General features: G+C 38.7%; 3 protein-coding genes across 4 annotated transcripts; 1 reads left to right on the top strand and 2 right to left on the bottom strand.

Moving 5' to 3' along the window:
- The first annotated feature begins 47,542 nt into the window (after window positions 1-47,542).
- Window positions 47,543-98,542, top strand: LOC135750053 (tyrosine-protein phosphatase non-receptor type 14-like). Its single transcript, XM_065268831.2, has 20 exons — window positions 47,543-47,867; window positions 60,563-60,906; window positions 67,970-68,139; window positions 72,664-72,761; window positions 74,764-74,831; window positions 74,994-75,064; window positions 75,179-75,266; window positions 77,406-77,494; window positions 77,637-77,724; window positions 79,910-79,992; window positions 80,539-80,587; window positions 81,392-81,443; window positions 81,542-82,854; window positions 83,025-83,222; window positions 88,399-88,533; window positions 88,622-88,840; window positions 92,959-93,087; window positions 93,393-93,627; window positions 93,938-94,101; window positions 97,652-98,542. Exons 2-20 carry the CDS (start codon window positions 60,730-60,732, stop codon window positions 97,778-97,780), a joined length of 3,555 nt encoding a protein of 1,184 aa, XP_065124903.1. The 5' UTR covers window positions 47,543-47,867; window positions 60,563-60,729; the 3' UTR covers window positions 97,781-98,542.
- Window positions 98,543-99,044: 502 nt separating this feature from the next.
- smyd2b (SET and MYND domain containing 2b) lies at window positions 99,045-110,463 on the bottom strand. The gene is made up of 12 exons (XM_073811457.1): window positions 110,173-110,463; window positions 109,316-109,379; window positions 107,559-107,669; window positions 107,416-107,476; window positions 104,678-104,802; window positions 103,988-104,055; window positions 102,089-102,191; window positions 101,784-101,894; window positions 100,479-100,597; window positions 100,058-100,234; window positions 99,873-99,981; window positions 99,045-99,281 (listed from the first exon to the last, which is right to left on the bottom strand). The coding sequence occupies exons 1-12, from the start codon at window positions 110,346-110,348 to the stop codon at window positions 99,198-99,200; spliced, it is 1,308 nt and encodes a 435-aa protein (XP_073667558.1). The 5' UTR covers window positions 110,349-110,463; the 3' UTR covers window positions 99,045-99,197.
- Window positions 110,464-111,057: 594 nt separating this feature from the next.
- Window positions 111,058-132,455, bottom strand: LOC135750055 (prospero homeobox protein 1-like). Of its 2 annotated transcripts, none has more exons than XM_065268833.2 (5): window positions 132,313-132,455; window positions 127,844-129,601; window positions 121,915-122,022; window positions 120,044-120,238; window positions 111,058-112,166 (listed from the first exon to the last, which is right to left on the bottom strand). In XM_065268833.2, the coding sequence occupies exons 2-5, from the start codon at window positions 129,560-129,562 to the stop codon at window positions 111,981-111,983; spliced, it is 2,208 nt and encodes a 735-aa protein (XP_065124905.1). In that variant the 5' UTR covers window positions 129,563-129,601; window positions 132,313-132,455; the 3' UTR covers window positions 111,058-111,980. The 2 variants fall into 2 exon arrangements, 1 of the variants encoding a protein (XP_065124905.1); XR_012334737.1 differs by lacking the exon at window positions 111,058-112,166 and adding an exon at window positions 121,577-121,652 and having other exon boundaries at window positions 120,105-120,238.
- Window positions 132,456-144,179: the final 11,724 nt, after the last annotated feature.

The raw sequence follows: 144,179 nt of genomic DNA, 5'->3' as shown, positions 1-144,179 counted from the left end.
CTTACATCTCCGCATCAGAACATCGTAGAGACACGGGGTTTGGACCGTTTGACTCGTGACTCGGAGTGTAATCACTAGTGGATGCCAATTTTGTCCCTAGCAACCAAATACATTACCCTAGCAACAGAGTAAACAAAGCCTTTTATCTCCACATCAGAACATCGCAGAGGCACGGGGGTTGGACCGTTTGACTCGTATCTCGGAGTGTAATCACTAGTGGATGCCAATTTTTTCCCTAGCAACCAAATACAGTACCCTAGCAACAGAGTAAACAAAGCCTTATATCTCCGCATCAGAACATCGTAGAGACACGGGGGTTTGACCGTTTGACTCGTGACTCGGAGTGTAATCACTAGTGGATGCCAATTTTCTCCCTAGCAACCAAATACAGTACCCTAGCAACCGAATAAACAAAGCCTTATATCTTCGCATCAGAATATCGTAGAGACATGTGGGTTGAATTGTTTTACTTTTGGCTTGGAGTATAATCATATATTGTCCCCCGAAATTTGCCACGGCAAGCACCACTTCACATTTTCTTCAGGAAATGTACCTATCTAGTTATTATGTTGGCTTGACAAAGCCAACATACTGTTGTTGTATCTAAACTTATTATGTTGGCTTGAAAAAGCCAACATACTGTTCTTCATCTTAATCTTATTATTATTATTATTAGTGGTGCTTGCATTTATGCAAAGCATCACTATTACTATCTTGCATACTTATTATTATTATTATTCTTCTTTTTCTGGACACTTTTTTGGCGCGTAACTCGTCCCGCACGCTTTGTCGTAGACCCATAAATTAGGGCTCAAATCGACCGGCTTATTGAGGAGAGGACTGCTATGACTTTTATAAGCAATCGGGTGCAGGATTTCCGAAAGGGGGGCGAAAAACCACCCAAAAAATCCCATTGACTTAACATTGCGCCCAACTTTGACGAGTCATAGCTCCGCTCGAGGATTTTGTAGAAACATGTGGGTTATAACATTTGAAGAGGGTGGTAGGCTCTTTAAGAACATGGATCACAATGGGGTGTAAGTTGTACCCCTGGGGTGTAAGAGGTGCCCAAAAGTGCCCCAATGAAAAGTCAATGGGGCAAAATCCCATAGACTTACCATTGCAAAAATTTTGACGGGTCATAGGTCCGAGCCAGGATTTCATAGAAACATGTGGGTTACTAAATTTGAAGAGGGTGCTAGACTCTGTCAGGACGTCCCCCACAATGGGGTGTAAGGTTACCATAGCAACCATTTTGGGCACCCTAGCAACCTATACCATAGACTGCCATTATAAAATGCCTGGATGGATATCTTTGCACCACAGTGTCATAGAGACATGGGGGTGGGCTCATTTTACTCAGGCATCCAATCAGTCTCTCAGGATCCTTACAGACTTACTAAGCCACGCCCCTAGCAACCACTTTTGAGCACCCTAGCAACATAAAATACAAACAGTTATATCTCGGCATCAGAACATCGTAGAGACACGGGGGTTGGACCGTTTTACTTGTGACTAGGGGTGTAACAATTGGGCACATCATTGGCCACTCCCAAGCCACGCCCCTAGCAACCAAATTTGAGCACCCTAGCAACCGAATAAACAAAGCCTTATATCTCCGCATCAGAACATCGTAGAGACACGGGGTTTGGACCGTTTTACTTGTGACTCGGAGTGTAATCACTGGGCACATCATTGGCCACTCCCAAGCCACGCCCCTAGCAACCAAATACAGTACCCTAGCAACAGAGTAAACAAAGCCTTATATCTCCGCATCAGAACATCGTAGAGACACGGGGGTTGGACCGTTTTACTTGTGACTCGGAGTGTAATCACTGGGCACATAATTGGCCACTCCCAAGCCACGCCCCTAGCAACCAAATACAGTACCCTAGCAACAGAGTAAACAAAGCCTTATATCTCCGCATCAGAACATCGTAGAGACACGGGGTTTGGACCGTTTTACTTGTGACTCGGAGTGTAATCACTGGGCACATCATTGGCCACTCCCAAGCCACGCCCCTAGCAACCAAATACAGTACCCTAGCAACAGAGTAAACAAAGCCTTATATCTCCGCATCAGAACATCGTAGAGACACGGGGTTTGGACCGTTTGACTCGTGACTCGGAGTGTAATCACTAGTGGATGCCAATTTTCTCCCTAGCAACCAAATACATTACCCTAGCAACAGAGTAAACAAAGCCTTTTATCTCCACATCAGAACATCGCAGAGACACGGGGGTTGGACCGTTTGACTCGTATCTCGGAGTGTAATCACTAGTGGATGCCAATTTTTTCCCTAGCAACCAAATACAGTACCCTAGCAACAGAGGAAACAAAGCCTTATATCTCCGCATCAGAACATCGTAGAGACACGGGGTTTGGACCGTTTGACTCGTGACTCGGAGTGTAATCACTAGTGGATGCCATTTTTTTCCCTAGCAACCAAATACAGTACCCTAGCAACAGAGTAAACAAAGCATTATATCTCCGCATCAGAACATCGTAGAGACACGGGGGTTGGATCGTTTGACTCGTGACTCGGAGGGAAATCACTAGTGGATGCCATTTTTTCCTTAGCAACCAAATACAGTACCCTAGCAACAGAGTAAACAAAGCCTTATATCTCCGCATCAGAACATCGTAGAGACACGGGGGTTGGACCATGTGACTCATGACTCGGAGGGTAATCACTAGTGGATGCCATTTTTTCCCTAGCAACCAAATACAGTACCCTAGCAACAGAGTAAACAAACCCTTATATCTCCGCATCAGAACATCGTAGAGACACGGGGTTTGGACCGTTTGACTCGTGACTCGGAGTGTAATCACTAGTGGATGCCAATTTTCTCCCTAGCAACCAAATACATTACCCTAGCAACAGAATAAACAAAGCCTTTTATCTCCACATCAGAACATCGCAGAGACACGGGGGTTGGACCGTTTGACTCGTATCTCGGAGTGTAATCACTAGTGGATGCCAATTTTTTCCCTAGCAACCAAATACAGTACCATAGCAACCGAATAAACAAAGCCTTATATCTTCGCATCAGAATATCGTAGAGACATGTGGGTTGAATTGTTTTACTTTTGGCTTGGAGTATAATCATATATTGTCCCCCGAAATTTGCCACGGCAAGCACCACTTCACATTTTCTTCAGGAAATGTACCTATCTAGTTATTATTATTATTATTCTTCTTCTGATCCCTACTTTTTCTGACTGTAACTCCTCCTAGAGCTTTCAAGCTACACCCACAAAACTTTACAAAACTTTTAAGACTGGTCCGTAGATTTATGCTATGACTTTTCTAACTGATGGGACCTTCCGAATTCCTAAACGGGGGGCTCAAACACCCCAAAATTTCCATTGACTTAACATTGAGACAAACTTTGACGAGTCATAGCTGCGAGTGAGAAACTTGTAGAAACTTGTGGGTTACCACATTTAAGGAGGCTGACAGGCTCTGTAAGAACATACATCACAATGGGGGTGTAAGCTGTACCCCTGGGGTGTAAGAGGCCCCCAAAATTTCCCATTGACTTATAATGGGGCAGGAAACATGCCCATATAAAGGAATAAAAGCGTCCCAGATGGAATATCTTCACTTTAGAGTGTCGTAGAGACATGGGGGTTGGACCGTTTTACTTGTGGCTTGAAGGTTGATCATTATGGGATGCCAATTTTCTCCCTAGCAACCAAACTTAGTACACTAGCAACGGAATAAACAAAGCCTTATATCTCCGCTTCAGAACATCATAGAGACACGGGGGTTGGACTGTTTTACTTGTGGCTTGAAGGTTGATCATTATGGGATGCCAATTTCCTCCCTAGCAACCAAACTTAGTACCCTAGCAACGGAATAAACAAAGCCTTGTATCTCCGCATCAGAACATCATAGAGACACGGGGGTTGGACCGTTTTACTTGTGGCTTGAAGGTTGATTATTATGGGATGCCAATTTCCTCCCTAGCAACCAAACTTAGTACCCTAGCAACGGAATAAACAAAGCCTTATATCTCAGCATCAGAACATTGTAGAGACACGGGGTTTGGACCGTTTTACTTGTGGCTTTAAGTGTGATCATTATGGGATGCCATTTTTCTCCCTAGCAACCAAACTTAGTACCCTAGCAACGGAATAAACAAAGCCTTATATCTCCGCTTCAGAACATCATAGAGACACGGGGGTTGGACCGTTTTACTTGTGGCTTGAAGGTTGATCATTATGGGATGCCAATTTTCTCCCTAGCAACCAAACTTAGTACCCTAGCAACGGAATAAACAAAGCCTTATATCTCCGCTTCAGAACATCATAGAGACACGGGGGTTGGACCGTTTTACTTGTGGCTTGAAGGTTGATCATTATGGGATGCCATTTTTCTCCCTAGCAACCAAACTTAGTACCCTAGCAACGGAATAAACAAAGCCTTATATCTCCGCTTCAGAACATCATAGAGACATGGGGGTTGGACCGTTTTACTTGTGGCTTGAAGGTTGATCATTATGGGATGCCAATTTTCTCCCTAGCAACCAAACTTAGTACCCTAGCAACGGAATAAACAAAGCCTTATATCTCCGCTTCAGAACATCATAGAGACACAGGGGTTGGACCGTTTTACTTGTGGCTTGAAGGTTGATCATTATGGGATGCCAATTTTCTCCTTAGCAACCAAACTTAGTACCCTAGCAACGGAATAAACAAAGCCTTATATCTCCGCTTCAGAACATCATAGAGACACGGGGGTTGGACCGTTTTACTTGTGGCTTGAAGGTTGATCATTATGGGATGCCAATTTTCTCCCTAGCAACCAAACTTAGTACCCTAGCAACAGAATAAACAAAGCCTTATATCTCCGCTTCAGAACATCATAGAGACAAGGGGGTTGGACCGTTTTACTTGTGGCTTGAAGGTTGATCATTATGGGATGCCATTTTTCTCCCTAGCAACCAAACTTAGTACCCTAGCAACGGAATAAACAAAGCCTTATATCTCCGCTTCAGACCATCATAGAGACACGGGGTTTGGACCGTTTTACTTGTGGCTTGAAGGTTGATCATTATGGGATGCCAATTTTCTCCCTAGCAACCAAACTTAGTACCCTAGCAACGGAATAAACAAAGCCTTATATCTCCGCTTCAGAACATCATAGAGACAAGGGGGTTGGACCGTTTTACTTGTGGCTTGAAGGTTGATCATTATGGGATGCCAATTTTCTCCCTAGCAACCAAACTTAGTACCCTAGCAACGGAATAAACAAAGCCTTATATCTCCGCTTCAGAACATCATAGAGACAAGGGGGTTGGACCGTTTTACTTGTGGCTTGAAGGTTGATCATTATGGGATGCCAATTTTCTCCCTAGCAACCAAACTTAGTACCCTAGCAACGGAATAAACAAAGCCTTATATCTCCGCTTCAGAACATCATAGAGACACGGGGGTTGGACCGTTTTACTTGTGGCTTGAAGGTTGATCATTATGGGATGCCAATTTTCTCCCTAGCAACCAAACTTAGTACCCTACCAACTGAACAAACAAAGCCTTATATCTCCACAACAGAACATCATAGAGACACGGGGGTTGGACCGTTTTACTTGTGGCTTGAAATGTGATCATTATGGGATGCCAATTTTCTCCCTAGCAACCAAACTTAGTACCCTACCAACGGAACAAACAAAGCCTTGTATCTCCGCATCAGAACATCATAGAGACACGGGGGTTGGACCGTTTTACTTGTGGCTTGAAGTGTAATCATTATGGGATGTCGATTTTCTCCCTAGCAACCAAACTTAGTACCCTAGCAACAGAACAAACAAAGCCTTACATCTCCGCATCAGAACATCATAGAGACATGGGGGTTGGACCGTTTTACTTGTGGCTTGAAGTGTAATCATTATGGGATGCCAATTTTCTGCCTAGCAACCAAACTTAGTACCCTAGCAACGGAACAAACAAAGCCTTACATCTCCGCATCAGAACATCATAGAGACATGGGGGTTGGACCGTTTTACTTGTGGCTTGAAGGTTGATCATTATGGGATGCCAATTTTCTCCCTAGCAACCAAACTTAGTACCCTAGCAACGGAATAAACAAAGCATTATATCTCTGCATCAGAAGGTCGTAGAGACACAGGGGTTGGACCGTTTTACTTGTTGCTTGAAGTGTAATCATTATGGGATGCCAATTTTCTGCCTAGCAACCAAACTAAGTACCCTAGCAACGGAATAAACAAAGCCTTATATCTCGGCATTAGAACATCGTAGAGACACGGGGGTTGGACCGTTTTACTTGTGGCTTGAAGTGTTATCATTATGGGATGCCAATTTTCTCCCTAGCAACCAAACTTTGTACCCTAGCAACTGAACAAACAAAGCCTTATATCTCCACAACAGAACATCATAGAGACACGGGGGTTGGACCATTTTACTTGTGGCTTGAAGTGTGATCATTATGGGATGCCAATTTTCTCCCTAGCAACCAAACTTAGTACCCTAGCAACGGAATAAACAAAGCCTTATATCTCCGCTTCAGAACATCATAGAGACACAGGGGTTGGACCGTTTTACTTGTGGCTTGAAGGTTGATCATTATGGGATGCCAATTTTCTCCTTAGCAACCAAACTTAGTACCCTAGCAACGGAATAAACAAAGCCTTATATCTCCGCTTCAGAACATCATAGAGACACGGGGGTTGGACCGTTTTACTTGTGGCTTGAAGGTTGATCATTATGGGATGCCAATTTTCTCCCTAGCAACCAAACTTAGTACCCTAGCAACAGAATAAACAAAGCCTTATATCTCCGCTTCAGAACATCATAGAGACAAGGGGGTTGGACCGTTTTACTTGTGGCTTGAAGGTTGATCATTATGGGATGCCATTTTTCTCCCTAGCAACCAAACTTAGTACCCTAGCAACGGAATAAACAAAGCCTTATATCTCCGCTTCAGAACATCATAGAGACAAGGGGGTTGGACCGTTTTACTTGTGGCTTGAAGGTTGATCATTATGGGATGCCAATTTTCTCCCTAGCAACCAAACTTAGTACCCTAGCAACGGAATAAACAAAGCCTTATATCTCCGCTTCAGAACATCATAGAGACAAGGGGGTTGGACCGTTTTACTTGTGGCTTGAAGGTTGATCATTATGGGATGCCAATTTTCTCCCTAGCAACCAAACTTAGTACCCTAGCAACGGAATAAACAAAGCCTTATATCTCCGCTTCAGAACATCATAGAGACACGGGGGTTGGACCGTTTTACTTGTGGCTTGAAGGTTGATCATTATGGGATGCCAATTTTCTCCCTAGCAACCAAACTTAGTACCCTACCAACTGAACAAACAAAGCCTTATATCTCCACAACAGAACATCATAGAGACACGGGGGTTGGACCGTTTTACTTGTGGCTTGAAATGTGATCATTATGGGATGCCAATTTTCTCCCTAGCAACCAAACTTAGTACCCTACCAACGGAACAAACAAAGCCTTGTATCTCCGCATCAGAACATCATAGAGACACGGGGGTTGGACCGTTTTACTTGTGGCTTGAAGTGTAATCATTATGGGATGTCGATTTTCTCCCTAGCAACCAAACTTAGTACCCTAGCAACAGAACAAACAAAGCCTTACATCTCCGCATCAGAACATCATAGAGACATGGGGGTTGGACCGTTTTACTTGTGGCTTGAAGTGTAATCATTATGGGATGCCAATTTTCTGCCTAGCAACCAAACTTAGTACCCTAGCAACGGAACAAACAAAGCCTTACATCTCCGCATCAGAACATCATAGAGACATGGGGGTTGGACCGTTTTACTTGTGGCTTGAAGGTTGATCATTATGGGATGCCAATTTTCTCCCTAGCAACCAAACTTAGTACCCTAGCAACGGAATAAACAAAGCATTATATCTCTGCATCAGAAGGTCGTAGAGACACAGGGGTTGGACCGTTTTACTTGTTGCTTGAAGTGTAATCATTATGGGATGCCAATTTTCTGCCTAGCAACCAAACTAAGTACCCTAGCAACGGAATAAACAAAGCCTTATATCTCGGCATTAGAACATCGTAGAGACACGGGGGTTGGACCGTTTTACTTGTGGCTTGAAGTGTTATCATTATGGGATGCCAATTTTCTCCCTAGCAACCAAACTTTGTACCCTAGCAACTGAACAAACAAAGCCTTATATCTCCACAACAGAACATCATAGAGACACGGGGGTTGGACCATTTTACTTGTGGCTTGAAGTGTGATCATTATGGGATGCCAATTTTCTCCCTAGCAACCAAACTTAGTACCCTAGCAACGGAATAAACAAAGCCTTATATCTCCGCTTCAGAACATCTTAGAGACACAGGGATTGTACCGTTTTACTTGTGGCTTGAAGGTTGATCATTATGGGATGCCAATTTTCTCCCTGGCAACCAAACGTAGTACCCTAGCAACGGAATAAACAAAGCCTTATATCTCCGCATCAGAACATCATAGAGACACGGGGGTTGGACCGTTTTACTTGTGGCTTGAAGTGTAATCATTATGGGATGCAGATTTTCTCCCTAGCAACCAAACTTAGTACCCTAGCAACGGAACAAACAAAGCCTTATATCTCCGCATCAGAACATCATAGAGACATGGGGGTTGGGTCTTTAAACATGTTAGCTTTATGCTGACTTTATGCTAAATCATGTTAGCTTCATGCTAAATCAGGCTAGCTTTATGCTAAATTATGTTAGCTTTATTTTAAAAAGCTTCATACTTAAGCATACTAACAACAAGATAGCCTACTAAACCAAACTTCTGTCAAACTTCTGTCAAACTGTCTTAAACGTTCAGACCAGGCTTTGTCAAGCCAACATAAAGTTTGTCCTCAAACTTTAATATCTAGTTATTATGTTGGCTTGAAAAAGCCAACATACTGTTCTTCATCTTAATCTTATTATTATTATTATTATTATTATTATTCTTCTGATCCCTACTTTTTCTGACTGTAACTCCTCCTAGAGCTTTCAAGCTACACCCACAAAACTTTACAAAACTTTTAAGACTGGTCCGTAGATTTATGCTATGACTTTTCTAACTGATGGGACCTTCCGAATTCCTAAACGGGGGGCTCAAACACCCCAAAATTTCCATTGACTTAACATTGAGACAAACTTTGACGAGTCATAGCTGCGAGTGAGAAACTTGTAGAAACTTGTGGGTTACCACATTTAAGGAGGCTGACAGGCTCTGTAAGAACATACATCACAATGGGGTGTAAGCTGTACCCCTGGGGTGTAAGAGGCCCCCAAAATTTCCCATTGACTTATAATGGGGCAGGAAACATGCCCATATAAAGGAATAAAAGCGTTCCAGATGGAATATCTTCACTTTAGAGTGTCGTAGAGACATGGGGGTTGGACCGTTTTACTTGTGGCTTGAAGGTTGATCATTATGGGATGCCAATTTTCTCCCTAGCAACCAAACTTAGTACCCTAGCAACGGAATAAGCAAAGCCTTATATCTCCGCTTCAGAACATCATAGAGACATGGGGGTTGGACCGTTTTACTTGTGGCTTGAAGGTTGATCATTATGGGATGCCATTTTTCTCCCTAGCAACCAAACTTAGTACCCTAGCAACGGAATAAACAAAGCCTTATATCTCCGCTTCAGAACATCATAGAGACACGGGGGTTGGACCGTTTTACTTGTGGCTTGAAGGTTGATCATTATGGGATGCCATTTTTCTCCCTAGCAACCAAACTTAGTACCCTAGCAACGGAATAAACAAAGCCTTATATCTCCGCTTCAGAACATCATAGAGACACGGGGGTTTGACCGTTTTACTTGTGGCTTGAAGGTTGATCATTATGGGATGCCAATTTTCTCCCTAGCAACCAAACTTAGTACCCTAGCAACGGAATAAACAAAGCCTTATATCTCCGCTTCAGAACATCATAGAGACACGGGGGTTGGACCGTTTTACTTGTGGCTTGAAGGTTGATCATTATGGGATGCCAATTTTCTCCCTAGCAACCAAACTTAGTACCCTAGCAACGGAATAAACAAAGCCTTATATCTCCGCTTCAGAACATCATAGAGACACGGGGGTTGGACCGTTTTACTTGTGGCTTGAAGGTTGATCATTATGGGATGCCAATTTTCTCCCTAGCAACCAAACTTAGTACCCTAGCAACGGAATAAACAAAGCCTTATATCTCCGCTTCAGAACATCATAGAGACACGGGGGTTGGACCGTTTTACTTGTGGCTTGAAGGTTGATCATTATGGGATGCCAATTTTCTCCCTAGCAACCAAACTTAGTACCCTAGCAACGGAATAAACAAAGCCTTATATCTCCGCTTCAGAACATCATAGAGACACGGGGGTTGGACCGTTTTACTTGTGGCTTGAAGGTTGATCATTATGGGATGCCAATTTTCTCCCTAGCAACCAAACTTAGTACCCTAGCAACGGAATAAACAAAGCCTTATATCTCCGCTTCAGAACATCATAGAGACACGGGGGTTGGACCGTTTTACTTGTGGCTTGAAGGTTGATCATTATGGGATGCCAATTTTCTCCCTAGCAACCAAACTTAGTACCCTAGCAACGGAATAAACAAAGCCTTATATCTCCGCTTCAGAACATCATAGAGACACGGGGGTTGGACCGTTTTACTTGTGGCTTGAAGGTTGATCATTATGGGATGCCAATTTTCTCCCTAGCAACCAAACTTAGTACCCTAGCAACGGAATAAACAAAGCCTTATATCTCCGCTTCAGAACATCATAGAGACACGGGGGTTGGACCGTTTTACTTGTGGCTTGAAGGTTGATCATTATGGGATGCCAATTTTCTCCCTAGCAACCAAACTTAGTACCCTAGCAACGGAATAAACAAAGCCTTATATCTCCGCTTCAGAACATCATAGAGACACGGGGGTTGGACCGTTTTACTTGTGGCTTGAAGGTTGATCATTATGGGATGCCAATTTTCTCCCTAGCAACCAAACTTAGTACCCTAGCAACGGAATAAACAAAGCCTTATATCTCCGCTTCAGAACATCATAGAGACACGGGGGTTGGACCGTTTTACTTGTGGCTTGAAGGTTGATCATTATGGGATGCCAATTTTCTCCCTAGCAACCAAACTTAGTACCCTAGCAACGGAATAAGCAAAGCCTTATATCTCCGCTTCAGAACATCATAGAGACATGGGGGTTGGACCGTTTTACTTGTGGCTTGAAGGTTGATCATTATGGGATGCCAATTTTCTCCCTAGCAACCAAACTTAGTACCCTAGCAACGGAATAAACAAAGCCTTTTATCTCCGCTTCAGAACATCTTAGAGACACGGGGGTTTGACCGTTTTACTTGTGGCTTGAAGGTTGATCATTATGGGATGCCAATTTTCTGCCTAGCAACCAAACTTAGTACCCTAGCAACGGAATAAACAAAGCCTTATATCTCCGCTTCAGAACATCATAGAGACACGGGGGTTGGACCGTTTTACTTGTGGCTTGAAGGTTGATCATTATGGGATGCCATTTTTCTCCCTAGCAACCAAACTTAGTACCCTAGCAACGGAATAAACAAAGCCTTATTTCTCCGCTTCAGAACATCTTAGAGACACGGGGGTTGGACCGTTTTACTTGTGGCTTGAAGGTTGATCATTATAGGATGCCAATTTTCTCCCTAGCAACCAAACTTAGTACCCTAGCAACGGAATAAACAAAGCCTTATATCTCCGCTTCAGAACATCATAGAGACATGGGGGTTGGACTGTTTTACTTGTGGCTTGAAGGTTGATCATTATGGGATGCCAATTTTCTCCCTAGCAACCAAACTTAGTACCCTAGCAACGGAATAAACAAAGCCTTTTATCTCCGCTTCAGAACATCTTAGAGACACGGGGGTTTGACCGTTTTACTTGTGGCTTGAAGGTTGATCATTATGGGATGCCAATTTTCTCCCTAGCAACCAAACTTAGTACCCTAGCAACGGAATAAACAAAGCCTTATATCTCCGCTTCAGAACATCATAGAGACACGGGGGTTGGACCGTTTTACTTGTGGCTTGAAGGTTGATCATTATGGGATGCCAATTGTCTCCCTAGCAACCAAACTTAGTACCCTAGCAACGGAATAAACAAAGCCTTATATCTCCGCTTCAGAACATCATAGAGACATGGGGGTTGGACCGTTTTACTTGTGGCTTGAAGGTTGATCATTATGGGATGCCAATTTTCTCCCTAGCAACCAAACTTAGTACCCTAGCAACGGAATAAACAAAGCCTTATATCTCCGCTTCAGAACATCATAGAGACACGGGGGTTGGACCGTTTTACTTGTGGCTTGAAGGTTGATCATTATGGGATGCCAATTTTCTCCCTAGCAACCAAACTTAGTACCCTAGCAACGGAATAAATGTTAGCTTCATTCTAGCTTCATGTTAATCATGTTAGCTTCATGCTAGCTTCATGCTAATCATGCTAGCATCATGCTAGCTTCATGCTAATCATGTTAGCTTCATGTTAGCTTCATGCTAATCATGTTAGCTTCATGCTAGCTTCATACTGATCATGCTAACATCATGCTAGCTTCATGCTAATCATGCTAGCTTCATGCTAATCATGCTAACTTCATGCTAATCATGCTAACATCCAGATAGCCTACTAAAATAAACTTCTGTCAAACCATTTTAAATGTTCAGGCTACGCTTTTTCAAGCCAACATAAAGTTTGTCCTCAAACTTTAATATCTAGTTATTATTATTATTCTTATGCTCCCCCACTTTTTCTGACTGTAACTCCTCCTAGAGCTTTCAAGCTACACCCACAAAACTTTACAAAACTTTTAAGACTGGTCCGTAGATTTATGCTATGACTTTTCTAACTGATGGGACCTTCCGAATTCCTAAACGGGGGGCTCAAACACCCCAAAATTTCCATTGACTTAACATTGAGACAAACTTTGACGAGTCATAGCTGCGAGTGAGAAACTTGTAGAAACTTGTGGGTTACCACATTTAAGGAGGCTGACAGGCTCTGTAAGAACATACATCACAATGGGGTGTAAGCTGTACCCCTGGGGTGTAAGAGGCCCCCAAAATTTCCCATTGACTTATAATGGGGCAGGAAACATGCCCATATAAAGGAATAAAAGCGTCCCAGATGGAATATCTTCACTTAAGAGTGTCGTAGAGACATGGGGGTTGGACCGTTTTACTTGTGGCTTGAAGGTTGATCATTATGGGATGCCAATTTTCTCCCTAGCAACCAAACTTAGTACCCTAGCAACGGAATAAACAAAGCCTTATTTCTTCGCTTCAGAACATCTTAGAGACACGGGGGTTGGACCGTTTTACTTGTGGCTTGAAGGTTGATTATTATGGGATGCCAATTTCCTCCCTAGCAACCAAACTTAGTACCCTAGCAACGGAATAAACAAAGCCTTATATCTCAGCATCAGAACATTGTAGAGACACAGGGGTTGGACCGTTTTACTTGTGGCTTTAAGTGTGATCATTATGGGATGCCATTTTTCTCCCTAGCAACCAAACTTAGTACCCTAGCAACGGAATAAACAAAGCCTTATATCTCCGCTTCAGAACATCATAGAGACACGGGGGTTGGACCGTTTTACTTGTGGCTTGAAGGTTGATCATTATGGGATGCCAATTTTCTCCCTAGCAACCAAACTTAGTACCCTAGCAACGGAATAAACAAAGCCTTATATCTCCGCTTCAGAACATCATAGAGACACGGGGGTTGGACTGTTTTACTTGTGGCATGAAGGTTGATCATTATGGGATGCCAATTTTCTCCCTAGCAACCAAACGTAGTACCCTAGCAACGGAATAAACAATGCCTTATATCTCCGCTTCAGAACATCATAGAGACACGGGGGTTGGACCGTTTTACTTGTGGCTTGAAGGTTGATCATTATGGGATGCCAATTTTCTCCCTAGCAACCAAACTTAGTACCCTAGCAACGGAATAAACAAAGCCTTATATCTCCGCTTCAGAACATCATAGAGACACGGGGGTTGGACTGTTTTACTTGTGGCATGAAGGTTGATCATTATGGGATGCCAATTTTCTCCCTAGCAACCAAACGTAGTACCCTAGCAACGGAATAAACAATGCCTTATATCTCCGCTTCAGAACATCATAGAGACATGGGGGTTGGACCGTTTTACTTGTGGCTTGAAGGTTGATCATTATGGGATGCCATTTTTCTCCCTAGCAACCAAACTTAGTACCCTAGCAACGGAATAAACAAAGCCTTATATCTCCGCTTCAGAACATCATAGAGACACGGGGGTTGGACCGTTTTACTTGTGGCTTGAAGGTTGATCATTATGGGATGCCAATTTTCTCCCTAGCAACCAAACTTAGTACCCTAGCAACGGAATAAACAAAGCCTTATATCTCCGCATCAGAACATCATAGAGACACGGGGGTTGGACCGTTTTACTTGTGGCTTGAAGTGTAATCATTATGGGATGCCGATTTTCTCCCTAGCAACCAAACTTAGTACCCTAGCAACAGAACAAACAAAGCCTTACATCTCCGCATCAGAACATCATAGAGACATGGGGGTTGGACCGTTTTACTTGTGGCTTGAAGGTTGATCATTATGGGATGCCAATTTTCTGCCTAGCAACCAAACTTAGTACCCTAGCAACGGAACAAACAAAGCCTTATATCTCCGCATCAGAACATCATAGAGACATGGGGGTTGGGTCTTTAAACATATTAGCTTTATGCTGACTTTATCCTAAATCATGTTAGCTTCATGCTAAATCAGGCTAGCTTTATGCTAAATTATGTTAGCTTTATTTTAAAAAGCTTCATACTTAAGCATACTAACAACAAGATAGCCTACTAAACCAAACTTCTGTCAAACTTCTGTCAAACTGTCTTAAACGTTCAGACCAGGCTTTGTCAAGCCAACATAAAGTTTGTCCTCAAACTTTAATATCTAGTTATTATGTTGGCTTGAAAAAGCCAACATACTGTTCTTCATCTTAATCTTATTATTATTATTATTAGTGGTGCTTGCATTTATGCAAGGCATCACTATTATTATTGCTCATACTTATTATTATTATTATTATTATATCTTATTATTCTTATGTCTGCACACTTTTTCGGCGCGTAACTCGTCCCACACGGTTGGTCGTAGACACACGAAAGAGGGCTCAAATTGACCGGATTATTGAGGAGAGGTGTGCTATGACTTTTATAAGAGATCGGGTGCAGGATTTCCGAAAGGGGGGCGAAAAACCACCCGAAAAATCCCATTGACTTAACATTGGGCCAAACTTTGACGGGTCATAGCTCCGCTCGAGGATTTGGTAGAAGCATGTGGGTTATAACATTTGAAGAGGGTGGTAGGCTCTGTAAGAGCATTCATCACAATGGGGTGTAAGCTGTACCCCTGGGGTGTAAGAAGCACCCGAAATTTCCCATTGACTTATAATGGGGCAGGGAACACGCCCATATAAGGGAATAAAATCATTCCAGATGGGATATCTTTGCTTTACAGTGTCGTAGAGATAAGTGGGTGGGCTCATTTTACTCGGGCATCCAATCAGTCTCTCAGGATCATCTCAGAGCTATTAAGCCACGCCCCTAGCAACCACTTTTGAGCACCCTAGCAACCTATCCCATAGACTGCCATTATAAAATGCCCAGATGGATATCTTTGCACCACAGTGTCATAGAGACATGGGGGTTGGCTCATTTTACTCAGGCATCCAATCAGTCTCTCAGGATCCTTACAGAGTTACTAAGCCACGCCCCTAGCAACCACTTTTGAGAACCCTAGCAACATAAAATACAAACAGTTATATCTCGGCATCGGAACATCGTAGAGACACGGGGGTTGGACCGTTTTACTTGTGACTAGGGGTGTAACAATTGGGCACATCATTGGCCACTCCCAAGCCACGCCCCTAGCAACCAAATTTGAGCACCCTAGCAACCGAATAAACAAAGCCTTATATCTCCGCATCAGAACATCATAGAGACACGGGGTTTGGACCGTTTTACTTGTGACTCGGAGTGTAATCACTGGGCACATCATTGGCCACTCCCAAGCCACGCCCCTAGCAACCAAATACAGTACCCTAGCAACAGAGTAAACAAAGCCTTATATCTCCGCATCAGAACATCGTAGAGACACGGGGGTTGGACCGTTTTACTTGTGACTCGGAGTGTAATCACTGGGCTCATCATTGGCCACTCCCAAGCCACGCCCCTAGCAACCAAATACAGTACCCTAGCAACAGAGTAAACAAAGCCTTATATCTCCGCATCAGAACATCGTAGAGACATGGGGGTTGGACCGTTTGACTCATGACTCGGAGGGTAATCACTAGTGGATCCCATTTTTTTCCCTAGCAACCAAATACAGTACCCTAGCAACAGAGTAAACAAAGCCTTATATCTCCGCATCAGAACATCGTAGAGACACGGGGGTTGGACCGTTTGACTCATGACTCGGAGGGTAATCACTAGTGGATGCAATTTTTTTCCCTAGCAACCAAATACAGTACCCTAGCAACAGAGTAAACAAAGCCTTATATCTCCGCATCAGAACATCGTAGAGACATGGGGTTTGGACCGTTTGACTCGTGACTCGGAGGGTAATCACTAGTGGATGCCATTTTTTTCCCTAGCAACCAAATACAGTACCCTAGCAACAGAGTAAACAAAGCCTTATATCTCCGCATCAGAACATCGTAGAGACACGGGGGTTGGATCGTTTGACTCATGACTCGGAGGGTAATCACTAGTGGATGCAATTTTTTTCCCTAGCAACCAAATACAGTACCCTAGCAACAGAGTAAACAAAGCCTTATATCTCCGCATCAGAACATTGTAGAGACATGGGGTTTGGACCGTTTGACTCGTGACTCGGAGGGTAATCACTAGTGGATGCCATTTTTTTCCCTAGCAACCAAATACAGTACCCTAGCAACAGAGTAAACAAAGCCTTATATCTCCGCATCAGAACATCGTAGAGACACGGGGGTTGGACCGTTTGACTCGTGACTTAGAGTATAATCATATATTGTTCCCCGAAATTTGCCACGGCAAGCACCACTTCACATTTTCTTCAGGAAATGTACCTATCTAGTTATTATTATTATTCTTCTTCTGATCCCTACTTTTTCTGACTGTAACTCCTCCTAGAGCTTTCAAGCTACACCCACAAAACTTTACAAAACTTTTAAGACTGGTCCGTAGATTTATGCTATGACTTTTCTAACTGATGGGACCTTCCGAATTCCTAAACGGGGGGCTCAAACACCCCAAAATTTCCATTGACTTAACATTGAGACAAACTTTGACGAGTCATAGCTGCGAGTGAGAAACTTGTAGAAACTTGTGGGTTACCACATTTAAGGAGGCTGACAGGCTCTGTAAGAACATACATCACAATGGGGTGTAAGCTGTACCCCTGGGGTGTAAGAGGCCCCCAAACTTTCCCATTGACTTATAATGGGGCAGGAAACACGCCCATATAAGGGAATAAAAGCGTCCCAGATGGAATATCTTCACTTTAGAGTGTCGTAGAGACATGGGGGTTGGACCGTTTTACTTGTGGCTTGAAGGTTGATCATTATGGGATGCCAATTTTCTCCCTAGCAACCAAACTTAGTACCCTAGCAACGGAATAACAAAGCCTTATATCTCCGCTTCAGAACATCATAGAGACACGGGGGTTGGACCGTTTTACTTGTGGCTTGAAGGTTGATCATTATGGGATGCCAATTTTCTCCCTAGCAACCAAACTTAGTACCCTAGCAACGGAATAACAAAGCCTTATTTCTCCGCTTCAGAACATCTTAGAGACACGGGGGTTGGACCGTTTTACTTGTGGCTTGAAGGTTGATCATTATGGGATGCCAATTTTCTCCCTAGCAACCAAACTTAGTACCCTAGCAACGGAATAACAAAGCCTTATATCTCCGCTTCAGAACATCATAGAGACACGGGGGTTGGACCGTTTTACTTGTGGCTTGAAGGTTGATCATTATGGGATGCCAATTTTCTCCCTAGCAACCAAACTTAGTACCCTAGCAACGGAATAACAAAGCCTTATATCTCCGCTTCAGAACATCATAGAGACACGGGGGTTGGACCGTTTTACTTGTGGCTTGAAGGTTGATCATTATGGGATGCCAATTTTCTCCCTAGCAACCAAACTTAGTACCCTAGCAACGGAATAACAAAGCCTTATTTCTCCGCTTCAGAACATCTTAGAGACACGGGGTTGGACCGTTTTACTTGTGGCTTGAAGGTTGATCATTATGGGATGCCAATTTTCTCCCTAGCAACCAAACTTAGTACCCTAGCAACGGAATAACAAAGCCTTATATCTCCGCTTCAGAACATCATAGAGACACGGGGGTTGGACCGTTTTACTTGTGGCTTGAAGGTTGATCATTATGGGATGCCAATTTTCTCCCTAGCAACCAAACTTAGTACCCTAGCAACGGAATAAACAAAGCCTTATATCTCAGCATCAGAACATCATAGAGACACGGGGGTTGGACCGTTTTACTTGTGGCTTTAAGTGTGATCATTATGGGATGCCATTTTTCTCCCTAGCAACCAAACTTAGTACCCTAGCAACGGAATAAACAAAGCCTTATATCTCCGCTTCAGAACATCATAGAGACACGGGGGTTGGACCGTTTTACTTGTGGCTTGAAGGTTGATCATTATGGGATGCCAATTTTCTCCCTAGCAACCAAACTTAGTACCCTAGCAACGGAATAAACAAAGCCTTATATCTCGGCATCAGAACATCGTAGAGACACGGGGGTTGGACCGTTTTACTTGTGGCTTGAAGGTTGATCATTATTGGATGCCAATTTTCTCCCTAGCAACCAAACTTAGTACCCTAGCAACGGAATAAACAAAGCCTTATATCTCCGCTTCAGAACATCATAGAGACACGGGGGTTGGACCGTTTTACTTGTGGCTTGAAGGTTGATCATTATGGGATGCCAATTTTCTCCCTAGCAACCAAACTTAGTACCCTAGCAACGGAACAAACAAAGCCTTATATCTCCGCTTCAGAACATCATAGAGACACCGGGGTTGGACCGTTTTACTTGTGGCTTGAAGGTTGATCATTATGGGATGCCAATTTTCTCCCTAGCAACCAAACTTAGTACCCTAGCAACGGAATAAACAAAGCCTTATATCTCCGCTTCAGAACATCATAGAGACACGGGGGTTGGACCGTTTTACTTGTGGCTTGAAGGTTGATCATTATGGGATGCCAATTTTCTCCCTAGCAACCAAACTTAGTACCCTAGCAACGGAATAAACAAAGCCTTATATCTCCGCTTCAGAACATCATAGAGACACGGGGGTTGGACCGTTTTACTTGTGGCTTGAAGGTTGATCATTATGGGATGCCAATTTTCTCCCTAGCAACCAAACTTAGTACCCTAGCAACGGAACAAACAAAGCCTTATTTCTCCGCTTCAGAACATCTTAGAGACACGGGGGTTGGACCGTTTTACTTGTGGCTTGAAGGTTGATTATTATGGGATGCCAATTTCCTCCCTAGCAACCAAACTTAGTACCCTAGCAACGGAATAAACAAAGCCTTATATCTCAGCATCAGAACATCGTAGAGACACGGGGGTTGGACCGTTTTACTTGTGGCTTTAAGTGTGATCATTATGGGATGCCAATTTTCTCCCTAGCAACCAAACTTAGTACCCTAGCAACGGAATAAACAAAGCCTTATATCTCCGCTTCAGAACATCATAGAGACATGGGGGTTGGACCGTTTTACTTGTGGCTTGAAGGTTGATCATTATGGGATGCCAATTTTCTCCTTAGCAACCAAACTTAGTACCCTAGCAACGGAATAAATGTTAGCTTCATTCTAGCTTCATGCTAATCATGTTAGCTTCATGCTAGCTTCATGCTAATCATGTTAGCTTCATGTTAGCTTCATGCTAATCATGTTAGCTTCATGTTAGCTTCATGCTAATCATGTTAGCTTCATGCTAGCTTCATACTGATCATGCTAACATCATGCTAGCTTCATGCTAATCATGCTAGCTTCATGCTAATCATGCTAACTTCATGCTAATCATGCTAACAGCCAGATAGCCTACTAAAATAAACTTCTGTCAAACCATTTTAAATGTTCAGGCTACGCTTTTTCAAGCCAACATAAAGTTTGTCCTCAAACTTTAATATCTAGTTATTATTCTTCTTCTGATCCCTACTTTTTCTGACTGTAACTCCTCCTAGAGCTTTCAAGCTACACCCACAAAACTTTACAAAACTTTTAAGACTGGTCCGTAGATTTATGCTATGACTTTTCTAACTGATGGGACCTTCCGAATTCCTAAACGGGGGGCTCAAACACCCCAAAATTTCCATTGACTTAACATTGAGACAAACTTTGACGAGTCATAGCTGCGAGTGAGAAACTTGTAGAAACTTGTGGGTTACCACATTTAAGGAGGCTGACAGGCTCTGTAAGAACATACATCACAATGGGGTGTAAGCTGTACCCCTGGGGTGTAAGAGGCCCCCAAAATTTCCCATTGACTTATAATGGGGCAGGAAACATGCCCATATAAAGGAATAAAAGCATCCCAGATGGAATATCTTCACTTTAGAGTGTCGTAGAGACATGGGGGTTGGACCGTTTTACTTGTGGCTTGAAGGTTGATCATTATGGGATGCCAATTTTCTCCCTAGCAACCAAACTTAGTACCCTAGCAACGGAATAAACAAAGCCTTATATCTCAGCATCAGAACATCATAGAGACACGGGGGTTGGACCGTTTTACTTGTGGCTTTAAGTGTGATCATTATGGGATGCCATTTTTCTCCCTAGCAACCAAACTTAGTACCCTAGCAACGGAATAAACAAAGCCTTATATCTCCGCTTCAGAACATCATAGAGACACGGGGGTTGGACCGTTTTACTTGTGGCTTGAAGGTTGATCATTATGGGATGCCAATTTTCTCCCTAGCAACCAAACTTAGTACCCTAGCAACGGAATAAACAAAGCCTTATATCTCGGCATCAGAACATCGTAGAGACACGGGGGTTGGACCGTTTTACTTGTGGCTTGAAGGTTGATCATTATTGGATGCCAATTTTCTCCCTAGCAACCAAACTTAGTACCCTAGCAACGGAATAAACAAAGCCTTATATCTCCGCTTCAGAACATCATAGAGACACGGGGGTTGGACCGTTTTACTTGTGGCTTGAAGGTTGATCATTATGGGATGCCAATTTTCTCCCTAGCAACCAAACTTAGTACCCTAGCAACGGAACAAACAAAGCCTTATATCTCCGCTTCAGAACATCATAGAGACACCGGGGTTGGACCGTTTTACTTGTGGCTTGAAGGTTGATCATTATGGGATGCCAATTTTCTCCCTAGCAACCAAACTTAGTACCCTAGCAACGGAATAAACAAAGCCTTATATCTCCGCTTCAGAACATCATAGAGACACGGGGGTTGGACCGTTTTACTTGTGGCTTGAAGGTTGATCATTATGGGATGCCAATTTTCTCCCTAGCAACCAAACTTAGTACCCTAGCAACGGAATAAACAAAGCCTTATATCTCCGCTTCAGAACATCATAGAGACACGGGGGTTGGACCGTTTTACTTGTGGCTTGAAGGTTGATCATTATGGGATGCCAATTTTCTCCCTAGCAACCAAACTTAGTACCCTAGCAACGGAATAAATAAAGCCTTATTTCTCCGCTTCAGAACATCTTAGAGACACGGGGGTTGGACCGTTTTACTTGTGGCTTGAAGGTTGATTATTATGGGATGCCAATTTCCTCCCTAGCAACCAAACTTAGTACCCTAGCAACGGAATAAACAAAGCCTTATATCTCAGCATCAGAACATCGTAGAGACACGGGGGTTGGACCGTTTTACTTGTGGCTTTAAGTGTGATCATTATGGGATGCCAATTTTCTCCCTAGCAACCAAACTTAGTACCCTAGCAACGGAATAAACAAAGCCTTATATCTCCGCTTCAGAACATCATTGAGACATGGGGGTTGGACCGTTTTACTTGTGGCATGAAGGTTGATCATTATGGGATGCCAATTTTCTCCCTAGCAACCAAACTTAGTACCCTAGCAACGGAATAAACAAAGCCTTATATCTCCGCTTCAGAACATCATAGAGACACGGGGGTTGGACCGTTTTACTTGTGGCTTGAAGGTTGATCATTATGGGATGCCAATTTTCTCCTTAGCAACCAAACTTAGTACCCTAGCAACGGAATAAATGTTAGCTTCATTCTAGCTTCATGCTAATCATGTTAGCTTCATGCTAGCTTCATGCTAATCATGTTAGCTTCATGTTAGCTTCATGCTAATCATGTTAGCTTCATGTTAGCTTCATGCTAATCATGTTAGCTTCATGCTAGCTTCATACTGATCATGCTAACATCATGCTAGCTTCATGCTAATCATGCTAGCTTCATGCTAATCATGCTAACTTCATGCTAATCATGCTAACAGCCAGATAGCCTACTAAAATAAACTTCTGTCAAACCATTTTAAATGTTCAGGCTACGCTTTTTCAAGCCAACATAAAGTTTGTCCTCAAACTTTAATATCTAGTTATTATTATTATTCTTCTTCTGATCCCTACTTTTTCTGACTGTAACTCCTCCTTGAGCTTTCAAGCTACACCCACAAAACTTTACAAAACTTTTAAGACTGGTCCGTAGATTTATGCTATGACTTTTCTAACTGATGGGACCTTCCGAATTCCTAAACGGGGGGCTCAAACACCCCAAAATTTCCATTGACTTAAAGGTGCTCTAAGCGAATTGAAGCGTTTTAGACCATAAAACATTTTTTGTTACATACCGGAAACATCTCCTCACTATCTGCTTGCTGCCTGTCTGCTGATCAAACTGTAAAAAAACGCGATCTCTGTAGACAGCCCAGGCTTCACAAACGGCAATATCAACAAATGGCCAAACCTAGCCAGCACAAAACAAAACAAAGTATTCCAGCCAATAAACGGCAAGAAGGATTTGGGGGTGGGGGTTGGGCGCGTTCATGAAAGCACGGAAGGGAGGGGGAGGGGGAGGAGTTAGCTACGCTCTGTCTGTTTGAAAACAGTTCAAACATCAACAGGAAGTGACGTCGCACATTATTCGCTTAGAGCGCCTTTAACATTGAGACAAACTTTGACGAGTCATAGCTGCGAGTGAGAAACTTGTAGAAACTTGTGGGTTACCACATTTAAGGAGGCTGACAGGCTCTGTAAGAACATACATCACAATGGGGTGTAAGCTGTACCCCTGGGGTGTAAGAGGCCCCCAAAATTTCCCATTGACTTATAATGGGGCAGGAAACACGCCCATATAAGGGAATAAAAGCGTCCCAGATGGAATATCTTCACTTTAGAGTGTCGTAGAGACATGGGGGTTGGACCGTTTTACTTGTGGCTTGAAGGTTGATCATTATGGGATGCCAATTTTCTCCCTAGCAACCAAACTTAGTACCCTAGCAACGGAATAACAAAGCCTTATATCTCCGCTTCAGAACATCATAGAGACACGGGGGTTGGACCGTTTTACTTGTGGCTTGAAGGTTGATCATTATGGGATGCCAATTTTCTCCCTAGCAACCAAACTTAGTACCCTAGCAACGGAATAACAAAGCCTTATATCTCCGCTTCAGAACATCATAGAGACACGGGGGTTGGACCGTTTAACTTGTGGCTTGAAGTGTGATCATTATGGGATGCCAATTTTCTCCCTAGCAACCAAACTTAGTACCCTAGCAACGGAATAAACAAAGCCTTATATCTCCGCTTCAGAACATCATAGAGACACGGGGGTTGGACCGTTTTACTTGTGGCTTGAAGGTTGATCATTATGGGATGCCAATTTTCTCCCTAGCAACCAAACTTAGTACCCTAGCAACGGAATAACAAAGCCTTATATCTCCGCTTCAGAACATCATAGAGACACGGGGGTTGGACCGTTTTACTTGTGGCTTGAAGGTTGATCATTATGGGATGCCAATTTTCTCCCTAGCAACCAAACTTAGTACCCTAGCAACGGAATAACAAAGCCTTATATCTCCGCTTCAGAACATCATAGAGACACGGGGGTTGGACCGTTTAACTTGTGGCTTGAAGTGTGATCATTATGGGATGCCAATTTTCTCCCTAGCAACCAAACTTAGTACCCTAGCAACGGAATAAACAAAGCCTTATATCTCCGCTTCAGAACATCATAGAGACACGGGGGTTGGACCGTTTTACTTGTGGCTTGAAGGTTGATCATTATGGGATGCCATTTTTCTCCCTAGCAACCAAACTTAGTACCCTAGCAACGGAATAAACAAAGCCTTATATCTCCGATTCAGAACATCATAGAGACACGGGGGTTGGACCGTTTTACTTGTGGCTTGAAGGTTGATTATTATGGGATGCCAATTTCCTCCCTAGCAACCAAACTTAGTACCCTAGCAACGGAATAAACAAAGCCTTATATCTCCGCTTCAGAACATCATAGAGACACGGGGGTTGGACCGTTTTACTTGTGGCTTGAAGGTTGATCATTATGGGATGCCATTTTTCTCCCTAGCAACCAAACTTAGTACCCTAGCAACGGAATAAACAAAGCCTTATTTCTCCGCTTCAGAACATCTTAGAGACACGGGGGTTGGACCGTTTTACTTGTGGCTTGAAGGTTGATTATTATGGGATGCCAATTTCCTCCCTAGCAACCAAACTTAGTACCCTAGCAACGGAATAAACAAAGCCTTATATCTCAGCATCAGAACATTGTAGAGACACGGGGGTTGGACCGTTTTACTTGTGGCTTTAAGTGTGATCATTATGGGATGCCATTTTTCTCCCTAGCAACCAAACTTAGTACCCTAGCAACGGAATAAACAAAGCCTTATATCTCCGCTTCAGAACATCATAGAGACACGGGGGTTGGACCGTTTTACTTGTGGCTTGAAGGTTAATCATTATGGGATGCCAATTTTCTCCCTAGCAACCAAACTTAGTACCCTAGCAACGGAATAAACAAAGCCTTATATCTCCGCTTCAGAACATCATAGAGACATGGGGGTTGGACCGTTTTACTTGTGGCTTGAAGGTTGATCATTATGGGATGCCAATTTTCTCCCTAGCAACCAAACTTAGTACCCTAGCAACGGAATAAACAAAGCCTTTTATCTCCGCTTCAGAACATCTTAGAGACACGGGGGTTTGACCGTTTTACTTGTGGCTTGAAGGTTGATCATTATGGGATGCCAATTTTCTCCCTAGCAACCAAACTTAGTACCCTAGCAACGGAATAAACAAAGCCTTATATCTCCGCTTCAGAACATCATAGAGACACGGGGGTTGGACCGTTTTACTTGTGGCTTGAAGGTTGATCATTATGGGATGCCAATTTTCTCCCTAGCAACCAAACTTAGTACCCTAGCAACGGAATAAACAAAGCCTTATATCTCCGCTTCAGAACATCATAGAGACATGGGGGTTGGACCGTTTTACTTGTGGCTTGAAGGTTGATCATTATGGGATGCCAATTTTCTCCCTAGCAACCAAACTTAGTACCCTAGCAACGGAATAAACAAAGCCTTATATCTCCGCTTCAGAACATCATAGAGACACGGGGGTTGGACCGTTTTACTTGTGGCTTGAAGGTTGATCATTATGGGATGCCAATTTTCTCCCTAGCAACCAAACTTAGTACCCTAGCAACGGAATAAATGTTAGCTTCATTCTAGCTTCATGCTAATCATGTTAGCTTCATGCTAGCTTCATGCTAATCATGCTAGCATCATGCTAGCTTCATGCTAATCATGTTAGCTTCATGTTAGCTTCATGCTAATAATGTTAGCTTCATGCTAGCTTCATACTGATCATGCTAACATCATGCTAGCTTCATGCTAATCATGCTAGCTTCATGCTAATCATGCTAACTTCATGCTAATCATGCTAACAGCCAGATAGCCTACTAAAATAAACTTCTGTCAAACCATTTTAAATGTTCAGGCTACGCTTTTTCAAGCCAACATAAAGTTTGTCCTCAAACTTTAATATCTAGTTATGTTGGCTTGACAAAGCCAACATACTGTTGTTGTATCTAAACTTATTATTATGTTGGCTTGAAAAAGCCAACATACTGTTCTTCATCTTAATCTTATTATTATTATTCTTCTTCTGATCCCTACTTTTTCTGACTGTAACTCCTCCTAGAGCTTTCAAGCTACACCCACAAAACTTTACAAAACTTTTAAGACTGGTCCGTAGATTTATGCTATGACTTTTCTAACTGATGGGACCTTCCGAATTCCTAAACGGGGGGCTCAAACACCCCAAAATTTCCATTGACTTAACATTGAGACAAACTTTGACGAGTCATAGCTGCGAGTGAGAAACTTGTAGAAACTTGTGGGTTACCACATTTAAGGAGGCTGACAGGCTCTGTAAGAACATACATCACAATGGGGTGTAAGCTGTACCCCTGGGGTGTAAGAGGCCCCCAAAATTTCCCATTGACTTATAATGGGGCAGGAAACATGCCCATATAAAGGAATAAAAGCGTCCCAGATGGAATATCTTCACTTTAGAGTGTCGTAGAGACATGGGGGTTGGACCGTTTTACTTGTGGCTTGAAGGTTGATCATTATGGGATGCCATTTTTCTCCCTAGCAACCAAACTTAGTACCCTAGCAACGGAATAAACAAAGCCTTATTTCTCCGCTTCAGAACATCTTAGAGACACGGGGGTTGGACCGTTTTACTTGTGGCTTGAAGGTTGATTATTATGGGATGCCAATTTCCTCCCTAGCAACCAAACTTAGTACCCTAGCAACGGAATAAACAAAGCCTTATATCTCCGCTTCAGAACATCATAGAGACACGGGGGTTGGACCGTTTTACTTGTGGCTTTAAGGTTGATCATTATGGGATGCCATTTTTCTCCCTAGCAACCAAACTTAGTACCCTAGCAACGGAATAAACAAAGCCTTATTTCTCCGCTTCAGAACATCTTAGAGACACGGGGGTTGGAACGTTTTACTTGTGGCTTGAAGGTTGATTATTATGGGATGCCAATTTCCTCCCTAGCAACCAAACTTAGTACCCTAGCAACGGAATAAACAAAGCCTTATATCTCAGCATCAGAACATTGTAGAGACACGGGGGATGGACCGTTTTACTTGTGGCTTTAAGTGTGATCATTATGGGATGCCATTTTTCTCCCTAGCAACCAAACTTAGTACCCTAGCAACGGAATAAACAAAGCCTTATATCTCCGCTTCAGAACATCATAGAGACACGGGGGTTGGACCGTTTTACTTGTGGCTTGAAGGTTGATCATTATGGGATGCCAATTTCCTCCCTAGCAACCAAACTTAGTACCCTAGCAACGGAATAAACAAAGCCTTATATCTCCGCTTCAGAACATCATAGAGACACAGGGGTTGGACCGTTTTACTTGTGGCTTGAAGGTTGATCATTATGGGATGCCATTTTTCTCCCTAGCAACCAAACTTAGTACCCTAGCAACGGAATAAACAAAGCCTTATTTCTCCGCTTCAGAACATCTTAGAGACACGGGGGTTGGACCGTTTTACTTGTGGCTTGAAGGTTGATTATTATGGGATGCCAATTTCCTCCCTAGCAACCAAACTTAGTACCCTAGCAACGGAATAAACAAAGCCTTATATCTCAGCATCAGAACATTGTAGAGACACGGGGGATGGACCGTTTTACTTGTGGCTTTAAGTGTGATCATTATGGGATGCCATTTTTCTCCCTAGCAACCAAACTTAGTACCCTAGCAACGGAATAAACAAAGCCTTATATCTCCGCTTCAGAACATCATAGAGACACGGGGGTTGGACCGTTTTACTTGTGGCTTGAAGGTTGATCATTATGGGATGCCAATTTTCTCCCTAGCAACCAAACTTAGTACCCTAGCAACGGAATAAACAAAGCCTTTTATCTCCGCTTCAGAACATCTTAGAGACACGGGGGTTTGACCGTTTTACTTGTGGATTGAAGGTTGATCATTATGGGATGCCAATTTTCTCCCTAGCAACCAAACTTAGTACCCTAACAACGGAATAAACAAAGCCTTATATCTCCGCTTCAGAACATCATAGAGACACGGGGGTTGGACCGTTTTACTTGTGGCTTGAAGGTTGATCATTATGGGATGCCAATTTTCTCCCTAGCAACCAAACTTAGTACCCTAGCAACGGAATAAACAAAGCCTTATATCTCCACTTCAGAACATCATAGAGACATGGGGGTTGGACCGTTTTACTTGTGGCTTGAAGGTTGATCATTAAGGGATGCCAATTTTCTCCCTAGCAACCAAACTTAGTACCCTAGCAACGGAATAAACAAAGCCTTATATCTCCGCTTCAGAACATCATAGAGACACGGGGGTTGGACCGTTTTACTTGTGGCTTGAAGGTTGATCATTATGGGATGCCAATTTTCTCCCTAGCAACCAAACTTAGTACCCTAGCAACGGAATAAATGTTAGCTTCATTCTAGCTTCATGCTAATCATGTTAGCTTCATGCTAGCTTCATGCTAATCATGCTAGCATCATGCTAGCTTCATGCTAATCATGTTAGCTTCATGTTAGCTTCATGCTAATCATGTTAGCTTCATGCTAGCTTCATACTGATCATGCTAACATCATGCTAGCTTCATGCTAATCATGCTAGCTTCATGCTAATCATGCTAACTTCATGCTAATCATGCTAACAGCCAGATAGCCTACTAAAATAAACTTCTGTCAAACCATTTTAAATGTTCAGGCTACGCTTTTTCAAGCCAACATAAAGTTTGTCCTCAAACTTTAATATCTAGTTAGTGGTGCTTGCATTTATGCAAAGCATCACTATTACTATCTTGCATACTTATTATTATTATTATTATTATTATTCTTCTTTTTCTGGACACTTTTTCGGCGCGTAACTCGTCCCGCACGCTTTGTCGTAGACCCATAAATTAGGGCTCAAATCGACCGGCTTATTGAGGAGAGGTGTGCTATGACTTTTATAAGCGATCGGGTGCAGGATTTCCGAAAGGGGGGCGAAAAACCACCCAAAAAATCCCATTGACTTAACATTGCGCCCAACTTTGACGAGTCATAGCTCCGCTCGAGGATTTTGTAGAAACATGTGGGTTACAACATTTGAAGAGGGTGGTAGGCTCTGTAAGAACATGGATCACAATGGGGTGTAAGTTGTACCCCTGGGGTGTAAGAGGTGCCCAAAAGTGCCCCAATGAAAAGTCAATGGGGCAAAATCCCATAGACTTAACATTGCAAAAATTTTGACGGGTCATAGGTCCGAGCCAGGATTTCATAGAAACATGTGGGTTACTAAATTTGAAGAGGGTGCTAGACTCTGTCAGGACGTCCCCCACAATGGGGTGTAAGGTTACCATAGCAACCATTTTGGGCACCCTAGCAACCTATACCATAGACTGCCATTATAAAATGCCCGGATGGATATCTTTGCACCACAGTGTCATAGAGACATGGGGGTGGGCTCATTTTACTCAGGCATCCAATCAGTCTCACAGGATCCTTACAGACTTACTAAGCCACGCCCCTAGCAACCACTTTTGAGCACCCTAGCAACATAAAATACAAACAGTTATATCTCGGCATCAGAACATCGTAGAGACACGGGGGTTGGACCGTTTTACTTGTGACTAGGGGTGTAACAATTGGGCACATCATTGGCCACTCCCAAGCCACGCCCCTAGCAACCAAATTTGAGCACCCTAGCAACCGAATAAACAAAGCCTTATATCTCCGCATCAGAACATCGTAGAGACACGGGGTTTGGACCGTTTTACTTGTGACTCGGAGTGTAATCACTGGGCACATCATTGGCCACTCCCAAGCCACGCCCCTAGCAACCAAATACAGTACCCTAGCAACAGAGTAAACAAAGCCTTATATCTCCGCATCAGAACATCGTAGAGACACGGGGGTTGGACCGTTTTACTTGTGACTCGGAGTGTAATCACTGGGCACATAATTGGCCACTCCCAAGCCACGCCCCTAGCAACCAAATACAGTACCCTAGCAACAGAGTAAACAAAGCCTTATATCTCCGCATCAGAACATCGTAGAGACACGGGGGTTGAACCGTTTTACTTGTGACTCGGAGTGTAATCACTAGGCACATCATTGGCCACTCCCAAGCCACGCCCCTAGCAACCAAATACAGTACCCTAGCAACAGAGTAAACAAAGCCTTATATCTCCACATCAGAACATCGTAGAGACACGGGGGTTGGACCGTTTTACTTGTGACTCGGAGTGTAATCACTAGGCACATCATTGGCCACTCCCAAGCCACGCCCCTAGCAACCAAATACAGTACCCTAGCAACAGAGTAAACAAAGCCTTATAACTCCGCATCAGAACATCGTAAAGACATGGGGGTTGGACCGTTTGACTCGTGACTCGGAGGGTAATCACTAGTGGATGCCATTTTTTCCCCTAGCAACCAAATACAGTACCCTAGCAACAGAGTAAACAAAGCCTTATATCTCTGCTTCAGAACATCGTAGAGACACGGGGGTTGGACCGTTTTACTTTTGGCTTGGAGTATAATCATAAATTGTCCCCTGAAATTTGCCACGGCAAGCACCACTCACATTTTCTTCAGGAAATGTACCTATCTAGTTATTATTATTATTCTTATGCTCCCCCACTTTTTCTGACTGTAACTCCTCCTAGAGCTTTCAAGCTACACCCACAAAACTTTACAAAACTTTTAAGACTGGTCCGTAGATTTATGCTATGACTTTTCTAACTGATGGGACCTTCCGAATTCCTAAACGGGGGGCTCAAACACCCCAAAATTTCCATTGACTTAACATTGAGACAAACTTTGACGAGTCATAGCTGCGAGTGAGAAACTTGTAGAAACTTGTGGGTTACCACATTTAAGGAGGCTGACAGGCTCTGTAAGAACATACATCACAATGGGGTGTAAGCTGTACCCCTGGGGTGTAAGAGGCCCCCAAAATTTCCCATTGACTTATAATGGGGCAGGAAACATGCCCATATAAAGGAATAAAAGCGTCCCAGATGGAATATCTTCACTTAAGAGTGTCGTAGAGACATGGGGGTTGGACCGTTTTACTTGTGGCTTGAAGGTTGATCATTATGGGATGCCAATTTTCTCCCTAGCAACCAAACTTAGTACCCTAGCAACGGAATAAACAAAGCCTTATTTCTTCGCTTCAGAACATCTTAGAGACACGGGGGTTGGACCGTTTTACTTGTGGCTTGAAGGTTGATTATTATGGGATGCCAATTTCCTCCCTAGCAACCAAACTTAGTACCCTAGCAACGGAATAAACAAAGCCTTATATCTCAGCATCAGAACATTGTAGAGACACAGGGGTTGGACCGTTTTACTTGTGGCTTTAAGTGTGATCATTATGGGATGCCATTTTTCTCCCTAGCAACCAAACTTAGTACCCTAGCAACGGAATAAACAAAGCCTTATATCTCCGCTTCAGAACATCATAGAGACACGGGGGTTGGACCGTTTTACTTGTGGCTTGAAGGTTGATCATTATGGGATGCCAATTTTCTCCCTAGCAACCAAACTTAGTACCCTAGCAACGGAATAAACAAAGCCTTATATCTCCGCTTCAGAACATCATAGAGACACGGGGGTTGGACTGTTTTACTTGTGGCATGAAGGTTGATCATTATGGGATGCCAATTTTCTCCCTAGCAACCAAACGTAGTACCCTAGCAACGGAATAAACAATGCCTTATATCTCCGCTTCAGAACATCATAGAGACACGGGGGTTGGACCGTTTTACTTGTGGCTTGAAGGTTGATCATTATGGGATGCCAATTTTCTCCCTAGCAACCAAACTTAGTACCCTAGCAACGGAATAAACAAAGCCTTATATCTCCGCTTCAGAACATCATAGAGACACGGGGGTTGGACTGTTTTACTTGTGGCATGAAGGTTGATCATTATGGGATGCCAATTTTCTCCCTAGCAACCAAACGTAGTACCCTAGCAACGGAATAAACAATGCCTTATATCTCCGCTTCAGAACATCATAGAGACATGGGGGTTGGACCGTTTTACTTGTGGCTTGAAGGTTGATCATTATGGGATGCCATTTTTCTCCCTAGCAACCAAACTTAGTACCCTAGCAACGGAATAAACAAAGCCTTATATCTCCGCTTCAGAACATCATAGAGACACGGGGGTTGGACCGTTTTACTTGTGGCTTGAAGGTTGATCATTATGGGATGCCAATTTTCTCCCTAGCAACCAAACTTAGTACCCTAGCAACGGAATAAACAAAGCCTTATATCTCCGCATCAGAACATCATAGAGACACGGGGGTTGGACCGTTTTACTTGTGGCTTGAAGTGTAATCATTATGGGATGCCGATTTTCTCCCTAGCAACCAAACTTAGTACCCTAGCAACAGAACAAACAAAGCCTTACATCTCCGCATCAGAACATCATAGAGACATGGGGGTTGGACCGTTTTACTTGTGGCTTGAAGGTTGATCATTATGGGATGCCAATTTTCTGCCTAGCAACCAAACTTAGTACCCTAGCAACGGAACAAACAAAGCCTTATATCTCCGCATCAGAACATCATAGAGACATGGGGGTTGGGTCTTTAAACATATTAGCTTTATGCTGACTTTATCCTAAATCATGTTAGCTTCATGCTAAATCAGGCTAGCTTTATGCTAAATTATGTTAGCTTTATTTTAAAAAGCTTCATACTTAAGCATACTAACAACAAGATAGCCTACTAAACCAAACTTCTGTCAAACTTCTGTCAAACTGTCTTAAACGTTCAGACCAGGCTTTGTCAAGCCAACATAAAGTTTGTCCTCAAACTTTAATATCTAGTTATTATTATTCTTCTGATCCCTACTTTTTCTGACTGTAACTCCTCCTAGAGCTTTCAAGCTACACCCACAAAACTTTACAAAACTTTTAAGACTGGTCCGTAGATTTATGCTATGACTTTTCTAACTGATGGGACCTTCCGAATTCCTAAACGGGGGGCTCAAACACCCCAAAATTTCCATTGACTTAACATTGAGACAAACTTTGACGAGTCATAGCTGCGAGTGAGAAACTTTTAGAAACTTGTGGGTTACCACATTTAAGGAGGCTGACAGGCTCTGTAAGAACATACATCACAATGGGGTGTAAGCTGTACCCCTGGGGTGTAAGAGGCCCCCAAAATTTCCCATTGACTTATAATGGGGCAGGAAACATGCCCATATAAAGGAATAAAAGCCCCAGATGGAATATCTTCACTTTAGAGTGTCGTAGAGACATGGGGGTTGGACCGTTTTACTTGTGGCTTGAAGGTTGATCATTATGGGATGCCATTTTTCTCCCTAGCAACCAAACTTAGTACCCTAGCAACGGAATAAACAAAGCCTTATTTCTCCGCTTCAGAACATCTTAGAGACACGGGGGTTGGACCGTTTTACTTGTGGCTTGAAGGTTGATCATTATGGGATGCCATTTTTCTCCCTAGCAACCAAACTTAGTACCCTAGCAACGGAATAAACAAAGCCTTATTTCTCCGCTTCAGAACATCTTAGAGACACGGGGGTTGGACCGTTTTACTTGTGGCTTGAAGGTTGATTATTATGGGATGCCAATTTCCTCCCTAGCAACCAAACTTAGTACCCTAGCAACGGAATAAACAAAGCCTTATTTCTCCGCTTCAGAACATCTTAGAGACACGGGGGTTGGACCGTTTTACTTGTGGCTTGAAGGTTGATTATTATGGGATGCCAATTTCCTCCCTAGCAACCAAACTAAGTACCCTAGCAACGGAATAAACAAAGCCTTATATCTCCGCTTCAGAAAATCATAGAGACACGGGGTTGGACCGTTTTACTTGTGGCTTGAAGGTTGATCATTATGGGATGCCATTTTTCTCCCTAGCAACCAAACTTAGTACCCTAGCAACGGAATAAACAAAGCCTTATTTCTCCGCTTCAGAACATCTTAGAGACACGGGGGTTGGACCGTTTTACTTGTGGCTTGAAGGTTGATCATTATGGGATGCCATTTTTCTCCCTAGCAACCAAACTTAGTACCCTAGCAACGGAATAAACAAAGCCTTATTTCTCCGCTTCAGAACATCTTAGAGACACGGGGGTTGGACCGTTTTACTTGTGGCTTGAAGGTTGATTATTATGGGATGCCAATTTCCTCCCTAGCAACCAAACTTAGTACCCTAGCAACGGAATAAACAAAGCCTTATATCTCAGCATCAGAACATTGTAGAGACATGGGGGTTGGACCGTTTTACTTGTGGCTTGAAGGTTGATCATTATGGGATGCCAATTTTCTCCCTAGCAACCAAACTTAGTACCCTAGCAACGGAATAAACAAAGCCTTATATCTCCGCTTCAGAACATCATAGAGACACGGGGGTTGGACCGTTTTACTTGTGGCTTGAAGGTTGATCATTATGGGATGCCAATTTTCTCCCTAGCAACCAAACTTAGTACCCTAGCAACGGAATAAACAAAGCCTTATATCTCCGCTTCAGAACATCATAGAGACATGGGGGTTGGACCGTTTTACTTGTGGCTTGAAGGTTGATCATTATGGGATGCCAATTTTCTCCCTAGCAACCAAACTTAGTACCCTAGCAACGGAATAAACAAAGCCTTATTTCTCCGCTTCAGAACATCATAGAGACACGGGGGTTGGACCGTTTTACTTGTGGCTTGAAGGTTGATCATTATGGGATGCCAATTTTCTCCCTAGCAACCAAACTTAGTACCCTAGCAACGGAATAAACAAAGCCTTATATCTCCGCTTCAGAACATCATAGAGACACGGGGTTGGACCGTTTTACTTGTGGCTTGAAGGTTGATCATTATGGGATGCCAATTTTCTCCCTAGCAACCAAACTTAGTACCCTAGCAACGGAATGAACAAAGCCTTATATCTCAGCATCAGAACATTGTAGAGACATGGGGGTTGGACCGTTTTACTTGTGGCTTGAAGGTTGATCATTATGGGATGCCAATTTTCTCCCTAGCAACCAAACTTAGTACCCTAGCAACGGAATGAACAAAGCCTTATATCTCAGCATCAGAACATTGTAGAGACATGGGGGTTGGACCGTTTTACTTGTGGCTTGAAGGTTGATCATTATGGGATGCCAATTTTCTCCCTAGCAACCAAACTTAGTACCCTAGCAACGGAATAAACAAATCCTTATATCTCCGCTTCAGAACATCATAGAGACACGGGGGTTGGACCGTTTTACTTGTGGCTTGAAGGTTGATCATTATGGGATGCCAATTTTCTCCCTAGCAACCAAACTTAGTACCCTAGCAACGGAATAAACAAAGCCTTATATCTCCGCTTCAGAAAATCATAGAGACACGGGGTTGGACCGTTTTACTTGTGGCTTGAAGGTTGATCATTATGGGATGCCAATTTTCTCCCTAGCAACCAAACTTAGTACCCTAGCAACGGAATAAACAAAGCCTTATATCTCCGCTTCAGAACATCATAGAGACACGGGTTGGACCGTTTTACTTGTGGCTTGAAGGTTGATCATTATGGGATGCCAATTTTCTCCCTAGCAACCAAACTTAGTACCCTAGCAATGGAATAAATGTTAGCTTCATTCTAGCTTCATGCTAATCATGTTAGCTTCATGCTAGCTTCATGCTAATCATGCTAGCATCATGCTAGCTTCATGCTAATCATGTTAGCTTCATGTTAGCTTCATGCTAATCATGTTAGCTTCATGCTAGCTTCATACTTATCATGCTAACATCATGCTAGCTTCATGCTAATCATGCTAGCTTCATGCTAATCATGCTAACTTCATGCTAATCATGCTAACAGCCAGATAGCCTACTAAAATAAACTTCTGTCAAACCATTTTAAATGTTCAGGCTACGCTTTTTCAAGCCAACATAAAGTTTGTCCTCAAACTTTAATATCTAGTTATTATTCTTTTTCTGTTCCAAAATTTCTGACACTAACTCGTCCTAGAGCTTTCAAGCTACATGCACCAAATTTTCCACAGACCTTCAGACTGGTCTGACTTAGTGTGCTATATCTTTTCTAACTGATGGGACCTTCCGAATTCCTAAACGGGGGTCTCGAACACCCCAAAATTTCCATTGACTTAACATTGAGACAAACTTTGACGGGTCATAGCTGTGAGTGAGAAACTTGTAGAAACTTGTGGCTTACCACATTTAAGGTGGCTGACAGGCTCTGTAAGAACATACATCACAATGGGGTGTAAGCTATACCCCTGGGGTGTAAGAGGCCCCCAAAATTTCCCATTGACTTATAATGGGGCAGGAAACATGCCCATATAAGGGAATAAAAGCGTCCCAGATGGAATATCTTTACTTTAGAGTGTCGTAGAGACATGGGGGTGGGCTCATTTTACTCAGTCATCCAATCAGTCTCTTAGGATCGCCCCAAAGCTATTTAGCCACGCCCCTAGCAACAATTTTGGGTACCCTAGCAACATCTCCCATAGACTACCATTATAAAAAGCCCAGATGGATATCTTTACACCAGAGTGTCATAGAGACATAGGGGTGGGCTCATTTTACTCAGGCATCCAATCAGTCTCTTAGGATTCCTACTGAGGTATTAAACCACGCCCCTAGCAACCAATTTGAGCACCCTAGCAACATAATAAACAAAGCCTTATATCTCTGGATCTGAACATCTTAGAGACATGGGGGTTGGGTCTTTGGGTCATGTTAGCTTCATGCTAGCTCCATGCTAAGTCATACTAGCTTCATGCTAGTTTCATGCTAGCTTTATGCTAATTTCATAATAAATCTTGCTAACTTCATGCTAAATCATGCTAACTTCATGTTAAATCTTGTTAGCTGCACGCTAAATAGTGCTAGCTTAATGCTAATCATGCTAGCATCATGCTAATCATGCTAGCTTCACGTTAAATCATGCTAGCTTCATGCTAATCATGCTATTCTCATGCTAACTTCATGTTAATCATGCAAGCCTCGTGCTAGTGTCACAAGGTGACGATCTCTTGGGCGGAACCAAAAGTCGGGAAACTTTGGTTCCGCCCGGATGTTTCCGCCCAGACCGAAGAACGGAAACACCGGACATCCGGCAGACTCGCGGAGGCTGTAATCAGCCGATTGGGCACAGCTGTGCCTAGTTGAAGAGATCGCTGGGCAATTGGATGACTGAAGTACAGAGAGGAGTATATAAAGCACAGTTAGATCACAGTTCGGGAGTTCGGGCACGAGAGGGGGATTGACACGGGGAGAGCTCCTCTGCTTAGGGCAGGAGAGGTAACTACGTACCTTTTGAAGAGCCCGCAGGCTCTGTTGATCCGGGCTGCGCTTGAAGCGCGCGGAAAGAAGACAGGAGCTGCCTGGGGTGAAAGAAAGGCGATACGTGAGTGGAGAAAAGGAGCACCCCGAAGAGAGCATTGTGCTGTCAAGCCTGTGCTTAGTGTGTGCTGGGAAACGGAGCTGTGCTCATTTTTGGACGTGGTGGCTATCTGTGTTTCTCTCTCTCTCTCTCGTTTCAGTCTTTATTGTGGACCTGCTGGAGTGAACAGGAAAGCCCTATGGGTAAGAAGGAACTTTGTTCTAACCAATACTGAAGGAGTAAAGCAGGAAGAGATATTGACCGTCTGGTACAACGTAAATAAAGGCTATCCGCCGTGAGTATACCCTTTCTGTGTGGAGTAACTGGCAAAAATTAACTTGTGTAGCTATTGGAAACCTCCAGGAGAAGGAGGGCGGCCCTACCCCTATACGAGTGTGGTGGGCGAGCCGTGAGAAGTCCAACTTCAAACAGCCACCGCAACGAGACTTATTGTGGTCGTATTTCCCATCGCCTTATTGTAGCCCAAGCGCAGTGGAGGACACCGGGCGCTTCCCTTGTTGTGGTGCACTTATAGTGTGGTGAGTGAGACTGTGTAATAAATCTTTTTCACGTTTGGAGTGGTGCTGTGTATTGCTGTGGGTTGCTGTGTGTCTTGTAGACGAAGCCCCGCATCATCCATTTTCTTCCACTGGGCAGAGGACGGAGAGGCCAACGACTACAGAAACCACTGTTACTATAAATAGTATGCTGTTTGGAGTACGAAGGGACGCAGACTAAGAGCTGTCCGTGGCCGTGAGTAAACCATTGGAAACATTCGTGGTGTGAACTTACCTGTGTCTGTTTTGTCGCAGAGTCAGAGGCGAAAGGGTCCGCCGCCCCGTGGTCTCTACGAAAAGGGCGCCCCCGTCTAGGAATCGATCGGCCTATGGGCATTGGAGATAGGGCAGCGCTCGACCCGGTGAGGTGGTGTGTGACCTTCGCCCCTCTGCTGACCTACGGAGGAGAACCATACTTACCCAGAAAGCTGTAAACAGCAGAGTAGCGGCCACCTGTGGAGAGAGAGCAGAACGAGAGTGAATCATTGAAGAGCAAACTGTGAACGTGATACCTACCCAGAAAGCTGTAAACAGCAGAGCCGGTGAGAAATACTCGAAGTCTCAGTAACAGTGTCTTTGTGTCCTAGCGGCCACCTGTGGAGAGAGAGCAGAACGAGAGTGAATCATTGAAGAGCAAACTGTGAACGTGATAACTACCCAGAAAGCTGTAAGCAGCAGAGCCGGTGAGAATTACTCGAAGTCTCAGTAACAGTGTCTTTGTGTCCTAGTGGCCTCCTGTGGAGAGAACGGAAAATGAGAAGGAACATGAGGAGAACGGACTGTGTGAAGATACAGTGGTGGTGGAGGAGAGCCTAGAGTGGCCATTGTTTTAAGTCCCCCGTTTCCCCTTCCCTATTTAATATTTTTAAGTAATTTAATAAAGGATATTTTAATTTTATGCTTACCTTGTGTGTCTGGTCATTGGGGTGGCTTTGGGAATCTCCTCGAGGTGGAGAAAGGGGCGTGACCTTATTTACATCTGGGTCCACCCCTACCTGTGACACTAGCTTCATGCTAGCTTCATGCTAATCTTGCTAGTTTCATGCTAGCTTCATGCTAATCATGCTAGCATCATGCTAGCTTCATGCTAATCATGCTAGAATCATGCTAGTTTCATGCTAATCATGCTAGCATCATGCTAGCTTCATGCTAATCATGCTAGCATCATGCTAGCTTCATGCTAATCATGCTAGCTTCATGCTAATCATGCTAGCTTCATGCTAGCTTCATGCTAGCTACATGCTAATCATGCTAACATCATGCTAGCTTCATGCTAATCATGCTAGCTTCATGCTAATCATGCTAGCATCATGCTAGCTTCATGCTAGCTTCATGCTAATCATGCTAGCTTCATGCTAATCATGCTAGCATCATGCTAGCTTCATGCTAATCATGCTAGCATCATGCTAGCTTCATGCTAGCTACATGCTAATCATGCTAGCATCATGCTAGCTTCATGCTAATCATGCTAGCATCATGCTAGCTTCATGCTAATCATGCTAGCATCATGCTAGCTTCATGCTAACATCATGCTAGCTTCATGCTAATCATGCTAGCTTCATGCTAGCTACATGCTAATCATGCTAGCATCATGCTAGCTACATGCTAATCATGCTAGCTTCATGCTAATCATGCTAGCATCATGCTAGCTTCATGCTAATCATGCTAACATCATGCTAGCTTCATGCTAGCTACATACTAATCATGCTAGCATCATGCTAGCTTCATGCTAATCATGCTAGCATCATGCCAATCATGCTAGCATCATGCTAGCTTCATGCTAATCATGCTAGCTTCATGCTAGCATCATGGTAGCTTCATGCTAATCATGCTAGCATCATGGTAGCTTCATGCTAATCATGCTAGCATCATGCTAACTTCATGCTAATCATGCTAGCATCATGCTAGCTTCATGCTAATCATGCTAGCATCATGCTAGCTTCATGCTAATCATGTTAGCTTCATGCTAGCTTCATGCTAATCATGTTAGCTTCATACTTAAACATACTAACTGCCAGATAGCCTACTAAACTAAACTTCTGTCAATCCGTTTTAAACGTTCAGGCTACGCTTTTTCAAGCCAACATAAAGTTTGTCTTCAAACTTTAATATCTAGTTATAATTATTATTATTCTTATGTCTGCACACTTTTTCGGCGCGTAACTCGTCCCGCACGGTTTGCCATAGTCCCATGAAAGAGGGCTCAAATCGACCGGTTTTTTGAGGAGATGGTGGCTATGACTTTTATAAGCGGTCGGGTGCAGAATTTCCGAAAGGGGGGCGAAAAACCACCCGAAAAATCCCATTGACTTAACATTGCGCCCAACTTTGACGAGTCATAGCTCCGCTCAAGGATTTTGTAGAAACATGTGGGTTACAACATTTGAAGAGGGTGGTAGACTCTGTAAGAACATGGATCACAATGGGGTGTAAGTTGTACCCCTGGGGTGTAAGAGGTGCCCAAAACTGCCCAATGAAAAGTCAATGGGGCAAAATCCCATAGACTTAACATTGCAAAAACTTTGATGGGTCATAGGTCCGAGCGAGGATTTCATAGAAACATGTTGGTTACTAAATTTAAAAAGGGTGCTAGACTCTGTCAGGACGTCCCCCACAATGGGGTGTAATGTTACCCTAGCAACCATTTTGGGCACCCTAGCAACCTATCCCATAGACTACCATTATAAAATGCCCAGATGGATATCTTTGCACCACAGTGTCATAGAGACATGGGGGTGGGCTCATTTTACTAAGGCATCCAATCAGTCTCTCAGGATCCTTAAAGACTAACTAAGCCACGCCCCTAGCAACCACTTTTTAGCACCCTAGCAACATAAAATTCAAACAGTTATATCTCGGCATCAGAACATCGTAGAGACACGGGGGTCGGACCGTTTTACTTGTGACTAGGGGTGTAACAATTGGGCACATCATTGGGCACTCCCAAGCCACGCCCCTAGCAACCACATTTGAGTACCCTAGCAACAGAGTAAACAAAGCCTTATATCTCCGCATCAGAACATCGTAGAGACACGGGGGTTGGACCATTTGACTCATGACTCGGAGGGTAATCACTAGTGGATGACATTTTTTTCCCTAGCAACCAAATACAGTACCCTAGCAACAGAGTAAACAAAGCCTTATATCTCCGCATCAGAACATCGTAGAGACACGGGGTTTGGACCGTTTGACTTGTGACTCGGAGGGTAATCACTAGTGGATGCCATTTTTTTCCCTAGCAACCAAATGCAGGACCCTAGCAACAGAGTAAACAAAGCCTTATATCTCCGCATCAGAACATCGTAGAGACACGGGGGTTGGACCGTTTGACTCGTGACTCAGAGGGTAATCACTAGTGGATGCCATTTTTTTCCCTAGCAACCAAATACAGTACCTTAGCAACAGAGTAAACAAAGCCTTATATCTCTGCATCAGAACATCGTAGAGACACGGGGGTTGGACCGTTTGACTTGTGGCTTGAAGTGTAATCATTATGGGATCCCAATTTTCTCCCTAGCAACCAAACTTAGTACCCTAGCAACGGAATAAACAAAGCCTTATATCTCCGCTTCAGAACATCATAGAGACACGGGGTTTGGACTGTTTTACTTGTGACTCGGAGTGTAATCACTGGGCACATCATTGGCCACTCCCAAGCCACGCCCCTAGCAACCAAATACAGTACCCTAGCAACAGAGTAAACAAAGCCTTATATCTCCGCATCAGAACATCGTAGAGACACGGGGGTTGGACCGTTTTACTTGTGACTCGGAGTGTAATCACTGGGCACATCATTGGCCACTCCCAAGCCACGCCCCTAGCAACCAAATACAGTACCCTAGCAACAGAGTAAACAAACCCTTATATCTCCGCATCAGAACATCGTAGAGACACGGGGGTTGGACCGTTTGACTCATGACTCGGAGGGTAATCACTAGTGGATGCCATTTTTTTCCCTAGCAACCAAATACAGCACCCTAGCAACAGAGTAAACAAAGCCTTATATCTCCGCATCAGAACATCGTAGAGACACAGGGTTTGGACCGTTTGACTCGTGACTCGGAGGGTAATCACTAGTGGATGCCATTTTTTTCCTTAGCAACCAAATACAGTACCCTAGCAACAGAGTAAACAAAGCCTTATATCTCCGCATCAGAACATCGTAGAGACACGGGGGTTGGACCGTTTGACTCATGACTCGGAGGGTAATCACTAGTGGATGCCATTTTTTTCCCTAGCAACCAAATACATTACCCTAGCAACAGAGTAAACAAAGCCTTTTATCTCCACATCAGAACATCGCAGAGACACGGGGGTTGGACCGTTTGACTCGTATCTCGGAGTGTAATCACTAGTGGATGCCAATTTTTTCCCTAGCAACCAAATACAGTACCCTAGCAACAGAGTAAACAAAGCCTTATATCTCTGCATCAGAACATCGTAGAGACACGGGGGTTGGACTGTTTTACTTTTGGCTTGGAGTATAATCATAAATTGTCCCCTGAAATTTGCCACGGCAAGCACCACTCACATTTTCTTCAGGAAATGTACCTATCTAGTTATTATTATTATTCTTCCAACCAAATTTCCGCAATTAATACGGCTCGAACCGTTTAACTTAGAAACTTCATTCAAACTCTCAAACGTGCGGACTATTCGGGAATAGTGTGCTATGACTTTTATAAGCAATCGGGGGTACGGTCTACGCCCCAGGGGCGAAAAAGCAGCCGAAAAATCCCATAGACTTAACATTGCGACAAACTTTGACGAGTCGTAGCTCAGACCTAGGATTTCACAGAAACTTGTGACTTGCCACATTTGAAGAGGCTGGCAGGCTCTGTAAGAACATACCTCACAATGGGGTGTAAGTTGTACCCCTGGGGTGTAAGAGGTCCCCAAATTTCCCCATAGACTTATAATGGGGCAGGAATCATGCCCATATAAGGAACTAAAAACGTCCCGAATGGGATATCTTTGCAGCGCAGTGTCATAGAGACATGGGGGTGGGCTCATTTTACTCAGGCATCCAATCAGTCCCTTAGGATCCTTATTGAGCTATCAAGCCACGCCCCTAGCAACCATTTTGGGCACCCTAGCAACATCTCCCATAGACTGCCATTATAAAATGCCCAGATGGATATCTTTGCAGCACAGTGTCACAGAGACATGGGTGTGGGCTCATTTTACTCAGGCATCCAATCAGTCTCTCACCATCCTTATTGAGGTATTAAGCCACGCCCCTAGCAACCAAATATGAGCAGCCTAGCAACATAATAAACAAAGCCTTATATCTCTGGATCCGGACATCATAGAGACATGGGGGTTGGGTCTTTGGGTCATATTAGCTTCATGCTAGCTTCATGCTAAGTCATGCTAGCTTCGTGCTAGTTTCATGCTAGCTTTATGCTAATTTTATAATAAATCTTGCTAACTTAAAGTTAAATCATGCTAGCTTCATGTTAAATCTTGTTAGCTTCATGCTAAATCATGCTAGCTTCATGCTAATCATGCTAGCATCATCTTAATCATGCTAGCATCATGCTAATAATGCTAGGATAATGCTAATTTCATGCTAAATTCATGCTAACTTCATGGTAATCATGTTAGCATCATGCTAGCTTCATGCAAATGATGCTAGCTTCATGCTAATCATACTAACATCATGTTAGCTTTATGCTAATCATGATAACATCATGCTAGCTTCATGCTAATCATACTAGCATCGTGCTAGCTTCATGCTAATCATGCTAACATCGTGCTAGCTTCATGCTAATCATGCTAACATCGTGCTAGCTTCATGCTAATCATGCTAGCATCGTGCTAGCTTCATGCTAGCATCATGCTAATCATGCTAGCATCATGCTAATCATGTTAGCATCATGCTAGCTTCATGCTAATCATGCTAACATCATGCTAGCTTCATGCTAATCATGCTAACATCATGCTAACTTCATGCTAATCATGTTAGCATCATGCTAACTTCATGTTAATCATGCTAGCTTCATGTTAGCTTCATGCTAATCATGTTAGCATCATGCTAGCTTCATGCTAATCATGCTAGCATCATGCTAGCTTCATGCTAGTCATGCTAGCTTCATGTTAGCTTCATGCTAATCATGCTAGCATCATGCTAACGTCATGTTAATAATGCTAGCTTCATGCTAGCTTCATGGTAATCATGCTAACATCATGCTAGCTTCATGCTAATCATGCTAGCATTATGCTAGCTTCATGCTAGTCATGCTAGCTTCATGCTAGCTTCATGGTAATCATGCTAGCATCATGTTAGCTTCATGCTAATCATGCTAGCTTCGTGTTTATCATGATAACATTATGCTAGCTTCATGCTAATCATGCTAGCATCGTGCTAGCTTCATGCTAATCATGCTAGCAACGTGCTAGCTTCATGCTAATCATGCTAGCATCGTGCTAGCTTCATGCTAATCATGCTAGCATCATGCTAGCTTCATGTTAATCATGCTAACATCGTGCTAGCTTCATGCTAATCATGCTAGCATTGTGCTAGCTTCATGCTAATCATGCTAGCATCGTGCTAGCTTCATGCTAGCATCATGCTAATCATGCTAGCATCATGCTAATCATGTTAGCATCATGCTAGCTTCATGCTAGTCATGCTAACATCATGTTAACTTCATGCTAATCATGTTAGCATCATGCTAGCTTCATGCTAACATCATGCTGGCTTCATGCTAATCATGCTAGCATCATGCTAGCTTCATGCTAATCATGCTAGCTTCATGCTAGCTTCATGCTAATCATGCTAACATCATGTTAGCTTCATGCTAGTCATGCTAGCATCATGCTAGCTTCATGCTAATCATGTTAGCATCATGCTAACGTCATGCTGAATCATGCTAATCATGCTAGCATCATATTTCATCATGATAACTTTTTTAAATCATGCTAGCTTCACACTTAAACATGTCAACAGCCAGGTAAACTACTAGACTAAATTTATTTTACATTTCTGTCAATCAGCTTTTTGCATTTTTATGCACTGGTAATTCCTTGGGAATTGCATATCTAGTTTCATCTGTTACTTTGTTTCATGGGCAAGATTAGTCCTTACCCTTTTCTGAGATTTTCGCCGGTTATGTGCTTCATTCTGGACGCAATGAATTATTAAGAAATTATACAAACCCAGATGCAACAGCACTGGTACTGTGTACAAATATGATAGTTCAAAGTCCAATAATGTTCATATCTAAATTCACCCCTAGAGGGGTTGCAGAATCATCATGTGCTCTGAATCAGAGGTCAAATATAATGCAAAAATGCGTTCCTATAATTATTTTATATAAATATGTTGGTAACAGTTTACAATAAAGTTATATTTCTAGTTTATGCATTAGCTAAAATGAACTAAAAATAAATGACCAATACTTAAACAGCATTGATTAAGCTTAAGTTCATGTTAATTTTGGCATTTAATAATACATTATAAAATCAAGCATTGTAACTGAATATTAATTAATGCACCATAAACTAACATGAATAACTGTACTGACATTAACTAACATTAACAAAACTTACTATATAAACTATAATGTTCACTGTTCTTTCGCATGTTAGTTAATGCATTTACCAATGTTTACTACCACCTTATTGTAAAGTGTTATTTGCTTTCAATGCAATTAAATAATAAAAAGAAAAATTTCGATTACAGCATTTAGATCTGCTTAAGTTGTATCAAAGCATCTATTCAAGGTTGTTGCAGTGTTGACATTACAGCCAATCCCAGACGTGACTGTTGAGCACATGAATTTTTCATTAATGTGTAAAATAACAATAAAATCATTCAGAAATGCTTCTGTTTTTTTTAAAAGGTTTTTATGTATAATGTATAAGTATGCACACTGTGCCCCCTTGAAACTTAAAACTTTTACTTTTTGAGGTATTAAATCATTTAGTTATTGCAAACATTTGCTATATGCACACTGCAATATGCATATTTCTGAAATTTTGTTCATCTTAATATCTTTAAGCCTTACCTGAAAAGTATAAATGTTGTCGATGTCAAATGCAATTTTAAGAAAATAATCTCCTCCAAGGCACATATATGATAATAACATGATTCAAGTTGTAATGTGTTTTTGTTTATCATTATAAACATGTCTGAAGTGTTGTTTTACGCGTCTCTCTATGCACATTACATTTTAGATGCTGTCTAACTACTGCTGTTAAAATATTTGTAAATGTTTACAAGCATTCTCTGCTTTAAGCAGAGCCATATTGTAGTGGTCAACGCTTGTTTTATTTTTATTTTATACATACTATAGTTTATTGAATTGTTGTTGTCTTCTGTCTTGCACTGTTTATGCTAGGTTGCACACATGCACTTTATGTGACTAGGATAAAAATGTATCGTTTTAGTCCTTAGCTCTGATTTGTTCTATGCAGGGCCGGTTCTAGATATTTGGAGGCCCTAGGCAAAATTTATGTTGGAGGCCCCTCACATCCCTCTAATTTTCAGAATAATGTGAGAATGTGTAACTTTTTTTAATGCTGTCAGTAGTGACAAGCGCACATGGATTTAGCAGTTAGCCCCCCTTCCAAACTTGAGGCCCTAGGCATTTGCCTACTCTGCCTATAGGTAGCGCTGGCCCTGGTTCTATGTAGTTTATTATTTGTTTCATGGTCCTGAAAATGTTTTGTCTCATTTTACTATGCACTGCACTGATATATATGGTTGAAATGATTCTTGACTCTCTCTTACCTTACATACCCCGGTTTCACAGACAAGACACTAAGACACGTTTAAGCTGTCTCAACTGAAGATAACTTAAAATATCCCAGTGACATTGATTTATCTCAAGATACACACAAATAATGTCTTTTTCTAAGGTATGTTCATTAAAGACATCTTAATTTTAACAAAGGTCTAGTCATGGCTTTAGCTAAGCCCTATCTATGAAACTAGACCTTTTAAAGTTATGTTTAAAAGTGCAAAATACACATAGTTTAATAGCACCTAAGAGTACAAACTGTGGTAAACATTATGCTAAATAACTGTTAGGATAATAAGGAGGTAGGTTACTCAGATTTTGTCCCATTTTGGGGGGTACCTGGCTGCCCCAAAAAAGTTTGAGAACCTAGACTAGAGGATTCTTTTATTTTTTTTATTTTTATTTTTTTGAGAACCTAGGATTCATGTTCGATGTCTTTTGCAATGCATTTAATTTCTCTGCTGTGAAATACAAGCTGAAACAAAAAATATATATTTGGGATGTGTTATTTGTTTTTGGCCATGAGCACACAAAAACAAAGCAATACACAATTATATATACACACACAATGAGATAACAAAAACTCACATACAGGAGTAACGTTAGACACACTCACACAGGCAGACACACGTACAGACAAACACACACACACACACAAACAGACAGACTCTGAAAACTCACATCTCTCTCTCTCTCTCTCTCTCTCTCTCTCTCTCTCTCTCTCTCTCTCTCTCTCTCTCACACTCACACACACACACACACACACACACAGACGAAGCTTTGTTTGCACAGTCACCCACACTTCATCTCTTTCTCCTCTTCACATTCCTCACATTCTTCATTCCTGATGTCAAGAGGCCAGGAGAGCGCATTCATGGGATCCACATGAGATCCAGATGAGTTCACGTTTACTCCCTGAGCTCTGACTGAGCTTTAGATGTGAGGATACTGAACAGACTCATAAATTGAAGGATTATACTTACAAGGGATTTCTCGAGGATTACTTGCATTTGTTTCTTGACGTTATTTGTTTTGTGAAGTTTTTGTCTGTTTTTCGACGAGGACGCAACGCGATATGTAGCGGTAAAATCACGGTAAGTGTTTTAAGACGAAACCAAGCATCTTTTCTAACTAATATGTGCCACTGATCTCACTGTTGTTTACAGCGAAGGCCACAGGATTTCTCCTCTCTTTTGAAGATTTGCTATCGTAAAGCCACTTCTTTTTCTATCCGAGATTCTTTAACTTGTTTAAAGAGCGACGTGCAATTTTCTGTCGGGTTATAAACTTACGGGTAAAAGCATCGTGTTTCAATGATACTCTGTTTTAAAACTACAACTGTTTTCAAAAACTGCTGGTATATTATGTTGTACACGATTTTAGGGAGTTTTTCTTGTATTTTACAGTATCTCATACTCGTAAAACTTCCTTCAATGGTTGAAAGCTCCGTGTTTTCGCCCTTTTTTCTTTAATGGGACGTAGGCTACATGTAAAGACATGATTCGCAATTTCATCATGCGACATTGCAGAAAAACACGACTAGTATTTAAAAAGCGCACATGCAGTGGCCCAAGTGTTTGGACAGGTCTTTATGCACTTTCATTCGATACAATTTCAAGAAGTATAACTTTTCAAAACCAAACATCTAACCAAAAATCCATTTAGGTTTATATATTAAAAATATACAAACATGATAAACAATTAAATATGTTGTAGTCAAATGTTAGTGCGAATACATCTAACCATTGTCATTAACTCTACACTTTACAAAGAAACTGGATGAAAACAGACTTTATACACATCCAAAATTTAGACACTCACCCACAATGCCTCATAAAATTGTTTCTTCTGTAAAAATAATAATAATAATAATCTGAATCTTTATAAAATTGCAATTAAATGAATACATCGTCCTGCACAATCCTGAAAAATGCAATATGCAATAACATATGGGAAACTAAATAATGCTATATAGCCTATAGTATGCGATATGATAATGCTTTATGTTTTTACAATTACTTTAAAACATATCGTTCACATTGTTTCTAATTGTTGATCATCTTCCACACGTCAGAACACATGAGAACTAACATTTGTGTGTTTATTTGCTAAAACTTTGAATAAACACATTACTCTAGCATGGTTTAAATGTCCAAATACTTTTTGTGGCCACTGTACACATTAGAGGATTATCACAAAATGTATTCGAAATAAGTTTAACAAAAGACATCCCGTCCCATGATACACCATATGGACGTGAAATAGAATTGACATCTGCTTGTATAATGCACAAGCATGCATTCAAACATATACACTCACTGACCACTATACCTTGCTGGTATTATCCTGTACCCGCCCCACATTACTTTCAAAACTGCTTTAATTTGTCATTTTATAGATTACGCATGGGCCGGTTACCGGTTTCAAGGTATACCAATAGTATCATAGTTTCATAGTTTACATTTAATTACAATAATTTTTTAAAGAATTTAAAGAATTGTTCTCTGATAGAAGGTATGTGGCTTTATTAAGTGCAAAAATGATCCAGAGATGGTTGTTTTAAGTCCATTTACAACCCTAGAATTTGCCTTTAGAATGAAATGGTCTATTATTACTTATTACCTTCATGAATAATAATGTTGAGCTCTGCTCTGATTGGCTGTTTCACAGAGCAGCTCATTTCAGTAGCTCTGTGTGTGTAAATACATCTTATGTTTGAGTCTGTATAAGATGAACATACAGATTTTAAGGAATAATCAATTGTTTGGAGATTGTTAATAAACGTTTCTGAGTGGTAAGTTTGTGGGTGGGGGGTTCAGTATGGACCTGCAAAATTGTAATGTCAATAGCATATAGCATTAACTAACAGTCACGACTTTGTTATTAGCATTGTAACAACATTGTAATGTGTAATTTAATGTTGGGGCGTACATCTCGACTGTAATGTCACAGTTGATGTTATGTTGAGATTGGTCTGTTTTCCAGCTGTCTTTTGCGTGCACAAGGAAGGTTTACATAAGAAGGAGGAAACATTCGTGTTTGAGGCTCACGAAATGTCATTACCATATACACAACTCTTATTATTCATCTATGCCTAGATAAATACAGTTTTACATTCTACGGCACCTTTTTAGGTTATCATACCACCAAAATCTCCAACCTGATCTCACAAAATACGTGAAATAGTCACGCATTATTTTGCTCAGTTTTGCGTGACATTGTCACGTATTTCCACCATATTACGTGCCCCTGACACGACTTCTTTTCCGTGACAGTTTCACGTATTGGTTACTCAACTGTTTTTCCTATTTTCTTACAATTGTCGCTTCGGTTTGGGGTTAGAACAACCTTCTGTTACATAAAATGACATCCTTACCCAAACCCAACTCTAACCCCAACGTCAGGCGACGATGGTTTAAAAAGCATACAATTTTTTTTTATAAACCAATACATTAAGTGACATCCTAACGCAAACAGCAAATCTAACCCCAAACCGAAGCGAAAATTGTTTAAAAATAGGAAAAACAGTTGAGTAACCAATACGTGAAACTGTCACGGAAAAGCAAGTCGTGTCAGGGGCACGTAATATGGTGGAAATACGTGACAATGTCACGCAAAACTGAGCAAAATAATGCGTGACTATTTCACGGATTTTTGTGAGATCATGTTGAAAATCTCATACCAGTCTATGCCTAGTAGATTCAACAAACTGCTGGATACATCTCAGAGATTCTGGTCCATTCATATTGACTCAACAGCTTCACACAATTTCTCAAGATTTGTCATCTGTACATTCATGATGTAAATCCTCTGTTCAACCACACTTTAAATATGCTCTACTGAATTAAGATTTGATGACTGGTAAGTTAAAAGCTACATTAGTTTCTATAGCAGTGACATTGTGTGGAGGTGAAATAGGTGTGCTCGAGGTGTGCATGTTATTTAGCTGGATGTAGCTGGTAGAAGATGGGTAAACTGTGATCATAATGGTATGGATATATGGATATGGTTAACAACAACACTGTTTAAACACTAAAGGAGCCAAATGGTTTCAGGAAAGGTCCCTTAAATCACCAAACACCATCCTGTTCATGGCGTTAAACAGATGCTCTTGATATTGTGTGTCCAGTCCTGCTTCTGGAGGACAAATGACCTGTAGATCACATTAACACTGATCAAACACATCTGAACCAATGTCTTTAGGATTACTTGACATTTATAAGCGTATATGTTGTATTACAGTTGAACTAAACCCTGCAGGATCGGACACGCTTGCTCTTGACCTTATAACATGCCTCAATGCATTAAGCTGCTTTCATGTGATTGGCTGATTTGATTAATTTGTGTTAATGAGTTTTTGAACAAGTGTACCTTATAAAGTGCCTGATGATTGTATAGCTTTTGTTATCAGGCACGTTTGAATGAGTTAGTGGTGCGTTTCTGTGATTGAGAAGTGCAAAGCATAGGTTAAAGTTAAGGTGGACTGTCAGTTGTTATGGTTGTTGTGTGACGAACACAGAGCAGGTTTGAACTCGTTGTTGAATGTGGTTATTGAGAGAGAGAGAGAGAGAGAGAGAGAGAGAGAGAGAGAGAGAGAGAGAGAGAGAGAGAGAGAGAGAGAGAGAGAGCAAACAAATGCTGTAAGTGATAAAGAAATGTAAAGATGTGACCTATAGGAAAATAGAAATTCTTTATTAATACCAACAATGGATTATAATGATGTAGATGCTATCCAAAACGCACAGACATTATTACAGCGTGACAGCTGGAAAAGAGAAATTCTTGGAGTCATTGTTACGAGATAAACTGGTCCTCGCAACACTGTAGGAAGGGTGTGGATTAATAAACAGTAATTTTATCTTTTTGAATAATTATGCAGGTGTAGCTTCATTTAATTTTTGTCCAAGGATCAGTGAACATCCATTTAGGATTTGTGCATATTAATGATGAATACAGATTTAAAATGTATTTATTTTTCTATTAAGAAACACAAAGGAAAAGTAAACCAAATACATCAACAGTAAAAGAAAATAGAATTTATTGTAGACTGTCCTCCAAAAAATAACGACCTCATAAGGCGTTTCTGCAAGCACCTTATTATGACATAAAGTGACGTATTAAGGGATTAGTGTCCTCTAGCTGCAGTAGCTTATACAACCTGTTGTTACGTTTTAAGTTTTTGCATTATACATCAGATTAGAGTTCTCAATGGGTCGGGCTGGCCCGACAAACCCGACGGGACCCGCGGATTCGGGCCGGGTTCGGGTCAAAAATATAAGTAAATGAGTCGGGTTGGGTCGGACCTCGGGCTTAATCTTTTACGCTCCGTGAAAAAAATTATTAATCATCACTGCTGTTCACCGTAAAGAAAGTCTGGTCTGGCTGCTGCGTGCATCACAGAGAGGGACGGGGGATAGCAATAAGCTTCGGGGCGGATCAGCAACGGTCCAGACCGGAGCTTCCGGCTTCTCAGAGCGGATCCGTTGCAGATCCGCTCCGGAGCTTATTGCTATCACTGCGTGCACGCCTGTTGCATGGAGAAGAAGAGATGGAGAAAAGTAAACTTGCCGCAGGTGAATTCACCGTTGCTTGCTACTACAGGAGGAAAAGCCGCTGGCGCTGGGTACATGTTTGAGTTCTTTTTATTTATTATTGTGTGATTTTTATTTAAGGCATATTTATATAGCCTATATTTAAAGTTTATTGTTTCAGTTGTTTGTATTGTTAAAAGGTGTGGACATTAAAGCTTGATTTGAATTCCCGTCTGCTGGTCATGATAATAGCCTACGTGTAAAAAAGGCTGGGGGGATTGGCGGCGTCAGGCCGCGGGTCGGGTTCGGACAGATAATTCACGTTGATGTGTCGGGTTAAATCGGGTCCGGGCTTTAAAAGCCACGGGCCGGGTCGGGTTGTAATTTTCAGGCCCGTTGAGAACTCTACATCAGATTAGACAAATTTAATTTCATGAATTTGTAAATGTAGAAACGGTTTCATAAACATTTATGGTTTTAAAGATATTTTGGAGCATCTAACCCCACCCTCACCCTTACCCTAAACCCAACCACTTTTCAACCATATAAAACACCCATGCGCACGTAAAAGTACAGTCAGGTATTTATTGCATAAAACAGTATAAAAGTATTACAAACCATTCGCATTGCAAAACTTGTGAACTGAAGCCATACGATTACTTTATATGAAGAACTCTGTGATCGAAACGCACAGTCAGATCTCTCTTAAACATAAATCGGCATGATGTAGTCATAACAAGAGCCAATAGCACTTCAAATGCTAATGGACAAATGACCAAAGCAGTCGTATGGGTTGGAGGATATGTTGATTTATTTACATCCCCTGAGCTTTTCAAAGTGAAATATCTTTTGTTTAAAGGAGACATTTCACAAGACTTTTTTAAAATGTCAAATAAATTGGTGTCCCTAGAGTATGTATGTGAAGTTTTAGCTCGAAATACCATATAGATAATTTATTATATAGCATGTTAAAATTGCAACTTTGTAAAATGTGCCGTTTTGGGTGTGTCCTTTTAAATGCAGATGAGCTGATCTCTGCACTAAATGACAGTGCCATGGTTGGATAGTGCAGATTAAGGGGCAGGTCAGATCAAAAGGGGAGCCAAATTATAATGACCTATTTTTTCACATGCTTGCAGAGAATGGTTTACCAAAACTAAGTTACTTGATCTTTTTTAAATTTTCTAGGTTGATAGAAGCACTGGGCACCCAATTATGGAAACATGGAAAAAGTCAGATTTTCATCTTATGTCTCCTTTAAGGATTAACAGTGATGCAATATTGTAATTCATTAAATTTAAAGTTTCTCTGTGAGATGTGAGATTTTAAAAAGTCTGAAATTAAGGTTTAAAATGAAATTTAAAGTCTAAAAAAGGTTTTTACTAAAGGTTCTGGTCTTAGATAAACTGTAGATCCCATTGATCTCAGAGAGGGTTTTTACATAAAGGGACACTTCACCCATTTGCATTAAGCTTTGTATAGTTAGAACCCCAGTCATGTTTTTGAATGGTCATGCATCATTTTCTCAGTTGCCGCTGAGACAGGAGAAATACAGATTTCAGTGTTGCACTTCCTTCTTTTAATGATTTAAAAATCATCATTTTGCATCATTGAAAGCAGGAAGTCCAATATCTTTGTTAAGGGGGTGTTACATTCTAAATGTATGTTACATTTTGATTACAAATATGATGCACTTTCAATAAAGATGAATGTTTCTATGGGTGAAATGCTCCTTTAAGGTTGTACCCTGCAAGTCTTGATGGCCATTTCCGTTTTGTTGCCTGTATTCGATTTATTTATTTATTTATTTATTGACGACCCGCTTACATCATCTTTTAAAAGTGAGTCGTATCTGATATGAGCATTTACACTAAACCCTTGGCAAAACAATACTGACCCAGAACAGCTTAAAAACACAGAGGAAGGAAAATGTTGCGATAAACACAAACGAAATTATTAAGCTTATAAAGCTTTATTTCTGTAACAACTTCAACATTACTCCACTGAGTTGAGCAGTCCTCCATTGTGCCATAAGTTTACGTCATTTGCCAGCGTCCTTTTTTCAATCTTGAGATGGCAATATCCGATTTGTCTGCTTACATTGCAGACGCGAATGCATTTATCCGATTCATATCCGATTTATTTCCACAAATATGAATGAGGCCAGAAACCGATCTGAGAATATCAGAATCTATTTGCTTTTTGTCTGCTTACACGTTTGCGTGTCATATCCGATCGGGAAAAAAATCGGAATTGAGCAAATGCAATGGCAAAGTGAGTTTTACAATTCCTGTTATGGTCTGTTTTAATTCATCATGATTGTTTATATTTTTCCACACTAATTAAATTACATTATTACTTTGTATGGAAAGAAGTACATTTCTGTTTTCCCACCATCACCTGGCTGAGAGAGCAGCTTACACAATGAGAGAGAGAGAGGGGGGGGCTGCATTTGCAAATACAAATAATTACATTGAGAATTGATGCGTAAATAGTTTTGGTAAAATTGAATCAAATGAGAATTGATGTGCTACTGTAAGTGTAAATGATTTTCTTTTCATCACAAAACACTGTCAGAGAAGCTGTGTGTCTCTCAGCTATTTGTGAATTGTGTTTCAGCTTAAAAGTACCATCAACAAATCTTTTACTAATGGACTAGTCAACTGTTGTGACACATCCCTAATAACTGTATCGTGTGTAATCTGTGTACGCTCAAATACGTGATGTTGTGAGGTAGACAGAATTATTTACACACACACACAGAGATCTCAGAGAGACAGAGCATTCCTGTGCCAGGTGTGTTATGTTATTGGACTGGAATCTGGGCAGAAGTCCAACTGGACTATCAGCTCAGCACTGCCAGAGTTAGACAAGACCCAACACATTTCTCCTGTCATTTGTGTTGCTCTGGGTTTACTCCTCTCTAACTGAATGTTACGTGAAAGCAAGTTGCAAGGTTTGGTTTGGTTAAAGGTGCCGTAAAATATAAAACTAACTGTATTTACCATGGCATAGATGAATAATAAGAGTTTTGTAAACATATCATGAGCCTTAAACACGATTGTTTTCACCTTCTTATGTAAACCTCATACATGCAAGTAACCGCTGGAAAACAGACCAATCTCAACATAACATCAACTGTGATCGAGATGTACGCCCCAACATTAAAATACACATTTAATTAATTACAATGTTGTTACAATGCTAAAAATGAAGTTGTGACAGCTGAGTTAGCGTTATAGGCTAGTTAATGCCAGTGTTTCCGCTACATACATTCAGAAGGGATACAGCAAACGAAATCTCGCCAGATGAGCACTGTTTATCCTAAACTCTAAACACAACATTCACAGGTTTTAGGATGTATTTGTGTCATTTATCCAGGGCCGCTGTTTTCATCCTAATCCTACCTCCAAATCTAATCCTAAACTTTTCGGCATTTGCTGTATCCCTTCTAGACAAAACCCACGGCAGCAGCTGTGAGAAAGGACATTAAACTTTGATTTAACACATATTACACAATTTTTTTGACATTAATTTGTAATTACTGTACTCATATAATCAAGTTATCAGGCCATTAGTTATATAGAATATAGGCTATAAATGCAGCACACTGCTGACCGCTCAGCTGTCAATCTTCTGTGCTTTAGATCGACACAGTTTCACATTAAATGATAAGTTATTTGTCCAAAAACAATATGTAGGTTTAATACTGAATACTACTTAGCCTACATGTGACTGCAAGACATTAATGGTCTACATTAATCTGTTTGGAGGGAAACTTACATTATTCCTGTGGAAAGAGAAGGATGTTGGTAATAAAAACAAACTTGAGGCAGACGGTGAAACTGTTTCATCTGTTTTCAGACAGAACAGCGGGGTCGGGGTAACCGCGTAATATTTGATGTAACAGGTGTAATATTATAAACATGTCATTTGCGTTGTAGATGCAGGTCGGGACTCAATAGGCAAGAGTGAACTGTGGGTCTAACTTTCAAGACCATTTCGACTCGATTCCGATAGGCAGTAGTTTTTAAATGGCACTATGCTTATTTGTGTTTAAGATCTGTCTGAAGACCGTTAAAGGTCTACTTACTGCGCGATTTGCGGTGTGACTGGGTCAGGGTCACAGTCTTTATGTCAAACGGGCCAAGTGTGAAATAAAATATCCGCTAATGTCGGATAACTGGTCGGTTGTTCTGTCAATCACTGCGGATGCGGATAATCAAGACTGTGCATGACTTTGCAACAGGGAACTGTAACGCTAAACACAAGTACGGACTTGCACACAACATTAAAACTATAAATAAAAAGAAAAGTAAATGACAGCATAAAAGTGATAAAAATTACTTGTTAGTTGTTTACTGTAGCCTATATTCTACATTAAGAAAATATTATGTACATTTAATCACCATGGGCCACAGCTTTAAAAAATCCTAGAGGAAACACTGAATGCTATATGCTAGCATTTAGGCTAAAGTTCTATTATTGATGTTACAATTAGAGCCCGACCGATATGCATTTTTTTGGGGGGCGATGTCGATACAGATATTAGGGAGTAAAAAAAGACGGATAACGATATATCGGCCGATATTCTTTATGTGCATATTATAGTACATTACACATATACTACAGTATATTATACTACTACAGTACTGTACATAGAATACACTATATACATTAACAGAATATACTATATATATAAATACTTTTTTTGCAATGATCACTCACAAATGTGGTCATCAAACACTTAAAATAACGTGACAAAGATATGTAATATAGGCAGGTGTGTTTTACAAGTTAACAATAAACTTTATTATCCAAAATTATTCTGATATCAGTGCACAAAACAGTAAACTTGACTTATTATAAATAACTTTAAAACACAAACAAAACAAAATACATATAACTTAACTCATTGTCAGTTTTGACGAGAATAATGTTATATTGGGCTTATTTTATAAAATGGAAACTTATAAAGTCATTGTTTATTAGCTTTACAGTAAGTTATGTACTTCACAAATTAATTAGAAACTTACCGTTAAGACGACAATGCTTGACTTACTGAAAACATAATGATGTAGGCTTATGTTTAATGTACTGCACAACGTTTTTATAACACGAACCCACAGTGTTCTGCCGGGACTTTAAACTTTTATAAAACTAAAGCGTCTGCTCTCCGCCTCTTTAATTTAGCGAGGGTGTAAAGTTGCGCGAGCTTATTTAATCAATTGCTTTGAAATGAGCATGTTCAGTAACAGCACAAGCAGCTGTACTCCCACAGAAGCGTGTCCTTTCTCCGCCTCGCGTCATTTCTTCCGCTTGCGCTTTAAACAACTCGCAAGCGGAAAAAAGAGACGGATTAAAAACACCAAATGTAAACAGGAATGTGTCTCTCTCGTCCACTTATAATCCAATCGACCAAAGCGCGTCTTAATACCAGGTGTAAAATGTTGTGAAGAAACTGCGTGGCTGCCTCCACCTGAACTGAGAGACTGACTGAAGTGAAGGGGGTGGGGGATTGGCTGGCGTCACTCGAGTGAGTGACCTGGGTCGCCATTAGCAACCAATAGGGCGCGCTCTGCTGGACAAACAAGTACCTACATCTTTCAAAAGCATTTAATGTTTTCTGTAAGGAACGTTCATATCGGCTGCATATCTGCGGCTTATACGCCGATACAGATATATCTGCGACATGCTCATATCGGCCGATAAAATCGGCAAAACGATAAATCGGTCGGGCTCTAGTTACAATTTCATTTTGCATACTGAAAAACACAAACTTCCCACTTCCCAGAAACGTCCATTAACAATCGCCAAACAATTGATTATTCCTCAAAATCTGTATCTTCATCTGATTTACACACACACACAGAGCTACTGAAGGAGCTGCTCTGAGAAACAGCCAATCAGAGCAGAGCTCAACATTATTATTCATGATCAGTTCAAATAAGGTAATAATAGAAAATTTCAATCTAACGCCAAATCCTAGGGTTGTTAATGGTCATGTAAAACTGACTCTAGATAATTTTTGCACTTAATACAACCACATACCTTTTATGTAGACATCAGAGAACAATTTAACAGAATATTACAATGCATTCTTTGGCACCTTTAAATGTAAAGTCATCGCTGTCTGCTGTCCACACTAATGCTATTAATAGTCATACAGTATGGTGTTCTCACAATGTGACTTTTGGGGCTGATGATAAAGTCTGGGATATTGTTTTTTTTAATGCATGTGTTGTTTATATGATACTGTGCCCATGATACCACTGAACTGTTGAGATGTAGCATCAGACCGGAGCATCTTTACAGATGAAATGCTCCCACATACAGTAAAGCTTCTCTTAACAGATTAAGAAGACAATAGGGTTTTGTTAGTACTTAAAACTCTAAAGCAATATCACACAAATAAAAGTGCATTATGCTTGGGGCGGTACATCTGAAATATTTTTTAGCCTGAATTAGATTTAATTACATCAGAGGAATTTGTATTATCTGTTTATTTCAGTATGATAATTACATACGGTATCTAAATGATAAAAAATAGCTAATAAGAATTTCTCTAGGGAAACAGTATATCGTAGCTATCGCAACGAATCAACAGTAGAATCAAATATTTTCCTTATTGTCCTTGTGTTTCAAAACACAAATGTGTTGCTTGACCACAAAATGATTTTGTCCATCTGTACTGTCGGATACATTTTGATTTGCTTTAACTATGAACTATAAATTTTATATCATACTTGTATGCTATCAAAACCACACACGGTGGTTTCCCTTTTTTGACTGTGGCCTGTAAAAATCTACCTAGAACTCCACAATGAGGAGGATCTCTTCCGACAAGGATTTTAAACATTTGTGTGGAAATGTTTTATCTTTCTATGAAGGTCTTGTTTTTGTGGTTGCTGGTTTAAGTCTAAGCTTTCCCAGCATTCTCCTTGTGTTTTGTTTTGGAAGAACTTTATCAGAAGATTCTTTCGTTGTAAGGTTATTTCAAGTTTCTTTGTTTTGAGAATGTTGAGTTAGTAGATTATGTATGGTTCATTTTAAAAAGAAAGAAAATCTCCTTCAGACACAGACGACCCATATCTCTTACTATGCGGCAGCAATTGATTTGTTATTGTCAACTTTACAGAGGTTAAATTAAAACTTAAGAAAATTGTCAAGATTTTTCCACACTTATGTTGTTCCAAACTGTATGACTTTTGGGTTTTACATCCTTAATGAAAAATCCAGATTAAAAAAATCCAGTTTTAGCTGGTCTCTGAGTCTGGTTTCAGCTGGTTATGCTTATGTAGCAGGCTTGTTTTAGAGGGGTTTTGGACACTTTTAGATGGTCAGGCTGTTAGACCAACCTACCCACCAGATTAAACCAGTTTGACCAGGAAGCTTGGCAAGCTTGGATAAGCTGGTTGTCTGGTCTTAACTGATTTAAGATGGAAGTAGCAAGTTTAAGCTGGTCCTCCTAGCCTGCTCAAAGCCGGTCAGCTGGTCTTTCAGCTTGACCAATAAAAAAAGTGGCCAAAGCCCCTCTAAAACAAGCCCGCTACACCAACTAAAACCAGAACATTTGATTTTTAGCTGGATTTTTATGTAACTTCAATCTATGTAGTTTCAACAGTTTATTGTGACAAGGTATTGCTAGCCATAAAATGACAAAACAGTACAATTAGAAAGGTAGTCAATCCTCTTATGTTGTCTTTGGTAGGCCTGGGCGAAAAATCGATTTAATGAATTAATTCGAATTTTTTGTTGTGGGCGATTTAAAAAATAAGTAATTCGATTTTTTTGTAATGGCGCATTTTTGGCTGCCCGGGGCTTCCGTAGCGTTATTATAGCAACATCAGCAACATCATAGCACACGTGAAACAGCATCAGCATGCGACAACATCATCATCATAGCACAAACACACGAAACGGCAACAGCAAGTGACAACATGGCTACCGGCGAGAGTGGGAAGTTTGTTCCAAAGAAAGGAATAAAATCATTTGTCTTGCTTTTGATTAAATAAAAGCAAAATTTGCTTTAAGTTGTCTGCCGTTTGTACTTATTGCTTTTCTTAATAAGTGGGGGGGGAAAATCGGAGATTTTATTTTTAGGCCAAATCGCCCAGCACTAGTCTTTGGTTAGGAGACATGTGAGATGTATTGTTGTCAAACACAAAACAATGCATCTAAAAATGTCATGTTTTGTAAGCTATTCTACTGTATTAGGGTTTATTTTATTTAACGTACTGTCTTTTTGTCTTTTACAGATTGGCTGTTTGCTTGTCCTGTGTCTGGCCATGGGGATGGGGTTGATTCATCATCTCAGCAGCATGGATATTGGCCAGGTGAAACGGATGGCATAGCAGGTGGAGTCCTGTCACCCACCACTGCCATTTAAACGGTTTGTGCGGTCCATCTGAACGCAGGCTTCGTCATGCCATTTGGCCTGAAATTACCAAGTCGCAGACGGTGTTATAATGTCCTGAGTAAGAACTCTTTTGTGACGCGTATCCGTATGCTAAGTAACGATGTGATCGAATGCACATTGTCGGTGGAGAGCACGGGACAGGAGTGTCTGGAAGCCGTCGCACAGCGGCTTGAGTTACGAGAGGTAAGTGATTTTCTTTGCTCATGTGAAATGGTTTGTTAAGCGCATTCAACACAGTAAATCAGACAAATAATATATTAATAATGTTTTTTTTAAAGGCCGATATTACATCAGTTTTTGGGTTTGCTAGAAACTATTTTTTTCCTTCTGTACAATTTCGTCAGGGATGATGCATTTTTGTTGGCCAACCTGGAAGCTAGCGGGACACTCAAATGACTTTTGGATTATCGCAAAAAATAAAAGGATGAATCAATTTTCTTAAAGAAAAATCCAGATAATTTACTCACCACCATGTCATCCAAAATGTTGATGTCTTTCTTTGTTCGTGAAGAAATTATGTTTTTTGAGAAAAACATTCCAGGATTTTTCTCATTTTAATGGACTTTAATGGACCCCAACACTTAACACTTAACTCAACACTTTTTTCAACTGAGTTTCAAAGGATTCTAAACGATCCCAAACAAGGCATAAGTGTCTTATCTAGCGAAACGATTGTCATTTTTGACAAGAAAAATAAAAAATATGCACTTTTAAACCACAACTTCTCATCTTCCGCCGGCTGTGTGACGAGCCAGCGCGACCTCACGTAATTGCGTAGTGACGTAGAAAGGCCACGTGTTACAAATATGAAACCCACATTTGCGGACCATTTTAAACAATAAACTGACACAAAGACATTCATTAGTATCATTCCAAATACAACAACGTCGGAACGGTCCTCTTTCTCCACACTTGTAAACACTGCGGCATAGTTTCGCATACATCGTCCGTGACCTCTTGACGTGATGACGTTTTGCGTGAGGTTGCGCTGGCGCATCACAGGACCGTATATAGACGAGAAGTTGTGGTTTAAAAGTGCATATTTTTTATTTTTCTTGTCAAAAATGACAATCGTTTTGCTATGTAAGACCCTTATGCCTCGTTTGAAATCGGTAAGAGTCCTTTAAAACTCAGTTGAAAAAAACTGTTAAGTGTTGAGTTAAGTGTTACGTGTTGGTGTCCATTAAAGCAGTCCCGGCGCCAGACACAAATTCATGGACGGGCATTTCATTTTTTCAGGCGGGGCACAAATGAGAACCTCGCTGCAATGCATAATATCATTAATTATTAATTAAATGGAAAAAAAGCGAGGAAGAACTAACATGCCTCTCCATTAGCGCAAAACAACGGAGGAGTCGTAAAGATTGGACCTAGACAACTAAACAAATAAAAACACGTTGCAGGGCTCGACATCAACGCTTGTCCGCTTAATATCAGAGACAAGTGGATTTTTTAAAAGGCCAAGTGAAAGAGAATTTTACTTGCTCGAACGGACAAGTAGCCTAGTCTGATTAAAAACGCCAATAACAATCACCAAAACACGATTATAATTCTGCATCCTTTAGTCTCAATGGCGACCGAAAGTGCATAATGTAATAACGCTAAGTTAAACAAATAGGCGCAGCAAACACAAAGTGAGTTAACAGTGTGTTAAGTGGGTTAAACATACTGCGGTAAAAATGTGGAGTTTTTAATAACATGATACAGTTAAGCAGCATCACATCACGGTTGAAAATGTGACAGATTTCATGACAGTTCACTAAACAAGTATTTAATATTAAGCCACTTACATTTTAGACGCAATGTTGACTGTTTTTTTTGTTTCAGCAGCGAAAATAGTTGAAAGATCACAGCAGAACCATAACGTGTCAGTCTCACTACACATCGTGTCTTAACGTAAGTGGTGGCGCGCTTAGCAAACAATCAAACATTTCCGCGCTCACTATCGACAAACCAATCAAATACATTTAAAATTTATATTTTTTTAAAATCAGACCAAACACATTTTTATTTTTATTCAGGAGTTATATATATACAAAACAATAACTTTTAATAACAGTAGCTGATAAAAAAGATAAAAGGTAAACAAGCAAGGACTGGTTGGTGGTACATGGAGCTGTTGAACATGTGAAGGTAGACCGCAGGCTCGTCCAGGGCGGGCACTAGTGACCATGGCGCCGGGACTGCATTAAAGTCCATTAAAATGAGAAAAATCCTGGAATGTTTTCCTCAAAAAACATAATTTCCTCTCGACTGAACAAAGAAAGACATCAACATTTTGGATGACATGGTGGTGAGTAAATATCTGGATTTTTTTTTTTAGAAAATGGACTAATCCTTTAAGCTCAGGGTTAAACAAAAGTTTTTGAAACTTAAACATATTGTCCAACATGTTAGTCTTCACAGATGAATACAAATTGTATTAGTTTTTAAGTGTAAATGGGTTTACTAGGCTGTCAAAAGATTAATCGCATACAAAATAAAAGTTTGTGTTTGCATAATATATTTGTGTGTGTACTTTGTTATTATGCATATATAAATACACACATACATTTATCAGTTTAAAAGAAAAATGTTTTTTATATATGTATTTTTTATTTATATATATATATCCCTTTATATATATAAATCCTTTATATATATATATATATATATATATATATATATATATATATATATATATATATATATATATACTCACCGGCCACTTTATTAGGTACACCTGCCCTACTGCGCGTTAACACAAATTTCTAATCAGCCAATCACATGGCAGCAACTCAATGCATTTAGGCATGTTGACATGGTCAAGACAATCTGCTGCAGTTCAAACCGAGCGTCAGAATGGGGAAGAAAGGTGTTTTAAGTGACTTTGAACGTGGCATAGTTGTTGGTGCCAGACGGCTGGTCTGAGTATTTCAGAAACTGCTGATCTACTGGGATTTAGATTTTCACGCACAACCATCTCAGAGGAGAATGGCCAGCTTGGTTTGAGCTCATAGAAAGGCAACAGTAACTCAAATAAACACTCGTTACAACCGAGGTATGCAGAAGAGCATCTATGAACACACAACACGTCAAACCTTGAGGCAGATGGGCTACAGCAGCAGAAGACCACACCGGGTGCCACTACTGACAGCTAAGAACAGGAAACTAAAGCTACAATTCACACAGGCTCACCAAAATTGGACAGTAGAAGTTGAAAAAACGTTGCAGAATAAATCATCTTGGTTTCTTGAACATGATAATGAGTTCACTGTACTAAAATGGCCTCCACAGTCACCAGATCTTAACCCAATGGAGCATCTTTGGGATGTGGTGGAACGGGAGCTTCGTGCCCTGGATGTGCAGCCAACAAATCTGCAGCACCTCCGTGATGTCATCATGTCAATATGGACCAAAGTCTATGAGGAATGTTTTCAGTACCTTGTTAAATCTGTGCCACGAAGGATTAAGGCAGTTCTGAAGGCAAAAGCGGGTCCAACCCTGTAGTAGTAAGGTGTACCTAATAAAGTGGCCAGTGAGTATATATCATATATATATATATGAAAATGTTTCTTAAATACATACATGCATGTGTGTGTATTTATATATACAAAATAATTTCACACATATATTATGCAAAAACAAACTTTTATTTTGTATGCGATTAATCGTGATTAATATTTACAGTTAATTTTTCAATTTTTCTAGGTAACCTCGTCATTATTATTGTCATTTTCTCTCCTTTTCTTATTTTTACTTTAACCAAAAATAACTAAAATTTTAGACGAATGAAAACTAGCCGATTTCTTTTTTGTGTGTGTGTTTTTTTGTTTGTGCTAGTAGGCGGGTGTGACGCACACTCTTTCAGTGACATTTTACCCTAATGATAGTAATAAGCGCACATATGAATTGTCCACAGCCCATCAGTATTGCGATTTATCCAATCACCCTTTTAAAACAAGTCCAATAACACTGTTGGGATTCATCAGAACAATGTATCACATGCAGTACTGACAGAAAGACGATCACACATTTTGCTATGACGTCTTTAATGTACCTTGACTTTTATTTGGCATAAGATATTTTGGCCAAAGAATGTAAGCTATAAAAATGTGTCACGTAAAATGTGTAATACATATATATTAATGTAAAACACAGATGTAAGAGACAGGCTAAAAATATGTCAATTTATTTAACGTTACCTTATAACTAGTGATGCTCCGATGCATCGGCCGCCGATATTTATCGGCCGATTTTTGATGAATTTGAAACCATCGGCATATCGGCAATAGCACGAGAAAGGCCGATACCGATTGTTTATTAATTAACCGCATAAAGTCAATGAATTGCATGTCTGTTGTTCAATTGAAATGATTTAATGTTTGGGTGTGCACTAGGGCTGTTCCGAATACAATTCTTTGAGCTTCAAAGCTCTAGTAGAAATCAAATCAAATATTCAAAGCTTCGGAAGGAGGGGCTGAACATATTTTTCTCTTTAATAAAGGCAGGAATCTGTGTGCGTATGTGGCGGCGTGCCTGTCACACGTGCTGCGAGAACAGCATTAGTGAAACAAAACACAAGCAATACTTTTAATAAGGTAACGTTAGCCTAACATTTTTCTAACAAACAAACACTCCCGTATCAGAAATTAGAAGCATAGTAATTACTGATAACGTAATAGGCCATTTAAATAAAACAACGTAAATAAATGAACGAATGAATGAAGTTCAACAAACTTTAATAAAACGGTAGCATACTTTCAAAATCAAGTTTATTTACTAACACTTACACCATCCAATACGTTTTTCATCAATAGAACAATAAAGAAGATATTTTGCAGAAACCCCAGTGCTCCGTCATGCAAGTCAACCGATCCGCCACTTTAAACATGTATATCTAATACAAAAGTAATCCCCCATAACTCCGTGTGACATATTGATGTCTTGTGAAGGAAATCAATCAGTTTTTGCAAGAAACTGAACGTTATTAACAACACTATTAGCGTGAATGCCAAAGCAGGAAGCGCGCTTTCCGTTAGTGAGGTCCTCATTGAGCTCTGATTTGAAAAGCTTCGAGTAATGAACCTTTTTCCGATACAATTGGGTTGAAAGCTTCACTGCTTCAAGAAAGCTTCACTTCGCCATCACTACTTTCCGTTCGAGGCGATCTCTTCTACTGGTGGCGTTTGATGGCTGTTTGCTATGGATGTTGGTCTCTCTGCGCCACCTATAGAGCGGGAGCGTGAAGCGCACTTCCTGCTTGGCAAAAGCTCTGCATTAACGCTGTAAAATATTTATATATATTCGAATCTCAAAACTGAAAATTTAATGTCAACCAACGGAACGAATATTCGCACATTCTGGTCCAGCCCTAGTGTGCACTATACTTAAGCACCGACAGAAAACCTTTGTTGAGCTGGCTCAAATGTCTTGGACAATAAAAGAAACAGACTGCACTTTAGTGGGACAAGAAGTCCAACTTTTTTGAAGTAGCAATATTTATACTCTGTTTAAAGCAATAGCACTGGCATTATTTATGTTTATTAAAGAAATAAAATATATATGTAAAAAAAATTAGTTAATGTTGTTAATAAAATAAATGCTGAATAGCAAAAACCACCTTTGAAGGTTGTCATGTTGTCTTAGTATATTTGTTTTAGCTTAATTTGTGCCTCTTATTATGTTGGTCAGTTGAATGTTAATTAGATACAATCCATGTTCAGTAAAAATAATTTGATGCAGAAATAAACTAGCTAATAGACAAACTGTATAATATTGTATAGGCTACAAGTGTTTAATATCGGTATCGGCCAGAAGTTGTCTGCTTAAATCGGTATGGGTATCGGCCCAAAAAAATCCTATCGGTGCATCCCTACTTATTACTTTAACATGAAGTTAATAAATAAAGGAAAGTTGAAAAGAAGACATCCTGTAGCTTCATTCAGTTTAGCAACTAGTCAGACTATAAAAAAATCTGAAACCGGAAGTAAAGTTCGGACCAGACGCGTATCGCCTCACCGCATGTGCGTCCGATGAAACCGTCTATAGACCCTTTGCAAACACGTGACCTAGACCACTTGACGACGCCATGCTGGACGGCAAAATCACTGACGCACTAGGTTGATTAGTAATAGACGAGCGGGATTTTTGATTAGTTTTAAACAGTTTAAATATATATTACACTAAAATACATGGCTTCTTATATTAAGGAAGTTGTTGTGCCGTTAACGGTCGAGGTAGGGCATTTGGTAGGTCCTCACAAAAAGCGCTATTTATAGAAGTTAGAGATAATTCGCGCGAGTAGAGCGTGACGTCACGTGCAAGGGGTCTATATGTAAATACTCGACTTGGGAAATGTAATGTGAAGACTCAACTTGGGCAGACAACTAAATGCACCCTGCTAAAAAACATTTGTTAAAAAAATGGAGCTGTGAAAAACTGAATTATACTAGAAGCAAATTGATTTCTTTGTGATGTTTTATCTGTTGATGTCTGTGGTTTTAATGTCGTATGGTTTTTAGGTGTTTGCTGACTTCAGTTTGTTTTTTCAGAAGTATTGTAATTATCCATCTGTGTTAGATATAACGTTATACTGCTTAAACAGGCAATGTTGTATTCCTAATTTTATTATAGCTGGATCTTTTCTTACAATCTGGTTCAAACATTAACTTTTCGCCATTATTCACTGTGCAGTTTTCACAACAGTTCTAGATGCATTATGATGTTTAGTCTATGCAAAGATGTTTGCCAGTCTCAACAGGTGGTGTTTACCTTTAAAGCAGGCAACTCGAATCAAGTGTTCATTTCAGAGGCTCAGTGAGCAGGTGATAAACAGGAATTACTAGCGTGCTCTCGGCAGTCTGGATATCCAGCTGGTTTTGAAATATGTCAAAGCTTTGGTTTAGGGTTGTGTCTCAGAAGTGTGCCGCTACAAATCTGTGACTTCCATTGCTGTATAGCCGCAGACTCGAAATGTCAAAAGATGACAGGTAACGCAGCGTGTGCTTACCTGTAGCTTTAGTACATTTCCCAAAGAACAGAAGCAGCAGACATCAACTCACAATAAAGCAAAATTCATATTCACTCATTCTTGTTTTAAACCTTCAACATTATTTCTGTGGACACTAAAGTTGACATTTTAAATACCATAAAGTTACAGTGAATGGAACCTGAACGGCTTATTTAATCCAGTCAGACATAACTTTAAATAGGCAGGATATATCAGAGTATTGTTAAACAGTGATTTTCTGTCTGTGTTTGTCAGACTCATTATTTCGGCCTGTGGCTCTACACCAAATCTCAGTCACAGAGATGGGTTGAGTTGGAGAAAGCTCTGAAGAAGCAGCTGGATAAATTCGGCAGTGGGCCGCTGCTTTTCTTTGGGGTGATGTTCTACGTACCCAGCGTGTCTCGACTCCAACAGGATGCCACCAGGTGCGTCTTTCTTTTCTTGTTCTTACTTAAATGCAGTAACGTGCATTCGTAAACATCTGGATATGGCGCTATATTGAATTTTAGAAACATATTCAACATTCATTATAAAGAGATAGAAATGTTTCCATCTCTCATTCAGATACATACAGACAAGTGAGCTTATACTTTTTTGCATGGTGGAATTTGGTAATCGGGAAAAAGTAATTCACTGGTTAAACATGATCATTCATAAAAATGTGAATGTGTGAATAATATACATGCTTTCTGCTCCAAATAAATTTGTCTTAAACTCTTTCCACGCCATTGAGGAGTTATCTCGTCAATTTAAGGGGACACTCCACTTTTTTGAAAATATGCAAATTTTCCAGCTCCCCTAGAGTTAAACATTTGATTCTTACTGTTTTGGAATCCATTCAGCTAATCTCCGGATCTGGCGTTAGCACTTTTAGCATAGCTTAGCATAATCCATTGATTCTGATTAGACCATTAGCATCACGCCTAACAAAATAACCAAAGAGTTTTGATATTTTTCCTATTTAAAACTTGATTTTCTAGGCAGATATGGCCAGGAACCACACTCTCATTCTTGCGTAATAATCAAGGACTTTGCTGCCGTAACAAGGCTGCAGGAGGCGCAATGATATTACGTAGCAGCTAAAAATAGTCCCCTTAGTATCTTTCAATAGCAGGGGACTATTTTTGGGCCCTGCGTAATATCATTGCGTCTCCTGCAGCCATGTTACGGCGGCAAAGTCCTTAATTATCAAAACATATAAAACTGTTATTCTGTATGTGTTCATATATCAGGATCGCGTGTCTGTGTGCATGCTTCAGATGTGTCAGTAATGAAGATCGTTTAAATGTCTTAATAACTCTTTAAACATCAATCAGGCCCGGGGCTGCGTTTCCCGATAACGTTGTCTCTTAGCGAGCTACGAAGACTCTTAAGTTAAACCTTAACTACAGGTATACCTTTTGTAGGAGTGTTTCCCGAACTGTACCTTAGCAGGTTTCCTAAGGTATACTTTCTTACGTACGACATTACCAGGGGCTGTCCATGGCGATGGTGCTGATGAGGTTGATATTGATTGCTCGACAATCAATTATTCACGATATGTAATAGGTTTCGCTGCGTTATGAGATAGCGGTGTTCTTTATTAAAGAAACATTTCAGAAATAGTTCAAGTTACATTTATTAAAAATATCTTGTAAAAATATTTCAAATTGCAAACAGACTTACTGAAGAGATACGTAACTAAGAACGTTTTGGGAAACACGTATTAACGAAAAGGTACAGCTTAATGTACAACTTAATAACGACGTAGAGCTACGAAGGTTTCGGGGAACGCAGCCCTGACCTTTATCTCTCTTAATAACTATTTTAACATCAAGAAAGTCCTGCACTTTATTTTCTAATTCCTGCATGTTTTAAAAGCGAAACCAAAATCTTAGCTGCGCAAGTAGATGGGCATGCATCGTGTGTATTAGTTAAGCATTTAGGACGGTACACCTCTCAGAAAATGTACAAGTAAGGGATAATGTAGAGGCAGCAGGGGTCTTGTATCACACTGAAGGGGCTTATTTCCCAATAACTACCGGCTGCCTCTACATTATCCCGCTTATTACACGGCTACTTTCCACATAAGAAAAAAAACTGGACATGAATATGAATTTGAAACATTTTATTGGCATATTTGTTTTAAATTAACATTTTTATCCTTCCGCGAAACTTTGCACAGATGCATAAAATGATCGTAATACCTTATTAAGATCCTCTGCTTCATACTTGTCTCCATTTTTTTCTCTTTAACCAGTCTTTGAGAAGTTTTAATGCCCATTCTGTATTTTTTTGTGTGTTGGCTTCGTAGCTGTCATGCTCTATTTTGTCAAGTTCAGTCTCAGTAAGCTCTCTGTGTCTTGTCGTGGTTGTCGAGTGTTTGTCACAAGATGGCGCCAAACAGACAGTAATCTTTATTGATCTTTATTGGCGCGGAGCGATTTTACTCGTGCAAGTAGTCCGGCTATGCGTTATTATTTTGGAGCGGTTATTATTTGAAAAGAACGAACCTGCAAATGTCTCAATTGACCAATCAGAATCAAGCATTCCAGAAAGCTGTGTAATAAATAAAGATAATTTTAGACGTTTGATGACTATTTACTGTCTAAGGGTGCGTCTCATTTTTTTCCTACAACGTGCTAGGCCTGGGGTCAAACAGAAATTTCCCGAATGGAAAAATTAGCTGTGTTTAAAACAGTCGTGAGAGGTCTAAAGACACTCGAGTTTTATACTCTGTTTTTTTTTAGAGTACTTACATTTTAATTATGTATTGGTATATAAAGACAGTTTAAACAAATTTGTAAAAAAGTTTTTTAGATAATTCCTGCCTATCCTTAGCCTGACGTTGTCATACTCAATTCTAGTCAGAATTTGAGTCTGATACCGCTCCATGTCTCAACCGAAAAATGCCTCTCCACTCAATTGGATAGACCTACGACCAATCAGAGCAACGGGGTGTGAGACGTATGTTGAAATGACGTATTTGCAGCCTGACCGAACTGCTAGTCATTTCGCTACAATGATACTAACATCATTGTGATTATACTAAGTCTGAGTTAGCGAACGTACATCAACACCTACTATGTTTACAACATTTCATTTATATCACAACATTAAGTATTTACTAAGTCATACAGTAAGACTATCTCTTACCATTTGTACGTTAGGTGAACTTCATCCACGACGATAGCTACCCATTACGTTGGCTTGAAAAATATCAGAGCCTAGCATGTCCCTCCACTTATTCAGCAGTCACGATTCCGGGCTTCCGAAAAGAAGCTGGCAACGACCGCTAATTATATCCATCTCGTCGTGCACGCCGAGTTGCATCGCCGTGATACCCATTTCAGTTGCTTCTTTAACTTTGTCCTCCATAAGTGCGACCAACTTTTGCCGAATCCTGTAGGAATGACGGCGAAAACATAAACAAATGCCTTGATCGCGTTTCTCTGTTCCTCTTTTTAAATCAATGCTCTGTTGATATCTTTTAGAACAGACTCAATGTCAGAATCCACACATCTGAATTCTCCAGCGGCAGCCATTTCATTGTAAACAGATTCAACACACGCGCTCTTTGGTGACGTGATTGATACGTTACTGTTGATCATCTGTCCATCATCGTATAAAGCCCGCCCTCACAATTTGATTCGTCGGCCAGTTTTGGGACTCGCATAGGAGAAACGCCAGACCGATCTTCCCGTTTTAAAAAAAGGGTGGGCGGGGCTAAGATCGGCTGGCACCCAGGCTAGCCTATCCTGCCTTTAAGACCGAAAATAAGTAAACCAAATCCAAACAAATCAATAGATGGAGATTAGAGTGTCCTCTGAGGATGGTGCAGCCTGGTGGCTTGGAGAGTCACTACAAGTCAGTGTCAGCATGTAGTCCACCAAATCATTACTGAAGCACGCAGAATGTCCTTTGCAAATGATTCATGCAATGCATGCTTAACATTCATAAAAAAGACAATGACTGTGGGTATTTGAGCCACTGAGGAATCTGGAATGACCAACACTATCAGATATTTTACAGGTCTCAGATCAGTCCCTGCAGCCCTGCCCTGTACCGATCTTTGAGTAATTAAAGGGTTACAGTGGCCCGCTTACACTGTAATGACAGGTCAGGACAAGAAAGATTATAACCTTCATGTAAACACCAGTTTAAGAAATAGCAACAGAATGAAGAAAGAAAGAAAGAAAGAACAAGCAAGAAAAATAAAGATATTCAGGGATGAGGAGGAGAACAGAGAACAAAACCTTCACACAAAACTAACCTTCATATAACCTTCATGTGGGAAGGGCCATATTTTGTCATTTTTGGACCATGTTTATGTGTATCTGTGATGAAAATAAGATCTGATGTCTATTCAGTAACTGTTATGCTTAATTTAAAATTTGTAAACTTTTTCTACTAACATATTGTGCTGTTGCTCTGTACTTCTTATTGAAATGTTGTGCCTCGCAACACTTTTAAATGTAAATACTTTATCGTACAACATCACATATTACTGTAGTGTACATACATTGTTAATGTCCTTTTCCATACTTGCCCCCCCCCCCCCCCGTTACTCCTCACTGGGTGACCAGCTTTATACTTTGAAATCTGTTTGACCATGAAAGGTATTTTTGAGTTTTCTTTGGTGTATACAGTATTGTGTGGTGCATACAATATGGTTTTGTGTATACAGTATGTTGTGATGTATAAAGTGTGATGGCAGCTGTCTCTGTGTGCTGTGATAAGCTGTGAGTTCCTGTCACATGTTTTAAAGATACTGTAGGGAGGCATGAATAACATTACGAAGTGGTTTTGATAATACAGGATACTTTTTAATCTTTTTTCAGTAGCTTAGCTTCACATATCATGTAAATAATTTTGAATCTTCAGAAATTTACTGTAAAAATTAAATGTTAATTGTACTGTTATTAACTCTGCCTATATCTATTCTGTCTTATATCAATATTGTGTTTTAGATATCAGTATTACCTGCAAGTAAAGAAGAACGTTCTGAGCGGCCGTCTACACTGCACTGTACAGCAGGGCATCAGACTGGCTGGTCTGGCAGTACAGGGTATGTGTGTGTGCATGTAAAAAACTTCAAATATGAGTCAATTTAAAAAAGGAAAAACTGACAACTTCAATTATTTGAAAATAATGCACATCCAAGGTGGTAATGTGGGAACAATACGAAGCTGGTGTGCATTATTTTGAACAATTTAAGGGACCAAAGTCAAATATTCCACTTAGTTACAACACCATAAGACATTACTCAAGTGTTTTTTTTTTAACTTTGGACAGGGGTTTGTCCTCAAAATGCTGTTGTGAGTAGGCATGGTTACCGGTTTCAAGGTATACAGAGGTTTTAAACATTCAAGGTTTCAAAACCACTAAAATGGTCTGTGATACCGTCTCCAAGGTATGAGCTTTGTTTATACAAAATTCATTAAATCATTAAGTCATGTGATTGATTTGATGTTTACATTTAATATCCATTACGAAAATATTATATATTTTTTGAAAGCATATTATAATTTAAAGGCTTTATTTTTACCTGGCATTTGAAAATAACACATTTTAGTGTTGTAGTGGCAATACCACTGTGAAACCGTGGTATTTTTGCTAAAGGTTATCATACCGCCAGAATCTTATACCGGTCCATGCCTAATTGTGATTAGGACTAATTTCTTACAACGAAAACGTCATTTTACAGCTTGAGAGAGAGAGAACATGCACTTGTGTTTGAGAACAGCGTGAACGAGTTGGCCTATAAGTATTTGTATGTTTTTTTTTAATTATTTATGCATGTATTTAAAGTGTGGTTCAGTTTCTTCATTTTTACACTTTGACTTTCATCATTAGCATCTTTAGTGATTTTGCATGTTTTGTGGAAAGATGTGAATCTTGACAAAAAAGCTTGCATGCCCTTAAGGAGTTTTGCAGCGTTACTGTCTGTACGTTCACATCGCCGCTGCCGAGAGCTTCAAAAAAAGCTCTAACTGCCCTGCCAACGACGCTATAGAAAAAGATTTGTGGACTTCTATTGGTTTCCGCCTTCTGATTGGTTGATGCTGAACAATGTCATTTCTCATTCAAATAAAGATGACCTGATTTCAATTCTCCTTGACGCTCACACCATCCAAAACTCGCCGTGCCGGTGCTCGCCGGAGCTCACTGCCGGCTTTCATTGGAAATTAATGACTTCCTCGGCCAATGGAAAAACGCCAATGATGTCTGGCACTTTTCCGCTCAGAATGCTTCTGCAAAAAGCCTTCAACACAGATAAACAGCATGCATAACACTCACTGCCCATAGAAAACCATTCAAAAAAAGCGCCTGCCATTGCCGAAAATGCATTCTATGTGATCCGCCCCTAACACAGTCAAATTTGTTAAATATTCATTGGCATTAAAGTAAAGCTACTGAACCTAAACATAAAAGCCTGATAATAAATTATAATTTACAAGAAAACATGTTATCTAAACTCTCTTTATATAATGTTTTATACCTGTTTCATGAGTTCGCATTAACATGTAATCAATAAGGAATGAGATAAAGCATATTTGGCGTGTTGTCCAAGGGGCGGGCCCCGAGTTTGGAATTTTAGCCCAAACCCAGAGTACTCTCCCCTCTCTTAAACTGGGATAGATGAAAGTAGCTGAGAGTGAGGTGATGGGGTGGAGGAGAAATTCTGCAAAAACGGGACAGAGATGAGGCACTTCTTTGCGCTGATTGGTTGGATCACATGACCATGCTCCTCCCGAACTTACTTTAATAAACCTCATTATGATAAGTAATTTGTTGTAAATTTTCTTTATTCCTTCATAGTTATATTTAAAAGAGTCGCTTTTATCCAATGAACTAAAAATATTTGAATAGTAGTCAGCTTTATAATGATTTTGCCAGCACGACCCTTGAAGAGTGCCATCTCTGTTTCAATGACATTTGTATATATCCAGATTTATTACAAATCTGTACGCAGGAAATAATATATTTATATATTGCTTGAATGCACTTTAGATAAAAGTGTCTGCCAAGTGCATAAAAGTTTTGGTGGTTTTGTATTTCTCTTCTAGCTGACTTTGGAGATTATACTCAGTTTGTGTCCCAAGATTTTCTCAGGGAATACGTTCTCTTCCCAGTGGTAAGTATGTGTGTTTTATTGACACCAGGGTTGTCACTCAGAGGTTTACGTGATTTGAAGTCTGGCCCAGAGTTTTTGGGGCCCGAATTACACAAATGTTTCCCTAAAGCCTAAATCCCAACCTGTTTTCTTTTGTATTTTTATCACCGTCTCTGTCTGTAGAGCTGGCCTCATGTTGATAAGATGTTGGAGGAATGGACACCGACTGTAGCAGAGGAACACAAGAGTCACTGGTCTCTATTCATAACACATTTAAAGATCTGTTTGTATGTTAATATGGTTGTGGGTTAATCTGGTTGTATGTTTATATGCTCATCAGTTTGTATGTCGATCTGGTTGTGTTTTAGTCACATGACCAGAGCAGAGGCGGCACATCTGTACATTAAGGAGGTGGAGAAGTTGGACGGCTTTGGTCAGGAAAGCTTTTCTGCTAAAGTAAGTGTGGATATTCTTGTGTGAATGAAAGCAATTTTACTTGTATAGCACTTATAATAAAACATAAGCAAATGTGGAAATGTGCAGTTGTTGCATTAAGGATCTGCTCCTTCATGAGAAACTACTATGGTATTCATTTTTAGAAATAAGGGTCCTAATATGTACCATTTTGGTCACTTTGAGGAACCAATATGCACCTTTTAGGTACAAAAGTGTACTTTTTAAAAGGTGCCTCCCTTTTGTATCCTCTTTTACTGTTTTTCTGAGAGTGTATAGTAAAGCAGAAGAATGTTTTTTTTTTGTGTGTGACAAATTGATTGCTATTTAAATTGCCATCGTTATACCGCAAACTATAATGGTTAAAGTCTGCCTACTGTGAGCCAATAGTAAATGTGTTGTTTGTTGTTATTGTAATACAACCTTGGTTATTCATGGTTAAACCTGAATATCAGCATGGTTATTGTGTGCGGCCCAAGCCAGAAAGTGCATCAGTTAATCACTCAGCTCCAGGGTTTTTTGGATTCAGTTCAGTAACAAAAATCCAGCATATTTATACCCACCTGTAACAGAAAGAAAGATACTGTACAATATAAATATGTTTAATTAATATAAATATGCTAAAGTTTCATAATCGAATAATTATTTAAGTTTGATTTCACATTGATTTTAATCATTGACATGATCTTACTCAGTCAATATTAAAGATATCAAGGTTATATTCACAGATTGTTTATTACATTATGTAGGATAATTATATGTTGAAAACAATAACACACAAAATAAGGACTTTAGCTGGATTTTCATTATTTTCTGATTAAATATCTGTCTACAATGTGGTGTCATATGAAATAATTTTTGTCTAATTTTGATGCACAATAAGTGATATATGTCTAAGTGTAATAGACATAAACCTAGCATTATCTGGAAATCAATAAGCTCTCACTTTACAAACTCATTCATGCTGTTTTTAAATAGTTCACTTACCTAAATCAGTATTCAATTTATTAAGTTCTGTCAGGACTTGGTTGATCTGTTGGTTAGCATGAGTAAAGCGTCTCTTACGCACGCACACATGCACTTTGTGAGAATTACTATAACTAAACGTGTCAGAATAAATATGAAACAGGGGAAGCTGGAAGAATTGTGAGGAATGCAGACGCTGTTTTTACAATTGGAATAGTGATTGACAGGACCATACGATCAGTCTCCTTTCAAGCTAACTTTAACCATTTTATTGTGGGAAAATTGATTTTTACACACAAGCTCTGAGCATCCGAGTCATTTCGAGTCAGACCCAAAAGACTGAATCAGTGAGTTCTACTAAATTGATTGAATATAAAAATATGAAAAATAACATATTTACTGCTGTTATTACACACATTGTTTTAGAGAACAATGAGAAAGGGATCACATCTCTACCAGAAATACTTTAACTTTTTTATGTTATTGTAAACAATTAAATTTAGTGATGCACAGATGTATCGGCCGCCAATATTTATCGGACGATTTTTGATGAATTTGAAACCATCGGCATATCGGCAGTAGCACCAGAAAGGCCAATACCGATTGTTTATTCATTAACTGCATAAAGAAATCCATTATATGTAAAAAACGAGTTAATGTTGTTAATAAAATAAATGCTGAATAGCAAAAACCACCTTTGAAGGTTGTCATGCTGTCTTATTATATTTGTTTTAGCTTAATTTGTGCCTCTCTTATTATGTTGGTCAGTTGAATGTTAATTAGATCCAATCCATGTTCAGTAAAAATAATTTGATGCAGAAATAAACTAGCTAATAGACCAACTGTATAGTATTGTACACAAGTGTTTAATATCGGCATCGGTATCGGCCAGAAGTTGTCTGTTTAAATCGGTATCGGCCCAAAAAAATCCTATCGGTGCATCCCTAATTAAATTAAAAATTTTCACAATTTCAGTTGATTCATGTGATTTCAGTCTTTTTTAAATGTTAAAAACAACCCAGACATTTTTGTTAGTTTATATAAACATCTAAACCCTTGTTGTGTTAGAAGCCCAGATTCAGGCCTTTGGAGTTTTCCCTGAATCCAATGAACGTGATCCTTCATGAATTTCTCTGATTAAACTCATAATTGCGTTTCTGTGTGTTGTGTTTTTAGGATAACTACACCAATGACATCATCATAGGCATGTCCTTCATCGGTGTGTTTGTCAAACACATAAACGGCAGATCTATCATGCTCCACCGGTAAGGCATCACATCATTTACCTGCTAAACAGATTTCCTAATACTATCGTCAGTGCTAGACATCCGTTAATGTCATAATTACAAAGACACTGTTAGGTTTAGCATAATTAACGTTAGATTAACGCTGATTTTCTTGATCTAGATGGAAAGATATCGGCACTATTGGACACAACAAATCAGCCATCACTGTGGAGATAACCAGCAGAGATGACACCATCATGTTTCATGTGGTCAGTACTGCATCTACAGAGTAACACAACAGGCTTTATTCATGAAACACAAACACAAAAGATTAGCACATCATTTGTTATGCCTGTCTTACTTGAATTGTCGCATTTGTGAAAATTTTCACAATCAAATGTTGCATAGGAGGATGTTTTTGCTATTTGAGTTATTTTATTAAATGTGCAAATACGCACACTCTTGACAACTTTCTTTACTTAATAGAAACAATAGAATTCAAGATTGACTTATTTAACAGTTTTTGTTAAATCCATTGTTAAAGGATTAGTCAATTTTCTTTAAAAAAATCCAGATAATTTACTCACAACCATGTCATCCAAAATATTGATGTCTTTCTTTGTGCAGTCAAGAGGAAATTGTTTTTTTTGAGGAAAACATTCCAGGATTTTTCTAATTTTAATGGACACCAACACGTTGTCAGGGGTGTGGCTGGAAACGAACCCAAACACAGATGTCGTCGGAAAACTGAATTTTATTTTATAAACAGGAGAAAACAAAAACCCACGATGGGGCAAAAACCAACAGAAACAAGATTTGCAAAAACACTGGCAGGACTAGACTAAACTGTATTTAACACAGACAAGGAACAAGACAAAACTAGATTAACACTCAACTATAAACTTGACTACTTAGCGACTAAAACAGGACAGGAACAAAGCAGTACGATAAAAGACAGAACAAAGAGCACAAGGACTTTAAGTAGGGACAGAATAATGAGGGGAACAGGTGACAATGATCACAGGTAAGGGAGCGGGTAAAAAGTGACGAGACACAGGAAATACGTGGTCTAGTTTAATGAGAACAGACCACGCATTCCCCACACAAAACATTGTACTGTCAGAACCCTGCCATGCTGGACTAAATACTAAAACAGGGCAAGGTCCTGGCAGGATCCTGATACACGTAACACTTAACAGTTTCTTTTTTGTCATTTTTGACGCGAAAAAATAAAAAAATATGCACTTTAAACCTCAACTTCTCGTCTATATCCGGTCCTGTGATGCGCCAGAGCGACCTCACACAATACGTCATCACGTCAATAGGTCACGGATGACGTATCGAAACTACACCCAAGTGTTTAAACGTGTGGAGAAAGAGGACCGTTCCGACGTTGTTGTATGTCGAATGATATTAATTAATGTCTTTGTGTCAGTTTATTGTTTAATGGTCCACAAATGTGCGTTTCATATATGTAACACTTGACCTTTCTATGTCACTACGCAATTACGTGAGGTCGTGCTGGCGCGTCAGGAAGAAGAGAAGTTGTGGTTTAAAAATGCATATTTTTTATTTTTCTTGTCAAAAATGACAATCGTTTCGCTAGATAAGACCCTTATGCCTCGTTTGGGATCGTTTATAGTCTTTTGAAACTCCGTTGAAAAAAACTGTTAAGTGTTGAGTTAAGTATTAAATGTTGGGCTCTATTAAAGTCCATTAAAATGAGAAAAATCCTGCAATGTTTTCCTCAAAAAACATAATTTCTTCACCACTGAACAAAGAAAGACATCAACATTTTGGATGACATGGTCGTGAGTAAATTATCTGGATTTTTTTAAGAAAATTGACTAATCCTTTAACAATTTTTAATCTTTTGCAAAGTGACATTTCCATATAAATCGTCACCACTGCAATGTAAAAAAACCAACAACAGCATTATCATTATGGTACCTTTTGTGTTTATATTTATAATTCCCATTGTGGTAATTCTGTTATTATTTTATTTTATTGCAAGCATATTTTGCAGCTTCTAAAGGGCATTACCAAATGTATAACCTTTAAACAAACCCACTTGAAAAATACTGTAGTACACTTTAGTATTTACAGTGGTAAATTATAATATAGTGATTACTACTGTATATTACAGTAATCTGTATTATTTACTAAGTAAACTGATAAACTGTTGTAAATAATGTAATATACTTGCATAATTAATATGGTACATTTCAAAAGCACTGTAATATCTTGACATTTTACTACAGTGTACTGTTGTTAATACTTAAGTATACTACGTTATTTTTCATGTAGGAAATTTACAACTGACACTGATTATCTTTTACAAAAATGAATTGTAGATGTTTATCTGTCTTCTGATTATTCTGTTTAGCCGTTTTATTACTGTTTTGCTTCAGTTTTATTATAATTATGATTTTGTCTGGGTGCTTCGCACTTTAGGACGATATGGAAATGGCCAAGTACATTGCGCGCCTTTTTACTGCCAGACACAAGTTCTACAAACAGAACAAGATTTTTACAACGTGAGTCTCAATCAAAACAACTTTTTGCTTATTTCTCTTTACAGTCACTGTCAATAAATCTGTTGAGTGAAGTAGATACTATTCTTTATATTGTTCTCCATGTAATCTCTCCAATAAGATCAAACCTGAATTTAAAACGTTCGAATGTGATCCATTGTAAGGCTGTTCTCAGAATAAACAAGCATATTATGCTATTTCGGCATTCACGTTCAGGGTGGATGTCGTACTACAGGCCCGGTACTAGGCTTGCTGGACTGGGGGCAGTCAGGAATTTTGGGCAACCATAACACAATGAAAAATATATATAAAAAACTGATCTGAAGGTTTTGCTTTATTGATTTCCCTAAACAGAAAAAGCATAATTCATATTCTGTGTCTTGTCGGTAAAAACAGAGGGAATAAAAGGCAATAGGAAACTTTTTCTGAAGTCACTGTGTTTTTACGGGATCAAATGAAGATGATAGTACACACTGATGTTTGTGCTGCCCCCTGTGGGCTACGAGACTCCATTGCATTAAACTGTGAAATATTTGGTGTTTCCCGCAGGCCTGCACGATCTCCTGTGCCACCCAGAAGACACACCTGGAACAGATCGGTATGAGTCTCAATATCACCTCATGACAAACAAACAATAAAATGCCTCCAAAGCAAACTGGAAGAAAATAAACATAACCATGGTGTAGATTCAGGGTTGTTGCGTGTACGTGTGGGAGGGTTTGAATATATGTTTGGTTTATAAAAAAATTTGGAAAATCATTGCGGGTAGTACAACATAAACATGGAAACACTTTATATGTCCTTATAAACCCCGTGGTATACAAGCAAGCTAAATATTGTGTTATTTATTTTTTTTGTTTAAAAATGTCAAAGGTTTGTGGGATTTGCATCAAAATGTCTGTGAGGTTTAGGGGTGGAATTAGGGGACAAAAAATGAGAATAACTCAAGTGGAAAATCCCTGTAAACCAGAAGGCATATGTGTGTTTTTTTTATGCACTGTTGCTCTTACTGTAGTCTATGTTGAGATTTGACATACAACAGAATGAAGTAGATCTCACATTCGGAAAATGCTTTGACTGTATCAAATACTTTTAGCAATTTCAAACATACTTTATCTGGTCTTGATTTTGTTTTCAAAGTGTACTAAAACAAATGTTCGTGCTATTTTTCACATATTTTACATTATTGCAGCATAATAATGAACGAATAATTAAACGACTCAAATTAGAAAGTAGAAAACAACTGAATATAAATAAAATTAACTTAAGGAATCATAAACACCTTATCTGTGTGAAAGTTGTGTGAAGTCAACCAATCCAGCTTTAGCTTCGCAGATCAAAATCCAGCTCTACTTGGATGTTTGTATGCTAACGTTTATTTAATTTTTTTTCAATTTTGCAGTCAAAGGCGTCTTCATATACAGACCACTATCAGGACAGACAGGGCTCTCAAGGTAAGATTCAATCGATCTGGATAACCACATCACACAGTGACCAACACATCTATGATTAACTTATAGATGTTTAATTCTGTGTCATTTTCTCTCCACAGACAGTATATTTCACGATGACCCATACTGTAAATCTGAAAGCAGCCTTGACCGATGTCCCGTAGAGTACAGTTATCCAAATGGCTCCGTTCACAATGGCAGCATGTGCAGCACTTCAAGCATTAGCTCGCTTAGTCGCTCCCAGACGTTTCTTCATTCCTCTCCCATGTCATCCAGTCTCTGCATTCCTGGCAGCGAACTGATGCGTCCCGACTACATCCCCAGCCACCGTCACTCCGCCATCATCGCTCCCTCCTACCGGCCCACCCCCGAATACGATGCCGTTATGCGTCAAAAGCGGCGCGTCTTTGCGGCCTCACCCAGCGGCACATGTCACAGCCAATCGCTGCGCAGCCTGAACATTACCAACACGCACGTGTACCAGCAGCCACAGGTTTTAGTCTACAGTCAGCCGGAGATTAGGAAACGTGGATTGTATGTTGGGCCGAACGGGACGGGAGTACCTTCTCACCCTCCATTCAGACAACACACGGGACCTCTGCCCTCCCACTCCGTACCCTGTCCTGGTCATCCGTCGGTAGGTGGAGGAAATGCTATCTCGCACACAGTCAGCACCCCTGAACTTGCAAACACTAAGCAGCAAGCCGTGAACGGAAGAACGGAAGAGTCTAATTACATCACGACAGCCACGAATATGCTAAGGAATTATCTTTCGCGGCCACCTCCTCCCTATCCAGCGTTCCGTCCGGCAACCAGTACCCCGGACCTGGCCGGTCACAGGCAGCGCTGCGCTGGTAACTCCAGTCCCGAACTCGTCCCCAGAAAAGTCCCACTATCTGTTAAAACATTCCAGCCGGACAGTTCGACAGTAATGCACCAGTCACTGCAAGAGGTCAGCGAACCGCTCATGATGGCCAAGCACTGTGCCGCAGTCAGAAAGCGTCACAGTGTTGAAGTGGTTGGCGGTCACCGGTTCACAGAGAGCCTCATGAAAGGTGGACACGCCCCTCTCCCCCGCAGAAACACGGTGCGAGAGCAAGTCCGGCCTACTCATCAGCAAGCCGCACATCCTCCTGCAAAGGCCAAAGAGGTTCCCGTGCAGAAAAAGTCACCCCCGTCGGGTCAGTCCGTGTACCAGCATGAGAAAACCCTCTCCAATGCCACCATGTTTATCCACAGCAGTGAGAGTGAGGAGGAGGATGCTTTGGATCTGGATGTTCAGATTCCAGGTCTGAATGAGGATATTAGTGCGCAATATCAGGCAGCTCTGGCCAACATTCCCAACAAACCCCCACCGGAGTATCCAGGATCCCGTCAGACCGGCAGCAGTACTGGACTGAGACACCTCAACCAGGTACAGCCAAAATGCAATTTGACATTTATGTTTAACATTATATTAATTTTCAGCTGTATGTACAGTATTCACGGTGCGGGACACTTCGGTGTTTTAAGATGTTAACTCATCACCATATAGATTTTTTACTTTTTTATAGAAGTAAGTTTTTAATAAAATGATGTCTTCAGGATGGTGGTCATGGGACTGCTGATGTTCAGAGCGGAGGTGTTGTGGATCAGGCGGGTCTCAGCGCTACCATATCTGTGTCTGAACCTGACTTAACCAGTGTGAAGGAGCGAGTGAGGAAAGAGCCGGTGAAAGAACGACCCGTCTCTGAGATGTTCTCCATTGAGGACAGCATTGTGGAGAGAGAAATCGCTCAGAGGGTAAGACACATCCACCCGCTGCAAGAAGTTACTCATTTAGTTATTTATAGCAACTGCAAGCTTTAGCTTATTAAATTTACCGTAAAATCAATTTGTTCAACTCAAACAAACACCAGGATCAACCAGTCCAAGCGCATTTTAGGGGCTGTTTATAAAATTTTCAACCGTAAACAGGAAAGTAGGCCTGTAGCGACGCTTCAGCACAGCTCGCCACACGCACGTGTGAGACCAAAACATTAAACATTTAATTTAAGGCCCAAAAAATGAATGACCACATTCGTCTAATATCCTCATCCGCTAGTGGCCCGTCCCATGTCAAAAAACCCCGTCTCTGTAGGCAGCCTGGGCTCTGAGATCTGCACACAAAAACAATTGGTTTCACCAACCACTCAAAACCAAAATAAAGTTTTCCAACCAATCACCGACAGGGGGTGGCTGTTGTTAGGTAGAAAAAGCCAGTGTCAAACCTCACAACAGTCACACTATGTCGGTGATTGGAATGTCTTTAAAATGATGTAAGTGAAGTCGTACATTGCTAATACTACATGATTTCAGCGTATATAGGCTGGAAGTGTGTATAGTAATTTTCTTGTGGACTGAATAAAGTCTACGATTGGCATTTCTTTTTACAACAAAACCCAGCACCGTGCTTTAATTCTTGACGTGATCTTTATAGGCTTCTGTATGATTGTTAACTGGACTGGATTGCACATTGATCTTGAAAGCGCGACGCGCACGTGCAAAGCCAAACGACTTCATGTTTGCGTCTTTTTTGCTTAAACGGAAAAATGCTCATATGTCAAGATAGTTGTCTTTGTGATTTTCATTGTAAACATGTGGTTACTGTAAATCTTAAACGAATAAACGTTTTATTGCATTCGGTCTTATAATAAGCATAATCTGTCTCTGTCATTAAAGTTAATTAAATATAAAAAAAGAAAACGTTTGTATCTTCGTAAATTAAGATTAATCCATATTTACTTTAAAAAAAAATTGCCAAACATCCTTTGTGTTGAGCTCTGCTATTTGAAATAAGTTTAAGGTTTATCATGGAGTTTAAATTTTCTTGATCTTTTGCTTCATTACAGGGATAGTTCACACAAAATTAAAATTCTGAAAAATGTACGAATTTCTTTTTTCTGATGTACACAAAATAAGATATTTTGATAAAAGATGGTAAGCACACAGATGATTGTAACCATTGACTTCCATAGTAGGAATAAAAACAACATGATGGAATTTAATGGATATAGCATTAATTGTGTGCTTACCATCATTTATCCAAATATCTTATTTTGAGTTTATCAAAAATAAAATAAACTTATACAGGTTTAGAACATAACACTTGCCTGAAATCACTGATACAACGTTTAAAGTATATAATTAAGAATGTTTTTGGCATTTATTTGAGATACATTATGGTTTTTATTAATCAAGCAAAAGAAAGTAATCCTTAGATTAATAGTCCAATTAAATCTTTAAGTCTTTAAATTAGTCGAAAAATAATCGCCCAATTAATCGTTTCATAAATAGTCGTTTACCCCAGCCCTACAGGAAGGTTATGCGGTTCGGCAAAATGCCGTTTTGGGTGTCCTGAAAATGCAAACTTTTGAAGACGGGTTTCAAAATGCACGTTTTTGATAACAACACTTGTTGTAAACTACATAAACATGAATCTGTGATAATGGTGACGTCATGTGAATGTGTTAATTCAGTCTATAGGCATGCTTGTATCAGGGTTCCCACAGGTCCTTAAAATCCTTGAAAGTTTGTGAATCTGGGGGAAATAATTCAAGGCCCTGGGATGTTTTTGAAAGTATACATACCTGTACAATAGATACAGGTCATTGAAAGTGCTTGCATCTATTTTATGCAAGACTTAGCTATGCTGCAGCTATAAATCAACATTATAAGCGAGCATATTAATAATATAACGTATAGAAGAGGGTGCTAAGTTAAGCCAATGATGTCATTTTTACTGCATGCATTTGGCACAGCAATGTGGGGTTAACCCCACAAATGCAGGGGTCAACCTGCTTCGCAGCACGGTTTTATAACCCTGGGTTAATTTCAGGTATAACCCGCTTCTAAATTACAAGTGTGAAACGCTCCTTAACCCACCCTTACGAAAAAGAAGTTTATTGAAGTGTGCTATAAGTATTCTTCTTTTAAACTTAAAATAAGAAAGTATACTTTTAGTTTACTTTTTATGTACTTCTCTAAAATGTACTTTAGGTACTTCTCAGAAATATACTTAAATTGTACTAAAGTATACTTGACCTATACTGACCGAAATGTCTAAGTATATTTGGCCTATACTTGTTTACTGACATATACTTAAAAGTATAAAGTAAAAATGCAACAACGAAAGCTACATCAAGAAAGCTGCAAAAAGCCATATGAATAGCCCTGGTGAAAAATACATATACTTTATTGTATTTCAAGTATATTTAACTTTGCAATAGTACATTACAAATATACTTTGATAGAAATGTACCATATTTGAATATATTGAAAGTATGCTTACAACATATTTGCTTACAATTAAACTTTTAACATATTTCAAAATAATTATAATTTAGTATATTTTCTAAAAGTATACTTTAAAAAAATATACTTGGAGTTAAAGTTCTGTGCAATTTTTGAAAGTATACTAATTTGAACTTATTTTCAAAGTTTATTTTAGGTATACGTTATCTGTTAAAGTTATCATTATAATAATGCACTGACACTGACAGCATATTTATAAAATACATCATTTAGCATCCTTTAGAAACAGTATATTTTAAGTAAATTTTGAAAGTATATGTAGTGTACAAATGTATATTATCTTTATGGAGACTCTTTAGTGTTAGTAAAGTAGTAAGTTATTAATTTTGTGCTGCAGGTATACTTGCAAGTATTCTTTTACTATACTTTTAGTTAACTAGTGTACTCATACTGAAAGTGTACATGCAAGTGTTCTGTTGGTGTACTTTTAGTAAACTAGTAAGTTACTAATTGTGTGCTGCAGGTATACTTGCAAGTTTTCTTTTACTATACTTTTAGTTAACTAGTAGTTTACTACTCAACTTTACTTTAAGTGAACTAAACATCATACTATAAATATAAATATATTGCACTTAAAGTACAATACAATGTTCCGGTGTATTAATTTTTTTACTTGTACCTTTTAATTGTACTTTCAGTTTGAAGCTAAATCTTTCGTATGGTATCAGTGAGCTAATCAAACAAAAATTATAAATACAAAAATTATATATATATATATATATATATATATATATATATATATATATATATATATATATATATATATATATATATATATATATATATATATATATATATATATATATATATATATATATATATATATATATATATATATATAATGGGACACTACAGTTGGACACTGTAGAAATTGTGAGTAAAAAAGGAATGGAATAATTTACAAATCTCATAAACTTATATTTTATTCACAATAGAATATAGACTATCTCTGCCCATCTTGACTTCTGAGAGACACAAGCGCACTTTTTATACCCAATCATGTTGCCAATTAAGTTGCAAATTGGTCCTTTAGTTGTTCCTTATATGTACATTTAACTTTTATACTCTTATTGCTACCTGTCCCAACTTTTTGGGAATGTGTAGCTCTCATGAAATCCAAAATGAGCCAATATTTGGCATGACATTTCAAAATGTCTCACTTTCAACATTTGATATGTTATCTATATTCTATTGTGAATAAAATATAAGTTTATGAGATTTGTAAATTATTCCATTCCTTTTTTACTCACAATTTCTACAGTGTCCCAACTTTTTCTGATTTGAGGTTGTATATATATATATGGCTGAACCCCCTGAATATTAACTTTCGTTCTGGACTCCATTTCCCATAATCCCGCATGCCTGGACTGATTAGTCTGCCACCTGAAACTCATTGGACAGCCTATATAAACTCTAGGGATGCGCCGATACCACTTTTTTGGAATACGAGTACGAGTACTTGCATTTCAGTACTTGCCGATACCGATACCGAGTACTTAATAAAAAACATGATTTAAATTTACAGGTAACAGCTTTAGTCATATAATTTAACAAAAAAACAAGGGACTAGTTTTCCACTTTGTTGTAAACTCAGCCTCTTTGGACAACACAAGAGGCATTAACCCCTTACACGCCGCTCAAACAGAGACATTTCTCAGACCGTGGTATCGATCCCTGGTATCGGGGGACTTTTAACGAGTACGAGTACTTTAGAAAATGTGGTATCGAGGCCGATACCCGATACCAGTATCGGTATCGCTGCATCTCTAATAAACTCTCTGGAAACATTCAGTCTGAGCGGTTTGCCTGCCTGCTAATCTATCTGTATTTATTAATCTTGATCTAGTTTATGAGTACTGTATGTTTGTTGCCTGCCCTGACCCTTTTGCCTGTTTCATGACTACGAGATTTGCCTGCCTTACATTGCTGTGTTTGCTGTTGTTTAACCTTGCCTGTTGGAATATGAGTGTGTTTAATAAAAACCTGCAGATGGATCCTCAGTGTCAAAGTGCTTTGTTACACAAGCAGTATACAATAAGTAACCTACTAGTTTACTAAGAGTACACTAACAGAACACTTGCATGTACACTTTCAGTATATGACTAGTAAACTACTAGTTAACTGAAAGTATATTAAAAGAACACTTGGAAGTATACCTGCAGCACACAATAAGTAACCTACTAGTTTACTAAGAGTACACTAACAGAACATTTGCATGCACACTTGAAGTATAAGTCTAGAAAACTACTAGTATACTCATGAGTTCACTTGCAGTACAAATGAAAAACTAATTGTGCACTAGTTGTACACTTAAAGTTGACTACTCTTACACTTATAGTACACTTAGAAGTATACTTCTATATACTAAAAGTGGGCCAATTTAGTCCCAAGCGGTATTCAAGCAGTACACTTACAAGTATACTACTAGAACATAAATGTTAGTACACTTACTACATAAAGTATACTTAAAACTATACTCCAACATTACTTAAGTATACTTAATAAAATGAACTTGAAGTATACTTCTTTTTCGTAAGGGCAGGGTTAAAAGTGGGGCTTAGAAGGAATATAACCCGGGGTTATGAGGGTATATGGTTATGTTAACGATTTGTTCTTTCTCATGTAGTCACTGGAGAAACAAAAGATGTCAGTGGAGAAGAGACCGCTGATGATGGCCGCTCTCAACGGCTTGTATGTCACACACATGACCGCTGATCACATGACCAAACACGCGGCCCAACACAACAACACAGACGAATGGGTGAGAAGACATGAATGATATCGGTCCAGTGTGTTTCTACATTGGTGATATGTAATCCAAACCTCTGCTTACATCTGGTCTCCTTTAGTGTCAGATGCTGGAGCTAAAGTTGGAAGAAGAAAGACTCTTTACTGAATACGAACAGGTTTCCAAGAAAAGATCAACATCCGTCTTCACCACGGCAATGCTGCCGGACAACACTGAGCGAAACCGCTTCCGAGATGTTCTCCCGTATGAAGAGAACCGGGTGGAACTTGTGCCAAACAAAGAGAACAACACGGGATACATCAATGCCTCACACATTAAGGTTAAAGCAATACACCACAAAACAACATGATGGAAATACTGCTGTGCTTGCAAGGTGTTACATTTTAAAAGTTCTTCTGTCCTCAAACTAACTTACCACTCCAAGTTATTAACCCAAGAGACAATTGTAAAAAAACCTAAAAAAATTTGAAACCAATACATAAAACGACATATTTAAAGGATTAGTCCATTTTCTTAAAAAAACATTCAGATAATTTACTCACCACCATGTCATCCAAAATGTTGATGTCTTTCTTTGTTCAGTCAAGGAGAAATTATGTTTTTTGAGGAAAACATTCCAGGATTTTTCTCATTTTAATGGACTTTAATGGACCCCAACACTTTACCGTTTTAATGCAGTTTAAAATTACAGTTTTAAAGGACTCTAAATGATCCCAAACGAGGCATACGGATGACGTATCGAAACTACGCCCAGTGTTTACAAGTGTGGAGAAAGAGGACCGTTCCGACGTTGTTGTATGTCGTATGATACTTATTAAATGTCTTTGTGTCCGTTTATTGTTTAAAATGTTCCACAAATGTGCGTTTATGTATCGTGACTTTTCCACAACATTACGAAATTATGTGAGGTCGCGCTGGCGCATCACAGGACCGGAGATAGACGAAAAGTTGTGGTTTAAAAGTGCATATTTTTCTTGCCAAAAATGACAATCGTTTCTCTAGATAAGACCCTTTTGCAATTTTAAACTGCATTAAAACTATAAAGTGTTGGGGTCCATTAAAGTCCATTAAAATGAAAAAAATCCAGGAATGTTTTCCTCAAAAAACATAATTTCTTCTCGACTGAACAAAGAAAGACATGATGGTGAGTAAATTATCTGGATTTTTTTTAAAGGTATAGCGGAAGATTTTCCCGAATTATTTAAAAGAACCGCCCCTCGATATTTTTTAAAAAATGCTCCCGAGAGGGAACGCCTGTTAAACGCGTGCACGAGACAGAGAGAGAGCGTGCAGGAGCTCAATTCTTCTCTTCGCTCTGTTTACAAGTTTCTGTTGGCATGTTTACAGTATCTGTGCGGTTCGTGACTTGTGCCAGGGCTAGCATCGCAAATCATAGCTTACATCAACTTTTACCAGCAGTGATTTTAAATGGATTTCTCCAAATAGCATGACAAAATGTACCTTCCCTTACGAAAAAGAAGTATACTTCAAGTTCATTATATTAAGTATACTTAAGTAATGTTGGAGTATAGTTTTAAGTATACTTTATGTAGTAACATTTATGTTCTAGTAGTAAACTTGTAAGTGTACTGGTTGAATACCGCTTGGGACTAAATTGGCCCACTTTTAGTATATAAAAGTATACTTCTAAGTGTACTATAAGTGTAAGAGTAGTCAACTTTAAGTGTACAACTAGTGCACAATTAGTTCTTCATTTGTACTGCAAGTGAACTCATAAGTATACTAGTAGTTTTCTAGACTTATACTTCAAGTGTACATGCAAATGTTCTGTTAGATTACTCTTAGTAAACTAGTAGGTTACTAATTTTGTGCTGCAGGTATACTTCCAAGTGTTTTTTTATATACTTTTAGTTAACTAGTAGTTTACTAGTCATATACTGAAAGTGTACATGCAAGTGTTCTGTTAGTGTACTCTTAGTAAACTAGTAGGTTACTTATTGTATACTGCTTGTGTAACAAAGCACTTTGACACTGAGGATCCATCTGCAGGTTTTTATTAAACACACTCATATTCCAACAGGCAAGGTTAAACAACAGCAAACACAGCAATGTAGGGCAGGCAAATCTCGTAGTCATGAAACAGGCAAAAGGGTCAGCAATGACAGCCAGTACAAATCAAGACTTTGCACTGACTGAATGTTTCCAGAGAGTTTATATAGGCTGTCCAATGTGTTTCAGGTGGCAGACCAATCAGTCCAGGCATGCGGGATTATGGGAAATGGAGTCCAGAACGAAAGTTAATATTCAGGGGGTTCAGCCATATATATAGATATATATACAACCTCAAATCAGAAACAGTTGGGACACTGTAGAAATTGTGAGTAAAACAGGAATGGAATAATTTACAAATCTCATAAACTTATATTTTATTCACAATAGAATATAAATAACATATCAAATGTTGAAAGTGAGACATTTTGAAATGTCATGCCAAATATTGGCTCAATTTGGATTTTATGAGAGCTACACATTCCCAAAAAGTTGGGACAGGTAGCAATAAGAGTATAAAAGTTAAATGTACATATAAGGAACAACTAAAGGACCAATTTGCAACTTAATTGGCAACATGATTGGGTATAAAAAGTGTGGCAGTGTCTCTCAGAAGTCAAGATGGGCAGAGATAGTCTATATTCTATTGTGAATAAAATATAAGTTTATGAGATTTGTAAATTATTCCATTCCTTTTTTACAATTTCTACAGTGTCCCACTCTAGTGTCCCATTATATATATATATATATATATATATATATATATATATATATATATATATATATATATATATATATATATATATATATATATATATATATATATAAAATTTTAGTATTTATTATTTTTTGTTTGATTAGCTCACTGATAGCATACGAAAGATTTAGCTTCAAATTGAAAGTACAATTAAAAGGTACAAGTAAAAAAATTTATACACATTGTATTGTACTTTAAGTGCAATATATTAATATTTATAGTATGATGTTAAGTTCACTTAAAGTAAAGTTGAGTAGTAAACTACTAGTTAACTAAAAGTATAGTAAAAGAAAACTTGCAAGTATACCTGCAGCACACAATTAGTAACTTACTAGTTTACTAAGAGTACACTAACAGAACACTTGCATGTATACTTTCAGTATGAGTACACTAGTTAACTAAAAGTATAGTAAAAGAATACTTGCAAGTATACCTGCAGCACAAAATTAATAACTTACTAGTTTACTAACACTAAAGATTCTCCATAAAGATAATTTGTACACTACATATACTTTCAAAATTTACTTAAAATATACTGTTTCTAAAGGATGCTAAATGATGTATTTTATAAATATGCTGTCAGTGTCAGTGCATTATTATAATGATAACTTTAACAGATAACGTATACCTAAAATAAACTTTAAAATAAGTTCAAATTAGTATACTTTAAAAATTGCACAGAACTTTAACTCCAAGTATATTTTTTTAAAGTATACTTTTAGAAAATATACTAAATTATAATTATTTTGAAATATGTTAAAAGTTTAATTGTAAGCAAATATGTTGTAAGCATACTTTCAATATATTCAAAGATGGTACATTTCTTTCTAAGTATATTTGTAATGTACTATTGCAAAGTTAAATATACTTGAAATACAATAAAGTATATGTATTTTTCACCAGGGCTATTCATATGGCTTTTTGCAGCTTTCTTGATGTAGCTTTCGTTGTTGCATTTTTACTTTATACTTTTAAGTATATGTCAGTAAACAAGTATAGGCCAAATATACTTAGACATTTCGGTCAGTATAGGTCAAGTATACTTTAGTACAATTTAAGTATATTTCTAAGAAGTACCTAAAGTACATTTTAGAGAAGTACATAAAAAGTAAACTGAAAGTATACTTTCTTATTTTAAGTTTAAAAGAAGAATACTTATAGCACACTTCAATAAACTTCTTTTTCGTAAGGGTTTCCAGTAGAAACTTCGCGTGGGAAGCCCAACCTGTCCTTTTAGCTCACGCCAGCGTGTGAAATAGTCTCCCATAAACATCTGGTCTTGTTTCTTTATTTATAGTCCTTTCTCTTCTTGTCATACAATTCGTAGAGACTTTTTCTCTTGCGACCCTCAGACATTTTGAAAAAAACACAGTGAGAACGCGACCTTCAATGAATGGTTGAAACCGTAGCACAACACACATACACGTGAAAGTGCGCATGTGCAGAAAGCGAACGTAGAGGCGAGCACGTGCGACGGTTATACGTCAACATATAATCAGAATGATTGACATCTGGGATGACCAATAACAGTGGTGATCCACCCGGAAAACGAAAATCTTCCGCTATACCTTTAAGAAAATTGACTAATCCTTTAAAGAAAGAAAAAATGAGTTTGAGTAAATGTTTACAGAATTGAAATGTTTTGGTGGTCTTCTGTGTGTTGTGTAAAGGTGATGATTTGTGGAGAGGAGTGGCACTACATCGCCACACAAGGTCCACTGCCCAACACGTCCCACGATTTCTGGCAAATGATTTGGGAGCAGGGTGTCAGTGTCATCGCCATGGTAACAGCTGAGGAGGTACGGTCAGAGTACATCATCATTAATATTAGTTGTCATGTAAAGCAGGGGTTTTCAAACCTGTCCTGGAGGACCACTAGTACTGCACAATTTCCCTTATTGGACACACCTGGTTTAAATCTTCAGCTTATTAGTAGAGACTGCGAGACCTGAACTGGGTGTGTAAGGTAACTGAATGAGATGTGTCACTAAAGGGAAACATGCAAAATGTGCAGTACTAGTGGTCCTCCTGGACAGGTTTGAAAACCCCTAATGTAAAGAAAGATGCAGAGAATTGTTGTGAAATGTTTGTGTGATTGTTATAGGAGGGTGGACGCTCTAAGAGTCACAGGTACTGGCCCAAACTGGGATCCAAACACAACTCGGCCACACACGGCAAATTTAAGGTCACCACTAAGTTCCGCACGGACTCTGGTTGTTACGCGACCACGGGTTTAAAAGTGAAGCATCTTTTGTCGGGTCAGGAGCGAACCGTGTGGCATCTGCAATACACGGACTGGCCTGAGCACGGCTGTCCGGAATATGTGCAAGGATTTCTGTGTAAGTTGGACAAATGCCAAATTCATTCAATAAAACAAATCCTTGTATTCCCTGTGAGTGATCTGTGCTGGTCCATATTATTTCACTTGACACTATGTGCAAAACAAAATCTATATTGTAACATCTAACTGTGATAATCCATCGAATTGTCAACATTGAACACGTAAAGTAGACTTTATTTTTTTCTTGGTCAAATCAGATGTTTTGAAATAGTGTTGTGAATATACCACAGTTCAGTATAATCTATATTTTGCTGGCATATACTCAAACCATTAAACTTGTTCTGATTGTTCTGTCTTTTTCTCATCAGCGTATCTTGAAGAGATCCAGTCAGTTCGCCGTCACACCAACAGTATGTTAGACACATCCAAGAGTCTGAACCCACCGGTGATCGTTCATTGTAGTGCTGGAGTGGGTCGTACCGGTGTGGTCATCCTTACTGAACTCATGATCAGCTGTCTGGAGCATAACCAGGTCTGTTTTTACTCTTCATTAACCTTTTTTATCACAGGATCACTTTTATATAAACCCTGTGTAAAACTAAAGTCCATTTAGGGAAGTCAAGCCACTAGGTGGCCATGTTTTTTACATTATGTAGGATGATTTAGAGATAAAATAACCTTGAAATCTTTAATATTGATTGAGTAAGGCCATCAATGTGAAATCCAACTTTGATGGTCCAAAACTCATCACTTTATTATGAGACTATAGTCTGGATTTCACATATGTATGTCAGGGTAGTAAGTTCTTGTGAATCTGCATTTGTTCTATTGGATTACTTTGTTTTAAACACATGAATGTGTCCTGAAATACTCATCTTCACAGTTATATACAGGGTGCTATTTGCTGGGGGGCGATGGCGGAGATTATCCCCCCTCTTTAAATTCCTATAATTTTTTATTCCCATAATTAATGGTCATCAAACGGCCACATAAACAGTCTAAAATAATTTAGTAAACAACAGGTAGCATTTCCACTTCTGTGATAATAGGCGACAACATGTCTAGGTTATGTCAGCTCGACCTGATTCTTGCCAAGTGAGAAATGTTTTTCCCCACGACAAAACTTTTTGAACATAATACCTAAACCCACCGCAAACCCCTACCCTAACCCATAAACTGGAAAAAAAAAAAAAAGATGGATGACGCAACGTCTCTACCTTCCATTGTTATGGATTGAAGCCAAAAATATCCGACCGTGGGCGCTGCCATGTTACGTAAAAATGTCAGTTTGGAGCCAGGGCATGCGCAGAAGGAATCGTCCATGGAGCCAGAGGCGGATCCGCGGTATTAAACTTCCGCCCAAACGTTTGCGCGCCCAGTTCAACCACACCAATCATAACGACATAGAGCTGTAATCGGGCCTTAAAAGTTAGGCCCGAAATGTCCGGAGCCCGACAGAATGCAGCCCGAACCCGAACGTACATTTAGATTGACAGCTATTTAAAAGCCCGAACCCGTTTACAGCCCGACATTATTTAAATGTGCGCACACACACAGCTTTTGTCAAGAATGAGAAATTTACACAGGTTTTAACGTTATTTATTCATGACTAATAATCTACACGACACTTGGAAGTTGAAACAAAGAAATAAAATAAGTCATCTGTAACATTGTAACATCTCATTCTAAATAGGCTTATGCAATACACTATAAATATGCCAATAAAATTATTATTTCTTAACGAATTAAATTAAGATAATACATTCTGAATTAAGATGGGTATTTGGCAATAACGAAATTAAGAGAAAGGCTCCGCGGGATTTGCGTCGGCACTTCTCTCCATTACTGCCATATATCCTCTGTCTAAATTATGTATTTAAGACTCGATTCATATTTAGTTACACATTGAAAAACCTACTCACCAAGATTAGGCTACATGTTTTTGATGAGGAAAATCATTAAATCCAATCCACTGTAAATGAATTCAGCGCGATCCTGCGCTACTGATTGAACTTGACCTCTCATTTACCTCACAAAGCCGGAGCGCAAGCCCGAGCCCGCCCCGAGCCCGTGTAAAATGTTAGAAAGGAAGCCCGAACCCGCCCGAGCCCGTCGGGTCCCGATGGGTCCCGACGGGTCCCGTCGGGTTCGGGCAAAGATCTTCAGCTCTTTAACGACATGCACCATTTCTACAGCAAAAATGAACAATTGAAATATATCAGCGTGATGACAACTACCTTTAAGGACCAAAACCATCTTTCGGAATATTTCATTGGAAGTGTATATTTTTTTTTATTTAGAGCTGAGTCCCGTTCCTTTGCATGGAGAGGGCGGGGTTTATGACTGCAGCCAGCTACCAGGGGGCAATCAAAGAGCCAGCACTGATTTGTTGTTGCCGCCGCACTAATTGCGTCATCGGGTTCTGTGCTTCTATTGGTTATTAGTGATGCAAAGTCCGATTCATTTTCGCGAACTGGCTCTTTTCGGACAGTTCGGCTCATTGAACCGGTTCAAAAAGCCGATTCACCGGTTCCTGACGTCATCAAGAAATGACATTACTATACGCATTTATTGTATCAATGAAACACTCAAATAAAGTCGTTTGTGTCAAAACATTAAAACATTTAAATAAAAAGTTGTTTTTGTGAAGGCAGCTGATTTATTGCCTTGCATTCACAAGTTAGTAATGTTTGTGGTCACAGTTTAAATCGCGGATCATAAATAATTAATAAATCGTAAATGCCAGATATAACTGAGTTTTGACAAGCCTACAACTTGAATAAGATTCCTAAAAGACACTGATGCACAATTGCGGATGTGTGTAAGTATAAATAATAAATAAACTTGTGTGTTAAACTCATTGGTCTTCCTTAAACAACTACAATATGATTTGCATGCAAAAAAAAATCGTATTTAAAACTAAAGCTTTCTAATAAAACAAGCATATCAAGAAACTAATAAAACAAAAAACTTTGCGCATCAGGCTCGTTCAAATCCTCGGTGATTCACACGCAGTGTCAGCAACTCATCCGTCAGAATCGTCGGCAATCCTCGCCTCGGCAATCATCGACAAACTTCGTTCGGTTCTAAGTCCGACGTGCTATTTCGGCTGTGCGTCCTGCGTCATCAACCCGGAACCTATGCCCAGTTCGATTCAGTTCGACTTGCGAACCGGCTCGACCGGTTACTTCCTGAGAACCGGCTCAAAAGAACGATTCGTTCAAGAACCTAACATCACTATTGGTTATTGAGCTGCCGGTTGTTGTAGGGAGATGTCACACAGCAGGATTGTCTCACAAAATTTCTGACACTGCCAGAATTTTGTCGGAGGACAATTTTGATCGCAACGGCCATTAATCGTCTGTCTGTGAACATGTCAAACTAGCGATCAAAGACGGTGCATTTTAGCCTAGGATTCCAGAAATCTTTTAGGATTTCAAAATTTGTCCCAGACAGCTAAATCCTGGCTGAAATCTCACAGTGTGCACCGGGCTTAAGATCAGAGAGAAATTATAAGTGAAAAGCAATGCTCTAAAAGCAGCTAATCCTGATTGCAACCTTAAACCTGAAACAAAATGTAAACTTATTTCCTAAATCTGAGTGGTTGATTGAAATGTTGTCCCATGATCAAAATCAGGAGAGCCAGTTATGTCATGATCCTTTTTTAATCTATTCCCGGATTTTTCAAATGTCTCCAATGATCCATATTTTAGTGCGACAGCCCAATAATAAATTAAAAGAATTGCAATCAAGCATATCATCGTATTTAATAGGACTGTCACAAAACAAATCCAAGAAATATTACCAGACATATTATATTTTTTTTAAGAGGTACAAGAAATAGCTTAATACCCTGAAAAATGTATATAAGCTTGTGGTTCATAATTTTTTATAAATAAAAAATATTTGATACAATCCCCCATTTTCACAAATCGCATCCTGTATACTGTATATGCATCAGTATTTATTCCTAATGCAAACAAGAGTGCCAAATCGTGCTAGCACTACTAAGTTCAAGCAGATATTTGACTAGCCTTTGTAAATTTTTAACAAACTCTGTTTGTTTTTTGTCTGTTGATCAGCGAGTGGAGGTTCCAGTGATGTTGGATCTATTGAGACAGCAGAGGATGTTGATGGTAGAGACGGTCTGTCAGTATAAGTTTGTGTATCAGGTTTTGATTCAGTTCCTCAAGCACTCCAGACTCATCTGAGACTCACATTCCTTTTTTTAAAAAAAAACATTCCTGACAACAATCCCACAAATTAGTTTAAATTTAAATTAATTCACTTTTGGCAGGAGAAGAAAAGGGTTCAGTATATGTGAGGTGTTTACAATAAAACTTTTAATTTTATAGCTTTAATGACTCTTGAATTTGGGTTTTATATTTAATGTGTTCTTGTGTTGTTTCAGACCTGCATGACTTTTATAAAACATAACAGAAAATAAAAATAAAAGTTTTAGGTGTGAGACACCACTAATTGACCTAAAGTCAATATTGTGTCAGACGGCCTAAAAGTGATTTTAGAAATAAAATATTATTTGGAAAGCAATCTGTTTTTTGGATATCTATCTACAGCTGATAGCAGCAAACCCAAACTCTCCTGAATAATTCATTTGTATTTTCAATGTAATAAAGTTATTGGTTGCCTAAAGCACATTAAGATCCTATTAACTCAATAAAGTATTTGATATTTTGTATTATTATATTTTAAATTTTATTTATGCTGTGTTTAATAAATGAATCTTTCACTTTGCAACTTTTATTTCAGATCTGAGGTCAGTTAGGGTACAGTTGTATAAATCAAAAGACACGATTCTGTTACACAGTTACTGCTCATCGAATGAAATATTGAATCTTTGGAGTTTGTCCTTATTTTTATTAATATTTTGAGTATCCCAGATGCAAAAACAGTTGTTATATATTGAAATATTTTTTTTGTTTTGTTTCTATGAAATAAAAAGTAAAGTTATATTTTATTGATGATCTTGATTGTGAATATTTTATATTTCCTTTTGTGAATAGACACCTATGCATGTTTTTGATACAAATGTTTGCATTCACAAATTAATAGTTATCTGCGAATCTATGTATGCATTATTATTTTTACCTTTGCTTAGCTTTTAATCCTTATGTTTATTTGCCAATCATTCATTTTGTATATGCACTGCCTATCCAAATATTACATGTTAATGACATTCTTTTTCAGCAATAAAGTATTATGATGTGGTGCCCATCCTATGAAACGCTTCAGTGCTATTAATTGTAATGCAACTTTGAGAACCGTTTTTACTTGAACTAGAAAAGATACAGAAATATGAATGAGAGCAATCACAATGCATTACAGAACGAGCAACAAGTTCCCTAAGGAATACTGAATATCCAATTGGTGTAAAATAAGGCATCAATAAATAGGAATGACTTGTAACAATCAAGTCTTTAAGGGATCCAATAAGTGCTAAAAGATTTTGCTATATTTTCTTCATCTTATAACAAATACATTTATTTAACATGAAGTACATTTAAAACTTATACAGGTTTAACACACATTTTGTTTCTCATAAATCTCACTGAAGAGAGTTTCTTCATTCATTCACATGTATAAGGTTAAATTCAATGTCCTGTCAGATTATTCATCACCAATGATTTCTCGTTTGAGCTCCGTTACATATGGGTGATCTTTCCCATGACAGACCTCCATAATGGCCAATGCCTGAAACACAAACATGGTTATCACTCTATAATCACGGCTGTTGGCACAATAAAACATTTATTTTAAGATACAAAACAATTTAAACATTATTGTATATACCACCAGATAATGCTTTTGCAAAATGAATTATATATGAACTTTAAAGGTGCAATGTGTAGATATAAGTAGGATCTATTGCAAGAAAAGCAATACGATATACATAACTACACTGAAAAAACTAAATATGATTTACTTAATTTTGCAAGTTTTTGCAGTAATATTTTTCAAGTAAATTTCACACATATGGAAATTAAGTAAATTAAGTTTCTGTAAAAATATGTGATATCTACCTAAAAAATATTATGTATAATATAGTTATCAAATTATTTTTATGCAATCTTCCTAATTTAATCATGAATTGTAGCTTTTCTTGACATATTTATTATTATAAACCACATTATGATGAGCAAATAAGAAGAGACTGGTCTCAGTACAGGAAAAAGTCAAGACACTTAATAGTTCACATAATATTTCACATAACACTCTGACTCAAAAGGACTTTGAAATGTAGAATAAGTAGGAGTTTATACTTTATAACCATTGTGTATTTACCTTTTGAAAGGCACTGATGCCGGTGGACTTTCTGTCCAGAGCGATGTAGAGTCGGCCCAGTTTAAGATACATTGATGCTATATTGAGAGAGTGCGTAGGGTAAAGCACGCTAAAGAGAAACCCAAAAAAGGTTAATATTCATGGAAAACACACAGATACACAAGAATTTATGTGCGTGTGCTCACTTGTAAGACTTGACAACTTTTTCGCCGTATCTAACCGCATCATCGTAGCTCTCCGTGTAGAGACAGACGCCCATGGCCTGGTACATCATATGGAGCATGTAGACGTTAGAGTCGTCGAAAACTGAACTCATTTTATCGATGATGAGTTCACACATCTCCAACAGCTCCAAAGGACTTGAGCCAGAGTCAAGATTCAATAAACATTTCACCAATTTATATTAAACACATAGGAATATCATGCAGGGATGCCTGTCTGTGGAAACTCATTGACGTAATGTTTGGATCACTGCCTTAAAGTTATACTCCGGCCAAATGTCAAAATTACCCCTGGACTTACCCTCAAGCATTCTCAGATACAACTGTCCATCATCTTTCACATGAACACAATTCGTTTTTTCAAAAGGAGCAGAAAAGGATATTTTTCTCGCGTTTGGCTCTGCGAAATTCTTCTACGGCATTTCGAGCGTAACGCACCATATCGCTGATCTCCTTCTGACTTATTTCATCACTCAATTTCCTCACCTTCATCTTCATCATATCCTGCATAGACACACAAAAGCCAAATTATACTCGACTACGTAGTCTCTGTGGATTAAATATGACTCTCAGCAATATACAAGTATTGTAGTCAAATGTGACCCTGCACTACAAAACCAGAAATACTGTAGGTCACACAGATATATTTGTAGCAATACCAACACTAAATGTATGAGTAAAAATTATAGATTTTTATGCCAAAATTATATTAAGTAAAGATCATGTACATGAAGGTATTTCATACATTTTATACATATAACATGTTAAAACTGCCATTTTGTAGATGTGAGCAAAAAATTGCCATTTATTGGGTGTCCTTTTAAATGCAAATGTGTCAGTGCCGTGGTTGGATAGTGCAGATTAAGGGGTGGTATTTTCCCCTTCTGACATCACAAGGGGAGCCAAATTTCAATTATCTATTTTTTCACATTCTTGCAAAAAAAATGGTTTACCAAAACTAAGTTACTGGGTTGATCTTTTTCACATTTTCTAGGTTGATAAAAGCACTGGAGACCCAATTATAGCACTTAAACATGGAAAAAGACAGATTTTCATGATATGTCCCCTTTAAAGAGATAGTTGACCCAAAAATTAAAATTCTGTCATGTGTCACCATTTATGAGCACCATTGATTTCCATAATATGAAAAATAATACTATGGAAGTGAATGGGGCTCATGAATGGTTAGGTTAAAAACATTCCTCAAAATATCTTTTTTTTTGTTTTTATCAGAACAAAAAAAAATTTCATACAGGTTTATAACAACATGAGAGTGAATAAATCATGACAGAATTTTCATTTTGGGGTAAACTATGCCTTTAAATGTTTCAAAATATTGTGATTTTTTTTTCATTATACATCAATGGAAAGCCTATTTATTCAGCTTTCAGATGAAGTATAAATCTGAATTTCAAAAAATTGACTCTTATGTGTGGTTTTGTGGTCCAGGGTCACAAATGTCCATAATGAGGAATGCCAACTGAGCAAAGTGTAAATATGTGCAAACAAAAGAATATAAATGGTCTCATGCACATTAACGTGCAGTTTGTATGCAAATAATGTAGTAGACATTTATCAATACACAAGTTTGCGATGAAAATCTTGCTCGCTCAGAATATTTGTATTTGGGTTTTTCGACTCAGTGTTAGTTAGTCCGGCTCTGACTGAGCCATTGAGATTTTGCACGTACCATGGATTTAGTTGAACACTCTTTGCAGTCGCAGCTGAAGTAGTAGGTATCTCTGAGTCTCTCTATTCTGTCCACTGTAGGGTACAGCAGGTCTATATAGCTGATATATATCTACACACAAACCATTTTAACATTAACATGAAATATTTCATATGCAATCCTGATTTACAGTTACGCAGTAACAATTGTATAATGTTCTCAATATACCAACTTGACTCTATCTATCATGTGCCTGATCAATAGACTGATTATAGATTATGCAAGTCTAAAGAGACATATGGTATTGTAAAGAGTGATATACTGACCTCCTGTCCTGGACTGATCTCTTGTACAGCTCTCACTTCGGCATTGATACCTCTGTATGTGACTATGACATTAGGACAGCAACTGTGGTTCACGAGGGCAATACTGAGAGAGCAACGGAGACAGAAAAAATCTTATTAAAAACCCAAAGAGAGCCAGTAAAATACTTCGTTTTATTCATTTTTTGGACTAAATATCAGTGCTCTATTGCATGAAAGCCCTTAAGCTAAGAAATCCCTTAGATATAGGGTTAAGGGTACCCTTAATGAAAAAAATAAGGCTTAAAATAAGTATTTACCTTTAAATGCTTAAGTATTCCCTGATGAAGCCAATACGGAAGTGATTTAAACTGCAATTCATCGACTGGCCTCTAGAGGCCGGCTCCAAAAGGGAGTCAATTTCCATAGACCTCCATGTTTAAATGACAGACTTGGGTGGTAACAGCCTGGTACAAAGAGTGTTTTTGGTCTATATAGTTATTTTCCCCTTCATGACAACTATGAGGGTGGTGATTTTTTTATAACTCATCCATTTAAATTATATTAAAGAGTAACTAAACCCTAAACCACCTTTTTTTAGTTAATGATCTGTAAGAATGATGCTTTATTAGTGCTGTTCATTGATTTTAGTAAGTTTTTTGACATTTGGATATAAAGTGTTTCAAAACTACAATTTATGGTGTAAAAACGTCTGAGTGCTGCCCTCTTCAGGTTGAACGGTGGCTACTGCAGTTGAATTTTCCTATTGGATGTTGGGTCCAAAAAATGACTCGTGACGTAAGCAGGTTCCGATCTCACCACACACTTAGTTCGTCCCCTCTATCTCCGTTGGGATCTGCCCACTTTTCTTGCATTTTTCAAATATTGCCAGTGGGCGGAGTCAGGCTCTGACCAAGGGTTTAGTAACGCTTTAAGCTTTAAAGTTCTTCATAATTCGGGGCGTGGCCACTTGAGTGACGGGTGAACTACAGTCGAGTTAGGGTGGCGTGGTTTCAGCAACCAGCCACCTCAGCTTCACCTACGTCCCACCTCTTTACCTATTTTCAGTTATCCGCGAGTGACGTGCCTTGACGTGATGCTAAGATGGCAACGGCAGGCCCCGCCAACTATTGGCTTCCAAAAACTTCTATGGGTGAGGTCACAGACACTACATCCATATTTTTTAATCAAGGCGTATTCATTTTGTGGTAGCACGGGGTGTTATATATAGTAATCAACACACTATATTATTAACTTTTATGTTTTTGTTCAGAAGCAGAGGAAGGATGTCCGATCGTAGTGTTTGTCCTGCCGCTCATCCATTGTGATTGGACTGCTGAATAAGCGACTTTACTGAGCGCAACTTTTTGATAAATACACATATTACTATCAGATTAACAACTGTTTTACAAAGTATCTTACAAAGTAACATTTTAAAATTTATACGAAACTAAATTACTATAAGGAGTTAGTTGACAATGGCTTAACTTAGAAGCTCGCTAGTAGGGTTAAATGTCAGACCGCTGTATTGTGCTGCTTATGTTGTCCATCCCTAGCTGCTTTGAAACAATTAACAATTGTGAAAAGCACTATATAAATAAAATTGAATTGAATGTATATGTGTTGTGGAATATAATTTATTTTATAAAATCCTTTTAGCCATTGGGCAGCCCTGATGAAGTATATACTATTTTATTAGATCACAATCTATTTGTGAGGACAATCAAATTTGCTAGGAAACTAATGCCATTCTCTTCGATCTCTCGGCCAAAGCTCCACCTCTGCCAAGATGCAGACCTTGATGATAAAGTCCGACCCAATTAACCTCACTGCCAACTTATCAGCCAGAAACTTAAAGAGAAGATCCCTGGTCAACAAATCATCAGTAAAATGGTGTGTACTGTATTGTATGTGTGTACTTACTCTGGAAATACAGCTAAACCTATGTGTGAGAGTTCCTCATCCTCCAGAGTAAAGCCATTACAGTGAATCTGAAGACAGAAAGAAAAACATCTGCCGTTAGTGTTATTAGTAGAGCTGGGCATAGATTAATCTAGATTAATCTCATACAAAATAACAGTAATTTTTTGCATAACATGAGTTTGTGATGTGTTATTATTATGTATATATAAATACACACACATTCATAAATAACAAAAGGAAACCAAGGCACTCTTCTTAATTATAAAACCGCTTTAATAAAGGTGCTAGTTCATAATGGAACTTAAAAATACCACCAACATGTTTCGGCCATACACACATACATTCATGTATGTATTTAAGAAACATTTACATGTGTATATACATTTATTTATATTTTCATATATTCTAAACTATATATAAATAAAAAATGATATTTAAATAAAACATTTCTTAAATGTATATATATATATATATATATATATATATATGTATGTATGTATGTGTGTGTGTTTAAACATACATTATATTTACACAAATCACAAACTCATATATTATGCAAAAAAGTACTTTTTTGTATTTTGTATGAGATTAATCTATGCCCGGCCCTAGTTATTATCATGGTTATTTGCTTTCTTACGCCATCTTTGAGTTTAATTATATGAGTAACTGGTATTCTGAAAGTGTGTTTACCTGTGAGATAAGTCTGAGCAGAGCCTGATGGTCAGGGAAGTCCAGATATTTGGAGTAAAACTGATGAAGACCTGCGATATCTGCTTCAGTCAACTCTCTTTTTTCATTATCCAACTCCTCCACGTCTGAGAGAAAGATGTTATAACATTATTTCTATACTACTATACTTATATTCTGATGAAATAATCAAACTTATACAATAAGAATGCATTACTAATTCATCCATAAAGATGAATTACACATTGTAGCTCAAGTTTGTACTAAGATATTTTCCCCCGTTTCTCATTCTCAATGCATTTCTTCTCAACCATTGCTATAAGACAGGATGCAGGGCTCCTGACTAACTTTTTTTACTAGGAGCACAGTGGCCCCCAACTGAAAATTTTAGGGGCACAACCAAAAAATGTAGGGGCACACACCATAAATCAACATGCTAACCAAATAATCACATTTCTACAAATTTCCACTGTATTACTAATAAATACTTTGATGATAGATGCAGAAAGTACAATGTGCTGTTTCAAATTCAGTGTCACATCACAAAAAATGATCAAATTTACTGGTCGCACATGTATTTATAGGATGTAAAATTCAGTGGCACAATCTCAAATTTTGGTGGCAAAATGCCCCCATTTGGTGGCAGTCTGGAGCCCTGGGATGGATAGATGCTCAAACTTCCATCAATATTACTGCGCCTGAGGTCGACGTGCCGCAAGTGCTCTTCAGCCATACAATATACTGTAGTTCTAATTTTTATTCGCTTAAAAATCGTCACGTTTTATTTTGTGCCACTATACTTAATGGTGTGACTACTCATGTAACAGTCTTTAAATAGGGAAAACATGGAAGTGTTTGGTGGCTTCTAAATTCATCCCTGTTTGGATCCTAAGGAATGAATGGGGCTAGGCTAAATACTAACACATTCACGACGCGCTGTACAAAGATTAAGTGCACGCAATGAAAAAAGATAAGTGTGTATTATTTAATCTAGGTTGAGGTAAGAACATAGTAAAATATTGAAAAATTGTGTTATTTTCCTTAAAATAAAACCTGCTTCTTTGCCACAGGCAACCAATGTTTCAAGTCACTTACATCCCCATCTTCTTTATTGTGATGCTTGGTTTGAACAGCAGATCCTCTTGACCATTATCTCTACTGTACATGAATAAATGACTTGCGACCACATGATTGGCTGATTGGTCTCTTTGCAAAATAATTCAATTACCTGGCAAAATCGTACAAATTATACGGGGTCAATTACTTTTGCACTTTTTAACTTTTAAAGAATTATTACAAAAGAAAAAGAAACTAGCTAAATATATTATGAGGGTTTAACAGAGATATATGAATGCAAAACATGAAGAAATAAAACATACGTAGGAGAATAATATAAAAAACTAGACAATTTTTAGTCATGATCATTCTTAGAACAGATTTTAGCATGACAATAACAAGTCAATTTATTTGGCACAATCTATAATTTGCGTAATTTACATAGTAAACAAAACACAACCATTTAGTGAATTTAGATTTGTGCATTTAGCTGACGCTTTTTATCAAAGTGACTTAATGAATTTCCCCTCGATTTCTTTAAGCCTCTCGTGACCAAATGCAAAAATCAAATGCCAATGTCGAAAGATAAAACTCCATTCAGCCGATCTCCGGGTCTGGCGCAACCACTTTTAGCATAGCTTAGCATAATCCATTGAATCTGATTAGTCCATTAGCATCGCACTAAAAAATAACCAAACAGTTTCCATATTTTTCCTATTTAAAACTTGACTCTTCTGTAGTTACATTGTGTACTAAGTCCGATGAAAAATTTAAAATTGTGATTTTCTAGGCCGATATGGCTATGAACTATACTCTTATTCTGGCGTAATAATCAAGGACTTTGCTGTCGTAACATACGCAGTGCCTGAAAGTAGTCCCCTTGGAAACTTTAAATAGCAGGGGACTACTTTCGGGCACTGCGTAGTATAATTGAAACTCTTTGGTTATTTTTTAGCGCAATGCTAATGGTTTTTAGCCTGGTCCAACCGTACATTCATTTCATTTGTACAGAGAGTCTGGCCACGCTCCATTGCAAAGCGTTACTTCCGTTAAGGAGGGTCCATTGTTGAAGTTTAAAACTATTGGATCTGCCCAGAGTCACTCAGGATCTGCCAGAGCCAATCGCTAACATATGGTCGTGACGTATATCATGCACCGAAACCGTCCGGAAACAACAAGTCAGAATAATCAGACAAACAAAAGTTAGCAAACCTGGTTCTTGCTCCGGCTTTAACTTCTGTATATTCGGCAGTTTTGCAACAACAGGCCGAATAGCTTTTCTCACATCTTTCTCCGCTGCCATTACTGAACTACAACTCAAACTGACGCACGACCTCAACGTCATCGTTCTTAGCCACCCCAATCTGTTCGCTGATTGGTCCTGCAGATTTTTGCAGGAGAAAACGAAACTCTATAGAGCCATCCCAGACGTACTGCTGAAGCGAAATGAAAAATAAGCGGAAGCACGTAGGAGGGCGGAGCCAGGCTAAATGGTTTTATCAGATTCAATGGATTATGCTAAGCTATGCTAAAAGTGGTACTGCCAAACCCGGATATCAGCTGAATGGACTCCAAAATGGTGAAAATCAAATGTTTAACTCTAGGGGAGCTGAAAAATTAGCATATTTTCAAACAAAGTGGAGTGTCCCTTTAACATGCAGATTAGATGTATTTCTGATACTTACGGTCTTCCATATCCCTGAGTAAGAGCAGTTTTTCTGATGGGCTTCTCTCTGTCTGGCCTCTCTGTATCAGTAAAAACATGTCAATCACTCTTTAGTCTTTAAACGTTGATTCTTTATGAATGAACAGAATAAAAGTGTCTTACCAGTCTAGCGATGATTCTGGCCACCAGTCTCACGGTCTCTGAAGGACTCCACTTCTCACCAAACACACACATGGCATTACACTCCAGCTTGTGCATGGCCCAGTTCTTTTTCTATCAAATACACACAAAAATTATGCACAGGTGTATACATCAATGTAATAATACTTTTAAGAAATAACTGATGACAGGCAAGTAAGAAATAATTGACGGCGGGCTGTTGAATTATTCAAAAATAATGCACAGCCAAAGTGGTAAAGCCATAACACAGAGGGGCTGCATTATTTTCAAATAATTCAAAGGACCGGAGGCAAATATTCCTCTTATACCACGGTTACCAAAGACATTGCTCTGGTGGTTATTTTCAGACATTTGACAGGTCAGGTGTGCGTTTATCAAAAAATAAGGCATACCCATGGAACATTTCTCAACCAGAATCAAGCATTCAACAGCCCGTGGTATAATTGACAATAATACACACCTGACTGTGGTAGCAGTGGTTGTTACACTGAAGTTTAGCTACTTTAATTTTTAAGCATTGTCTTCAATTGACTTAAAAGTCTTTTTAGGTCTTATATCTCAAGACATTTGTATGTGTTTTATCTCCAGAAATCGCCTTAGGACTATTTTAAGGTGTTTTATCTCAAGACGTTTTTAGAGAGCTAAAATAAAAGTGCTGCTGGAATGTAATCATGTCAAAAGTACCTTCATAGAAATGTCCAATAGTAATATTAAATGAATGTGTTTTTATTAAATAACTTTTAACATGGAAAACAAATGGAAATTTTTTTAATATTTAGTTGTTTATAACTTTAAGGATTATGTATGCATAAACGATGCAAAGTTTAGGAATGGCTTGAACATGTTTAAACTGTGGAAGTACAGTAAAAACAACAACATCAAAATAATGGAGATGTGTTTACATATGTCTGATAATTTCCTATGTCTTAATAGTGATAAGACCAAAGTGATCCTCATTGGTTCACCTCACAACTTTTTTGACTTGAGGGTAGGGTTCCGGTAGCAGACCAATCACAGCACTTGCAGTCCATATAGAATTGACACGTTGTTACACGTGAGTTATGCATCAGGCTTGGCGCAGAAGTATAAATTGGACTTTGGTCTTTAAAACCAAATCACCACTGACTTTAATGGAAAGCCATTACAGATTAAATCAATCTGACCTGACTTAAAGGGATAGTTCACCCAAAAACTCACCCTCATGTCGTTCCAAACTTGTAAGACCTCCGTTCATCTTCGAAACACAGTTTAAGATGTTTTATATTTAGTCCGAGAGCTTGCTGACCCTTCATTAAAAATCTACGTACGTACGGTATACTGTCCAGTGTCCATGTTCAGAAAGGTAATAAAAACATCATCAAAGTAGTTCATGTGACATCAGTGGGTCAGTTAGAATGTGTTGAAGCATCGAAAATACATTTTGGTCCAAAAATAACAAAAATTACGACTTTATTCAGCATCGTCTCTTCTTTCGCGTCTGTTGTGAAACTAAAGTCACGTGACTGTAGGTCTGAATGAACGGAGGTCTTACGAGTTTGGAACGACATAAGGGTGAGTCATTAATTACATTATTTTCATTTTTGGGTGAACTATTCCTTTAATGTCTCCATTATATGTACATATATGATACATGTAAACTACTTATTTATTCTATTATTTAACTTTGTGTTTAGGACAGAGAGAGAGAGAGAGAGAGAGAGAGAGAGAGAGAGAGAGAGAGCGAGAGAGAAAGAGATTACCTGACACTTCACATTGCAGTAGAATGCTTTCTTGCACTTCCCACATTTTGCAAGACCTTTTTTCCTGCACACAAAATGTAAAAACACAACTGAATACTAACACTTACGCTGTACAATTATTATATATGGATATCTGACTTTATTTCCCAAACTCTTTGACTCTGTGAGGTAATATTTCTCAGGTAAAGTTTATTCAGAACTAAAGAGAATCAAACAGACTCCAGTAGAGAAAAATTTGATTCCTGTAAAGCAGCTGTCTGCATATCTCCACTATCATTTACAAGCACACAGCTAAAGTGTTGTTGTGTTTGACCATCTGCTATCAGCCATTTGGCAGTATTTTTAGACATGACCCTCTGGCCATTTTAGAAACAAGAGATGCATCCATAAAATACCAATGACATCGGTTAACTCCAGATTTGTTATTTCATTCAATGAATAAAATGAATTTTATTATTGCAAGATGAGAGGACAGAACTGAATCTCAACATAACAACACACTATAAAACATAGCAGAAAGTGACAATAAAATACCATGGTATATGAGTATGGTACTGGTAAACATTCAGTATGATATTGCAATGACTCTTTAAGTTTTTAGACATTGAAGTACCTCAATTTCACCTGCCCTAATTTATAAACCATTTAGTTTATTAAAACTTCCTGAGACATAACTTTTTGTAACTTGTGGCACTTCTATGTTGTCCCAGTAATCATTAGCATTTTAAAATATGGTTACCATTTGACAATCTTCCATGATATCATAATGAAACCTTCATAAGGGTGATCATAAACTTTTTACAAGAGTGACAATCACCTATATAATATGAGCATAATATATCTGATAATGTACAGACCTTGTGAAGCATTGCTCACAGATTAATCCTCTCTCACTGGCGGACAGCACGTATGAATAAGCTGGACATGAGAACAGCAGTTCACCGACTCCGAAAGCTTTGCTCACCCGCAGACCTCTGCCCTTACCCGGGCTATCGAACTGCTCGATGCCCGCGATGCCCTCCGTTTTCATCATAATACAGAAAATTAACAAAAGTCCTTACGGAAACTGGGAAAGACGTGCTACTGTCGGATGACCACAGAGAGAGAGAGCGATGGGGTGCGTGAAGATGAACTTTATGAGGCGCTGCGCAGACTGGCAGTCATAAGACATCAAAGTACCGCGAGAGCGATTTGAAAGCAATCTACCCTCGGGGTACTTTGATGTCATATGCCTGTCCGTCTGAGCGGGTCCATCCCGGAGTCAATAGGGTTGTTCGATTTCATGTGGCGCGCTGCAATAACGACAGGCGGATGACGTCAAAGTACGGCGAGAGCGAGTCGAGAAAGCACGCGGAGAAATCTAATTTCGATTCGCTCTCGCGGTAATTTGACGTCATCACTTGTCGGTTCTTGCAGTGCGGCATGACGTCGAACATACTTGATTGCTATCTTGGGAACGCTCTTCAGATTTTATTATTTACATGGACCAAATTTTGGACCAAACAAACATTTAGGGGCGGTTTCCCGGACAGGGTTTAGATTAATCCAGGACATTTAAAGGGATAGTTAACCCAAAATTAAAAATTCTGTCACCATTAACTCACATTCGTGTTGTTACAAACCTGTATTTCTTTGTTCTGATGAACACAAAGGAAGATATTTTGATGAATGTTTGCAACCAAACCACTCAGAAGCTCCATTCCATAGTAGGTAAAAAGAATACTATGGAAGTGAAGGCAAAATGAAGGTTCAGAGTGAGTTTATTTTGTAATAAATCCTCATACAGTAGCTATGCACTCAAAAAGGGCAATGAAAATACTGCACTGCAAAATATATAAAATAAATACAAGCTAAATATAAAGATAAAAAAGATCTACTACTCAAGGAAGGGAACCAATTAGACATGTCAGTCTCAAACATAAACATATAAACTCATAAGCAGGAATAATTATTTAGGAATGAGACAATAAGAGACACTTTTTTCCTCTGGGATGGGAGGAAATGCGTTTTCAACACAAAGAGATCTCAGCTGCCAAATACACCTGAATGAGTACTGTCCTGACTTTATAGACATGAACAGTTTCATTTACAGTTTCGTCAGTCTTTCTATGGTGAATTTCACACAACAGTACTGTGAATAAACTCAGACAAAGGGGCGGGGTTACAGCTTTTCAGTCAACACTCTGATTTGTGCATTGAAATGTCAGTCAAAGCCGTTCCATTAAACCCTTAACAAACTAGAACAGAAGGAAAAGAACAAATTAAATCTAATCTATAAAAACATTTCTAACAGTTTCTGTACAAATTTGCATAAGAAGTTTTACATTCTGTAATGAGTATTTATGTATTTCTCCTTTATCATAAAACACATACAAAAAGAGTACGTATAGCATAACAAAACTTTAAAATAGTAGCTGTTAATAGCTGTTATTCAGCTCAACCTACAGTGTTATGGCCTGTTTAAATAAACAGCAAAACTTAGCATGATTGTCTACATTAAATAAAAAAAATATTAAACAAAAGGAACAATAAAATAATAAAATGATAAAGTAAATGTAATCAGCTGTGTAATGTTACTTCATATGATATTCATTCAACAGATAAAATTCTGCAACACAAATGATGGATATACTGTACATATACAGTAAAGGAAAAATAAAGCATGTTATTCCTGAATGAGTTCCTGAAGACAGTTTTTAGATTTAAAGACCTCTGGAATCTCAGAATCCAGTTTGCAGATGACTTTATAAATCGCCTTCTTCCATGACGGATCAATGTCTTTACCAGCTAAAATCGCATTGAAGAACTCCCGTAATGTTATTTGAGCAACCTCCAAGAAACGCCTGGGAACCTGCAGGAGACATACGGTGAGCAGATGATAAATATACAGTATATCACACAAAATCAAGTTATAATAATGGCATCGGTTTATCTTGCAGTTGCTCAAATACTGAAGCCTAAAATCTTCATTCAGATATCATCTTTTGTTCTGGGCATATACGTTTAAAAGCCAATCACAGAATTATGTTGATCCTTGTTTTCTTCCAAATTTAGGAGTTTTTTTTAGCTTTGGCTCAATCATTCAAAAAATATTTAAGTTAGATGAATAATTTTTTAGAGAATCAACACACACATCTCTGCTAAAAATGAACACAAAGTTTGTTTGTGGGACCGACCGTTATCGTACAATTACACATAAAGTGCAAACTGTAAACGTCTCAACAATTTAACAAACAGAGGGTTTGTTGTAACACCTGCTAGAAAATTTTGTTTAAACACAAATAATTCAATACAATTCTGTCTGTGTATACTAAAGGTGGATATTGTTTATATATATTTTTATAATAGATAGATATCCAGACAAAGAAATGCACTTCCATGCCTCCAAAACACTCTTTGTTCAATATCTTACCCAAAACATATCAAAACTTTTCACAGATTGACAGGAGATCTTCTGACAGTAAGAGAAAAAGACTAAAAGCACAGATTGCTCAGCCTTGTATAAATATGTAAAGTAGCTGCATTACAAATAACCCACGTTAGTTTGTTTCCTGCTCACCCTTATAAAACATTTTCATTTACATGTATGCATTTGGCATAACAATCAGTCTCACAGCTGTTCTCATTTCCTTTTATCACATTCAATTTATGTTTTTCTCTTTCAATCACTGCTATACAACTCCTGTCCAGCTGGTGGCAGTAATGCACCAGAAACTGACTTGGCCGATACCAAACATAAAGCTCTCCTAGACCAGGGGTTTTTAAACTTTATAATGCCAAAGACCCCCAAATAGGATGAAACATTTGTGAGTGACCCCCCTCCCACCTAAAATATATAGCAATTTATATGTTTTATGCATAATAAATATAATGCTGGATGTACAAACCTGAAGAGAAATATTTTCAATTGATTTAATTTGCAGCAGCTTTACAAGGATATACAAACCGCAGGGAGTGAGATGAAGAAGACTGTAATAAGGAAAACACACTAGAAAGCAAAAATTTTAACAATTTTTCTATGAAATTTGCTGGGGACCCCCTAGAAATACCTGGAGGCCCCCTGGGGGTCCCCGGACCCCATTTTGAAAACCCCTGCTCTATCACATCCACTGAAGATTCTTACTCCTAAACCCACTGATTCAGGTTTACTCATGATAAAACTTTACAAATTTGATATGTTATTACAAATGTAAATTTTTGTCAAAATATTGAGTGACCATGAAGAGAAAAAGCAAAGTGACAACATCACAGATCCTGGATACAGAGAGAGCAGAAAAAATGCAGACTATGTGATAAAACCAAAGAGAAGACGAGATTCACTTTCTTTATCTGTCTGAAGTACCAGACAGCGAGGGAGACATTCTTCAGTACACTTAAAATATCTCATTCCTGACATCCACTGACACACAAAAGCTCACAATCACATTTAATGCGAAATACTGCCTGTGTCTGATTAACTGTACAAGAAATAACCTTGCAATGTTACTTCTGAAAACTTCATTTTAATGTATTTTGTTGCATCTAAGTAAATAATTTGAGATGGACCATAATTAAAATACGTCTTAAACTAATCTATGACTTGTAATAGACTTATTTATACATTGTTAAAGCAACACCAAAGAGTTTTTTTTACCTTAAAATAACGCTTCCAAAACAGTTTCAGTCGTTCATCCACTCTAAACAGGGTGAACAGCACTTTCACATTCGCTTTGCAGCCCTCTATCGGCCAAAACCGCACTAAAGAAGTTTCCAAACGTCGGGTAGTGGTCCTGTAGTCCGAGTGAATACTACAAAAACTTGCTTTACGGCAGACCTACAATCCAATCAGAGCCAGCTATGCCTCAGTATTTATGACAGTGGGTAATGGACAATTACGCTTCTAACCTGTAGGGGGAGCAAAGAGCCAAAACTCTTTGGTGTTGCTTTAATGCTTTAAAGCCAGTAAAGAAAGCAGTTTTAAAACATAAATATAGTGAAAGTGACATACTGGCCAATGTACTCAATGTGAGTTCTGCATTGAACTCATCCAGTGAGCAGTGCAAGTCATACAGTTTGTGACTTTTTACTGCCTTTTAGAATGCACAAAGTAGCATACTTTACCAAATCTGAGAAAATTACTGTAAACAACAGATACATGCGATCAAATTAAGCAAATAATAATATAAAAATGAACTAGAAATTGGGAGTAAACAACTGGGGTTAAATGAACAACCATACACTGGATTAGATTAACTCAATGTATGATCTGTACGATATTAAAATCCCCCTGTGGTGAAAATAAAGTTTCTATCGTTGTTTATATGTTTTTATATTCATAATTTTTCAATCAACACCATTATTGTCTGACACTTGCTTTATAAATGCTTTAACCTGTTAAAGGTGCCATTTTTCGTGATCCCATTTTTCAAATTCTGAATTTTTGACTAATCTCAGGAATAGGTCCTACAGGAATACCCCAAAACAGTGTGTGACCTTGTTGCACTTCCACAGAGAAGAGGAAGAGTTGCGTTATCAGATTGTTTTTGTCGCCATGCATGTGAGAAGCTGATGCCTGAAGAAGACATTTAGTTCTGAAAATTGTTTTGTTTTTAATTTTGTGTACATATTTCCTGTATCTTCTGTTTGTATCTTCTTCAGGCATCAGTCAGTATTTAGTGTGACCTCTCTTGGCACGAAACACATCTTGAGCTTTTTTTGAGAGGACTGAAGTCCTGAAGTCATTCGATTAGAATTAGAAATGAGGATTTAATTTCATTTAGGTTTAAGAGATCCTGCAGCTGCCTGCTATTGCTCAAGTAGAAGGGGAGTTTACCCTAAATACTTGACACTTCAGCTTATACTTTTATATTGTTTTTAATACTACATACACATTTCATGTTTTTCTGGATGTATTATATTAAAGAGACTGAGAAACAATTATATATGATCACTATGAAAAAAATAAAAAATCTAATAGTGGCATGGTGGCCTAAGACTTTTAAAATCATATTAACAAAAACTTAGCCCTAAATGTCATTTCATTACTTGTGATAAGAGTTCTGCCTTCTTGTGAAATCTTCTTCTAATTTAATCCACAATTTACACACATTTATACTTTATCTTATACTGTATGCTTATACATTTATTGTTTCTATTTGCTTGACTGACAGTCACTGGAGCAAGTGTTACATGGCAAATAATCTAAATGTCACTTTTAAATTAAAACTGCTAAATTGACCTAAAGTTAAGTAGTTTGCATTTCAGGATTTGCTGTCTGTATTTTTTAATATAAGGATGCATTTTCTCCAATGCAGCTTTGAAACAATATGCATTCATGTGTTAAGCACTATACAAATGCTCAAACATAGTGGTCTTATTTATAAAGTGTGCCAGTTTCCACGCAAAGGTTGTGATCTATAAAAAACAAACTTGACGGAAGAATGGGGATCCAAGGATGATTCATGTACGCACACTTGCAGGTAATCTGTGATTTATAAAGGGAACTTTGCTTTGTCTTAATATTTGTTGGCGTATGCCATTTTTGGCTTTTGTACGTACATAGACTTTTAGTAAGGATCCTACGCACGTTTTATAAATGAGACCCCAGAGACTCCAGCCTTCTTTCATTTAATTGGTTGGTTTAATTCTGCTTAGCTCTGTAATGTGATTTGCTGGAATTCATGTTCATCTTAAAGGGACACAAGGCAGCATTTTTATGTTAATAAATCATCTTCGTAAGTCGGTATATGGTTAAATGACTCATTACATGACGAATGAAGACTCTCTCGCCCGCCCCTACCGTCTGTAGGAAGAATACCCCACTTGCAAGTTCGCTGTATCCGACCCGGTGTCCTTCAGTCTTGTAAAGTCTCAGATGTAGAAAGCATTTACTCCCAGACACTAGGGGGAGCTAGTAGAGAAATAATACTCAGACTTGCCTTTTGTGCCTTTAACAAAAAACAGATTTCTTTCAATTGATTGGTTAAAAATCTTGCTCTGCCGTGTAATTCGACTGGTTGGGAGTCATTAACGACGGCTTCTGTGAACAGAAACTCCCACCTTCTTTCATTTTGATTTGTCAACATTTTGATAGGTCAGTAAAGAAAATAGCCCATGGGCCCCAGAGCGTGTGTCAAAGGCCTGTGGTTACTCTTGCACTATTTTTTATGCATTATGCTGGAAGAACCAAAGTGAAAGGGATTGGTGCTTAACTATGTTACTGGGCCAGCCCATTGTCAATCAGGCCACTGATCAACTGTCTGGATTTATGGGCCAGTCAGAAACAATAATATATAGATAAAAAAAAGTGTCAGACTCGGGACTGTCAGCCCAAATAAGTCCGCGGCCCACTGGGAAAATGCCCGGTATGCTAGATAGCCAGTCTACCCATGCACTGTAATTAAAATGCGTGTTTGACTCTAAAAAAAAAAAGTATGGCTTCATAAGATTTGAAATGAGTGTATAAATGCTACAGTGTTTGGACTTTTATGATGTCATTTGACCTGATCTGACATTGAATGGAAAACAGTTCTTAAAAAAAAAAATTTCATTCTTCCTTTAAGAATAGTAAAAGTGATCCAAACTCAAAACTTGACGAAACTCTGGAGTTGACCTTGTCAGGAGGACAGTACTGTGATTCAGTCTAACATCTTCTGGGAATGTGTTTGTGTTCGCTGACCAAACACAAACTGACCGTGAGAGATAAAGGATGTGATATACTTCAAGGATCCATGAATCGCACACACGATCTTGAACCGCTCTGGTTAATCCATAACCAAACCAACATGAGAATGCAGTCCAGAGCACTTCCCATGTCAACTGTATCCGGCATGCTGGGAAGTCCAGTGTTAGGAATCTCTCTGGTTGTTTTGAAGGGTTCACAGACGGCCTCACTGAAAGCAAGGCTTCAAATCTAGTAGCCTTGATGAAGGGTAAATAAACACATTCAGCTCTTTAGCCTTGAGTCGAGCCCCGCGTTTTACTCTCACTAAAACTCACAGGGTCTTCCATACGAGAGCTTCACCTGGATGTTATAACTGGAGGATGCCGAATAACAGAGCTCATCTAGTTCTCGAATTAACCATCATTTTGTAGCGCGTCTAAACTCATCTGAATGCGTAGGGTTTTGTTTTTCCACTGTGACACAGAGATGTTCACTACTCAAGGTCAGATGTGGGTATGTAAAAGACTGTGGCGAACAATGAGAACAACAAAGTGATATCACTTTAGAAATCTGAATCCTGAGTTCAGCACAATCGCTCACCTGAAATGGCTGGTAAAACAGTGAGAGTCAGCAGGCCCGCATCTGAATCACACCTACCAATAACTAATGCTAAATCTACTGTATGTTTTGCCACACTGGAAATATGAGAAGACCTAAATATCACATCCAAACCCATCTACTGTACACTAAATCCATTGTGTTTACTCATCTCTGTCTTATTCTGCTCTCGTTGTAACCCAATCTGCTACGGTCAGACACCTTAGTGAGTCTCACAAAAGCTGTCAAGAACACGTCAAGGTCAGACAGAGTGCCATCCCATACGGCAATTTTTTTTTAAATATATGCTTAATACATTTTGTAGAAAGTAAGCTTAATTAAATATATTTTTGAATTATAGTTGAAAATATATTACATTTAAATCTTTTTAAACCTGTTATGTTTAGAGGTTTGTAACATACAAAGTTTTTCATCCAATGCAACATGAATATTAATGCTTTAAAATATCTAGATTTTTTTAATATTTCAAAATATACAAAAAATGCCCACAAATATATTTAAAAAAAATATTTTTTATAAACATATTGCAACTAATGTTTTTTGAACTTTTTAAAATATATATATTTAAAAATAATTTTTGGAAAATATATTTTTTGACATACAGGGTCATACAGAGCAAGTTAGCAGGACACTGGCTCTCTCGCCAAAAAACCCATTCATTTTCCCATAGACTTTTGGATTATCGCAAAAAATGAGCTCTGTGTTTAACAAAAGTTTATGACACTTATACGTTTTGTGCAACAGAGGAACTCAACTTTTATGAATTTTAATTTGGAAATGCATTTACTAGACATAAAAAGCAAGCCTTAGGCTAAGCAAACTCAATCACACTTTTTCCGCAGCGTCTGCAATTTGCTTTTTATCCGTGATTTCTCTCTCTAATAACCACGCGTATGCATGTTTTTTTATGACAAGATCATAAAGATCATTTCTGGCATGCTGGTGAATGATCTCAGCTCAGTGACGAGCTCCCTGATCTCTGCTTCAGTCCAGTTTGCTGACATTTGATCTGGATTTAAATCCCTCTGTTAAAGTGCTGAACCATAACTTCTTGCCGCAATGACACGCACGTCCTCCCTACGGCACGTCCCTTACGGCATTGTTATTAGGTCCTCTTTACAGGAGCTATTCCAGAACTTTTATTGTACATGTTTGTATTCACACAGAAGCCACAGAAGCTAATGTTTTTATATTGTCTGGGACCAAAGTGCTGTGTGAATGGGGTTCATTTAACCCCTGTATCTCTCTGGTTCTTGTGTCTCCTCTGACTAGTTGTCATATGCTTGTTTTTGCTCGAGAACCAATACAATTTAAAGACTCTCCATCTTTTAAAATGTATCCAGTCTCGTTTTTTTTATTGTCTTGTATTTTAGGTAAAGAGTCCTTTAAAATCTATCTTTTAATCAAACTTAATTGATATTATTTTTATCAAGGTAGTGAAGCCAGTCTCTCTGCTTCCTGAGCCCAGGTGAGACACAAACACTATAGCCTATGAGGGATGGAGTCTGGCCATACACAGGGAACAGAGGTCTAACAACTTTACTGCTGTGTTTTAGTGAAGAAAGTACACACTTGGTTAATTGATACTTGAATGCAAATATACCAGAGGTAAAAACTACTTTCTGTGTGATTTAAATGATACACCTTTTTAATTTTTAAATGACATGCTTGAGTTTGTGCTCAGATAAACATTGACATTACCATTTGATTGGCCACATTTTGACATTGTTAAACAGAAACAAACTTTCTTACACAGGTACTAGAGAAGACGGTTGATTTGTGTGAGAAATTTGCATGGCTTAGCACATTTTCCCTAAGCAAAGTTTTAATCAGCTGTTAGTATCTCTCTAACACCTGCTTAGAAAATCCTTAACATGCAAAATCTTTCACACACACATACGCACACACACACACACGCACACGTGCATCTAACAGTAGATAGTAAAGTAATATGCTGATCTCTACATTATTTGCGTTTTCTTCATTTATGTATGTAAATAGCTGTAGTGCTGAAGTTCCTGGAACAATAACTATGTGTGTGTGCGTGCTTGCCACTGACCGTGCGTGCTTGCGTGCCTGCCTGCGTGTGTGTTTGTGTGTACAGTAATGACACATGTACCTCCTCTATACTTTTAAAAGTGGATGAAGGGGATGTACAGTAGAGTCAGAGAGATGGAGCGATAGATTGCATTGCAGTAAGAAAAAGAGGGCAGATTTATATCACATGACTCAAGCACATTTGTTCGACAGGAACACTCAGCATTGGCAGGTCACCTTCCCATATAAACACATCTACACAAACCCACCTACACAGTTCTCCTGATGACGTCCTTTAACAACTTAATTGACTTTTTTTGTCAAAACAGCAAGAAGCAGATCACTCAGAAACAGTACAAAATCAACATTATTTTATCATTTTAAAAAGCACCTATTGTCCGATTCAAGTGTGTATTAGTACATGCACATACCTGAAAGTCATTGGCCTTGTTGTAGTGCATGTTGAGAACTCTGTAAAGCTCAGAGTCACAGGTCACACTGAGATCATCAGCAATCAGTACTCCATCATTCACGGCCTGACGTGCAAACTTCTCCATCTGGATGTAGTAGTACTCTCTGAAGTTACTGAACCACTTGATCAGCTGAGATGTGATGCATCTGTTAAACTGACAGACAGAATATTATATAACATTAGATGTGATCAATGTCATTACTGAATCATCTTGGTTTCCTACATCACAAACATGTAACCAATCACATTATCACAGTTCAACCGGGTTGATCAGTAGATTGAGTCATAGATATTTATATTATCATATTATCAAAACATCATATGTATGGATGCAGCATAGACTCTGATAGGCTGAAACAATGACAGCCCTGCTGCTAAAATAATCAGTCCTGCAAATGCACAGTTCACGTATGCATGTGTAAACCTTAGCAGTTATGTGTATTTGCATGTTCATATCTATGGTCCGTGCTGTGCAATTAAGTAAAGGTGGGGACTAATTTGCATATTCATAGTCAGATCTGCGTATACTAAATGATGCAAGAGTGTAGAGTAACATAAGCTGTTTTAAGCATAAAGAAATTATGGTCACAGGAAAAACTTTTACATATGCTATTATGATGCTCAAAGATGAGTTATAAAATAAATGCAACTAAACCTTCACCTTATGTGAACCCACATATTACAAACATATTACAAAATGTGTAAAACGTGTATATCAGGTTAAATCTAATTATTTTATGTTAAGTAAAATAATTGTGTTTGCAATTGTATAGTGATGATATATAATTATTTCTCAGTCTCTTTTTTAGAATACATCCAGAAAATACAGAAAATGTGTATGTAGTATTAAAAACAATATAAGCTGAAGTATTTAGGGTAAACTCCCCTTCCACTTGAGCAATAGCAGAAAACTGCAGGATCTTTTAAACCTAAATGAAATTAAATCCAAATTTCTAATTCTAATCGAATGACTTCAGGACGTCAGTCTCCTCAAAAAAGCTCAAGATGTGTTTCGTGCCACTAAGATGGCGGAGCTACCGGAAGGTAGTTATTTACGTTAATAAAGTTTTAAATATGGATATTTCTACAACAACACCGCATGGATTACCCTCAGAAGACCTTTGTTTATCATCCTGGATTTATTTTGTGAAGGATGGATGCACTTTTTTTGGACTTGAAGGTCGTGGACCCCGTAACATTACATTTAATCAACTGAAAGATCTAAAACATTTTCTAAAATATCCGAAAATGTGTTTGTCTGAAAAACGATGGACATATGCAACTCGGACAGCTTGGGGGTGAGTAAATCATGGGTTTAATATCATTTTTGGCCGAACTATACCTTTAAAACTTCTAAAACAACAAAGTTGGTCATGGTGGCCTAAGACTTTTCCACAGTACTGTATGTCAAACAAATACGATGGAATTCAATGGATACCGTCAACCGTAAATTTTTCAAAATATCTTCTTTATCCGTTAAAACAATACTTACATAATATTTGTTTTCCTACTATGGAAGTCAATGGTTACAATCAGATGTGTGCTTACATCATTTCTCAAAATATCTTCTTTTGTGTTCATCAGAAAAAAGAAAATCATACAGGTTTAAAACAACATGAGTTGACACACTCATTACCAAATAATATTTCTGTCAACAAACTACAAAACTACTAGAATTTATTTTCCCAGAGTATCTCTTTGTCATACTATGTGTGTTAGAAATAAAGTCAGAGTAGTGAGCAGCCATGTAGTAATGCAGACAGTAACCATAAAAAAGCAACAGGTAGGAAATTCAGGATTAAAGATTAGTGGGGGAAATTAAATGCTTACCTTCACATCAGAGAAGTACATCTTCAACATGTTAGAGCTCGGATACCTGGTGTAGAAGAACATCAGCTTGGCCTTCTTCAGGTGGTTTGGAGATAAACCCTCCTGGATGTGACACCGGCAGTAAAGGAAAATGAGCGTGATGCAAAGGATTAAGATTTGCTTGAAATGTTCCTCTCATCATCACTCAAAGTGTCAAAGTTTCATGGGCAATATAACATGAAAAACAATGCGACTGATAGTTTTTCCACCAGAAAGTCATTTTACAGGCAAAACAAGCAACGTCTTTTCCTACGCCGATCCCAAACCTCCAACCACCTCCAGATGGTGAAGTGATAAAATGTATTTGCATATCACCTTCAAATGTGTTTGAATCTTCATTTTAGCACGGACAGAACGCAAACAGAGCTGTGGGTGCACTATTAGGAATGAGACTTTTTTGAATAGTATGTTGAAAAGGTCACACTTTATATTAGGTGTGGTTAACTACCTGCAAAAAAAGCATTTGCGTAAGTGTTGCTCTGGGCAGGTGCAGGGTTGGAGGTGTTAAGGGACAGGGACAGGTACAATGCAATAGCACCTATGTGATCCCGGATCAGTAAAAAACAGTCATAAGTCACTTGGGTATTATTTGTAGCAAAAGCCAAAAATACATCAAAATTATCGATTTTTTAGTCCAAAATCATAGGATATTAAAGGTCACGTTCTTTGTGATCAGAACTCGTTACGTATTTCTGAAGTAGTGACTTCATACACTGAAAAAAATTATTCATTCAATTTACTCAATTTTTTTAAGGTAAGCGGTTGCAAACAATTTATTTAAGCTACATTTAAACAAAAGTTTTTTATTTTATTTCACTATTCTAATTTTTTTTGTTTAAATGTACCTTGAATAATTTGATTGCAACCGCTTACCTAAGTAAATTGAATGAATAATTTTTTCGAACAAGGAAGACATCAGCCTGTTTTTAGGACATTTAAAACATCGCTATAAAAATAAGTAAATTATGTGAAAAATACCATGTTTTTTTACACGTGAAACATGAACACGTTATATTGCGCACTGTAAACACAATCAAAGCTTCAAAAACACGGAAAGAATGGGACATTTAAGGAAAAATCATGCACCATGAAGATATTTTGTACATTTCCTTCTGTAAATATATCAAAATGTATTTATTCATCATAAGTAATATGTGCTGCTAAGGACGACTTTAATAGGGATTTTCTCAATATTTTAATTTTTTGCAGCTTTAGATTTCAGATTTTCTAATATTGTACTCTCCTAACTAACAATACATCAACGGAAGCCTAATTTATTCAGCTTTCAGGTAATGTATAATTCTTAATTAAAAAAAAATCCCCTTATTACTTAGAACGGATGTGTTAAAAACAACACAATCAGTGTAAGTTTCGGAACAACACACTAAATGCATTTTCCCAAAATACACACATCTCTGTGTTATTATAAGAACAACACGTGTTACTTAAACACAACTTGTGTTGTCTTTTTTATTTATTTTAACACAAGATGAACACAAAACGACTCATAGAGCCAGATTTACTAACAGCTTGCACCAAGCGCAAACCATAATTTTTTTGTTAAATAAAACAACAATTTTTCAGGATTTACTAAAAACGCGCAGAGGATTATTAGCGCTAAAAAGGTGTGGTCTATTATTTTTGCAACCTTATTGCATATGCATTTCTAGGAGTTTCTCTTTCAGATGCAAAATTTATGGGAGGTCGATTATTTAAATGATTTACGCAACGCGATTTACTAATGTTTGCGCATGTGATATTACTGGTATTTGCGCAATTATTTAACGCAGAAAAAAGCATGTCTTAAATTAATTTGCGCTTGAATGGCTGCAATTGTTGCTAATAGAGGCACTGTAATTGTTATCCGAACTTCATTTCCCATAATCCTCCACTCTTCCTCACCTGATTGTCATTGTTAATAATCACCACCTGTCAATAATTCCAATTCCCTTTTGTCTTCGTCCGTTTTCGATTAAATCGTGGTTACTGTGCTGTGTATCTCTATATCTGTTTGATCAAGTTTTTTACACACCCAGCAAACATAACAATAGCAGGTGTTTCAAAACTTCTTGTAAACCTTAATTTTTTTTGTCCAGTTCTTTTCAGTGTACTATGGTTTGGTTAGCTGGGATTTCATACCCCACATTTTTTTAGCTGCAAACTCAAGTGCATCAGGTGTTAGTAGATCACCATGCACCTCATCAGCTCTGCTTATTTGCGACCCTGACCTAATTTGCACTTCTCTTAGTAGATTTATTTGTCATTATGGAAATCAGCTGTTGCAAATTATTTAATTTGCGCCTTTTAAGTAAATGACCCACAGATATTACCACTCCCATCTGCGCTTTTTTGGAATTGCACCCTCATGCTAATTTAGTATATCTGGCCCATAATGTGTTAAAATGACAAGTACTGTGTTGAATAGCACAACCTTTCTTAGAGTGTGGTTTTGTGGTCCAGGGTCACATATGTTAAAGAGGATCTATGGTCCGATTCACGATTTTACATTTCCTTTGGTGTGTAAGTGTGTATTAGTACATGTTAACCATATGCAAAAGGTACAAACCCCAAGGTAAACGATGACGCGAGTTATTGTCTCCAACTTAAATCTCTTTTCTTGGACTACAACAAACACATCACTTATACAATATTTATAACTTAATTATGTGGCTAGTTGTTTATTACAAGCCTCACTTGAATACTGGTAATGTTCAATGACATCATTTTATCCACAATGTCAGACCTTTGAGAAACAAAAAGCCTGGAAAACTCTCCAATATTTCAGCCAAAGCTGCACATTTTCCTTCATCCTCTCAGCATTCATCAATAATCCATTTAAGCTAAGAACACTGTTAGTTCAGACCGCAGTGAGTTTGACATTCAAGCAAGGGGATGTTCTCCTGCGCTGACCTCTGCCAGACAACAAAATGGCTGATAAGGCAAATCTGCCAGACAATGAGCACTGGACCGCCTCCTCTATAACCCTTCTGCACTCTGACATCAGCGCACAGTCAAAGAAAAAACATCCCGGCAGACAGATAGGGGATCTTTTGCTCACTAACACATCCAGGGCGATATTTATCTCAAACAAAACCTCAACTGACAGTCACAATATACAAAATCATTGGACATTAAATGGGACCCCACAGCAAACATATTTCAAGGCTTCTGCTTAATAATGGGTTAAAGTGTAAGATCGTGCATTTGGCAGCATTTGGCTTTTATCCAAAGTGACATATTTTTAAGAGTCGTATACAAGCTTTATATACATTTTTAGTATGTGCATTCCCTGGAAATCAGACCCATGACCTTGGTGTTGCTAGCACCATGCTCTAGCAGTTAAGTTACAAGAGCATCTTAAAAATATACCACTTGATGTTAGTAGTTTGTCATTTTAAATTCACAGAGCTGGTGTCTAGTATTTTGTTTATTTGTTTGTTTGAATATACTACACCCAGTTATAAAGTACACAATAAGCCTTGTAAAGAACTACGTGTGTGGTTAAAAGAGCTTTAAGACGATGTTGTTTGTCTTTAGTCTTTGCATAAACTTCAGACTTTGTTAAACAAATTTGTCAAGTGTAATATTTCTTACATCCCTTAACAAAACAAGTGACATCTGGAAAGTACGGCCATTGTTTAATTGCTTTTCATCTGTTTGTTTGATATCACTCTTTGATTATCGTCTCTGAATGACACCGGGGTGGAAATCACAAGCCCCTGGGTCAGGAGACAAGACAAGGCAGTCAAACAAAAGACAAACAGACACACCTGTTTAGCACAAGGTAAAGTAGAATGGACAGAAAGAGAAAATACTGTGCGCCTGCCAAGTGACAGCTGAGAGCCCTGAGGTCATTGACGGGTTCTTTAGGGATTAAAAATTTAATTAATTATCCACACACCATTTATTTATTTGTTTTTATGATCGTTCAAATAGAAGTTCAAATGGTACAGCACAATTGGGGAGGTTTTCATTTTTGGTGAAAAATGTTGCTTAAGAATGTAAAATAATTATAACTGTATACTGTATGTAAGCAATATTTACTTGGGTGTTTTATTATTTAAATGATTTCATGGTATGCAAGATAATAAATAAGATGCGTATTTATATTTCTGTACTGAACTGACTTTGCGTAGCTATAGCACAGTGTGCACAACAACCTGAAACATATTTCTCCAAAATGGAGCCAAGTATCGCGTTCACACACAATCACAGCAGCTGCGATTAGTCCTGCTCCAAAATCAACGATGAGTCGCTTTAAAGGTGTGAAAGAATATATTGAAATAATATGTTAAATTGTTCTCTGATATCTACATAGAAGGTATGTTGCTTTACATGTCCATTTACAACCCTGGGATTTGCCTTTAGAATGAAATGGTCTATTATTACCTTATTTAAAAGGGTCATGAATAATAATGTTGAGCTCTGCTCTGATTGGCTGTTTCTCCTTCAGTAGCTCTGTGTGTGTGTAGACAGACATTACACTGTAAAAAATGTCTGTAGAAATTACAGTATTACTGGGTATTACTGGCAACTAGCTGCAGTAACTTACTGTAGATTTTACATTTATGTTATTTACTGGCAACATTTTGTTCAAAGTTAAATGAACATGAAACATTTTCAGACTTTATCTTCTACAGTAAATTACGGGCAACCAGCTGCAAAATTACAGCAAATTTTTTTACAGAATCAACTGTTTGGAGATTGTTAATGGAAGTTTCTGAGTGGTAAGTTTGTGTTTTTTCAGTATGTATCTGCAAAACATAACTGTAACGTCAATAGTAAAACTTTAGCCTAAATGCTACCATATAGCATTAACAAGCATATAGCGCTATCTTAGCAGTCAAAACTTTGTTTTTAACATTGAAATTAATTGAATGTGTAATTTAATGTTGGGGCGTACATCTCACAGTCGGTTTATGCACGAGGTTTACATAAGGAGGAAACAATCATGTTTAAAGCTCACAATAGGTCATTGCCATGAACAAAACTCTTATTATTCATCTATGCCTACGTAAATAACGTTTTACATTCTACGATACCTTAAACTTAACCTACAGGTTAATCTTAGGGGCTGTTTAAACTTGGTATTAAGATGTGTTTTCGTCGATCTGATCACAAGTGGACGAAAGAGACACATCACGTTTACAACTGGTATTTAAATCCGTCTCTTTTGTCCACTTTCGACCACTTCTGTCCTGAATAATTTGAGGGGGTGGTCTGTGAGAATGTGGGTGTGTCTTGAACGCGAGCGGGAGTAATGACGAGTTTATATGGACGTGAGCTAATATTATGTCAGTGTCCACTGCTTTTGTTGTAAGTAAACATGCTGCATAGTGTTTTGTACATGTATACGTTAGAGCTTTTCTGAATTTTCCGCAATTGATGAAATAAGATCGCGCAACTTTCACAAGCTTGCAAAATGAAACTGCACTGAAATCAGCCGCTTTAGTTTTATAAATGAAAGGCTAAAGATAGCGCTGACGTAAAACATTGTGTTCAGTACATGTGGCTGTTCGAACACATTCAACCACATGTGCATTTACACTACAAAAGCAATCCGATCGAAATGGGTTTCAACTACCTCTGAATGTGGTTGAAAGTGGTCGAAAGGGGATGAGCTCCAAACGTTTTGAACAAGGTTTACACCTGGAATTAACGTCGTCCCCTTGTGATCCGATCGACGAAAACACATGTTAATGCCAAGTGTAAACAGCCTCTTTCTGACACAAACAGTCAAACAGCTTTTAAACAACATCGGGTAAGTAAATAACTTGATTAACGTTCCCTTAAGAAAAACTACAGTAATGCATGTAAATAATAAATGCTTGGAAAGGAGCAATACATACTGATGAAATAACAGGAATAGATTTCCCTTTGAAAAGGATATTGTACTCCCTGAGTACAGCGAGAGGTCTGACATATCCTGGTGGTCCCCGCATTCAGATTTGATCAATGAGAGTGACAGACCTTCAGCGGTGCTTCCTGGGTGAACTGGTGAGCAGGAACGACGATGCCCTAGACGGTGGCCGGAAGCCATTTTGGTTTGTATGCTTTCTTGTGATAGTTCCATTGAGTCAGGAGAACCTTGGTCTTTACTAGAGTAACCCACTGATGGGTTAACAAGTGCACTCTGGAATGAGTAACCCATGAGTGGGAAGGGAAATGGATGCCGGAAGGATGGTGTGCTAAACCCCATGTTGGCAGAAAGAGGGGACGGGTGGAGGGAGGGATGTGGGTGACCACCATAAGCTCCAAGTGCTGAGGATTGGTGGTGTTCAGATGGAGACTTTCGCATGACCAGGGACAGTGCCTCGGTCTGGTTGTTGCCGATGGGAAGAGGGACTCCACCAAATGATTCAAGCGGGCTGGGAATGATGGCATCACCAATGCACTGAAGACTCCTATGTGTGGTGTAGAGGTTTGGGTCGTCCCCGTTACCAGCAAAGCATTCCTGGGTTGGTGGGAAGGATGGGAATACTTGTAGCAGTGGCCGAAGAGGTTTGGAAAAAACCTTCATCACTGTTTCTACTACTTGAGACATGGCAGAGTTCAACTCCTGCTTCAGAGTTTCGGCCAAATGTTTGTCTTCTTCATGGATGGAGATTAAATCTTTGCCCCTAAGAGAACCCTTCATTTTGGCCTTCTCGTCAACTGGCAAAACGAAGTCTGCTATCTCTTCGTCAGAGCGATCCGCAACAGAATCACTGTCAACAAGCCCCTCATTAGATTGAATGCTGCCTTCTGAGATATTTCCTCCTTCTGGCTCAGAATCTGTGCTATCGTACATCTGGAGAAACTTCTCCTGAAGTTGTCTGAGCTGTTTCTGCATGTCCTCCAACTGGAGTTTCAACTGCCTGCGTTCTTCAACTTTCTGCTCCTTATGTGCAGAAACCATTTGTTGGAAGCTTTGGTGCTGGTGCTGAGGTAATTTTTGCTTCCTCTTGTTTTCACGAAAGCTGTCTCGAGGACTGAAGGACTGTAGGAAACCCTCGGTTTCTTTATTTCGGTCCTGCTCAAGATCTTTTCCCCCAGTAACAGATGGTGCTATCGCATTCGGCGAATGGCTCATTCCACGAATGATGTTCTCCACACGAGCACGCTTGGCCAGAAGATGCTCATCATTCAGCCGCTCACACTCAAACTGTGTGGTTTTTCCAAATGGTGAGAGACACTCTTGAGGGCTTTCCTGGGATGAATTGCTGAATGTGTCCTCCTGGGGTTCTTCAGATCCAGTTCTCCCTTGTTCTTCACCATTTACTCCCATCTTTGACATATTCCTCTTGAGTATTTTGCTAATGATACTAGCATTAGCAAAAGGAACCATTGCATCCTCGTATGTGCTGGCCCTGTTCAACAATTTGCGAAGAACATTTGATTTAGTCCCCCCGAAGTCCATGTGCCCGAGCTGAGTCGCTTGGCTCTCTACATTGTCCTGCTCCCGGCTGCGATAGGAGTTCATGGCAGCGGCTGCACGGGTGACAGTAATGATTGCAGAAGTAGTTTGGGTTATTGTGGCAGCTGAGCTCACAGTTCTTTTCACTCCAATGTCCACTCGTCTTCTTTTGTTTTGTCGGTTTAAAGAGCACTCTGTATCATGGTCTGGCATTACTGGTGACTGGTGATGCTACTGAGCCATTTGAAACAACTACCAGGAGAAAAGATCAATAAAATTGGTCAATTTTAAATAATGTAAAAGAAAAAATAATGTTGCATATATGAAACATGTTGCGTTATTATTTCTTAAAATATAGAGCATTCTTCCTAAAAGTGGAGATGAGACTTTTTTAAGGAATCTCATATATATACAGTACTGTGCAAAAGTCAAAAGGCCACAATCACCAGCTTTGTTGTTTTAGCTAAGTCGGCCGTTGAATTATAAGAAAATAATGCACACCTAAGTTGGTAATGTGGCACAACGCAAAGCACCCATGGAACATTTCTCAGCCAATCAGAATACAGCATTCAACAGGCCTGTGGTATAAATGTAACTGTTACTCCCCTAAAACACTTAGGGTCAGATTTACTAAACAGGGCAAAAAATCTGCGCGTGTTGCAAGCTCTCTCACACAAAGTAAAGCCCACAAACCCTCTCATGCGAGGAAAAGCACGCAATGTGCATGTTAATGTAAAACTGCTTATAATAATAATAACTATTTCCAACTGATGATAGTATACACGATACTATTGGCTATCGCCACAACTCAAGTAGACTACATCAAAAAAGAAGCCCTTCTGATTGTTTTATACATTGTGGTAGCTCTTGCTTACAAAAAGGTTGGAGACCCTTTCATGTTTGTGACGTAGGAAACCAGGGCAATTTTAATTTGTGGTTTAGAGACTGTCTTAGGAAAACTCCAATTTTATGAAGAAAATACTCAGCAGTGGTGTTGAATGATGAATTTGCAGATGGTTTGTCTTGAGGCATATTTAAAACACAATTTTTGAATCGATTCTGTTTCATGCACAGCTTGTGCGTGTACTACAGCATTTGGTCAGTAGGAAGTCATTCTCAATCTAAGGTCATTATGAGTAGGAGTCGTTTATAACGTGCATTTTAAAAAGCAACACTTGTTAAACAAAATCATTCAAAATATTCTTTATTATCATGAAAATACCTGAAACAATTTGAAGAACAGTGATATAAATATTCCTATAGACAGTTAGTGGAATAGCATTTGTAATGATACTTCTTCTGTGGCACAAAGGGAGTTTCTGCACGAGAGCGCCCCCTGGCTTTAGGATGTGCCTGGATTTCACCGTAATTCGTTAAAATTAATTCATTGAGAAAACGCAAATTTACACGATTAACCGTTGCAGCCCTAAACACCACAGATATAAACAACAATAGAAACTTGATTTTCACCACAGGGGGACTTTAAAGATTCTAGAGACCATGTGGTTTAATTTTCTCTGTTTCTCCTCTTTATCTTCTTAAAAGTTAAAAGTTTCTCCCTGGACACCTTTTACGACAGCACAGTTGACCTGTATGACAACACAACAACCAACTTCCACATAACAAACCCATCACATAGCCACAAAAACATTTCATTTTGTAAAACATTGTCCTTATTATTAGAAATGCATAAAATTTGCCAAATCATATTTGCTTTAATATGAACATCTCTGTATTCCACAATCTTATTATGATAACCACTTCATCTATGAAAAATGCTTTTTCTAATCGTTTATCATTTATCCAACGATTAAGCTAAAACTAAAGAGAAAACTGGAATGAAAATATATATTTTTAAATAATAATAAATAAAAAACGAAATAGAAAATAATTAGACGCATAAAAATTATCTGTCAACGGAATATTAAAAAAATATATAATCTTATGAATAAACTAAGGCTGCATAACTAATCGTTTGCAAATAAACGTTTTGTTTACATCATATATGTATTGTGTATAATAATTATGTATATATTTAAGAAATATTTACATGTGTATGTACATTTTTATATTATATATAATTTTATATTATATATAAATATGAATACTTGATAGATACACACTTTTTTTCTTAAAATTATACATGCATGCATTTATATAATAATTATTACATAATTATTATACACAGTACACACACACATATATGATGTAAACAAAAACTTTTATTTTGCAAACGATTAGTTGCGATTAATTGTTATGCAGCCTTTCGATTGCGCCTAATCCCCTGCATCGTTTTCTAAATAAATTATGTTTAAAAGAAAGTTTGATGAACCTTTGACAGAATTCATCACATAGGCTACTTCATTTGACATTATCGCGTTGTCTCAAAACAGGTTTATGACAATTACTAGTAAATGCACCTGCTGTCCTTGTCAAATGATGAGGAACTAAAACAAAGACGCATTCCCACCTAAACTCGCAGTTTCTGCTAAAACACAGCTTAACCCCCCCCCCCCCCCCCAAGAATGAATGGTAGCCTAAAATAATGTATTTGATAATACATAAAATGTCATAATACTGCCCCCCCCTGCACCACCTCCCATTCTCCCCCCGTATGAGAACCACTGCATTAATCTACTAAATCATAGAGATAAAGACATCACTGAGGCTCCACAACAACCCGTTCAAAGATGTTTCTGTCTAAAGACTGCATAAATTATAATAATATAAAATAGCCTAATGCATTATTTCAAATAACCAAGGTCATAATAAAACATTCAAACACATTTAAACACATTATTAAGGTGTTTTTCAGGACTTAAAATGTTTGAAAGTATTTCTAAACCAATTTAAATGTATTAAAGTCCGTTATTAAGAGAGCAAATTTTTGCTTAACTATAAAGCGGTGCACTTCTGCGGATACAGTAACACATATTACTATTGTCATTCAACACATCACTTACCTCAAAGTGCAGAAGAAATGCTGTCCTGGTTTGTGTGAAGATAAACAACACAATATATGACAGAACTCGAGACAGATGCGTGTAGCCAGAGAGAAAGTTCAGTGACGGGACGGAGCTCAAACTCCTGCAGCTGTCAGCCGCACTTTAAGAAGCACGCGACTGAAGGAAACCGGAAGACTCTGCGTCATTAAAGCGCTGTGATGTAACGAGCGCACTGACCAATAATAACAACCCAGTGACTCGAACCCACTATGATCTTACAGGTAATACTATTAAAAACTTTTTTATTGAACAATGACAGTAATATAAATACCACAGCAGTGTATCCAAATGTAAAACTGTCCGAAAACAAACAAAAAATCAACACAATTTGATAACTTAAAAAAGAAAATAAAGACATTATGTCTATGACTATATTGTTACAAGAGGAGGGGAAAGCAATGTTATACAAAAAGATGAAAATAGTTACATGCGTGTAGAATCTGACAAGCTTTTTTAATATTAATTCAACATGCATTATTTCTTCTTTAAAATATTTTTTTCTTTTTCAGGCATGAAGTCAAGTATATGTTGACAATAAACTGCAACCACATTGCAATACCATACAAATGAATAGCTGTCTCTTTAGAAGAATCGCAAATGCTGCAATTGACATCTATATCCCTTTAAAATCACACAAGAAAACATTAAGCAGGGTATATACTATGAATATGTCTGTTAATAAAGTATGTTAATAACTTTTTATAATCTGGCGTCACAGTATTTTTGTTTTGTCCTTCATTCATTTTATTAAAGGCAACACAATATCTGTAATCATTTCATCACAGTTAATCTGTATTTCCTTAATTCTTAGACCATTTGTACATATATAGGCTTGATCATATTTTTATTGTGCTAAGTTTGCTTTTCTCTCCTTTATCTGTTGTTTATTTTTCTGTATATTATTTATATAGCCTATTAATATACTTATAATTTATAGAATTTATTCAATGACCTGTAACCTTCTTTAAACAATATGGGAATTTACACTGATCATCCATAACATTATGACCACCTGCCTAATATGTGTTGGTCCCCCTTTTGCCACCAAAACAGCCCTGACCCATCGAGGCATGGACTCCACTAGACTTTTCTATCAGAACCAGCATTCACTTTTTCAGCAATTTCACAGTTGCTCGTCTGTTGGATCGGACCACACAGGTCAGCCTTCGCACCCCATCAATGAGCCTGTCGAGGTTCAATGCTTTTTCTTCCTTGGACCAATTTTGATGGCTACTGACCACTGCAGATGGGAACACCCCATAAGAGCTGCAGTTTTGGAGATTCTCTGACCCAGTCATCTAGCCATCACAATTTGGCCCTTGTGAGAGTCATTTTTCCTGCTTATTACACATCAATTTTGAGGACAAACAAAGTTGATGTGTTAAAAGCACAAAAAGAATATTTTACATCCCTACCGAATCCTGTTTTTATCTTTTCTAGAAGGGAAAGATGAGCTGGGTTTCCATGTCGTCATGATTTCTGATGTGTCCATTTCCTTGCACCACTCTGCACTGAACACGTATGAGAGCAGCGTGTTTGGAAACGGATGTGTGCGGTGAGTTTTGCTCCATGTGTTTGGATGTACGGTTTGATTCACCCGTGTGCTTTTTTCCATCACATCCGCTTGTGTCATTGTATGCTCCTTCACTGGATAAAAAGGCTTTATTGACCTACTGTATGCATGTATGAGTCTTCAGAGGTGAGATGAAGTATATATCTATTGTATGAGAATGACCTGCTGCTTTAACATTAGTCTTTTGTACTAAATTTAATACCCACAGATGTATAACACTGTTCATTTTCTGAACACTTAAGTTCAGGATTATAAAATCTGGCTTATGGAGAAAAGACCTTTGGGGCATGAGACAATCATGCCAGTTTTCCCCTGGGGGTTGCCAGAGATTTTGAGAGAAAGAGAGTTACAGGGGCTATGATGTCCAGCATCTTTAATAGCCAACTATCTGTCTATCTCCGCTGCTCACATGCTTTGGTAAAACACACAAACATACCCAAAACATACACTTCAAAACAATGGTCAGTAAGTCAGTAGACCTAATCTGTAATGCAAATCATAACAATTTTTAGTCATAGTTGTAATGCAGTATCCCCCAACAAAGCACCTTTTAGCTGATAAATTATTCCGCTACCTATCTACAGTTAAAGTTTTTGGTTCTTGAAATATTATTTTTATTAGATGGAAAGTCAGATAGTGAGAGGGATAAACAAAAGATCAGATGAAACAATCATATACTAAATAAGTATGAGCTGCCTTGCCCTGACATCTCTTACTGTGCAAAAGTCTAAGACCACCATCAGCTTTGCTGTTTTAGCAAAGTTTTAATGTCCATCCATATTTATTTTTCACTCTTTTTATTAAGATACAAACAGAAAATACAGGAAATATGTACACAAAATTAAAAATAAAACAATTTTCAGAACTAAATGTCTTCTTCAGGCATCGGTCAGTATTTTGTGTGACCTCTCTTGGCACGAAACACATCTTGAGCTTTTTTGAGGAGACTGAAGTCCTGAAGTCATTCAATTAGAATTAGAAATTAGGATTTAATTTCATTTAGGTTTAAGAGATCCTGCAGCTGCCTGCTATTGCTGAAGTGTAAGGGGAGTTTACCCTAAATACTTCAGCTTATATTGTTTTTAATACTACATACACATTTACTGTATTTTCTGGTTGTATTTTAATAAAGAGACTGAAAAATATTTATATATATGATCCCTATACAATTGCAAAAACAACTAATTTAATGGTAGCATGGTTGCCTAAGACATTTGCACAGTACTGTATATCAGTGCCATTGTTTTGTCTCATAATGCACACCAGTATTGTTTTTGTTTGAAAAATGAATTCAACCTTACCCTAAATAACTAAGGCCTAGTCCTGCATGAACCTAAACCCTGTCTGGGAAACCACCCCGTAGGATTTATGGGTGAGGTTAGGAGTGGGGTCTCCTTGTTTTTTTTCTAACAATCATACATTTTTGTATAATTTACTTCATACAAATTAGCCAACTCATAAAACACAGAAGCTGGAAAGAGGTAGAGCAGATAAACTTTAAAATAGGATCTGATGTTGTCAGATATTTATTTATCTTTCTTTAATTCCCACTCCTGTCCTTTCTAATGTTTAGTGTTATTGTTAATGTCTATCCACCTTTTTTTTAAATAAAGTAATCAAGTAACTAACATTTTATTGTTTAATACTGGATTTTAACAGTCTGTGACTTTGTAGGGTTCACTTTGGGGTTTTTTGTCATGAAGGTGTTGATGTCGACTGCTGTAAATCACTCTGTCCACATAATGAATTTCTCCATCCAGACGGTTCATTTCCACATTATGAGTGAGCTTTGATGTTCTCCTGACCTTCTGTCCCTTTGAATGTCTTTAAACACAACTCCAGATTGAACTCTTATTTTCATAAAGACTAATTCTTTATGAAAGCAAGTGGAATAACACAGATAAGAGGCGGCGCTCTGTAGTACACAAGCGGCGGTCGTTGTATTTGACCTCATAGTTCCTCTGGGGTTCGACATCTGTTTCATTTAGCCGTCTTTATGAGGAAGTGAGAAGATATCATACGATAGCAGCAACAGGTAAGAACCAAACTCTGATTTTTTGGCAATACACATCAGAGCCGCTGTCTGGAAAATAAAATAGTCCCGAAATGAAGCTTTCAAAGGGTTGCTTAACATAACAATGAAAGTTATTCTGTAATTATTCACATCATATCAAACATGAATTATGACTTTCTTCCTTTTATTAGAATAAAATAAGTATTGAACATAATCACCTTTTATTAAGTAAATATATTTCTAAAGGTGCTATTAATATGAAATTTTCACCAGTTGTTGGTAACAACCCATGCAATCCACACATGCAACGATAGATGTCCATGAATTAAGTTGTGTGTAATCATGTAAAATGACGCAGGCAAACGTATTAGACCCCCAAAAGAAAAGGATGCGCAAAAAGGCAAAAGACAGTCAGTAATAAAAAAGCAATCCTGCAAAAATAATAACAGCTGGTTCAGTCCCAACCGATAGCCTCTAAAATAGTGTCTCTAATTAGCAAGGTGCACGCAAGAAAAATCTCATGTTGGGTACACCCTGACCCAGACACACCGCCAGGAAAACTCTCTATTGGTTTCTTCTTCTTCCTTTATTTCTTAACGCCATTCCAGCATCTACGGCTATATTCATGGCGAGAACCAGGTAATCCATACACAAGTTTATTCAGACAAGTTGATAATATACACAAGTTGGGGGAGGGACAATTTTGGTATCTCCAATTTGCCTAACTTGCGTGTTTTTGGCCTCCATTGGTTTCAGAGAAAGAAAATAAAGCTGCTAGAATGGCCCAGCCAATCACCTGACTGAAATCCAATTGAAAATCTATGAAAAGACATAAAGATCAGAGTTGATAGAAGAGACCTTCGAGATTTGAAGACTGTTTGTGTGGAAGAATGAAAGGGTCAAAATCACACCTAAGCAATGCATGCAACTACTTTCTCCATACAGGAGGCGTCTTCAAGCTTTCCTTACCAACAAACACTTTTGTATTAAAGGTGCAATGTGTAATTTTTAGAAGGATCTCTTGACAGAAATGCAAAATAATATACAAAACTATATTATCAGGGGTATATAAAGAGCTTTTATAATGAACTGTTATGTGTTTATTACCTTAGAATGAGACGTTTTTATCTACATAAACCGAGGGTCCCCTTACATGGAAGTCACCATTTTGTGCCGCCATGTTTTTACAGAAGCCCTTAACGGACAAACTTTTTTACTAAGTTGTCTCTGGCGAAGACATGTTTGTCCGGTGGCAGCTACCGTAGCTTTTCTATGTGTTTCTAAAGCAAGAGGTGAGCATTAGACTTAGCCGTTGTTTGCAATTCGCAACCTCACCACTAGATGCTGCTAAAATTTACACACTGCACCTTTAAGTATTATTAAATACATTTCAGTAAGCTTGTTCAATTTTACATGATTACACATAACTTAATTTATGGACATCTATGGTTTGATTTCTTTGAATGTGTGGATTGCATGCGTTGTTATCAACATCTGGTGAAAATTTAATGTCAATAGCACCTTTAGAAATATGTCAAATGTGTCGTTTTTTCATGATCCCATTTTTCAAACTTTGGTATAGTTATGTTGCTGTTAGAGCATAAATAATACCTGCAAAATGATAAAGCTCAAAGTTCAATGCCAAGCGATATATTTTCTTTAACAGAATTCACTTTTCAAGGACTACAGAGAATGGCTGGTTTGGACTACAGCCCTCTGCTTCCTAGGTAGATGATGTCAATATGAGTTTTGAGCGAGGGGCAAACTTCCGATCTCTCTGATGAAGCCAATACGGAAACTGCAATTCATCGACTGACCGCTAGAGGCTGGCTCCAAAAGGGAGTCAATTTCCAATTACCCTCATTTTAAAATGCCCAACTTTACAGCAGAATATAAAATGTTTACAGCCTGGTACAAAATGTGTTTTTGATCTATATAGCTAATTTTGCCCTTTATGACAGCTATTAAATTTCTGCATAATTAAGGGCCACTTGAGTGACGGGTGCCACTGCCACTGCTGTCACTATTGTCCACCTAGGTGGGCGTGGTTTCAGCAACAAGCCACCTCAGCTTCACCCACGTCCCGCCTCTTTACCCATTTTCTGTTATCCGCGAGTGATTCGTGGTGAAGCGCAGGCAAGATGGCAATGGCTGGCCCTGCCAACTTTTGGCTTTAAAAAAGCTCTTTACAAACCTATGGGTGACATCTCTGACACTATACGTCCATATATGTTACAGTCTATGGTTGACTAAGCTCTGCCTACAGGAATATGCCAAAAAAGGGGGTGACCTTATTGCACTTCTACGGAAAAGAGGAAGAGTTGCTTTAATTGAGTGTTTTTGTCACCATGCCAAGACATTGTTATTTTCATCCCAGAGTCAAATCCCCTGTCTTTGGCCTTTGCTGAGGACAGCTACCTCAATCTGGCGTGACCTTTATGGGCAATGTGCGCTAAGGTGCTGTCAAATCACAACACACTGGACCAGCTACACAATCAGAACTCGTTACATATTTCTGAAGGAGGGACTTTATAGAACAAGGAAGACACTGCAATGCTTTATATACCCCAGCAAGCAAAACCGTCATTTCACTGTCTAGGTTTACTATAGACCTGATATAGTTTGGCTATGAGTAACCCACTTCTAGCCAAAATAAACTTGAATTTGGTTATGTGTGTTATTTGCTAAAGACAATATTATATATTTGGCTTTTGCTGTATAGCTCAAAAATATAAGTTTTAAATCATAACATTCTGGATATCATATAACATCAAAAATAGCATGTACAGTACTGTGCAAAAGTCTTAGGCCACCATGCTATCATTAGATTTGCAATGTTATAGTTTGTTATATGGGGGGGGGCAAAACAGAGTTCATGTGAGGAAGTCCAGGTAGGGTGGAGCTGGGTGGGCAAGGGGTCTTGGGTTCAGGGGTAGTGGAGGGCTTGGGACGAGGAGTCCGGGCAGGCTTGGTGGGGATCTTGGAGGGAACAGGCTTGGTAGGGGATGCAGACTGGGTAAGGGGTACAAAAGGAGGCAAGGCAGGGTTCCTGGGCGTGGTAGGGGTAGACAAGGGAGCAGACGGGGGCAAGCCAGGACTCACAGGGTAGGGGAGAGAGTTCAGGGAGGACATGGAGACAGTAGCAGGGGACCAGGCAGATGAACAGGACGACAGTGCCGGGGAGGAAGCAACAGAAGGAGCCGGTGAGACAGGGGGCGCTGCGGCCGGCAGCGGAGACGAGACAGGGACCGTGACGGGGGCGCTGCGTCCGGCAGCGGAGACGAGACAGGGACCGTGATGGGGGCGCTGCGTCCGGCAGCGGAGACGAGACAGGGACCGTGACAGGGGGCGCTGCGGGTGGCTGCGCAGACGGCAGGGGCTGCAGCGGTGGCTGCGCAGATGGCAGGGGCTGCAGCGGTGGCTGCGCAGACGGTATTTAAAAGAATTAAATAAAAACATGAAAAAATGCTGACATACATTAATACATTTAGCAGCTTTCTTGTTTATCAGATTATATATAGATTTTGGGTATTGCTTAACTTCTAATAGAAAAATACGGAATAATGGTTTATAATCACCATATTTACATTAATGTATACTAATCTTTGCCAACAAAAGTAACACATTAATCAAATATTCCTTATGTAATGAGATATCATAAGAGAAAAAACCTAGTTAAATATTTTAAAAACAAAAGTCTGATCAAAATATGAATTCTAACAAAATAGCACAAATCTAACCAACATTTTCTTTTAATAAGGACAACTCCAAAACAAATGAAAAAATTTTTCTGTATGTTGACCACAAAAGGTAAAAAACAAAAAGTTTCGAATATGCCTACCTGCAATACTGCAATATTGCCACAAGGAAACGTGCGTACGTCAAGTCGGAACCTGACGTGGAGGTAAGTACTTTTCCACGTCAAAGACGAGTTTTATAAATCTGAACGTTGGAGTGGATTTGAGCGTACGCACGGTCTAAGATCAAATTTGTGCGTAAAAACGCTTTATAAATGAGGCCCCAGGACTTCAGTCTCCTCAAAAAGTTCAAGATGTGTTCAAGAGAGGTCACACTAAATACTGACTGATGCCTGAAGAAGACATTTAGTTCTGAAAATTGTTTTGTTTTTATTTCCTGTATTTTCAGTTTGTATCTTAAAAAAGAGTGAAAAAATAAATATGGATGGACTAAAACTTTGCTAAAACAACAAAGCTGGTGATGGTGGCCTAAGACTTTTGCAAAGTACTGTGAATTTATAAGACACATTACAATAAACAGTTTATCACATTTTGTCGTATGTATACATGTTTTTGTTGTATTAAATCAGTAGCTTCTTGATTTTTTTAGGAATCACTGTTCTAGACTAACTGTACTGTAGGTCACAGACACAGACACGCGCCACCAGCCCTCATCTCATAAATCTACTTGTCTCTGGTGAGGAGGGCACTGTGCACCTTGTGGAAAACACCCACATTAAGTGCTGAATAAACCACAACATCCTGCCCTCTGCGGGACTCCAGAGACCCAGACAAAGCTTGCAGGCAACCAGCAGCGCTCCGACCAGTGGCAGGTCGTTTCCCTTCGGCTTCCATCCATCTATCTCCTTTCCTTTCGTTCATCTCTCGCTTTTTCCTCAGGCACCATATGTTAAGCTAGTCTCGACCGTCCTCTGCTCGGGCTCTTGCGAAGTTTTTTATTCCCTAATTCCAATGACTTCCTGTTTCCTGTGATGTCACAACGGAGCAAAGTCGGCACTTAAGTGGAGGCTGCCGACACCCTTTTCCTGTCGTGTGCCAGATTTACTGATGCGGTCAAGTGTGTGTGTGTGATCACAATACATGTGTGTATAAGAATATGTGCCTATTATTGTGATTCTGCAAAGGAAATGTTCCATATCTGGGCCATAAGATAAAGAGAGATGATGTTGTATCAATCTGAGCAGTCATAATAATCACTCTCCAGAGTCTAGCACTACTGTAACCTTATTGTTATACCTCAGCCTACACCAAACCTACAGTGTATCTATTTACATTTCACTAACTCTACATGTTTTATATCAATGCTGTAAAATAAACTTTGTGAATTATGTTTAGAAGATCTAACTTGATTAACTTAAAATCAAAAAATATAAAGAGTTATTCACTTTCTTCTCGAATGGTAAATCGTGTGGCATGCACAATTTTAACAAGTCACTGAAATAGTGATTTCATCGCACACTGTTAGATGTCGAATCGAGACCAAGACCATAAAAACATATCAGTTTTCATATTCATGATTTAATATCACCCCAGTAAATAATCAACAGTTAGGGCTACAGACTAAGTTAGATTGGGAATTGTTTAGACGAGCAGTCTTAACGTCTTAATATGGACTATGCTTTTACTATCATTAAAAAAATCACTACCACTTGCATCATCATCTTCTTCTCTATTTTATTAGAGATAAATAAACGGCTCTGATGGCATCTTTGCATTGCACCATGGGATGTCATTTTCAAATAATTGCCTGTCAACATTGCATTTTATTATAATTGTTATGTGTGGTTTTTTATATATACATAAAAAATGCGCTGGTCTCGAGGACTCGGTCTGAAATTACGAGTCAAGACCGAGTCTTTGAAGGAACAAGTCTGAGACAATTCCGAGAAAGCTGAAATCGGTCTCGAGACCGGTCCTTAGATTAATCCAGGACTAGGCCTTAGATATATTAGGACATTTAAGCAGTGGCGGATCTAGACCATTTCAACTGGGGGGGCCAATCTGGGGCCTTATTCTTGTCATATTATTTTATGCATTGCACTGCAAAAAATGATTTTCAAGAAAAAAAATTAGTATTTTTGTCTTGTTTTCAGTAAGAATATCTAAAAATTAAGTCTAGTAATATGTCTAGTTTTTAGACTAAATGTATCAAATGTAAGTTATTTTGTGCATAAAACAAGCAAAAAATCTGCCAATGGGGTAAGAAAAAATCTTACAATTTTTTCTTAAACCCTAAATACATGTTTTATGCATAAAATCACTTTAATTTGATATTTTTGGTCTAAAAACTAGAATTATTTTCTTGGGTCGTTTTGCTCATCAAGAAAAAGCATCTTAATTGAAGAATTTTTGATATTTTACTGAAAACAAGACAAAAATACTAAGATTTTTTTGCTTGAAAATCATTTTTTGCAGTGTGCACTAAAGACATTAACAGGCCAAATACCATGTTTATGCTACTGTCTAATTACGGATGTAAAAAACAACGATCGCGCATTTAGGGGGGCCACAAGGGGGTCCAAGCTTGTTGTCACAGGGGCACTGGCCCCGCTGGCCCCTCCCTAGAACCGCCACTGCATTTAAGTTGTTTTTACAAACAAACCTTACAAAAAACAATTCTGGTGTGCATCTTGAGACAAAGCAATGGCACTGATACATGTTAAGATATATCAGTGCAAGATGTTTTTAAATTAAGGCAGCTCTAACATGCCTAGTCCCATAGTCTGGGACTAGGATAAACCCTGTCTGGGAAACCACCGCTTAAAGTCTAAGGTCACTTAAGTAAAAGTATTCTGTCCTAAAATTACCTCTGCAAATGACGAATGTCTAGCTTGAAGTGTATAAAAATACAATGATGTATTATAGTCAATATACGGTATGCACATTCATAGCAAGCAAAATGTTACTTTCATATCTTATAGGTCTGTAGACCGTTTCAGCAGTAACAACAGCTGTTGTGGTCCGCACGTAACTTCCGGTAAACTCCGCTAAGAATAAATAACAACAAAGTTCTTTAAACGTAGTTTATTTATATACCAAGCATAAAAAAACAACAACACTTAGATTACCTAGGAAACCAAAACATTAGTTTTTTTCGACGAGGCATTTGTTCAAGAGATCAGTTTAGCAACTAGTCAGACCATTAAAAAACGAAACCGGAAGTAATGTTCGGATCATTTAAAATGCATTACAGTAAAATGACTGTAAATCAAAATACTGGTAACTTTGCTGCCAGTAACGTACTGTAAAAATACAGGTAACATGAGTGCATCTATAAATGGTAAATATGGTAAGTCAGGATACATTAATGTAAATTGTGGAGTGTTTTATTGTGTCACAAAAATAGCAAAATTTGTCTTAAAATGGCTTTCTTATTTTACACAATATATTTCAGTATCTTACAAAGCACTTGTTAATTTGCTTAATATTCAGAAAAATCATCCAAACCTTATATAATTCTTCTATAAAATTGTATATAATTGATTGATTTTACAGCACAACTCTAATCTAATCTAACACACCTCATTCCATTCATCAGCTCATTATTGCATCAAATAAAAGTTAGGAGCGGTGACTTGGAACAGCAGGTGTAACTAGTAAATCCTCTCTAGGCTAGACCATATCATTTCGGGTCAACCTTTGATGGGTTCAAAGGTCACATCCTCTGACGGATGCAGCCTCTAAATTGGGACTCGACTTTGGAAAATCTGCAGTAGGCCTACTGGCTGGGTTACTACAGTAGCAGGATTGGGAAAATATTGTTGTACACTGAAAGCCATAATGTTGTTTGTACTTAAAAAGTCAAGTAATCATAAACAGTAGTTAAAAAAGCAATCTTAGGTCATTTAACTTATTAACCCTAAAAAAATGTAAGTGCAGTGAAGTTCAAGTTTTTGGGAGATCCATTACTCAATTGAATTAAGGGAACGATGTTTACTCAATCAAATGAACTTCAGTTTTCAGTGTAGGGCTACTTGCTATCTGTCCGACCTGTAGCCTTAAACTGAGTTAACTGAGGTAGACTTTATGACTTACTGTCAATAGTATTAAACAGTATAGAGCAGTGTTCTTCACTCCCAATCCTGGAGAGCCGGTGTCCTGCAGAGTTTAGCTCCAACCTTAATCAAACACACCTGCAAGCTAATCAATGTCTTCATGATCACTAGAAAATCACAGGTAGGTGTGTTTGATTAAGGTTGGAGCTAAACTCTGCAGGACACCGGCTCTCCAGGATTGGGAGTGAAGAACAGTGGTATAGAGCAGTGGTTCTCAACTCCAGTCCTCGGGACCCACTGCTCTGCACATTTTGGATGTCTCTCATATCTGACACACTCAGTTCAGTTCATGGAATCTATCCTAATGAGCTGATGATCTGAATCAGGTGTGTTAAATAAGGGAGACATGCACAATATGCAGAGCAGTGGGTCCCGAGGACTGGAGTTGAGAACCACTGGTATAGAGAATGAATGGATGTTGTAGG

Source organism: Paramisgurnus dabryanus, chromosome 12 (genome assembly GCF_030506205.2).
Source record: "Paramisgurnus dabryanus chromosome 12, PD_genome_1.1, whole genome shotgun sequence".
Taxonomy (NCBI): Eukaryota; Metazoa; Chordata; class Actinopteri; order Cypriniformes; family Cobitidae; genus Paramisgurnus; species Paramisgurnus dabryanus.
Note: the sequence above shows the minus strand (reverse complement) of the source record. Positions and strands in the feature narration are given on the sequence as shown.

Excerpts from the sequence above, each read along its gene's own strand:
- LOC135750053 (XM_065268831.2), top strand. The coding sequence starts at position 60,730 with ATGCCATTTGGCCTGAAATTACCAAGTCGCAGACGGTGTTATAATGTC. Across the intron at positions 80,588-81,391 it reads GACACACCTGGAACAGATCG|TCAAAGGCGTCTTCATATAC; the intron begins GTATGAGTCTCA and ends TCAATTTTGCAG. Across the intron at positions 88,534-88,621 it reads ACAACAACACAGACGAATGG|TGTCAGATGCTGGAGCTAAA; the intron begins GTGAGAAGACAT and ends GGTCTCCTTTAG.
- smyd2b (XM_073811457.1), bottom strand. The coding sequence starts at position 110,348 with ATGATGAAAACGGAGGGCATCGCGGGCATCGAGCAGTTCGATAGCCCG. Across the intron at positions 107,477-107,558 it reads CCAGAATCATCGCTAGACTG|AGAGGCCAGACAGAGAGAAG; the intron begins GTAAGACACTTT and ends TTACTGATACAG. Across the intron at positions 100,235-100,478 it reads CGCAGAGCCAAACGCGAGAA|AAGTCCTTTGGAGCTGTTGG; the intron begins AAATATCCTTTT and ends TGACTCTGGCTC.
- LOC135750055 (XM_065268833.2), bottom strand. The coding sequence starts at position 129,562 with ATGCCAGACCATGATACAGAGTGCTCTTTAAACCGACAAAACAAAAGA. Across the intron at positions 120,239-121,914 it reads TGTACTTCTCTGATGTGAAG|TTTAACAGATGCATCACATC; the intron begins GTAAGCATTTAA and ends TCTGTCTGTCAG. Across the intron at positions 112,167-120,043 it reads ACAAGGCCAATGACTTTCAG|GTTCCCAGGCGTTTCTTGGA; the intron begins GTATGTGCATGT and ends TGTCTCCTGCAG.